This window comes from Balaenoptera physalus (genome assembly GCF_965194825.1).
Source record: "Balaenoptera physalus genome assembly, chromosome: 10".
Classification (NCBI taxonomy): Eukaryota; Metazoa; Chordata; class Mammalia; order Artiodactyla; family Balaenopteridae; genus Balaenoptera; species Balaenoptera physalus.
The window spans coordinates 84,043,833-84,188,011 of record NC_138889.1 but is presented as its reverse complement, the minus strand read 5'-3'; the positions used below and the strand labels follow the sequence as shown (position 1 = coordinate 84,188,011).

Sequence of the window (144,179 nt, the reverse complement as noted above, 5' to 3'; positions counted from 1 at the left end):
GGTTGAATACTACAAAACTCCTAGAGGAAAACATAGAACACTCTTTGATGTAAATCACAGCAATATTTTTTTTGACCCACCTCTTAGAGTAATTGACATAAAAAAAATAAACAAATGGGACCTAATTAAACTTAAAAGCTTTTGCACAGCACAGAAAATCATAAGTAAAATGAAAAGACAACCAATGAACTGGAAGAAAATATTTGCATATGATGTGATCGACAACAGATTAATTTCCAAAATGGGCAGAAGACCTAAGTAGATATTTCTCCAAAGAGGACATACAGAAGGACAACAGGCACATGGAAAGATGCTCGATATCACTAATTATTAGAGAAATGCACAAAATTACAATGAGGTATCACCTCACACCAGTCAGAATGGCCATCATTAAAAAGTCCACAAATAATAAATGCTGGAGAGTGTGGAGAAAAAGGAACCCTACTACACTGTTGATGGGAATGTAAATTAGTGTAGTCACTACAGAAAACAGTATGGAGTTTCCTTAAAAAACTAAAAACAGAGTTACCATATGATCCTGCAATCCTACTCCTGGGCATATATCCAGAGAAAACTCTAATTTGAAAAGATACATGCACCCCAATGTTCATAGCAGCACTATTTACAATAGTCAAGACATGGAAGCAACCTAAATGTCTACCAACAGATGAATGGATAAATATGATGTGGTATTCATGTGTGTGTGAGTGTGTGTGTTGTGTGTGTGTGTAGATATATATATATATATATATATATATATATATATATATACATATATATATATATATATTCCATACAAAATGGAATATCACTCAGCCATAAAAAAAGAATGAAATAATGCTTTTTGCAGCAACATGGATGGATTTAGAGATTATCATACTAAGTGAAGCAAATCTGAGAAAGACAAATATCATATGGTATCACCTATATGTGGAATCTAAAAAAACAATACAAATGAACTTATTTACAAAACAAAAACAGACTCACAGACATAGAAAACAAACTTATGGTTACCAAAGTGGATAGCAAGGGTCAGAAGGAAGGGAGGAGATAAATTAGGAGTTTGGGATTAATATATACACACTACTATATATAAAATAGATAAACAACAAGGACTTACTGTATAGCACAGGGAACTATATTCAATAACCTATAATGGAAAAGAATCTGAAAAAGAATAACCTTGTAATAATCTATAATGGAAAAGAATCTGAAAAACAATATATGTATATATATACATACTTATATGTATATATGTATGTATAACTGAATCCCTTTGTTGTACAACCAAAACTAACACATTATAAAATAACTCTACTTCAATTTAAAAAATGGCTTAAAATGAATTATAACTTCTTAATTGAAGGATTTATATCTTTCATAAAGGAAAATCCACAACCATTCTTTATTCAAATATCTATGCCCCATCCCCCATTCCCTTTTTTATAATCTTTATTATGCATATGTTAAACATCTCATTCTGTTCTCTTTGCCTATATACTATTTTTCTGTTGTTTTTAATTTTTGAATTTCTTTTCTCACTTTCAGGTAATTTGCTTGGTATCATTCTTATTCATTAATTTTCTTTCCAGATATGCCTAATCTACTTAATCTGTTTAGTTTTTAATATCAGTAGCTATTTTTTTCATTTTTCAAAGTTCTATTTGCTACTTTTTCAAGTCCTTTTATGTTCTTTTATGTTTTTAATCATTTAAACATAATTATTTTATATTCTTTTTTAGAGTATTATTCTAATTTTCAGGGAGCTTCAATCTTCTATTTTGTTTTGGCTTCCTCCAAGTCTCACTCATGTTGAACTGCTGATCACACATTTTCAACTTTCCGACTGACAGCTGATCTTCATTAGTGGTTGTTTTAATGTGTGAGATTCCCAATGGTCTACATTGTGAAAGTATCCTTCCAGAATGGTTTTTCATTACCCAGGCCTATTTTTATGGTCACTCCTGAGCACAAAGGATTTCAAAACCTTTTAATAGTACAAATTCAAATTTTTAACTTCTGTGAATACAGACTCAAGTCTTCAATTTTTCAGGTGACTCTTCCCCCACCCCAGTCAGGAGCCCAGGCCTAGATATAGAAGCTTTCTTGCCAGTTCTCTATGCTGTGGCAAATTATGGTCAATTTACCTTTTGATGAGGTTTCAGCCTATTCAGCCATCTTAGTTTTAATTCTTTACCTCATTCAGAACCAAGACCCCATTTCCTATTAAAATATTGGAGTGAGGTGCCCACAGCCTTGATAACCAGATTATTCCTACCTCCTACCCAGAAGAGACATTGTCTCTGAAGGCTGCCAATGCACTTAGTTAAAAGGTAGGGGGAAAAAATCATTTAAACCACTCTCCTCCCACAGAAACTGTTTTCATGACCCAAATAATTGATTTTTCTCATTTCATTGAGCAGATGTTGAGTGCGTTAACAAGAATATGTGGCTATTTGCAAATCTGGTCAAGATGAGCAGAAGGCATCAATCAATACAATCTGAATCACTTTCTCTCCATATTTCAAAGTATGTCAGAGAAATTTCCAGTAGTCTCTCACTCCTCCTTCTGAGAAAATGAACCATACTTTTTAAAGGTAGATATCTAACCACAATATTACAATGATGCTAATCATCTTACTAACACTTGACAATAACTTCCTAATTATTTTCAAAACCAAACAATCAAAATGATACTTCTGCTGAGAAACCAAGTTGTGCTAACCCTGACCATTTCATTGACATGTTTTTTTAACCTGAAATATAAGAAGATAACTTACTTTCTTTGCAGGCCAAAAAAAAAGAAATTACCATTCATGGTTTCACTTTCAACTTTCTATCAGCACAATCTCCTAAATTCCTTTGTGTATAGGACTCAATCCCACATGTGAAATGGCTATTCATGGAAAAGGTAGAGAATAATCGAATGGAGGTGAAGGGACTCAAAGAGAAATCTTGATAAAATTTATAATTTGTGAGGTACTAAGAACAACAACAGCAAAAGTACAGCAACTTTAAGCTGTATTTCTGCAAGTTCTTCTTTCTCTTTTACTTAGCCTTGACTAATATTTTAAAGGAGAAGGGAAAGAGAGGAGAAGGAAGAAGTTGGAGGGGAAGAAGTGGACATTTGTTGGGTGTGTTCATAATAGGTTCTTAGTTATTTCTGTTTTACATGTACTACTGTCTTATATAATAATCACAATTCAATGAGATTAAATTAATTATTATCATCTGCAATTCAGTGACAAAGAACTAGGGATGTTATGATAGAATATGAGGGTAAAAAGCACAGATTGTATTGAGAATGACTGAGTTTGAATTCTGGTTCTACCACTTATTTACTTTGTGATTACTGGCAAATTACTTAACCTCTTTGTGTCTTAATCACCTTTTCTATTAAATAGGAATAATGGTAGTAGTTATTTCAAATGGTCATGATTAAGGATTAAATAATTTATTATACATAAAGAACTTAGAATAGCAAGTGGTTTATAGTTAGTTCTCAATATGAGAACTATGAGGAGCTACCTCAATGTGAGGTAGCTCCAAAAGCATGCAAATATTTAAAAACAAATAATAACAGCTAGTAAGTGGCTAAACTTTACTTGAACACTGGTATACCTACTTCCAAAAGTAGAGCCCTTTAACACTCTTCAATTGAAACACAGGTATCACCAATTCTATAGTTTTAATGGATATTCATTGGTTTTTAATGTCAGAAAGGAACTTTAAAAGATAACTGTTGCCCAAAGTATGTAAGAAGATAGAAGAAACCAAATGAGTTTGAGTGTCCTGTTGTTTGAGTGTCCTGGCCCAAATGAATTATGTTCCATAGCGGTAAATTTGGAAATGAAACATTTCAAAGCCATGATTAGAGATCTATAAGAACAAAAAGATTGGAGTTAGGAAAATCTTTCCCTAGTTTTTAATAATAGTGAATATTAAAAACTACATTATCAGTTAAGTCAACATTGACCCCTGGAAAACCCCTGGATAGCACCATCAAAAAACATGTAGGTTTCAATATGGATTCTATATAAAACACAAACATGAACATGGGCAAGTCCTTTAACAAATCTATGCTTCATTTCTCAGAACTAAAAAAAAAAAAAAAAAAAAAAACACAAATGAAGGAGGTATAGCAGAAGGGTCCAATGAATGCCAGCTCTTAGATTGCAAGATGTAATGCCTCAAGGCTTGTAAAGTTGCTAAGTGCTCTATTTGTCAAGAACAGAAAAAAGAAATACTGGTTCTATCGGTGTCAATAAATGTGTTAAACAACATTTAGTCTGATCCTTTGAATTTTAAAAATAAATACATAGATAAGACTTCCAAATGAAATATAAATAGGCATGGAATTAACCGTAAATGTGATGGTCAAATTTTATCTAACATTTAAATTCAAATGCTGTCCGTTCAAAGGAGTCTAAAAGGGAAGTACCACTTTTAGTCCTTGCAAATGTTATTTGAGCATTCGTGGTTTAATTTGATACACCCTGATTTCACTGCATAGATCATTATAATAAATGCAGCATATCACATGTGCTTATTAACTAGATGTTATCTGTTAGAAGATGACAACCTATACATTTTGGAACTATGAAATTAAGATTCACTGAAGACAAATTAGAGTAATTAATCACATTATCATGTGTCACTCAGATAGGCAAGAATAAGACAGCAATGAAAGGAAAGATGGAATCCAGTTACGAATTTGTAATTTAGGTGAAAATCTGATACCGGCTGAGCAACATTCAGATTTCAAACATGACTCAGCATCACTTTATTCCCTTAATTGAACAGTATTATCATAAAGTTTTAATTAGCAGGCAAAGGTAGTTTTGAGGAAAATACATTGCTGCTAGCAGTTTGGTTGTCTTTACATCTAAAATACGTTAGCTCAGGGAACATAATCATTTCTGCCCTTCATAAACCTAGTAAAAATATCTAGTAAACTGCCAAACCTTACCTCATTTTTTCATCTTTTCTTCAGTGACTTTTCAAGATTATTTTATTTTCACCCACCAAGCATGTGCCTAGGATGCTGCAACCAACTGATCACGCACGGTGCTTTCTCAATAGAATAATCAGTCCATAAATATTTCTGAACCCTTCACCTCCCTCATACATCATTAAGGCCACTGCCAGATTGATACTAGAAGAAGCCATTTATCCCTCCTTTGATTTTATAACATCGTATGGAATGTGTAATTTGTTATCCATAGTGCAGTAATATGAGTCTTCGTGGAGGTATCTACAAAGAATTTTCTTTATTGGAATTAAACTCTCTGAAACTGGGACTTTTTTATCTTAAATATCTTTACAAACTCTACTGCAACGTACTGAGGATATTCAAAGAATACTTAATAAGTAAACATGGCATGATACATCCGCCCTGTTGCCAAAGAATTCCAGTCATGAAATTAAGATTAGACCTATGGAACAATCAGAAGACAAAGATAGTAACTCAGAGCATCAATTTGTGGTATCAAGAATACATTTTGAGAGTTCAATAAAGGAAACCCTCATAATGATATATTATTTGACCCTCGATGGATTAGTAGGATGTGAATGAAAAAAACAGGAAGATATAAGCAACAGAGAAATCAGCACACTGTGTTTCTCCTTATTGGTGCATTAAGTTTTTACTGGGGAACAGTGAAAAGCATCATTTGATAAGGCAAGCGAGTTTACTTTATGGAGGACCTTGATATTCAAAATTATTACATTATGAGAGAGGTATAAAAGTAACTGGTTAGTTCTCCATGACAGAGCCACTCTCAATTTCCCACTAAACTATATCTAAAGACAGTAAAAATAAAAGCAAAATCTCATAGCAAGACTACTGCTTATTCAACTCCTGTCAAAATCTAGGAAAATTTCTATAAATTACAAAAATGAAAAATTTTACTGGAAGGGCAATCAATAGTACACTAAACCTGCAAAAAGTAGGCAAGCATATCTTTTGTCTTTCTCCACCTTCTTCTCCAGTGGCTCAAAAAAACAAAATGTGTATCCAGAAAAGTCACCATATCCCATCTATCACAGTATATTACTTTTTACATTCAGATGGAGATTTCAAATACGAGAAAGGTACTGAAAGGTATTTTTTTGGAACATGACACCCTGGGAGGTGTGAAACCTACAAATAAAGGAGTATATAGGGAAATAAAGAAAGAGAAGCACTAAGAAGTGTTACATACTTAGGATTCTAGTCTCTTTTTCATATGCACCACCTCTTTCAAAGTTCTAGAGAACCAAACTGTGAAGCAAGAAAAAAGCAGAAGTGGGCTAGTACTGCACAAGAAGTTCCCATCCAACTGTATCTGTTGGAAAGAGAGTCACCCATCACCGGAATGGAAAGGTATACCAATAAAAATGTCTATACTTGGATGCCAGCCCAAATTTGATCTAGATAGATCTACCATTGTGAGACAAAAAGCCATGACCTTTTGAAACAACATCAGAAAGTCATGAAAATAGAAGATGTTGAGAACGAAATGCAATGGAATAAGATAAAAAGAGAGCTGGAATTGATAAGGAAAATAATGAGGAAATTAAAAATCAAATAATTGAATTAATATATACAGAATTAGTAAAAGCAGGATATAAAAAATAAAATTGAATAAAATCCAATATCAAAATAATAAACAGAATGCCTAGATAAGAATAAAAGTCAGAATTTTTTTCAGATCCTTTTGAAATATTATATGAAAAAAAATGAAGCTACATAGCTCTATTTCAAAATGGAGTTTTGAAAGATATAAATGTGAAACTCAGTCAATTTGACTTAAATAAATGTAAAGACAAGACTAAGACACTATCAAGGAAACAAGGACTAAGAAGATATACCCATTTACCCTTCCCGAAGAGAGACTTGAGATGGCCCAGAGAGTAATCAAAATTAAGTATTTCAAAATAGAAATTTTTGAATTGAAGAGAATGGAAGTGAGCAGTAAAAATAAATACCTGAGTTGATGCTGTTTTTAATTTAAATGAAATACCAAATTCAAATATGACAAAATTAAGATTGGAAGGGAACGTTTGTAATTTAAAAAATCGATTACAATAATATGAGGATACAAACTAATGTTATATTTTTAAAGATGAGATGTGGACAAAACAAAGTTTTATTAAACCCCTTGCTTTCTGTAGAGAAGAAAGAAAAGAGAACATTACCCTTGTGACTTTAATGATTAGGAAACAATTTGAAAGCTAAGGAAACCACTTATATATTTAAAACCATAAAATATGCTTTACAAAACACTGAAAATATTGAAAAATATTTTAAGATATATAATGTTAAAATATATATAGTTATTATTATTTTAATACAAATGGTTTAAACTCCTCTCTTAAAAGGCCAAGATTTTAATTAGGTCAAAAAATAAATAATCTTATGAGGCACAGCTAAACAATATCGTACAGAAAGGTTAAAATAAAAGAATGAATAAATATGTTTTAGGCAAAAATAAAGCAGCAGTTGAAATATATACATTAAATAAGTAGAATCTAAGGCAAAGTCCTTAGAATCTAAGGCAAAAAGCAAACTGAAAAATTTTTACATGGATCAAATCTATTTTTAAACATAAGTTGATACATTCATGGACTTTCACAAGGTTAAAAAAAAGCCCATAACATTGAAATATGTACATCAAAAATAGCTTGAAATGAAAGGAGATAATAATAACTCAATATCTGAGAGAATTTAACAAAATTCTTTCATACATTACCAAAGAAAATATCTGAAAAGATAAATAAGGGCACAGGTAATTTAAATGATAAAATAACAATGTCAAATTAACGCATATATATTGAATTTTGTACCAAGATGGCAGAATAGGAAGCCTCAGATCCTCCTTTCCCTAAGGAGAAACCTACTCAACAGTAATACATGGACAAATACCTTTGTGAGATATTCATAAACCAGTTCAGCTAAACCAGTGGAATCCAAAAAACCAAAACAAATGAACAAACATAACCAAACAGAAACAGAGTTATAGATACAGAGAACAAACAAGTGTTTGCTAGAGGGGTGGGGGGAGGAAAGCAATAGGTGAGTAAGATTAAGAGGTACAAACTTCCAGCTGCAAAACAAATGAGTCACAGGTATGAAATGTACAGTGTGGGAATACAGTCAACAACTATATAATATCTTTGTATAGTGACATACGGTAACGTAACGAGACATTGTGGTTATCAGTTTGAAATGTATAGAAACACTGACTCACTATGTTGTGTAAAAGGAACTAACATAGCATTGTACATTAATTATACCTCAAAAACAAACAAACTCACAGAAAAAGAGATCAGATTTGGGGTTACCAGGGTCAGGGGGTTGGGGGGAAGGGAAATTGGAAGAAGGCAGTCAAAAGGTACAAACTTCTAATTAATAAGATAAATAAGTATTAGGGATGTAACGTACAACACGATGAATTTATTAACACTGCTCTACGTTATATATGAAAGTTGTTACGACAGTAAATCCTGAGTTCTCATCACAAGAAAAAAGTTTTTTTCTATTTCTTTAATTTTATATATAAATATGAGATGATATTCACTAAATTTATTGCGACAATCACTTCATGATATATGTAAATCAAATCATTATGCTGTATACCTTAAACTTATACAGTGCCGTATGTCAATTATATCTCAAAAACTGAAAGAAAATACAAAATGCACACACACACACACACACACACACACACACACACACACGACAGGACGTCAACAAGATGGCAGAATAGGAAGCCCCAGACCCTCTTTTACCTAAGGAGACATCTATTCAACAGCAATACATGAACAAATTCCCTTTGTGAGATATCCATAAACCAGTGAAGAGGTTCCCACCACCTAGTTGTGTGGAAAGGCAAAACTAGCTGTATCTAAGCTGGTAGGAAAATTCATGGCACTCACTCACCGAGTCCGCCCCTTGGCGCTCTGCGGCATAATCAGGAGAAAACTCCGAGTTCCTGGCTTCTCCCTGGGGAGGAAAAGAAAAGACTGAAATATTCATGCAACATTCAGACTTTTGGCGAAAGTACCCAAGGGGCTGATTTCTGTCTTGCCTGAATCTAAGCACTAACTGGAAAAGGTGTCAAGTTGCGAGCTGCTAAGAACAAAGGCGACAATTTAGCACCTATTCACTCGCCATAGCCCCTCCCCCCCAGCTCAGCACAGAAGGAGCAGGAAGAAATCCCCAACTCCTGGCTTCTCCCTGAGGAGGGAGAGTCGGAACATGCAGCCAATGTTCTAGCTTTTTCCTGAGGGCTGCCCAAGGGACTGGTTTCTGTTTTGCCTATCTCAAGGCCCTAATGGAACCCAGAATATTCTAGGCGCCTGGGTGCCACAGAGAACAAAAAGAGCTGGGAGCCTCCCTGCTGTTCCTGAGGACCAGCGGTATAGCAGGCAGAGAGGACACAACTTGGAGGCCTCTCCCTGGGGGGAAAGTGAAGAGTAGAGCTGGCACCCAATGTTCCTAACTTCAAAACATATTACAAAACTATTGAAAAAAAAAAATAAAATATATATATATATATATATATATATATATATATATATGGCCCCGACATAAAAACAGATCTATAGATCATGGCACAGCATAGAGAGCCCAGAAATGTGAACAAAGGACATGAGCCCGAAGTCACGAAGCACACCCTGCAGACTCTATGCCCTGTGGCTTCCTGGGAAATTCCACACTCCACTAACCTGGACCAGGCCCCCAGCTCCTGCCGCGGGCGTCCTGACGGTGTTCAAAGAAGAAAATAGCTCCTGATGGAGGAGACTGAGTGGAGGAGGCAGCTTCCCCAGGCTGCTGCCAGATGGGCTGGTTCAGAAACAGAGAGTAAGGCCCTGAAGCTTCCCTTAAAGGCAAATGTTTGAGGGACACGCACAGTTGGCCTTCTGGCACGAATTTTAGATACCTGCAAGCTCCCAGCAAAAACTGCTTGACTTGAGGATAGTGGAAAGGCTTGTCGAGTTGCTGTAGCCTTGACCTTGACAGGCTTAGCATGGGAGCCCTAGGTGGCCGGGCCAGAGCGCCCGCGCTACGCCAGGCGCTTTGGTTCCGTTCCTGAGGAGCGAGAGATTTGCTGCCCGCGCATGCGCAGTTCACTCCCTCACTCTGGCGTCTGCGGCCCTGCCCGTTCTGGGTGTTCGAGACGTACATTTTGCACAGCTGGTCCGGCCTCTGGGGCCCGGAGCTACTGCCCTGTGGCTCTGATTGGGAAGGGGGGGAGGGGGTGGGCAGCAGCACTCGGACTGTGTGATAGGTGATGTGAGCTAAACTCCTTATACAGGAGTCTGGGAGGAGGAGGGGCCTTAGCACTCCTGCCCCCAGGTGTTTCTCATCCCAGGACTCCCCTGCCTGCCCACAGATTTTTTTAAAAAGCAGCGAAATTTGGACAAGAGTGCAAACACTTCCCAATGGGGAAAGGATAGTCTCTTTAAAAAATCGTGTTGGGAAAACTAAATATTTGTATGCCAAAAATGGAATTGGACCCTTCTCTTACACCATACACAAAAATACACTCAAGGGCTTCCCTGGTGGCGCAGTGGTTGAGAATCTGCCTGCTAATGCAGGGAACACGGGTTCGAGCCCTGGTCTGGGAGGATCCCACATGCCGCGGAGCGGCTGGGCCCGTGAGCCACAATTACTGAGCCTGCGTGTCTGGAGCCTGTGCTCCGCAACAAGAGAGGCCGCGATAGTGAGAGGCCCGCGCACAGCGATGAAGAGTGACCCCCACTTGCCACAACTAGTGAAAGCCCTCGCACAGAAACGAAGACCCAACATAGCCATAAATTAAAAATAAATAAATAAATAAAAATTAAAAAAAAAAATACACTCAAAATGAATTAAAGACTTAAATGTAAGACCTGAAACCATAAAACTCTTAGAAGAAAACATAAGGAAAAAACTTTATAACATTGGTCTTAGAAATGAATTCTTGAATATGACACAAAAAACATGGGCAAGAAAAGCAAAAATAGACAAGTGGGACCACATCAAACTAAAAGCTTCTACATAGCAAAGGAAATAAGAGTAAAAAGTCAATTCACAGAATGAAAGAAAATAATTGCAAACCATATATTTTATAAGGGGTTAATTTCCAAATATATAAGGAACTCTTACACCTTATTAGCGTAAATAAATAAATAAATAAATGGATTAAAAAATGAGCAAATGACTTGAATTGACATTTCACCAAAGAAGACATAAGAATGTCAAACAAGTATATGAAAAGGTGCTCAACATCACTAATCATCAGGGAAATGTAAATCAAAGCAATGAAATATCACCTCACAGATGTTAGAAGGGCTATTATCAAAAAAAAAGAAGGAAGTAAGTGTTGGTGATGATGTGGTGAAATTGGAACTCCTGTGCACTGTTAGTAGGAATGAAAAATGATGCAGCCACTATGGAAAATAGTGTGGAGTTTCCTCAAATTAAAAATAGGACTACCATATGACCCAGCCATCCCAATTTTGGGTATTTATCCAAACATATTGAAAACAGAATCTTGAAATGATATTTGCACTCCTATGTTCATTGTAGTATTATTCACAATAGTAAAGAGGTAGAAACAACATAAATGTCCATCAATGGGTGGATAGATAAAGAGAATGTAGTTTTCATTTATTCAGCCCTAAAAAAGACGGAACTCCTGACACATGCTACAACATGGATGAACCCTGAAGACATGCTAAGTAAAACAGGCCAGTCACAGAAGGACAAATTCTACATGATTTCACTTGTATGAGATATCTAAAAGTAGTCACACTCATAGAATAAAAAAGTAGAAAGGTAGTCACCAGGGACTTTGAGGAGGGGGGAAATGGGAGTTGCTGGTCAATAGACATAGAGTTTCAGTCATGCAAGAGGAAAAAGTTCTAGAGATCTACTGTAAAACAATTTGCATATAGTTAACAATGCTGTACTGTATACTTACAAATTTGAGTTGATTTCATGTTATGTGTTTTTTACTACAATAAAATATACATATATGAATATATGTATCACATTTATTTTTGGAAAATTTACAGAATAAAATAGGTCTCAAATAAATTTTAACTGATCACCTAAATCACAAATTTTACAGAATAATTTATCTGGCCATGCCATTATAAAACCAAAAATTTTAAATAGAAGTCTAAAAAGGGAAAACTTTAAAGTATGCTATCCTGGATAAATATTGCTGTAAAAGCATAAAGAAAACACAAAAACTAAGGTGTATTTAATAATGTAAAGGAAAATTATATATATATATTTTAAATCTTATATATGGGAAAAACTTCACTATTCAGCAAATTCCTACCCTTCAACTTCTCACATTACAGAAAGTTATGAGGACAATAAAGTCTAGTTAAGAAAATAAGGAGAACAGAAATTTGTTTAAAAAAAAAAGTTGTAAAAACAATAATTTAAAGGTTTTATCTCAAATATTATAAAAATATGTAAATCAAACATATCTAATAACAGTACAAAATAAAAATTTAAATAGCCAAGATATAACAACAGATGTGGGATTTTTCTTAATTTACAAAGAATTACTGTAAACCACTCTTGTTCTCTCATCTTCAGAGCCTGTATAGTATATCATGGAGGAGTTATGAGCAGCCAGGCCCAGAGGCCAGTAGAAGAAACCCAGATGTATGAAGATCCTTTGGGAATTCCCAGAAATATTCAGGAAGGACTTGGAAGGATCACAGTTGTGAATAAATTGCAACATGGAGCCAAGGTGATTTGAGAAATGGTTCTTTGGTGGCTTTGTTCATAAACATTGATTGATTTGGTTGATAACACTGAAATTAATTTGAGCATGGGGGCATATCTCATTCAAGATGAAATTCTGAAAATAAAATGCAATTTTTTCTAATATAAAGGATATTTCAATATAATTCTCTCTATATTTTTCCATCACCATATCTCTAAGCCATCCATTTTTAAATTTATATATAGAAAGTACCTGAAACCAGGTTTGACTTACATTAATATTGGTATTTTCTGGATCATTGAATTCTGTGTGAATTTTGGCATATTTCTATACACTATTTTTTTCATTGTGTAAAATTTTTATAATTACAATGTATCATTTTTATAAAAACCATAGTTTTTATTGTGCAAATGCTGATATTTGGAACACAGGCATTTGTCTTCTCTCCCTCTCAAGACTCCATTGTAATGAGAGTGTACAACTCTGAAAAGTAATACATTCATAACACAGAAGAAATCACGTCAGAGACATCAACAGGTCAAGATCTATAGCATAAGAGAATGCAATAAATTACTGGAAAATGGATTGTAGTTGAAGTAGGTTGACAAAACAGTTGAAGTACTTGCAATCCAGAATAAATACATGGGGGAGGTTCAAAGTTGAGAATGGAACACCATGGAGTCAGTAGATAAGAGGAGATGTGAGAGGGAAATGTTAAACAAGAGAATTTGTTATAGTTCTGAAAACAAAACTGCCATGCTACTCAGCCCTCTGCCCATTCCCCATAACCCACACTTCAAAATGAAGGATTGTCAACCCATTATTTTCCGTCTGAATGAAAATCAAAAGGCTTTACTCAAAAGGAAAGAAAGACGAAGGGAGGGAGGGAGAGAGAGAGAGAGAATGAGAGAGAAGAAGGGAAGGAGAAGGAGGGAAGGAAGGAAGGAAGGAACCACCCTGGGATAGCTAAGACTTGAGGTTGAGACTCTCGTTCCAGCATTGGAAGCCAACTTCCTATCCACACACCCTACCTGAAAGCCTTCCTATCCATAAACCCTGTCCACCAACAACGAACTTTCAGTAAACTTTCCCATTTTGGAGAAAAGCCTATGGTTAAAATTGATCTCCATACCCAGCAATAGAAGAAACTCAGAGTAGCTACTGAGAATATTTAAACAAGTCCTTTATTCTTAAATATGAATATCCATGAGCCGAAAGAAAATATGAGAAAAAGTAGTAGCACAAAGGAATAATATAAAATTAAAAATAAACATAACAATTAATCCCAGAGGAAATATAATGTATATAGTTTAAGGGAACAATTTTTAATGCATCCTAAAAGAGATTTAAAGTTATAGCACCGATAAAATATAAATACAGTGCTAACAAAAATTATCAATCTGAAAAGAAAAAGACCTTTTGGAAGTCAATAGATTAATTGTAAAAAAAAAAAAAAGCCAAAAACCAAAGACCTGGGAGATAATTTTTTTTTTTTAATCTCTGATCTCAGAGCAAAGAAAACAAAACAAAAAATAAACTATGAAAAAACAGGGAAGAGACATAAAGGACCATTCAGGATGTTCAATGTCCTACTGACAGTCATTCCAACAAGAAAAAGTAGATGAAAATGAAGGGGAGGAAAACAACATCAACAACAGTGACAATAGCAAATTCAAAAGTGTTAAAGGAAAGCATTATTATTTAGAATGAATGTGTCCAGGGAGTGAAGTACTAGACACCGCCTCAGATTTTCAAAATTAAACATAAGACAATAAAAGTTTACAGGGAAGAGAGAGAAAAGCAGGTCAACTATAAAGGTCTAAAAATCAGTTACACAAAATGCTAGAAGATAACGGAGCAATGGCTCCAAGGAATGAGGGAAATGCCTTTGAATTCTAGAATTTTATATTCAATTAAATAATCATTCAAGAAGAAGAGCAAATTAAGGTATTTTTGACATGTAAGGTTCATAAATTTGAGCACCCACGATTCTTATTTGTGTGTATTTGAGGATATACTCCAGGAAAATTAAAGATAAAACCAATATATAGGAAGACATCGCTGGGAAACTGTAGGCAGCAAGACTAGAGCTTAAAAAGCCCAAAGAAAGGGGAGGGGATTTCACGTAATGGAAAACATGATTGAATTGGATAAATTTGACTAAATTGCTTAATATTAAGTAATTAATATTATTAATATATGACTGACCTATCTGAATCTAAACTAGATTCAGAATATAGCCGAACCTGTCCAGCCCACAAACTGGTGGCTCCCAGACATCCCTTTGACTTGAAATGCATTGTGATACTTTAGGCTGTAAGCAATGTTGCTGCAGTGTCCCAGAGACAGTGTTCAGAAGAATCCCTATTTCTTCATGAAATTCAATATAAAACTGGTAGTGTAGAAAAGTTTCAAACATTCACAGAGATACTTAGTGTCTTGAGGGCTTTCATCGGTAGGCATCTGTGGTATGAATCCATAATAAACTTTCTCTCTTTCAAGAGTATCATTCCTATAAAAGGAACTGCCAGTAGAAGAGAGAGGGTGACCACACACCTTTCTCAACATCAGCAAGGAGACCAGAGAGGTAAGCCATGAGATTAATTCTTCCTAAACACCCACTAAATACCTTCTGAAAACAAGAAATCACTAAAGTTTGGGGTAGGGTAGTATCAGGTTAGAACTATCAGTGGAGCAGTGTTCCTGATCAATGAGCCATCAACCTTTAGATTATCAATATGAACATATCTTAAATCATACTCACAAGCTCATGAAAATGAGGGACACACATTTTACATTAGGGAATTTATTAAAGATTACATTGCAAGAGTAATTAAAAGGAAAAAACATATTTTTCCTTCTCAGATGATGGCAAAAAAAGTATTTGATAAAAATTAAACAACTGCTCCTGGTTAAAACTCTTAGAAAGCAAAGAAAAGGATACTTACTTAGGAACATAAATCATAAAACCATACCTAATATGATACTTAATGAAACACTGGAGTCATTCCCACTGACATCAAAAGCAAGACAATGATGTGGACTATTTCCATTATTAGTTAGCATTTTCCTGGAAGTTCTATCCAAATTTAATAAAATGTTGAAAAGAAAGGGGTAGAAAAATTATCATTTTTTGAAGAATATAAGATTATAAGCCCAGAAACTCCAAGAAAAATAGACTTAAAATTCCTAGAATCAGTGAGAGTTGAGCATGTAAAAATATTTTAAAATTAACAGATATCTACATTTTATATAAAACAATGATAACCAGTTAGGAAATACAGAAGAAAACGTTTTGAATTACAATCGCGTCAGTACTTTTTACTTTTTCTATGAGTAGGCAAAACTCTTATAATAAAAGAAAAGTGATAACTATACTGAAGGAAAAATAACTCAGTGAGATACAGTTGTGATTCATTGTGTGCTCTGCCCAAAATGAATGATGAACAGAAACTGTGATGTAGGAAGATCATCTAAGGGTGTATGTGTGGTGAACCCGAGGGGGAAGAGACCAGAGTATGAAATGCCACAGCTGTGGCAAGAACTAAGAAAGAAAAGAAGGGGGGAAGTGAAAAGGAGAAACATCTTTGAGAAAGAATTGATAGAATTTTATGAGAATAGAATAGAGACTGAAAGGGAGAAAGGTCTAAGATGACCGCAAGTATTTCTTCTCCCTGATGTACTGGAGTATGGAGTGGGAGAAAACCAGTGTGAGGAACCGGGAAGAAAAGCAGATCATGAGAACCAGTTCGGATATAGTGTGTTTCAGAAGTGGTAGAGTGTTCTTAATAAGTTCAGGGTATTAGATATGCTGTTTATGTAGATGTGTAAGTTAGCTACGATGATAGCCAAACTTAAAACACAAACCTCATACAAGTAAAAGAGCCTTCAAAGAAAGAGGGCAATAGACAAGATGGTGCCTAGATGCTAGTGATAATGAGAAATAGAGGGCTGTATACTCAAATATTATACGTTTCAAAAGGAAGAAGGAATTGTGGTCTGTAAGACAAATATGGGGGCTATTGTTTAATTTAACAAAACAATCGTTATTTCAAAAAATATTGTATTTTAATGCAAAATACATTATGATTCTGGTTTAAAAATGTAGTCTCCATATGACCCAAACAATTGTAAGTCTCAAAGTCAGTCTGTTTTATAATTCTATTAGATTAAACACTCCTAGAGGGATAAGGGTAATTCTATTTGGACTTCATAAATTCTATATTCTATAGCACAGGGCTATGTTTCCCTCTGAATCATAATGAAGAAAATCTGGCAATGCAAAGTCCCAAGTACTTATAATATCTTTGAGTCATCAAAGCAAAAACTCACAAAGTTATTTAGCACAGGTGCTACTGAAGTTGAGACACGTTTGGGGAGTTCAATGTGTCTGTGGTTCTCAGACTCTTACCTCCTCTTGGAGTGATTCTGTTCTAACGTTAGTACACAGAGATATAACATTAATTGTGCCATATTTCTGGTGACCCATTAGCTGCTAGGAATTCGTTGTAGAGAGCCAAAGCTTTCCAAAATGTCTATATTTATTTGGTAGTTTCTATATTTCTTCATTTAAAGAAAATTTAAGAGAATATGGAATCACATGGAAATATGAAAGGATTAAAGTCTTATACACCACATACTATTTTGATATACTCCTAACACTGAGAGTAGAAACTCCCTTGTCTGTGTTCCTAAAACCTAAACCTATCTTTGCACTTAGATGATACTGTATTTATCCACATCTAACTTTTTTACTATACTGAAAGACCCTTGGCATAGAGACAATGTTTCATTCATTTCTATTGTTTACAAAAACACTGTCTTGCTATCGTAAGCATTCATTAAATATTTCTTAACTCAGTGGATGAATTAATCAAGTTGATAATTTTAAAGCTGCATTCTTATGAAGCAATTCAGTAAGAATCCCTAAGATAAACTATATTAATTATTCAATTTACTGAAATGTAGAGTTTGATTAAGGAGTTTTCTGGCTACCTCATCCTTCTAATTTCCAAATATCATTTGGTTTGAATCCCAGTTTAGAAAGTCTTTTTGTATCCTGCTTTCTTGCCTTGAACTCTTCAAGCAAGAGCAATGTATTAAGGTATTTACTTATTTTATAACTACTAATTTTGTAGACTCTCAGAATTCACTATTCTGGCCATAACTTTTAGTTGTAAATGATATGAGATAAAGATACAAATTGTGAAGGAGAAAGAGATTTGAGTGATTCTATGCTATGCGAGTCATGGGAGTCAATGACATCAGATTTTTGTAGAAAAAATATTATATATATATATATATATATATATATATATATATATATATATAGTGAACTTATATAGTACTGAATGAGTTTTCTTGGTATTTGTATCACTCTGAATAAATCTGACTGTCCATATGCACAAAATGGAGGACTTAAGGTTGAAATTCAGTTCAATAATCATTCATTCAGCACCCACATGGGAAGGTCTGTGCTGAGTGTCATGGTGTGCAAAGATGCAAGCCCTGTTAGAGCTTAAAGTTTATTGGGGAAATCAGGCATGTGAATTACAACTAAAACTAATAAGTAATACAAAATGTTCTATCATCTCTGTGACTATGAGTTGTTTAACATCTATGATCCTCAATTTACTCATTTACAAAATAATGAAAGTAGTAGAACCTATTTCAGATTATTTTTATGAGAACAAAGTAAGATAATTTATATAAAGCTCTTAGCATAGTACATGGCACATTAAAATCACTCAACAATGATATCTATTACTAGTAATTATTTTAAATGATGCAGAGAGAGGTATCATAGACAAGAAAGTGATTAGCTCTGTTTTGTAAGATTAGTGTTCGGGGATTGAATCAAACAGGGAATAGTTTATGGAAGAAGGGATATAAATTTTAAAAAGATGAAGAGATCACAGACACCCAGGTACTAACATTGGGTTTCCCACTTACTAGCTATGAGGTTCCATAAACTTTCTGAGACTGTTTCCTCACCTGTAAAATGAAAATTATAATATATTTTATAGGGCTGAATGAGGGTTAAATAAGACAATGTATGTGAAAGTATTGTGTGACTTATAGCAAGCACTGACAAAAAGGAAAGAAAGAAAGGGAAAATAGGGATTTCCCTGGCAGTCAGTGGTTAAGGCTCCACGTTTCCAATGCAGGGGGCATGGGTTTGATCCCTGATAGGGGAACTAAGATCCCACATGCAGCACGGTGCGGCCAAAAAAAAAAAAAAGAAGGAAAATAATAAATAATAAAAGTGCTAGAGTGTTGTATCAGTTATCTATGACTGTGTAATAAATCACTCCAAAACTTAGTGGCTTAAAATATCTATTATATCACAGTTTTGGTGAGGAATCCAGGTACCATGTATCTGGGTCCTTTAGCTCAGGTTCTCCCACAGGAGAGAACAATTGCGAGAGAACAATTATAGTGTTGGCTTAGTCTGCAGTCTTTACAAGGCCCAACTGTGGAAGGATCCACTTCCAAGCTCACTCACATGGTTGTTGGCAAGATTTAGTTCTTCACTAGATATTGGACTGAAAACGTTAGTTTGTCGATGGCTGTTGGCTGTAAGCCATCCTTAGGTCTCTGCCAAATAGGCTACTCCATAGGACTGCTCAAACATGACAACTTGCTTCATCAGAAGGAAGAGCCAGGGAAAGAGCCAGAGAGAGAGAATAAGATGGAAGTCACAGACTCCTGTAATCTGATCTCAGAAGTGATTTATCTCCTCACTTTTACCATATTCTATCTATTTGAAGCAAGTCATTAGGTCCAGTCTTTACACAAAGGGAAGAAATTACAGAAGGGTTGAATGTCAGAAGTCAGGGATCATTGGGGGTGATTTTAGATGTTGCTTACCACAGGTGTTCACACTGATGATGGATGTTTATAAACATAGTGGTTAGGTGCATGGACTCTGGAGCCATACTGCCTGCCTTCAAATCCTGCCTCTATTACATAGTAATTTGTCATTCAGAACAAGTTATTTAACCTCTTTATTCCTCTGTAAGGGTAGAAGAAAATAATTCCTACAACATTAGGAATAAATAAGCTAATACATGTAAAGTTTTTAAACAGCACCCAAGATAAAGTAAACCCTCATTAAATATTAGCTTTTGTTGTTGTTGTTGTGCTCATTATTGTTCTAACTGTAGAAAATAGAGGCAAAATGTACCAAGTCACAGAATGATGGAAAATAAAGGAGAAAAATGACTCAAGTGAGTCTATCTACTCTCGTAACACATCTCCCCAAGTCATCATGGGAAGACTTGTTGTGTGGATCAGGTTGACTGCTTGAAACAAGGCCTGCAAATTGGGAAGTGCATTATGTTTTGTTGTAACAGGAAGTCATATGGGGGCAAGGAGGCAAAACTTCCCCACTACCGGGTAATGGGATGAGCCATATCACCATAGGCAAAGGAGAGCTTTCCTGGTAATACCTCTGAAGCAAGTCCACAATTTTAATTAAATAGATCAAATCAGAATATTGCACACTCCCAACCTCCTCCTTCAGAATAAAAAAATCTAGAAATATGGGAGAAGAAGTTGCAGCTTTTATAAATGGTAAAAGCTGTTAATTCTGCAGTGAATTTTATACATGTTTTATCACAGCAGAGAAATCGTGTTATTTCCAGCTCTTCTTTTTATTGCTAGTAAGCCTCACAGAATTACAACCAGTGAAACATTCCCCATTTCTCTTGGGTGGTAATGAATTTCCCAGTGGAAAAGGAGTAATTTCTTGTTCTCACTACATAATAACTCAAATATTTGGCCATGTTGTAGCATAATAATTTAATTGTCTAGTCAAGATGGTGTCTTATATGCTAAAAAAAATCTAGATATAGTTTTTCTCTATGCTAACAGAGAATTATATAGGTAAAACGGACTCTTCACATGAAATAGCCTAATGCTCGCATTTTAAAAAAATTAATTAATCTTATCTTTAATTTATAATTAAAGATTAATTAATTTATCTTTTTATAAATAATTAATTGATTGATTGATTGATTTATCTTTGGCTGCATTGGGTCTTCATTGCTGCGTGTGGGCTTTTCTCTAATTGTGGCGAGCGGGGGCTTCTCTTTGATGTGGTGCGCGGGCTCCTCACTGCGGTGGCTTCTCTTGTTGCGAAGCATGGGCTCTAGGCACGCAGGCTTCAGCAGTTGTGGCTCGCAGGCACTAGAGCGCAGGCTCAGTACCTGTGGTGTACGGGCTTAGTTGCGCCGTGGCATGTGGGATCTTCCCGGACCAGGGCTTGAACCCATGTCCCCTGCATTGGCAGGCAGATTCTTAATGACTGCGCCACCAGGGAAGCCCATTTCATATACTTTTAATGATAACATCAAGCCTGGGTTGGGCCCTCTGCCAGATCCTTCCCATTTCTATAATATCTCACCTAAATCTCACTCCAAGTGTTATTATTATCACCTTTACAGATGAAGCAAGCGAGGCTGGGAAATGCAACTGTCCAGTGATTTAATTAATATATATATAAGGGGTGGGGTCAAGATGGCAGACTAGGAGGTTGTGGAATTCGGGTTTCCGCAAAACTAGAGCACTTACCAGGCACCGGCGGGGGACCACAGACACCTAAGGGGATGGGAGGAACCCCCAGTGACCGGGTAGGACGTTGGGGGGAGTGAGGGGCAGGAGAAATGGACATGAGGTGGAACAAGTCTGGCGCCCCCGAGGGGCAGCTGGGGGAGGGGAAGGGATCCCATGCCTGGAGGGGAAAAGTGGGGGGACCATTGGGAGGGCAGAGGATCAGAAAGGAGCATCATGGCCAGCTTTTACCCTGCCCACTTGGGCACTGGGTAGCCTGCTGAGATGGTCTCCTGATCCTCTGCCCACTGAGGTCCCCTCCAGCTGCAGGGGTCCTGAGAGAGTGGGAGGGAGGGGAGGGGGAGCAAAACTAAAGGCTGGACCAACAGGACCGGCACCCCTGAGGGGCAGCGGGGGGAGGGGAGGAGTTCCCACACCCGGTGGGACCCACCCACAGTTCAGCGGTGACAGGGGAGACACTCGGGAAAGTGGAGGAACAGAAGGGAGCACAGCCAGCACTTTCCCTGGCCACTTGGGCACTGGAGAGCCTCTTGGGGTTCTGGGCCTAATCCTCTGCCCTCAGAGGCTCCCTCCAAAATTGCAGAGCCTAAGCCCCGCCCCTACACACCCACCCAGTGCCTTATTTCTACAGGCAGCACTCTAAGACCACCTCTGAGACCTCTCCAACAGCGCTGGGCCTAAACCCCACCCACACACCCTCACCCAAGACCTTACCTCCAAACTCAAGAACTCCACAATCCTGAGTCCACCCCCCTCAGAATGTGCTGCCTTTCCCCTGCCATACAAGTCCTAAGCCTAGGCCCTGCCCCGTGCTTAAACGTCACCCCCGCCTAGGCCTCATCCCCACCCTAAATCCCGCCCCTGCCTAAGTTCCATCCCCTGCCTAAGCTCCGCCCCCCACAGCCAATGACTTTTCTGCCCTTGCTTTTTTTTCTTTTTTCTTCTTTTAGGTTGTGGTTCTGTTTTACCTTGTTGTTGTTGAGTCATTTATATTTTTATTTTTTCCAATAAATCTTTTATTTTTCTAATTTTATTTTATTCTTTATACTTTGCTATTGTTCTGCTCTTTTTGGCACGTTCCCTTTTTTTTTCCTTTCTTTTTTCTGTTGTGGTTCTGTTATACCATGTTGTAGTTTCAATTATAATTTTATTCTTCCTAATATATTTTTTATCTTTCAAATATTATTTTATTTTTTATTCTTTGTTATTGTACTGCTCCTTTTTTTTCTTTTCTTTTGTCATGCCATGCGGCTTGCAGGATCCTGGTTCCCAGACCAGGAGTCTGGCTTGAGCTCCTGTGGTGGGAGCACCAAGTCCAAACCACTGGACTAACAGAGAGCCTCAGACCCGGGCACCTCCCGGAGGTCCTCATCTCGGCACCAAGACCTGGCTCTACCCAACTGCCTGCAAACTCCAGTGCTGGACGCCTCAGGTCAAACAACCAGTAAGACAGGAATACAGACCCACCCATCAAAAGAAAAAAAAAAGAAACAACAAAAAAATATGTTACAGATGAAGTAGCAAGGTAAAAATCTACAAGACCAAATAAATGAAGAGGAAATAGGTAAACTACCTGAAAAAGAATTCAGAGTAATGATAGTAAAGATGATCCAAAATCTCGGAAATAGAATGGAGAAAATACACGAAACGTTTAACAAGAACCTAGAAGAACTAAAGAGCAAACAAACAGTGATGAATAACACAATAACTGAAAATAAAAATACTCTAGAAGGGATCAATAGCAGAATAACTGAGGCAGAAGAACAGATAAGTGAGCTGGAAGATAAAATGGTGGAAATAACTACCTCAGAGCAGAATAAAGAAAAATGAATGAAAAGAATTGAGGACAGTCTCAGAGACCTCTGGGACAACATGAAATGCAACAACATTCGAATTATAGGAGTCCCAGAAGAAGAAAAGAAACTGAAAGTGTGTGAGAAAGTATTTGAAGAGATTATAGATGAACACTTCCCTAACATGGAAAAGGAAATAGCCACCCAAGTTCAGGAAGCACAGAGAGTCCCATACAGATAAACCCTAGGAGAAACACACCAAGACACATATTAATCAAGCTGACAAAAATTAAAGACAAAGAAAAATATTAAAAGCAGTAAGAGAAAAGCAGCAAATAGCATACAAGGGATTCCACATAATGTTATCAGCTGATTTCTCAGCAGAAACTCTGCACGCCAGAAAGGAGTGATAGGATATATTTAAAGTGATGAAAAGGAAAAAACTACAACCAAGATTACTCTACCTAGCAAGGATCTCATTCAGATTCAACAGAGAAATTAAAAGATTTACAGACAAGTAAAAGTTACGAGAATTCAGCACCACAAAACCAGCTTTACAACAAATGTTAAAGGAACTTCTCTAAGCAGGAAACACTAGAGAAGAAAAAGACCCACAAAAACAAACTGAAATCAATTAAGAAAATGGTAACAGGAACATACATATTGATAATCACCTTGAATGTAAATGGATTAAATGCTCCATCCAAAAGACACAGACTGGTTGAATGGATACAAAAACAAGGCCCTTATATATGCTGTCTACAAGAAACCCACTTCAGACCTAGGGACACATACAGACTGAAATGGAGAGGATGGAAAAAGATATTCCATGTAAATGGGGATCACAGGAAAGCTGGAGTAGCAATACTCATATCAGATAAAATAGATTTTAAAATAAAAACTGTTACAAGAGATAAGGAAGGACAATACATAATGATCAAAGGATCAATCCAAGAAGAAAACATAACAATTATAAATATTTATGCACTCAACATAGGAGCACCTCAATACATAAAGCAAATGCTAACAGACATAAAAGGGGAAATCGACAGTAACATAATAATAGTGGGGGACTTTAACACCCCACTTACACCAATAGAGAGATCAGCGATACAGAAAATAAATAAGGAAACACAAGCTTTAAATGACACAGTAGACCAGATAGACTTAATTGATATTTATAGGACATTCCAACCAAAGGCAGAAGAATAGAGTTTCTTCTAAAGTGCACACGGAACGTTCTCCAGAATAGATCACATCTTTGGTCACAAATCAAGCCTTGGAAAATTTAAGAAAATTGAAATCAGATCAAGCATCTTTTCTGACCACAAGGCCATGAGGTCAGAAATCAGTTACAGGAAAAAACTGTAAAAAACACAAACACATGGAGGCTAAATAGTGTGCTGCTAAATAACCAAGAGATCACTGAAGAAATCAAAGAAGAAATTTAAAAATACCTAGAAAAAAATGACAATGAAAACATGACAATCCAAAACCTATGGGATGCAGCAAAAGCAGTTCTAAGAGGGAAGTTTATAGCAATTCAAGCCCACCACAAGAAACAAGAAAATTCTCAAATAAGCAATCTAACCTTACACCTAAAGTAACTAGAAAAAGAAGAACGAAGAAAACCCAAAATTAGTAGAAGGAAAGAAATCGTAAAGATCAGAGCAGAAATAAATGAAATAGAAACAAAGAAAAGAATAGCAAAGATCAATAAAACTAAAATTTGGTTCTTTGAGAAGATAAACAAAATTGATAAACCTTTAGCCAGACTCATCAAGAAAAAAAAGGAGAGGACTCAAATCAATATAATTAGAAATGAAAAAGGAGAAATTACAACTGACACCACAGAAATACAAAGATCATAAGAGACTACTACAAGCAACTATATGCCAAAAAAATGGACAACCTGGACGAAATGGACAAATTCTTGGAAAGGTACAACTTTCCAAGACTGAACCAAGAAGAATTAGAAAGTATAAACAAACTAATCACAGGTAATGAAGTTGAAACTATAATTAAAAATCTTTCAACAAACAAAAGCCCAGGGCCAGATGGCTTCAAAGGCAAATTCTATCAATCACTTAGAGAAGAGTTAACTAACTCTTATCCTTCTCAAGCTCTTCCAAAAAATTGTAGAGGGAGGAACACTCCCAAACACGTTTTAAAAGATCACCATCACCCTGATACCAAAACCAGACAAAGATATCACAAAAAAAGAAAATTACAGACTAATATCACTGATGAACATAGACGCAAAAATCCTCAACAAAATACTAGCAAACAGAATCCAACAACAAATTAAAAAAATCATACACTATGATCAAGTGGGATTTATCCCAGGGATGCAAGGATTCTTCAATATAGAGAAAACAATCAATGTGATATACCATATTAACAAAATAAAGAATCAAGACCATATGATCATCTCAATAGATGTAGAAAAAGCTTTCGACAAAATTCAACACCCATTTATGATAAAAACTCTCCAGAAAGTGGGCATAGAGGGAACATACCTCAACACAATAAAGGCAATCTATGACAAACTCACAGCAAACATCATTCTCAATGGTGAAAAACTGAAACCATTTCCTCTAAGATCAGGAACAAGACAAGGATATCTGCTCTTGCCACTATTATTCAACATAGTATTGGAAGTCCTAGCTATGGTAATCAGAGAAGAAAAAGAAATAAAAGGAATACAAACTGGAAAAGAAGTAGTAAAACTGTCACTGTTTGCAGATGACATGATACTATACATAGAAAGTCCTAAAGATGCCACCAGAAAACTACTAGACTAATCAATGAATTTGGTAAGGTTGCAGGATACAAAATTAATGCACAGAAATCTCTTGCATTCCTATACACTAACCACGAAAGATCAGAAAGAGAAATTAAGGGAACAATCCCATTTACTATCGCAACAAAATGAATAAAATACCTAGGAATAAACCTACCTAAGGAGGCAAAAGACCTGTACTAAAAAAACTATAAAACACTGATGAAAGAAATCAAACATGACATAAACAGATAGATACCATGCTCCTGGATTGGAAGAATCAATATTGTGAAAATGACTATACTACCCAAAGCAATCTACAGATTCAGTGCAATCTCTACCAAATTACCAATGGCATTTTTCACAGAATTAGAACAAAAAATTATACAATTTGTATGGAAACATGAAGGACCCTGAATAGCCAAAGCAAACTTCAGAAAGAAAAACGGAGCTGGAGGACTCAGGCTCCCTGACTTCAGACTATACTACAAAGCTACAGTAATCAAGACAGTATGGTACTGGCACAAAAACAGAAATAAGATCAGTGGTACAGGATAGAAAGCACAGAGATAAACCCACTCACCTATAGTCAACTAATCTATGACAAAAGAGGCAAGAATATACAAAGGAGACAAGACAGCCTCTTTAATAAATGGTGCTAGGAAAACTGGACAACTACCTGTCAAAGAATGAAATTAGAACACTCCCTAACACCATACACAAAAATAAACTAAAATGGATTAAAGACCTAAATGTAAGACTGGATACTATAAAACCCTTAGAGGAAAACATAGGAAAAACACTCTTTGATGTAAATCACAGCAAGATCTTTTATGACCCACCTCGTATAGCAATGAAAATAAAAACAAAAATAAACAAATGGGACCTAATTAAACTTAAAACTTTTGCACAGCAAAGAAAACCATAAGCAAGATGAAAAGACAACCCACAGTATGGGAGAAAATATTTGCAAACAAAACAACCAACAAAGGATTAATCTCCAAAATATACAAACAGCTCATGCAGCTCAATATCAAAAAAAAAACAACCCAATCCCAAAATGGGCAGAAGACCTAAATAGACATTTCTCCAAAGAAGATACACAGATAGCCAACAAACACATGAAAGAATGCTCAGCATCATTAATCATTAGAGAAATGCAAATCAAAACTACAATGAGATATCATCTCACAGCGGTCAGAATGGTCATCATCAGAAAATCTACAAACAATAAATGCTGGAGAGGCTGTGGAGAAAACGGAACCCTCTTGCACTGTTGGTGGGAATGTAAGTTGATACTGCCACTATGGAGAACGGTATGGAGGTTCCTTAAAAAACTAAAAATAGAACTACCATATGACCTAGCAATCCCACTACTGGGCATATTCCCTGAGAAAACCATAATTCAAAAAGACACATGTACCCCAATGTTTATTGTAGAACTATTTACAGTAGCCAAGACATGGAAACAACCTAAATGTCCATAGACAGATGAATGGATAAAGAAGATGTGGTCCATATGTATAATGGAATATTACTCAGCCATAAAAAGAAATGAAATTGGGTCATTCGTACCAATGTGGATGGACCTAGAGTCTGTCATACAGAGTGAAGTAAGTCAGAAAGAGAAAAACAAATATCGTATATTAATGCATATATGTGGACTCTAGAAAAATGGTACAGATGAACCTATCTGCAGGGCAGGAATAGAAAGGCAGACATAGAGAACAGACGTGTGGACTTGGGGGGGAAGGGGAAGGTGGGATGAACTGGGAGATTAGGTTTGACATAAATACACTACCATGTGTAAAATAGATAGCTAGTGAGGACCTGATGTATAGCACACGGAGCTCAGCTCAGTGCTGTGTGATCGCCTAGTTGGGTGGGATGGGTGGTGGGAGGGAGGTCAAAGAGGGAGGGGATGTGTGTGGCTGATTCACTTTGCTGTGCAGCAGAAATTAACACAACATTGTAAAGCAATTATACTCCAATAAAAATATATTTATATATATACATATATATATATATATATACATACATATATATATATATATATATTTGGCTGCCCCATGTGGCTTGTGGGATCTTAGTTCTCCAGCCAGGGATTGATTCTGTGCCCTCAGCAGTGAAAGCACAGAGTCCTAACCACTGGACCGCCAGGGAATTCCCTTTAATATTTTTGAGCCCCTTCCGTATGTCACTATGAGAGGCATTGGGTTTAGGGTTGTGAGCTAGACCTAGTTTCTGTCCTCAAGGAGTTTGTCTTAGTGTAGAGTTTGGGAGGGTAAACAAACAAATAAACAAATAAATATGTTCATTCAAATTGTGATAGGTGGAGAAAGCAGCCAGAGAGCAGTAATTAACTGAAGGAGGAAGGGAGGTCAACCCAAAACAGGTCTTTCTGAAAGAGTAATACTTAAGCTGAACCTGGAAAGGTGAGAAATAGTCAGTCAGGAGAAGAGGGGTGGGAGGCGTTACAGAGAAGGAACGGAGCAGACAAAGGACCTAAGACAGGAAAGAATCTGCCTGTTGGAAGAACTGGAAGAAGTCTGCTCTGGGCTGAGTGACTTGCCTGAAGGCGCTAAGATACGTAACATAGTGGGAGACACCCAGGTTGCCGGGCTCTGATAGCCATGCTCTTCCTTCACTGTGTCCCCAAGTGAACTAGATCCCAGGCAAGGCGGGTAGGGAGTAAAAGGACCATAATCCTAAACCTCTGAGCGCTCATAAGTTTACCTCCTAAAAATCTTAAGAGACAACAGTGATCCTAACAAAAATCTTCACTTTTACAACTGACCAAGAGGAACAAACAGCCATTAATGTGGTTTCCTCATGCACACAATTTCCTAACATGACTGTAAAGGAGAAGGGGCTTCCTTTTACACACCTCAGAGTAAGACTATACAAGAGGTGACGACAACAGCAGAATGACCTTCTCCTGTCTCCCTGAGGCACACCAGTTCAAGATAATGCTAGTTCCCCAAAATTCAAGGCTGGGGCGACTGCTATCAAAAAAAGTTTTTGGATGCTCAGTGGCAGTTTTGGCTGCAAGAGTAACAAGTGAGTTTTAACACTGAGGAGAGAAGAGCACGACTATTTCTTGACCACCTATGCTCATGTCATCTCATTTTCTCCTCACAGCAAACTTAAGATATAGGTCTTTTAAAAATGTAGCTCAGAAAAAGTAAGATTTATTTCACTCAAACTGACACAAGTTAAAATTTAAACTCATGCCTAATTTACCCCAGGTTATAGTTTTTACATTTTCTCAATACAACTGCATTTTCTGAGGTACAATATTGGGGTAGCATGGCAGAGTTCACAGCATGGATGGGGGAGGATTACATTGCATATTACAGTAGACAAATAGCCTCCTGTTTAGTAATCCCTTTGTTGGGAACATTAACAAGAGAAGGTTAGTGATGGATTATATTCCACCTAATTGGCTAACAACTGGATACATTTGATATATCATGATTATGGGTGGGTGATTATATCTGGGCAGTCATAGATAAAATGGAGAGAAACCCTGTGCTATAACTTAGCATTGAAATAAAGGCTCCCTAAATTCCAATCTGCAAGCAAAGGCAGATACAACAAATCTCTTAGGACAGCCTATGGTGTAGGCAAACAATCTGGCACTGATGCAAACACCCCCATACATCCCACATTTGTGTGCTGAGTCAAAATGCTATGGGGATATAAATTCCTGCCCAGCAGACTCTGGGGCTCCGTGCTTGCTTTCAGAGATCATTTTATAAGGTGCTGTCCCAATTCTCCTTTCCTACACTAATGGGCAGATTGCCTTACAAGTACAAATCATTATCAAAATAGACCGGGGATTTGACAGTACCTTTCATCAGCAATTTCAAATGCACTAGCTGTATGCTAGTAAAATGAATCAACCTGTTCCTAAAAGCAGGTGAGCTGAGCTACAAGTTAGCTTCTGGAAAAGGCAAGTGTAAATGAGGCCCACCGTCCTCTGAACTGAAGGAAAAAAAAGTATTTTAATGTAGAAAGGTGTTATTTTTCTCCATTCCCCCAAGCAGTTCTTAAAATTTAGATTTACTTTTTTTTTACCCTCTTTTAGCTTTCTTACTCATTTAAAAAATGCCAGAATATGAGTGTTAGATTTAAATAACCCCTTAAAAAGTTATATAAGTAGTTGCATTACAGGAATACCCAATTGAGACTTTGCAAGTAAAAGTAAAAACAAAAAAAAAAACCAATACAATGAACATTTCTGAGTCCCATAATATGCCAGGCACTGTGCTATGAAGTTCACATATGAGTCTGAGTGTAAAATGGAATGTTTACTGTTATCTGAGCATTTTGGCTAAAATCACATACTATTCAGTAACAGACAGTGGGAGACAAGTCCCTCTGCATTCTGAAGGGAGCAATAACGGAGGCATATTAGATAGTGGCCACACCAGCCCTTCAACCTTCAACTTATCACTCCATCCAACTCATGTAAGGTCAGGTGGAGGAGAATTGCCAGGCTAGTTGGGAGTGTGTCCACTGCTTCTCCCTAGTGGGAGAGAGGAGGTAGGTGGTTCTCGAATGCCCACCAGTTAAGAGATGCAGAACAACAAAATGAAAACTCACAGACATCTAGAACACTGGAAAAAAAGAAAAGATGGACGTCTCCCTCCAAGACTGGATGCTTGATGACCTAGATAAACCCTTAGGCCCAGCTCAGTGCTGTCATGAGAGTACAGTGTGGGGATAAATGCCTTAGGATCTTGACATGTATCCTCTAGAGTTTTGTCCTAAATCAAGATTAGTATCTTCTTTCCATCGGAAAATTCTGACCGTGGGAGGATGACTAGAGATGCTTTAGAGTCTAAGACAAGAAGAGAGGGTAGCAGTGATTGTACATGTCCACATTTGTCATGGAAGAAATGAAGGAGTCTCTTTGGGTCAGTTGGATCCCACTGAAGATAGCCAGCTTGAGCTGTGTTACTGAGACTCCCCAAGACAAAGGGGTACTATAAGTATCTTGGGGTGAACTGCTGTACAAGAGGTAGACTGGTTAGTGGATATGACAGGCCAGGTGTCAAATGCATCATCTAAATCAGTGGCTGCCCAGTATGGAAGTCTAGGATGGGCATTTAACCACTCACGGATTTGTGCCTTACAAAAACAGGAGCATTTAAACATTTGCCAAGACAGAGGGAATGACAAGTAATATAAGCCAAGATAGAACTTCAAACAGGACAAGATAAATAAATATAACTTTGACCATTTTCTTCCTCTTCTTCTTAACCCCGGAGGAGTTGGAGGGTGAAAAGTGGAGGAGTTAGGGAATGAAAGAAATATTGAGGAATACTAAAAGGAGAAACCATGCTATCTCCCCAATATAGATGGAATGGAATTGAGACTGAAGTTTAGAATTTAGATTTAAATCTAGATGAAACATTTTAAATGCCTGAAATTTAATCTTTATGATCAAAATGGAATTGATTCCTATTAAAATGAGCTAAAGCTGTAAAGTCTTGCCTAAATATTGTTGGAATAAGGGAAGTACAACAGAGCACGTCTGAAGACTGTAGAAAAGTAAAACATTGATAGTTTCCGGATTGATCCAAACCATATTCGGCCTACTCAATAAATCAGTCATGTGTTACCTTATATTGACTTTACAACATCCCTACTACATAGGGTTGAAAGCAATAAAGAAATTCATTCAAGGTCACATGCTTTGTCAATGATTGCTCTAGGGTTCACACTTAGGTCATTCTTATTCCCAATTCTCTTCTTTTCCCATTACACAGTGGAATCCATAAAAAGAGATATGAAATAAAACCTGGAATATTTAGAATTTAGATCTATGTGGGCAAGTGGTTAAGAGATGTATTTGGAGAAGTAAGCAAGGAAAATCATATGGAGTTTATACATCATGTAAGAAGACTTTATTCTGTCCTCATCTTATTCTTTCAATAAAACAGAAATGGAGATTTGACAGGTGGCCTAGGAATGGGGACAGGAAGAGAGAAGGGTCAGATATGGCAGAAGGTGGGGGGGACACTCCAGGAAGAACAAACAGCAAGAGCCAACGAGACATGGGGGTCTCCCCTTTCTACCTTTTCTTCATTTCTAACTGAAATGCCATCCCCACCCTGCCCTTACCCATCACATCCAAAGTTCATATTTGCAGTGAAGTTTTTCTGACCTTCTCAACCAGAGTTAGGGCTTGTCTCTCTAATTTCATAGTTCATAGTACTTTACTTTAAACCACATTGTTATTCATTTTTTAAATTTATTTATTATTTATTTATTTATTTATTTATTTATTTATTATTTTGGTTGTGCCAGGTCTTACTGGGTCTTTGTTGCGGCATGAGGGACCTTTTTTCTTTTTTCTTTTTAGTTGCAGCATGATGTGGGCTTCTTAGTTACGGCATGCATGTGGGATCTATTTCCCTGACCAGGGATAGAACCTGGGCCTCCTGCATGGGGAGCACAGAGTCTTATCCACTGAACCACCAGGGAAGTCCCCATATTGTTATTCTTTAATTTTATGTCCTCTTCTCTGTCTTCAGATCCTGTTTAAGCAGTAGTGACTATGTGTTCTATCCATCTTTGAATATCCTATACCTAGCAGAGTATCTGACACGTGGTGGACTTGTTGAACATGAGAATGAATGTATAGGGATAGGGTGGGAGGAAGGGTGAAGACATGAATTTAAAATTACTGAGGCAATTGAATCCATTTTTAAGAAGCAAAATCTCCCTTAAGAATTCAAAACTAATGAATTCAGATATTATTCCACGAAAAGCAGGCATATTTTTGAGAAAGAGTTATTAATAGATGAGGTTTAGTTGGTTGATTGGTTGGTAGATTAAAGTTTGAGAATCATAGAGTAATGCAGCATCTGCACATGTTCTAAAGCTTGAATGATGTGGTCTCCTCTGTCAAGACACATTTGAATTAAAAATGCTCTGCATGTAAATAAGTTAATTTAATATTCAGTTAGATGTTGTGCTGGTCAAAATAATTCTCTTGAAAGATGTTCATGTCTTCATCTCTGAGCCCTGTGAATATGTTATGCTACATGACAAGAAAGGATTAAACTGACAGATGAAATTAAGTCTGTTAATCAACTGACCTTAGAATAAGGAGATTATTCTGAATTATTCAATGTTCCCAATATAATCACAAGTGTCCTTTGAAGTGAAAGAAGGTGATAGAAAAGGAAGTCAGAGTCAAAGAGATATTAGAAGATGCTATGCTGCTGGCTTTGAAGGTTGGGGGAGAGTCTGTAAGCCAGAGGATGCAGTTAGGTTCTGGAAGCTGAAAAAGGCAAAGAAACAAATTCTCTCCTAAAGCTTCCAGAAGGAACTTTGGTTTTAGCTCATTGAGTCCCATTCAGACTTCTGACCTCTAGAACTGAAAGATAATAAACGTGTGTTGTTTTAAGCCACTAAATTTGTGGTAATTTGTTACAGCAACAATATGTAACTAATACAGACAGTAAAGTCCACATTAATGTAACTAAATGGTAATGCTTGATGGAAACCTAAAGACAAGAAAATAGTCATTTCCCGTATTACTAATTGATTTACAAAGTTAATCACGTAGAAGAATCTCAAAAAGAATTTGTACCGCAGGTGGCAATTTGTGTGTGTGTGTGTTTCCTTTATCAATTGTTGGCCATTGCCTATCCAGAATCCTCCTCTCTTCCTTATCTGTAACACCGAATCTAAACTTGAGGACCTGGCTATGCTGATTCCAGATAACAGTATCCTTTTCTTTGCTGTATATGCAATCGCTAACTCACTTGCTGTTTTTGGATAATTCTTTCATTATCTCCAAATCAAAATCCATATTTTTAGCTGAACATCAAAGCCATTTTCCAGCTAGCTAGGTCTTTTCTTTGTTTGGCTGTAAAAAACAATTCCTGGAATAATTGGAATCCATTGTGTATATAGAATAATGTGAAGAGATGTCCCCAAATTAGGTCATGCTTTATTACCATGTGCATGAAGCTAAGTTGACTGGCCTACTCCCATTCCATCCTGAGGACAAGTGTCCAGAGAAACTGGAGGGAAAATGGCAAACTAAAGCACATCTTGGTAGAGTGCACAACTAAGCTCAGACTCTCTATCCCATTTCATAAGGGGGCCCTAGGAGAGCTAAAGGGGCTGCGTGCGATACTTTTGCAACATCTAGGTACATAATAACTGTTTCTGTTTGTTCTGATTACCTAAAATCCAACCTATCCCAGCACAAACTGGTTATCCGCACAAAGCGTGCTGACTCATTTCTTTTCCTTCTGTGCAGTATCTCACTGATGTCATTTTAAGTCCTCTATGATCTTTCTTATTGTCATTATAGCCCCCTGAGAACATTTGTTCTTACTCTAGACAGTAACCTGTAACATTTTGTCATGGTTTAGGTTGGTTCGTGGTCCTGTTGGGAAGCCTTATTAATCATTTAGGTTCCACAAAGTACCATCTCTTGAGTTGGGTTGAATAAAAAGGTTGGCAGGAAACGACCTGAGCAGAAACATTCGATCCCGTTCCTGCCCCTCACTTCACACACATGCCCACTCTTTTTTTCCCATAAGCATCTCGAATGTGCAAGTTACAGCTCCCTCTCCATCTCATTCCACCAATGAAAGACGCCATCAAATTTAAAATGTTAGTATCGTCTATAACCAAGTGCCCACATTCATTCTACGTGCAATAAATGGTGAACCCTCAGATAGTACCCATTCTAGAGTTTGTGGGAAGAGAACAGTTTCATGACAGCGAAATATATGAGCATTTTCCCCAACACGCTTCTGACCTTTACACTGAGACAGGCATTTTGGTGGTAATGAAATCCTTAGTCTCTATTGACAGGAAAAGCATCTACAAATGACAGTTTTTATCACATAGTAAATTGTCCCAAATGCAGCTAAGCTAGTAGTACTCTTGTCAAGTAGAAGTCTCAGAATTGAGCTTAACTGCCAATAAAATCTTTAAAAATAAAATAAATAAAGTAAAAACAGCAAAGCCATCCTTGGCACTTATTTAGCTTTATGCCATCTGCTCTGAGGTTCAAATACTGAAAGATGCTTTATGCCTAAAGAAATTGCTCCCTTGCCATGAATGGGATGGCTGAGTGTAACAAATTCCATTTTGTTCGTAAAGGCCTCTATGAGTTTCCACTGAAAACAAGTCAGTATAACATCACTCTATCTGTGTCTCCCATACTGCACTTTATACTTTGGTTATTTATATTATGTCTTATCTCTCCCGTTAAACTTAACCTTCCTTTTTGGCACAGGGACCTAAAGAGTGATAGTTGTGATGGAAAAATAGTTTTGGTTGTATGCTTAAGAGACACTTTCGAGACTAGGCTGAACAATTAACTGAGTATTTAGTCTTCAGAAGATCATTGGGACTTCTGAGGCTCACTTTATCCTGTTTCTGTTATAGGTTATTTTAGTCAGAATTGGGGGAGCTACTCTGGTGTCCCTTACCACTCAGTGGTGATTTGCATTCACTTTTCATTAGAATATCTTGACTTAACCTTTTTTTTTTAAGTTGACCTATATAATCTATACTCTTCTGTTGCTACCGGACATGCTGGAAGACCCAATTATACCTTTTACATGATATAATTAAATATGAATTAAAACCTGGATTCCTTAGTATTTTGTGGTGTATGCTGGTGGTCACAGGATGAATCCCCAAGGAGAGAGTATCAGAGAAGATGTCTGGGGAAGAATGTCTCTGGCAGACATCCTAGTGAAAGACCTTTAGCCCTATTACTTCTGGTTGTAATGCTGATAGGACACAACTAAAACTCAGAGAAGACCAAAGAATGTTACAATGAGAGAAATTGCTGTTCCTATTGTTCTTGCAATTGTTTTAATCACATATGCTTTGTTCATAATTGAGCCTTTGGACTGGGCAAGGTGAATTCTTAACTTAGTTCCTATGGTTCAGTTGACTGTTAATAAAATTGCTTTATCCTGCATAAGCCAGAGAGGTCTCTGCCTTTTTTCTAGTTCCCCCAAAGGCCATGGTTTCCAAAAAGACAGCCCTTATCATCCATGTAAGATATGTTTAAGGATATCTATTTGCAGAGTCTCGTTTTTTGGTGTAGTTGAACTAGTATCTGATTTTTTAAAAATGGCTTATAAACTATTAAGTGAAAAATTAATTTATTGGAGGTATTATATTACTTGTTTCTGTTTCTCTCATAGTGCTTCAAACCTCGAACTTTAGCATGTTGGATAAATAAACAAACAGATATATACAAATGTTGTTTACCTTTTCCTATAAACAGGCATTTTCACACACCACAGAGCACTTATTATCATTTGAGCTACTTACCTTAATTATCACTTCCTTGACCTCCCTGACTAGGTTAAGTTTCCCATTTTAAATGTTGTCATAGCAAACTGCATTTTTCCTTTCTAGCACTTTACACAGATCTAATTAATTACTTTGTTAGATTATCAGTTTAATAAATTATCTTTCCTACTAGATTGTTTGCACCCAAAGTGCAATAATCATATTTAGCTTGTTATGACTAATGAGATTCCAATATACTGTTAAATATTTATTGAATGAATAAATACATGTACAATTTGACTCTGCAAAATAGTGAGAAAAACATATGGTATGTTGCTTCTATTTTTGTTTTGGGATTTTATTAGTCTTTGAAATACAATTAATACCTCTTGTACTTACCAAGATGTTCATCACACCTGCATGAAGTCCTAGTAGGAGAAAAACAACCTCCTAGCATGGCATGTAAATCTTCATGAACACATCCTGAACCAGCCTCTGCAAACTTTGACTTCCCATCCTGCTTCTAATTTTCTAGCCACACTAGGCTATTATTCTCTAAACACTTCACACTTTTTTGTCCTTCTGTGAACTACTTCAAATTCTTTGTGGAATGAGGAATATAAATAAGTAAGTGAAGTTATTTAGATAAACTTGTGCCCTTGTTAAGCCATTTCCTCTGCTTTCCTTCCCTCCTTCTCTCCACTAACCTTGAAGGTCTAGCTCAGATACCCTCTTCTCTGTGAAAGCTTTTCCTGATATTTAGCCCACACTGCCCCTGGAAAACCAGGCAGAATGACTCATTCCCTTTTACTTTTCCATGTTTCCATGGCACTAAGATGCTTCTATGTTTTATCACATCATGTTATAGTCTGTTGTTAATTAATCAATTTCTCTCTCTCTCTCTTTTTCTCTCTTTCGGTTGAGAAAGCCAATGACAAGAAGGTGTTGTATCTACCACCACAGTACCGACCACAGTCATGGGCACATAATGTACGCTCAGTAATTTACTGAAGCACTATCATCCATCCAGGGCTAAAGGCAGAAATGTGTTCCTCCTCTTTAACCCCTCCCTTTTCCTTATCCCAGCTGTTTCAGCACATCCAGTCATTCTTCCTCCACAATAGACCTGTCATCTATCCATCACTCTATGTCCTCTGTCTCCACCCTGGTCCAGGCCATCATTGTCACTCACTCGGCATACTGCAATTCCCTCCTCATTGGTCTCTTCTTATCCACTTCTATCCCTTTCAAACCATTCTCTGCACAGTAGCCAATTCATTTCCCTGTGTAAAACACCTCTGTATTTCACTAAGAATAAAGTAAACCTCTTTGAATGATCTGACCCTCACATCCTGCTCCATTATCACCAGTGCTCACTGAAGTTTGGTGGCACTGGCCTTCTGTTGGCTCCTAGAATATGCCAACTTTTTCTCTATTAATGAATTTTTCCCTTTTGTTCATTCTGCCAGAACTGCACTTCCCCTGGCTATTTGCATCTTTGGGTTCTTCTCATCTATCACATAATAACTAAAGTTAATCTCAGAGAAGAATTCCTGATCACCCCACCCAAAGTAGGTCCCCCTGTTTAAGAACATAAACTCTGGGGCAAGATGGCCAAAGTTTAAGTCTCAGGTCTGCCACTGACTCACTGGGAAATCTTGGACAAGTTGTTTAATCTGTCAGCTCCTTAGTTTCTTCATCTATAAGATGAAAGTGCTGATAGAAATACTGTAAAAAAATAGTATTAATTTACTTAAAATGCTACAAATTAATTTATATTCCTAAAACAGAGTACAGATTAATACATTTTTTGAAAAAAGCACTTGACGTAAGTACTCAATAATTATTAACTATTATTATTGTTATCTACCACCATATCCTATTTATGTGATTTATAATATTTATGGAAGCCTATGGTTATTGGCTTTGATTATTAACATTTATTACAGCCTATAACTATTACTCCCTCTTACTGAATTGTTCAAACTGGACAGCTCACTTCCTTCTTTGTGTTTCTACTGGACACGCCCAAACTCCATTCATAGTACCTATATGACATGATGGTATTTCTCTCATCTTCTAGACCAGGACACCTTGCAGCCTTATGCATCATAAGACCTTTATAAACATTTGTGCAATAAATGACTAAACAAATGAACCCTGATATAAGGAACAAACATTCTAATAGAGGCCACTGTTTTAGTGATCTATTACTAGTAGCAATATTACTACAAACTTGTCTGTTTAAGACAATACATATTTATTTTCTCACAGTTTCTATGGGTCAGGAGTTCAAGCACAGCTTATTTGGGTCTTCTGCTTCAAGGTCTCACAAAGCTGCCATCAAGGTAACAGCTAGGGCCGTGGTCTCATCCGAGACTCAAATGGGGAAAAGATCCACTTCTATGCTCACATGGTTGTTAGCAGAATCCAGTTCCTTGCAGGCTGTTAATGGATGGTCTCAAGATTCTTGCTGGTTGTCAGCTAATGGCGGACCTCAGTCCCTTCTCACAGGACCTTCTCCATTTAGCAGCTTGAAGCATGGCAGCATGCATCTTCAAAGCCAACAAGGAATAAAAAAATGTCTCAGCAAGGTAGGCGTTACAGTCTTATGTAATGTAATTATGTACACCTCATCATATACACCCCTTTGTCTTTGCCATTTAGAAGCAAGTCATGTCCTGCATATACTCTGGAGGAGGGGATTATACAAGGGTGTGACCATCAGGAGATAGGAATCATGGGACCACCCTAGAGACTCTCTGTCACAGCCTCCCTGGGAAAGGAACAGCATGGGCCAGAGGAGATGATTCTGGAGTCTGAATAATTCAACATAATGAACTTAAACCAGGCCAAAACAGAGATATCCCAAACCAAACAAGCTAAAAGTCTTTCAAGTTCATTATCTAGTGCTCATATCTGTGCAGATAATCATGCTTAATTTAGATACAAACAGTACCCAGTTTTCATTCCTTAGTGTGACAGAGAAATCATTATTAACCAGTTTTAATCTATAATAAAATTCTGTATTAATCTATAATTGTTTTATTTTTATATGTATACTTTATATTTATATTTACTATTCATATTTTTTTTAATTTAATGAAAAATAACTTTATAGTTTCCAGTATGGAGCTATACACAGGTAATTTTCTCCCTTAAATTAGTTTTTTTTAAAAAGAGCACAAACTAGGTTCATCTCTGAGAGAAATAATTATTTGGCTGCTCCTTAATGGGTCCACGTAAGTGTAGTCCAGAAGTAGCCTGACATTTCAGGGATGGACCATACAGACACAAGAAGCTCACAGTCTCCCCAGCTTCCCACCCCCGCCTCCCCGTGTCCTCAAGTCCGTTCTTCACGTCTATATCTCCATTCCTGCCCGGCCACTAGGTTCACCAGTACCTTTTTTTTTTTTTTTTTAGATTCCCTATATATACGTTAGCATACGGTATTTGTTTTTCTCTTTCTAACTTACTTCACTCCGTATGACAGACTCTAGGTCCATCCGAGAGGGAGGGGATATGGGGATATAGGTATGCATATGGATGATTCACTTTGCTGTACAGCAGACGCTAACACAGTATTGTGAAGCAATTATACTCCAATAAAGATGCATTTAAAAAAAGGAAAAAAAAGGTCACAGTCTCTTGCAAACATGTAGGCACATATCAGTCTCAATCATACCTTTCAAACATAACTTTTGTGCCTAAATGCCAACTGCTGTGTGACGATCAAGTTGCAACTGCTAGTTCCTATATTAAAGTCCAGAATTTTAAAATAATTCAGGGGAGAATCCAATGACCAAATAAATGAGACCTTTTGTTAAAAAGAGGTATTTTCTTGGGAGAGAGGATTTTAGTTTCAGGACTTCTAAAAAAATATTTGTCCCCAGAAACCTCTTACCAGGGCAAGCGCTAAGTTAAATATCCCTCCAGGTATTACTAAAAATAGAAATAACACCAAATAGTAACCAAATAGCTATTGCAGTTCAGAGGATATGCTGAGGATGAACAATACAGGATAAAGTGTGCATGTATATATTTACGGGTGTATATTTACGGGTGTGTGTTTTAATGGTCATTTAAAAGTCTTAATTCCATCTAGATATACCATGTTAAAATGACTGAATTTTTCATGGTATGTCAAGCCAATTTAAACATCCTAAGATTTCTTCCCTTGGTTCCCTGGATATTGAAATGATGTTTATACTATAAAGAATGGTGGAAACATAAAATGTAGAGTCGAAAATGCCCTGGGCTTAGAATAAGGAGCCCGGGATGTGACTTCTAACGCTTCCACTAACTAGCCTTCTGATTTTACCAAACTCCTCCTCTGAAAAGTAGAGGAAGAATTGAACTTCAAAAATCGCAAAGGGGGGCTTCTGTGGTGGCGCAGTGGTTGAGAATCTGCCTGCCAATGCAGGGGACACGGGTTCGAGCCCTGGTCTGGGAAGATCCCACATGCCGCGGAGCAACTAGGCCCGTGAGCCACAACTACTGAGCCTGCGCGTCTGGAGCCCGTGCTCCGCAACAAGAGAGGCCGCGATAGTGAGAGGCCCGCGCACTGCGATGAAGAGAGGCCCCCGCTTGCCGCAACTAGAGAAAGCCCTCGACAGAAACGAAGACCCAACACAGCCAAAAATAAATGAAAAAATTAATTAATTAATTTAAAAAAAAATCGCAAAGGCCATTTTCTGCTCTAAAAGGTGACTGATAACACTTTATACCAAAAGTTATCTTGGAAATACTCAAACATCATATTTTCAAATATGTCAGTATTTGTGAGACTGCAGAAGTTGTCCCATACATGCACTTTAAAACCTCCTCATCTGATAAACTCCATGACTCACATTTACAGTAACAACACGGTAGTAAGAATTATTTTTACTTATTTATTTATTTATTTTTTTCCCAAGTAAATTTTCTTTCCCTACTGCTGGCTAATCCTTTCAAATAAAGTATCTTAAAAGGGGTTTTCCTTATAACCAGCTCAGAAACACTTTGGCATCAAATTCCTTGGAGCATATCAGATATGGGATTATTATGTTTTATTTTCCTCCCCACAAGGCCATTCCAGTGTAATTTAGTAGAGAATAACCAGCAATGCCCATGTGAGTGGGTGTTTTCTTGGCATCCTCACTGTGGAGTAAAAAATTGTGGAGGCCCATAACAGCCATCTTAGGAATCAAGGTGCACAAAAGGTTTATCATTAATGTATTGAAAAACCATTCTATTTCATCCCCTAAGAAAAGAGTCTTTTTTTGTTGTTGTTGTTATGTACTTGTCATCTGCTTCAGAACCCACAGCCAAATAACAGAACTTGACATAAAGCCAGAGAAAATTAGTCCTACTAATTGAATGGCCTTTGACACACAGAAGTAGAGCAACACTTGATGCTCAATTTATAAACAAGAAAATTATATGTACAACCTGTGAAGAGACACAACCCAATTTTTCTCCTATTCTAAGGTTACTTAGACTGTATATTCCTAAACAAAAGAAACCACTAATTGATACACAGGAAAATTACTCTTGCTTCAAATAAACTATATGACTAGCAAGCGAGACTTAAAAATACTGAAATGCTCATGGTGTACTCTCAAGATAGACACTGAAGATCAAGTAACTTTGAGAAAATGAGTCCCATTTAACTTAGGAACATTAAATTCACAGGGTCTAAATAAAATGTAGATAGGTCAACACTGATGATATGCATTTATAGTTAGAGAGATCAAACATCTCACTTTACACCTCCTGCCGAGAGCACCCCCTTTTCTCCCCAAATGTGCCCATGTTTGATTGCTAAAATACATGGTCAGCCTGTTTACAGATACCAAAGTCTTACATGACAGTAGCTAGCAAAGGTTAGAAAACATTCTTAGGCATTGATTAGAAGTTTTCATGAGCTACTTCTTCATTTTTCCAATTGTTAACCTTTATGTATAGTAGCAGAGAATGTCAAAATTACTCATCCAGGAATCTACGGGGAGAATCTACTCATGAATATGGAAATGGAAGATTACAGTAGTGGGTCCAACCAGCGATCTTCCTGGTCCAGGATTGTTCTCATCATGGATGCTGAAGCAGATGTTGCAAATTGGCAGCCTGTGAGCTGAAAAATATCCATAGACACTTTTCGTGAAGCTTGGAACATTTTAAAATTGGCAGATTTCATATAAAATACATATTGATATCTGGCAACATTGACCCCAATTCCCACAGGGCAATAATAGGCAGGACCTAGATAGCAGCTTCCACTTTTGGACAGGGTGCTCTCTGCCATATGACAGTCCCATCTTTATCTTACACCCAAGCTTCTCTGCTCATTAAATTACATGCCTGGTTCCTATGGGTCATTGAATTTGCTACTTCAGGGTTAGAAAACGAGAGTAGCAGTTGCTGCAATGTTTGCTTCATATCCTAAAGCTATTCCCTTATTTCTTCCTAGTTTACCAGGCTTTAGACCTTTTAGTTGCATGTCTTCCTTTTATCTTTAATTTTTTTTCCTCTAAAGAGTAGTATCCTGTAGACATTCATCCTAAACTATTTTACTCTTCTTACTTCTCTTGGACATATCTAATCATACCTATGGCCTCAATTCTTAGTGAATATCTAATAAATATATATCTCTATGCCAGGCTTCTCTTCTGACCCCCAGGCCAATATATCCAACTATATAGATGACATTTCCATTGCAATACCCTATAGGTACTACCAGCTAAATAGGTCCAAAAACTTATTCATTACCCTTTTTTACAAAAACTGCCTGTTTTCTTATATTCCCCATTTTAGTCACTACATTATCATCTACCTGAAATAAATTCTTGACTCTTCTCTTTTACTTCACTTCTCCTGTTTTGTTGAACCTACGTCCCTATCTTTATTTTGCCACACATACTCATGCCTATTTCTATTATCTTAGTCAGTATCCTTATTACTTAATTGGACTACTGAAATAGTATTTTAGTTAGTTGTTTTCCCTGTATGTGATCTCTCTACCATCTAATCCAGTCTTGATATGCCACCAGATTGATTTTTTTTCAAATCACAGATATTATTTTATTCCTTATACTTGAATTCATTGAATTCAGAATGAAAGTCAAATTCTCTAATACAAAAAGTCATTCACAACTTAGTGCTAGTCTGCCTCACAGCCTATCACTCTATCTTGCCATGTGAAATAGTTCCCTGGAAAAATTATGCCAGTCTATACTTTTGACAGTGATGTGAACTCTTCTTAATAGAGGCAATTGCTACTTTTCCTTGAAGTCTCAGGCCAAGCAGTACACACAGGAAGCCCTACCTTCTTGTCCATTTTGAAGTTAGGTGTTCTCATACTATATATATTCCTCCACCATAGTACATATTATCATTGTATACTCTTTTTATTTTGCTTGTTTATTTATATGATTTTCAACTGGACTCTCAAAAGTCTTAGAAGACAAGAGTGGCATCTTATTTATATTTGCATTTCAAAACATTTACCAGAGTGCTTGACACAGAGTAAGAACTCAATATAAATATTTTCATTTGATTGGTGAATAGGTACTTTAGTATTAAATAGTTCAATGGTCTTTGAAAATTGGAGGAACTTACTTGACGATGCTACTTAAGTCTGCCAACCCATTCTTTGAAAATACTAGCCTACTGAGAGTTCCCTTTTTAAAAAAAAAAAGTCTTAAAATTACTTCTTTAAAATTTTAGGAGTGAGGATGGTGCCTTTACTCATATAATAATATTTGTCAATAATATTTATAGGTCCCCTATACATAACAAAAGTGATTTTATAGAGATAAATCATATATCCATTCTCAGTTCTTATTTTTACTGACTGAATAGCTCTAACTAGTTTTTTGTTTGTTTTTAATTTTTGGCCACGCCCTGCAGCATGTGGGATCTTAGTTCCCAGACCAAGGATGGAACCTGTGCCCCCTGCAGTGGAATCACAGAGTCTTAACCATTGGACCACCAGGGAAATCCCATCCCTAACTAGTTTATGTTCACCCGTGCAAAGTGATCTCTTCACAGTCATGCTTTTTCTCAACTCTGGCTTTAGAGTGGTTATGGCACCTGCAACCTTGGATTATAAACTTAATCTGATGCACTGTCTTTCTTTATCCAAAAGATGTCATTATATAAAACGAATCTAAGCTGAAGCAAAATTGCTTTTTACTCTCATTGTTTTGTAAAATAAAACTTAAAATATGGGGTTGAGGATAAGTGGTCATCTGAGTACATTTTTCAAAACAACACTTTGAAAAATGTAGCTCAAATTTGATTCAGCCAAAAACGTTAAGGAATATTTATTCTTCTCCTTAAAGTTCTTATCATGGTTTTCCTTTAACCCAGTAATACTTACAGTCAAACATTTGTTGTCTTGAATCCCTTGACATATTTAGATGAGTACTGTATCCTAAGTAGGCATCTTTCTGGCAATAAAATTGGTAATTAACAAATATCAGATCTTACAGCAGCCTTGGTAAGCAAGTATGTGGGTAGAGAGGGTGAAAGATGAAAGGGTATCAAGAGTTTTATAGAAATTTTCTCTATGTCCTTTAAATTTTTGCTATTTAGAACGTTTTCAAAATAACATGACTTAGTATCTTTTAATCTAAACCTTGTATTGTAGGCTGACTAATGCCCCCTTGGTGATGTCCATGTTCTAATCCCCAGAAACTGTGAAAATGTTGCCTTACATGGCAAAGGGAACTTTGCAGATGAGATTAACTTCAGGATCTTGCTACAAGAAGTTTATCTTGGATTATCCAGGTAGACCCAGTATAATTACAAGGATCTTTATAAGAAGGAGGTAGGAGGGTCAGAAAGCGTGAAGGCAATGTGATAATGAAAGCAAATATCTGAGTGATATACTTTGAACACAGAGAAAGGAGCCATAAGCCAAGGAATGCAAATGACCTCAAGAAACTGGAAAAGGCAAGAAAACAGAGTCTCCCCTAGAGCTTCCAGTAGGATCCAGCCTGCAGACACCTTGTCTTTATCCCAGTGAAAATGATTCCAGACTTCTGGCCTCCAGAATTGCAAGAGAAATAAATTTCTCTTACAAGCTGCTAAGTTTATGGCAATTTTTATAGCAACAATAAAAAATTAACATATCTTTTTTCTTAAAAAGTGTGTTGAAATAAAACTTGTAACTTAGTATAAAAATTATAAATAAATGACTAATACCATGACCTGATTTTTTAAAATTAAAATTTGAACATTAATTCAAGTGGCGTTGAATGTATAATGACATAGGTGGCACACGCTAACAACGGGAGAAACTTCAAAACAGTATCATGTAGAATACATACTTTGGAGTGAAAGTCATAGTGCTCTATGCCTGGCCGTACTGCTTATTAGTTGAATGACATTGTGCAAGTTATTTGCCTTTTGTAAGTGTCAATTTTCCCATCCGTAAAATTAAAACATTAGTTACCATTAATAATGTTACAGGAATTAAATTATAATAATGACAACTTAAACATAAAGAGTAATTTTTATGTGCCAAGGAGTGTTCTAAGCTCTTTCTATCTATGAACTCACTTAATATTAACAAAAACTTTATCAAGTAGGGACTATTTTTATTCCCATTTTACAGAAAAGGAAACTGAGGTGTTTAGTAACTCTTCCAAGGTCACATAACTAGTAAGTGACAAAGGGAGGATTCTAAACCAAAGTTTGGCAGCATACTCCATGCTATTAACCACTGCATTAAACTTGGGCCAGTACCCATAGAAAGAGTATAACTAGCTGCATTATTAAAGTTCCTTATGTCTGAACTTAAGAGTTCTTTATCTTTTTCACTTAAACCCACTTTAAGGAAAACATTTTCAGAATCACAGAGATCTTTAAATAATCCCTGCTAGGTTGATCTGCAAGGTCCTTACAGGCTCAATGAGCCTATAAAATGGTCACTGTCAGCTTTCAAAGATGTTGGGTGGTCAAAGTTCCCTATCCAAGGAGATAAAACTCTTGTATGTCCAGGTGTTTTAACTGACCACTTCTATCCTTTCCAGGCCACTGAATCTATAATTAATCTACCCAGGAGAAACATTTTTAAAAATCTTCATTTAAGGGCTTCCATGGTGGCGCAGTGGTTGAGAATCTGCCTGCCAATGCAGGGGACATGGGTTCGAGCCCTGGTCTGGGAAGATCCCACATGCCACGGAGCAACTGGGCCCGTGAGCCACAATTACTGAGCCTGCGCGTCTGGAGCCTGTGCTCCGCAGCAAGAGAGGCCGCGATGGTGAGAGGCCCGCGCACTGCGATGAAGAGTGGTCCCCACTTGCCACAACTAGAGAAAGCCCTCGCACAGAAACGAAGACTCAATGCAGTCATAAATAAATAAATAAATAAATAAAAGAACGTGCATTTCTTTAAAAAAAAAAAAATCTTCATTTAAAATATCATTGTTCCAAAGGATAAAAATAATTTGTCATTGGAAAAATACTTGGTCATGAATCAATTCCAGCTTGCCTTTTCTAGAAGTATGTTTATTTTAACATAAGTCAAAAATTCCACTTCAGTACAAGATGTAGAAGGAAAAATACAACCACCCCTAAAAAGGTCTTAATGGGATTTTTAGCAGTTTATTTTTATCTTGAAAGGAACTGAGAGAATATTTCTAAAGAAAAGCATAAAATGTTTCCCATTCTACCCAAAGCATTTGTATTTTCAGAGTGGCACTTTATTTAGCCCACTGTGTTCGTATTAATTTTCAGTGCTGTGAGCAAGAATGGCAGTGTATATTAACACCTGATCTATAAAGGGAATGTTGAGGCCTTTCTCAAGGTATTAGTCACTGCACCTTGGGAACACTGTTGCGCTTCTGCTGTTGGCTTCAATGCGGAAGGATGCGCATGCTTTGATTCTTAATGAAACATGCATATGATCAAATTCGTCACCAAGAGCCCTGAAGCTTCAACAACTTTTCCCAAGCTCAGAAGGATTTTCCAGGCGTCTTCTGTTTTTTAAACACCATTGGTCTGTGCTGTATAAAACATCACTTCCCAAATAGAATGTTGGAAAGAGAATTATAATGTGAAGGAAGGAGGTCTTTCTTAAAGGGTTTTGTATGTTTAGCACCCTTATCAAGATCTTCAAATCTGATATTCCCTAAGGTTTAGGTTTCACAAATCAGAATTTAAAACTTCAGTTCAGCTTATTTGTCTCTCTCACTTTCTATGTTGTAAATTATTAAGGGTAAAGACAATATCATATTCATTTTTGTAACCCAAGCACTAAGAATTAAAGATTCCACCATAAAAGTCATTCAACAACATTAAGTGTAAAGAAGAAAGAAACCAGAATCAAATAAATCTCCCTTCCTTAGGTATTTGCTATCTGTTAGATATTGTTTTATATACTCCCTGCCTAAATAAATATTCAGATCTTTCCAGTCTAAAATATATTCATAAGCTTTCCTTAACACTGACAACATTTTGGTTGACTCAGTTTCATTTCCTTTTCTTTTCACTATCAAATTCCTGAAAAGAGTAGTCCCTATTTGTTTTCTTCAAAATGTGTTCACTTCTCAGCTCTTGCCAACTGTTTCCTTTTCTCAATTTTCTACACAATTATTCTACTCAAGTTTACCAACGACCTCCTGGTTATTATTTTTATTTCTACTCCTTAATCATTATTTCATAACATTTCACACTGTTGCTCACACATTTCTCTTGGAACTATTTCCTCTTGGCTCTTCATCTTTGTTCTCTCAGGCCCCCTCTCCTCAACTTTCATAAAAGAGCAATCTTTCTACTGATATCTTTAAGGCTCTTACTTCAGTCTTTTGTTCTTACTCTGTAATCTCTCCCTTGGCAATCTCATTTATTGTTGTCTATCTCCTGACTTTTTCTACCAAGTTTCAGTGCCATATTGTGAACTGGCTACTTCTCCTTTGCCTCTCCCAATTATAGAAGCTGAAACATTAAAATATTCATCTTGCATAGTCCCAGTGCTGGTTTTATAAGTGACAATCTTTGCTGACACACCTTTTCAGCTTTTTTTTTTCATCCTTCTCCCTTTTTTTGCTCTAAATATGGATGTGATGGCTGAGGACACAGTGGTCATTTTGTGGCCATGGAGACAAAGGCTAGGAATGGTGGAACAGGAAGACATATAGTACTTGTGTCCCAATGTAAAAGGTGAGGATCACTCAGCTTTTAATCCAATTCAGCCTTTCAATCCGTAAGGCTAAAGCAAAGGCTTGAATAACAAAATCAGATTAACACTGAAGCACTTACACCAAGCGCAAAGAATTTTTCACACAAAGAATACAAAACTCAAAGGTCTTTCTGTTTTGGATTGGCTACCCAAGCTGGGGATTGTGTACTGCAAATGAGTCCCATGTCATTAATCCAGTACCCATACAGACCAAGTGAACATTTACATATGAAAAATTGTATGTTGTATCTACAGATTAAAGCCATACCCAAGCTTGTCTCCTTCTTTTTTTTTTTTTTTAATTTCTTCACTGATCAAACTTGTCTTCTTCAAAGGTTGTGCCACTGACTACAATGAATGCTACAGATTATTTGTATGTCTCTGATTTATTAGTTCATAAATTCCTTCAACAAACATTGAACACATGCCATTAGACTATATGCTAGTTAGTGAGGATACAGAAATGAGTAAAGCATGGTCTCCTCAACCATGGTGGGCAACTCACTTTAGCTTATGTAACATATTGATAAAGTGGTGAAGGAGTATTATTGACTGAAAGTTGATGCGCTTGTGTAAATTCTGGGCTTAGTGGATGACCATATATAACTCAGTACTGCTAAGGGAACTTCATATTTCCCCAATGACATTGATTCAGCCCAGAGAAGTTTAAATTTACTATTTCTGTTTAGTTGTTTTATGAGAACATCAAGTTCACAGACCAATAAAAAATAAAGAGGTGGGTTGGGAACAGATTTGGGTCAGAGGAGAAAAAGCAATTGTTATTTATGAAGATTGATCTATCCATTTATCTATCATCTACATATCCTGTAACTTCTTGGGGTCAGCATATTCCTTCACTCAGTTCTGAATATGAAGAATTTCAAAACTTCCCACTACTATTCTTTTCATTTTCTTCATCTCTGTATGAAATAGATTTGCTGTCTCCACTGAGTTATTAGATCTTGCAGACAAGCTCACTAAAAAATGTTGTCAAGAGAGGGGAACTTGACTATACCATGAACTCCCTCTATATATCCTTAGCCTGTTAATATAGTGGCTCATACTCTAGGGGGAAAATGGCCAGATTGATATGCTATCTTCCTTGCATAGTTGGCCATGTTATGAATTTATCTGTCTTCAAGTATTAGATGTTGAATCAGAACAAGAATGAGTATTGCATAGTAATTAACAATTGCAGGTGAAACTTTATTTTTGATGATGGAGATGACAATGATGGTCATCGCTAAAACAAAAGACTTATGATTTGTGATTATATAACCATCTCATTTGTTCACCTCTTCCATAAAGCTTGCCCAATGATGTCAGTTCCAAGTATTATTTCTCTTTTCTGACTTCATGGCACTGATTTCTTATAACTCATCATTGACAACCATAGTTATTAGCACTTCTCTTCAAACCAATGAATATATATTCATTGTCAGTTTTAAACAAGGGAGTTTGCCAGGCATTATGAGGAATGTGGGTTGACCAATTAAGGAGTAAAGTGACATATTCATAAAAATTAACATAAAATGGATTATGAAATATGATATAAAACATACAAAAGGGGCACTTGACTTTATAGAGAAAGACACTGCAGAGTCAAAATATACACTTAAAAAACACATTCATTGTAGATATGATTCCATTTCCTGAGAGCTTTACTCCAAGCATATTTAGTCTTATGTTAAACACAGGCATAAGTAACTGGTTCACTTGAAATTTGGACTGGCGAAAACTCATGGTATCTAATAATACTCAAATGCTGTCCCTTTCTAAGGGTTTCTATTTCAATGAATAGCCCAGTTGACACCAAATATAACTGGCCTTATAAGCAGCCAATTCACAGGCTGGCCAGGGACTTCTAAAATGGTTGGGAAGTAAAGTGCCACTTAAGTCATAGCAACTAAGTGAACTAACTGGAACTTGTATAAGCGGTTGATGGAAATACTAAGACAAATAAAAGGAGGGAGTAAGTGATGGGTCGAATTGGCCAAGTTCTTTGCAGGATTCCTGTAGAAGAGAAGGTGATGAGGTAGCCTAGCTCCCAGAATTGTTTTATATCATAAATGACTTTCTAGTTCCTAAGCCACTTTCTTGTCTTTTATTGCACAATTGTTGGTAGATTCCCTTGGGCATGATCATCTGGGAGACATTTCTGCCTTTGTTATTTTCACATGCACATAATGAAAAATCCTCTAGAATTTTAGGTATAACAAGTGTTTCAGTTCCTTGAACTAAAGGAATCCAACAGACATATACAAATACACACACACACACACACACACACACACACACACACACATTTATATATACACACCCACTCCCACACCATACCTTATTTCCTAGTCCAAAGAAGAACAAGTAGAAAATACTCAAGGAGCACATCAGGAGACAGAAAAAGCGCAACAACAAAAAGAGACACAACCACTAAAATATTGTCATTAGGAATTACTAAAGATAAAGGACATACCAGTCCCTGTTTTATAACATTGACATTTACAACCACAATTTTGAATCACCGAGGAACATGTAATTTATGGTCATTGTTATGGTTACAAAGTAAGGGAGAGGTATGTGTATAACACTTCAGCTAGAATGCCATCAAACTATTATAAAATTAAGAATACTTCACTACTCAAAATAATAAAAATCAGTTATAATATTTAGGAGATTATTTCCCAAATTTTCCACAAAAAGGAGGTTTTAATATACTGCCTTGAGCTTATCTTATCATTTTGAATTTTTACTGCTGTCCTGTGTATTTATAGCTTGGCTCTCTGAATTAGATTTTGAGCTCTCTGGGCAGGAACTAATATATATTTACATCATTTCTCTTTAGGAGAAAGTATAGAAATGTTTATTTTTTAATATTCTCTTACAGAGATATAAAAACATAAAACCCCTATTTTATATTATTTTAAAGGCCACAACTCTGAAATAAACTCCAGTTCAAATATAACAGAGAATACTTTTTAATCATTAGATTAAGCTTGCTCATTCTCAGTGACATGAGGGTGAGATTGGAAATAGAATATCATTAAGTCAATGATTTAGATGAGGGATAATAATTTGCATTTGTAGTGCAGAGCACATTTCATTCACGAAGAGGATGAGTGACTAGATTTGTTTTCCTTCCCCATAAATTACTAGAATTCAAGTGGCATAGTAATTATGAGTGAACTGACTGCTTTTCATGTTTGCCACCTTAGTTTTCAGAGCTACTTGCAGCATTTAATATAGCATTTATGTGAGCTCCCCAATTTGGGTTTCAATGATACTTTCCATGTTTTGAAAAAATCCAACTTTAGGTCAGTTGTACAGTAAAATATTTGGTCCCAAGTATCAACTATGTGCTTTGTTTATATAGTTTAGGCTGGGCTTTTTAAAGGCCTGAGTGTTTAAATAAAGTAATTTATGAGATAAGTTTCTCTCTACCTCCTTAGTACAGTAAGGAATGAGTGAAATTAGAATATTAACAGAGACAAAAATCGGGTCATCAATGCATAGATAACCCCTTTTGTAATCCAAAAACATTTTCCGAAAGCAATCAGAACATCTTAAGTTTTGAACTGAAATCAAATGGCTTGATTTTCCAAGGTGAATTGGATGTTTAAGAGGTATTTGTAAAACTCTGCCATAGTTTTTCCCCTGTATATTTTACCAGAATTTTACTTTGTATCCCCAAATTGCAAAAGCTTTTGGATTTGAGTTCCTGGGGTCAGTGAGGTGGCATTATAAAACATATGTGCAGCAGTGGCATAAACTGAGGTGCACCTGCAAAAGGAGGTAATCATCTCTTGCTGCTCTTAGTTCTCAAATTATTTCTCAGCTTCTCTGAAAAATAAAGAGCAGCTCCATGAAGGTTTGTTTTAATTTCCACTTTAGTTTCCAATGGACATCCTTCATTATTATGTTACTTACACATACGATATACCACATAGCATGATTTAAAAATACATTAATATAGAGGCTATTGTTTTACTAAAGTAGGGCTTTGTGACATGGGCATTTCTCATTATTTACTTCTCCCTGTCTAAATATGTTATACATAATTGACTCCTTTTATAGAAACACTATTTTCCTCTTTGAAGCCTGAGATAGTAATTTTCAAATCGCTCTGAGATTTGCACAGAATGTTAATGGCTGATATCAGTTAAAATCATTATTGGGATAAATCTAAAGATGAAGACCTAAACTTGAATAAAACAAAATCCTTACAAGAGAATCTATTCTCTTAAATTCACTGAAAAAAAATACAAAATTTACATTTTCCTATTTTTTTTAATGTTTCGTGAGAAAAGAGAAATACATGAGTCTGAGAGGAAAATCTTTTGAAAATAAAATTTGTGCCAATAGGACAATAATTTGAATTAAGTAGGATTAACACTATCAAAAGGTGATGTTTAAATGTTAGTTTTTAAAGTGTTATGTAAAAATCATGATGTATCGTCCCTAAGAAACCATCCAAAACAAAAACAATAAGAAAAAATAGAATTGTAATTTCATCTTTAATGAAACTAAAACAAATTCATAACTCTCAGTATATAAAAAAAGGGTTGCAAATGCAGTGAAGATCAAACAGGTAAGAAAACTGTACCTGCAGCTGCAGATTTCAGAAAAACAAAGGCATCAGAATATAATTCTCCAAAGTTGATGGCACATCATGAGGGGATGAAACTAATGACTCCTTGTTTCATACAACAGGAATGAAATTTACCAGTCGGCAGTGGAATCCCCAAAAGCTCAACTTGATACCAACCTAAAGCACAGGGAGATGGGCTGAAAGAGAACTCAAAACTACTCCCACTATTTGCCCAAAACAGTGTCAATAGAGTGAAGGTTAGATACTCTTTAAACCAGTATCTTTGGACTGAGAGGGAATAATGGCTTAAAGAACTCACTAATGGTCAATGCTCTGTCTTGGGGAAGTTAAGTTTAAATACTTCTTAGCATAGAATACAGTCCTGGCTTTGAACTAACACAAAAGCCAGCCCTTTGCTGTCTATAAGAGAGACACCTAAAACAGAGTAACGCAGAATGACTGAAAATAAAAAGCATACCTGGAAAACAAAAACCACTCCTCCCCAAAAAAAAGCATGGGTTACTCTTAATACCAGTTCAAGGTAAACAGTAAAAAAACAAGTCAAAGTTTCTATAAAATGATAAAGAGTACAATCTCCAATAAGTACATTGGAATATTTATTTGCCTAATAACATACGATCCAAATACATAAAATAAAAACTTAAGAAATGTAAGGATAATTGTCAAAAGTACCTTAGAAGTAGGAATATTTAATTTACTTCACTTTGTTTGAGATAAATCAATGAGGTAATATATAAGTTAAAAAGTAGATGATCAAAAGCAAACTTCACATGCAGATGTGAAAAATGTATGTGCTCTTAAAATTAAGACCTCATTTTTAAGTGCTCATGGAATATTCAAACACACACACCTAAATGTTGCCTATATATTAGTAATAAAAAAACCTATAAAGAATTTTTTTAAATAGTACTAAGACAGTTATGCTAAGTAAAGTAAGTCAGACAGAGAAAGACAAATACTGTGTGATTTCACGTACATGTGGAATCTTAAAACAAAATACGTAGAATCTTTAAAAACAAAATAAACAAACAAACAACAAAACAGAAGCAGACTCATAATACAGAGAGCAAATGGGTGTTTGCCAGAGGGGAAGTGGGTGGGGGGATGGGCAAAATAGGTGAAGGGGATTAAGAGGTACAAACTTTCAGTTATAAAATAAATATGGGGGCGTAGTGTACAACATAGTGAATGCAGTCAATAATATTGTAAAAGCTTTGTATGGTGACAGATGGTAACTAGACTTATTGTGGTGATCATTTTGTAATGTACAAAAATACCAAATTAATATGTTGTACACCTGAAACTAATATAATGTAAGTCATTTATACTTCAATAAAAATAAACTTAAGGGGCTTCCCTGGTGGCGCAGCGGTTGAGAATCTGCCTGCCAATGCAGGGGACATGGGTTCGAGCCCTGGTCTGGGAAGATCCCACATGCCGCGGAGCAACTAGGCCCGTGAGCCACAACTACTGAGCCTGCGCGTCTGGAGCCTGTGCTCCGCAACGAGAGAGGCCGCGATAGTGAGAGGCCCGCGCACCGTGATGAAGAGTGGCCCCCGCTTGCCGCAACTAGAGGAAGCCCTCGCACAGAAACGAAGACCCAACACAGCCAAAAATAAATAAAATTAATTAATTAATAAAAAAATAAAAAATAAATTTAAGAAAACCTCATCAACCATGAAATTACAAACCAGATAATAATAATAACAAAATACTATCTTGACATTTTATTACTGTTTCTTAAACAACTCTTCTGTCAAAGAGAAGATAATATTAAAATTGACATATTTCAAAATAATTATAATGATATAATAAATATCAAATGATATGGGTTATAGCTAAAGAAGTGTTAGAAGAAAAATCATAGCCTTAAAACATATTTATAAACAGTATAGGATAAAAATAAATATAATAATCATCCAACTTAGAATGTTTCAAATAAAGAAACATAATACAACTAAGAAAACAAGGTGAAGGCATTAACACCAATAATTAATAAATGAAGAAGAGAAAATATAACATATCTAATAATTTTTCTTAAAAATACTTTGCTTAACCTGATCAAAAAGTGAGCAAACACAAATGCATAAAATCAGTAATGGGGAGAAAACCACAAATGAAGAGGAAATTAATGGAGTCATAAAGGGACTAATTTATAAACTTCATATATATAAGCTTTAAAGTAGATAATTTTCTAGGAAAAAATAATTACCAAAACTGACTTTATACCTTATTCCATGGGAAAATATAGCTGTCAAAGAGCAATATCATCTCCAACACACCCCCTCATGCCAGGACTAAAAGTTGCAAGGAAGATGTCTACCAATTATTTAAAGAACAATTAATGGCAAAGTCATTTCCAGAACACAGAAAAAGAAGCGATACATTTTCAATTTTTTTATAAAACTAACATAACATTAATATCAAGACCACACACACACACACACACACACAAACAGCTACAAGGAAATTTCACCTGTGAATGTCAATGTAAAAGTCTTACATAAAATACTGACAAACAGAATCCAACAGAACATTAAAAAATTAACATAGGGTCCCTTTGACAGCATGTATACTAAAATGGGAAACATACAGAAATTAGCATGGTGACTGCACAAGGATGACATGGAAATTCATGAAGCATTCCATATTTTTCTTTTACAAGAGAACTCCCATAAGTGTATCAGCAAATCCCTCAACAGAAACCTTGCAGGCCAAGGGAAAGTGTGATGATGCCTTCAAAGTGCTGAAAGAAAATGACTGCCAACTAAGAATACTTTACCAGAAAAGCTGTTTTTCAGAAATGAAGGACAGATAAAGACTTTCTCAGACAAACAAAAGATGAGGGAATTCAACACTGGACCCGCCTTACGAGAAATGCTAAAAGGAGTTGTTCAAGCTGAAATGAAAGACACTAATTAGTAACATGAAAACATATGAAAATATAAAACACACTGTTAAAAGTAAGTATATAGACAAATTAAGAATATTCTAATACTCTAATATGGTGGTGTGTTAATCACTTAACTCTAGCCTAAAGGTTAAAGGATAGAGTATTAAAAATAAATATAGCTACAATAATTTGTTAATGGATATGTAATATAAAAAGATGTAAATTGTAACATTAAAAACATAAAAAAGGGAGAGAGAAGAGTAAAAGAGAAGAGTTTTTGTATGCAATCGATGTTAAGCTATTTTCAGCTTAAAATAAACATATCTATAAGATTTTTTATGTAAGGTAAACCATAAAGCAAAAACCTATAGTAGTTACACACAAGATAAAGAGAGGAGAATCAAAGCATACCAGTAAGGAAAATCATCAGTTCACAAAGAAAGACATGAAGGGAGGAAAAATGAGAGAAAGGAATTAGAAAACAGCCAGAGAACAACTACTAAAATGGCATTAGTAAGTCCTTATCTATCAGTAATGACTTTAAATGTAAATGGATTAAACTCTTCAATCAAAAGGCATAGAATGACTGAATGGATATATGACAAGCATCATATCAACAGTGAAAGGTGGAAAGTTTTTTCTCTAAGATCAGGAACAAGAGAAGGGTGCCCACTATCCCTACTCCTATTCAACATAGTACCAGAAGTCCTAGCCAAAACAATTATGTAAGAAAAAGAAATGCAAGACATCCAAATCAGAAAGGAAGAATGAAAGTGTCTGTTTGCAGTTGAAGTGATCTTATACATAGAAAATGCTAAAGATTCCTCAAAAAATGTTTTAGATTCAGTAAAGTTACAGAATACAAAATCAACGTACAAAAATCAGCATCATTTCTACACACCAACAATGAACTATCTGAAAAAGAAATAAAGAAAACCATTCACTTACAATAGAATCAAAAATAAGAAAATACTTAGGAGTAAATTTAACCAAGAAGGTGAAAGATCTACATATCAAAAACTATAAAACACTGATGAAAGAAATTAAAGAAAACACAAATAAATGGAAAGATATTCCATGATCATGGATCAGAAGAGTTAATATTGTTAAAATGTCCGTATTACCTACACCAAAGCCATCTATAGATTCAATAATCCCTATGAAAATTCCAATGGCATTTTTCACAGATATAGAAAAAACAATACTACAATTTACATAAAACCACAACAGACACTGAATAGCCAAAACAATCTTGAGAAAGAACAAAGCTAAAGGCAAAACATTGACAGGGGAATGGATAAAGAAAATATGTATACATTATATATATATGTATACATATAATACATAAATTAATTTAAAATATATAAAATATATTTGTACATGTATATGTGATATAAATATTATATATATAATAAGTTTATATACACACACAATGAAATATTATTCAACCATAAAACAAAAGGAAATCCTGCCCTTTTGACCTGGATAACCTTGAGGGCACTATGTTACATGAAATAAGTCAGACAGAGAAAGACAAATACTGTATAATATCACTTTTATATAGAATCTAAAAAAGCCACACTCATAGGAACAGAAAGTAGATTGGTCAATTCCCAGGGCTAGGGGCAGGGAAAATGAGGAGATGTTGGTCAAAGGGTACAAATTGCCAGTTATAAGAGGAATAAGTTCTGGGGATTTAATGTACAACACTGTGACTGTAGTTAACAATGCCATACTATATACTTGAAAATTGCTGAGACAGTAAATCTTAAATGTTCTTACCATGAAAACAACAAAAACATGGTAATTATGTGAGGTGAAAGTTGTGTTAACTAACCTTATTGTGGTATTCATTTTGCAATATATTTGTGTATCAAATCATCGCATTGTACACCTTAAGCTTAAACAATGTTGTGTGTCAATTATAGCTCAATAAAGCTGGGGGAAAAAGATTAATACACCATAATCCACGACCTGGGATTGATACACTCAAAAGGGATATCACAAAACATCATGACAGATGCGAACAATATATTTGGTAATGTTTAAAATATATTCTTTTTAAAAATTTAATAAAAAAGGAATAGAAGAATACCTTGTTAACATTATAAACATGCATATCTGACAAAATAAAGATCATATTTACTGGTGCAGCTCTACCAGTATTCTCCTTAAGGTTCAGGGAGAAGAAATTTTTGCCCACTGTTATTTAACATTTTTCTAGGTAAAATATGGAAGAATACATAATGGGTTGTTAACATGGGTTATTTAGGGTGGAGAGATGCTGTGGAATAGGGGAGAAAAATGGGGGAAAAAGGCAAACAGAAAAAAAAATTTTTAAATCTACAAGGAGCATGCATATGATTATATTTATGTAAACATGTATCAGCATATCTATGTGTGTGTATATATATATATATATATATATATATATATATATATATATATATATACACACACACACATAATCAAGTTAAACTATCCTCAAAAAATAATAATAATAACCACAGAAACTGCTATCATGTTTTCTAGCAATGCTTCTCAAACTGTCCTGGTGAAAGGTCAATCTTTTATTTTCACTTTATCATGGTTAGATAATTTTAAACAATACAATAAAAATGAATTGCTAAAAGAGTGTCACAACAACAATGGTTGTCACAAACATGTCAAATTGCTCTAAAAGTTTGTAAATGTTTGCTTTTAATTTTTAATCTTATCTTACTAGAGACCAGTATCAGTCTATGGGCTGTTTTACACAAAGGAAGACCCAAAACATCCTCTTCTCTTGGACAGAAAGATTCAATTTCAAAATGAAGCTAATTCTCTTTAAACGAATCTATATATATTATTAAATCACCTTAAAAGTTCCCAAGAGTTTTTGGAGCTATATTGATTCCAAATTCACATGAAAAAATAAACCAACTGATTTTGTCAAAAATAACTCTGGAAATGAAGACCAATGATGAGGGATTAGACCTACCAGCTATGAACATATTTTAGATCTACAATAATTGAAATAGAACAATAATGGTACATGAATAGACACACAGATCAATGGAATTATAATAGAAAGTCCAAATATAGATGCAAACATTTTTAGAAATTTAATTTAGATAAAGTTGGCCCTTCAAATAAGGGGCTATATTAAAGACTGGATTATTAAAAATTAATGTTGGGACAATATGGAAGAAAATAGACTTGGATTTGTATATCAATTATTATAGAAATTATATCTTTATACAAAATATTTTCATTTAAAATATTAATCCATAAATTCTCTAGAATAAAACATAGGGTTTTTAAAAATAATCTCAGTGAGAAAGGCCTTTCTATGTAAAATACATAAACTAAGAGGTGATTTAAGAAAAGGGTGGTAAGTTTACCTACACTTTAAAAAATTTGCATAGTAAAACAAACACCTTAAATAAAATTAGAAAGTAAACTGCAAACTGGGAAAAAATTGTAACTCATATCACAAAAGTTTCAATTATTTATATGTAAATAATATCTACAAATCAATATAAAACATAATAACAATGCAAAAAGTAGTCAAATGCTATTAACAGTTCACAGAAAATGATAAATGAATAAATCTTAAACATATGGAAAAATGCTCATCTTTACCCTTAAAAAGAGAAGTGTAAATTAAAATAATAATGAATTACCATTTTGATCTTTGGCAAAAATCAAAAAGTTCAGTAAGGCATTGTGTTGAAAAGAGCATGGGAAAAACAGTACTCTTCTTAACTGTTAATGGAAATATATAGCATTATATAGATAACTTGTCAATATTTATTAAAAATTTCAAGATTTACATACTCTTTAAATCAGTACTTTGATGCTTAGGAATATCCTGTAGATAGAATCCCACATGGTAAAAATGATATTGTATAAATGATATTTATTGAAATATTTTTATCATGAAAATGTTTGGAAAAAAATAAAATCCCTTAGACAGTGAATTAATTAATTTAATGAGGGCACATCCATGCAATGGAATATTATATGTCTAATAAAAAGAATGAGGCATTTCTCTCTATATATATCCATATGAAATAATCTCAAAAATATATTGTTCAATGTTAAAGCAAGGTGAGGTAAAATATGTAGATAATGCTAACATTTATGTCTCACAATGTGTACACACATAGGTAATATATATTTGCATATATATAAGATGTATCTTGACAGATTACATAAAAATAGCATCAGGGGAGTGAAACAACATGGCCTAGCAAAAGAGGTGGAAGAGAGACTTAACTGTAGACCCTTTTACAACTTTTGGATTTTTGCACCATATTTATGAATTAATAATTTAAAAAAACAATTTATTAAAACACATAAAACATAAAATATATAAAGTACAAGTAATAATACTATAAGTAAGCTTTGTACATAATATAAATTAAGTGATATTCTCTCTGAAGGTGGCAGTTTCCTCATCTGTATAATAATTTTGATCCCTGTGGACCTTTCCAACTATAAAAGTTCATGTCTATGTTATGGAATGTTCTTGAGAATGACACACGTATATTATATTTTTGGATAACAACATGTATTATGCTGAGGGAGTTAGTTATGAAATAATTAACTTCTTATTGTATTTTGTAAATGTCAATCAAAGCAGTCAAATGCAATAAAAGCTCAAGTGAGTTAAAATTAAAATCAAAATTGCAGTCTTGAACTTGGTACTGTTCGCCCAGAATTTTTAGCTGACCTGTAATTATTTGGGTTTTAAGAGAAACAAATCTTATCAGATATCTGAATTAAAAGGATTTATTTGGACATGACCAGAATACAAGTTACCAATATTATATATCTGTTGGAGAATAAATGAATGAATGAATGGGTGAGTCACAAATAAATGTACCTTATTATTAGGAAAGGCAAGGTAATTAGTTGAATCAAAGAACAGAGTTAAGGGGCCGTTCAGGATCAAGATTCTGAATGAACAGAGCTCCATCCGGCCTCCCTACAGGCCCCTGGGGATCAACCTCAAGTCTTTTCCAACCCTTTAAATTCTTTTAATGGTTTCTGTTTGTTGTTAGGATAAAGTCCAAATTTCTTAACATGGCATTCAGTGCTCTTGTGACATTACTAATGCTTACTCTGGAGACTCATCTCACATTACTCTCCTTCCTCCAATCCATACTTTAGCCATTTTAAACTTTCACTTCCTTGAATGTACCACGTTCTCACTTCCTTCTGAATCTTTGAACTTATTTTTTCCTGTGCTGACCCTCAACCCACTTCATTTCTCCTCTGGCTTATATTATATTTTGGTTTCAGTGTTAACGTCAATTCACCCATGAAACCATTCCTGACTGTTCAAAGTCTCCTTTTCCTGTGTCCTCATCCATAGCATTACATATACCTCTTATCCTAACGTCACAATTTAATATAATTACCTGTATAATCATCTTTTGTCTCCACCAGTCTAAGATCTATGAGTATGTGTCTCATTTATTACCCTTTCTCCAAAATCTAACAGAACTGTCTGTCACTATACTATTTCAAACTGCTACCCCTAACACACACACACACACACACACACACACACACACAAAATAACCCACTTTTTTGCCTCATTTTTCTCCATAGGTTTTTTTTTTTTTTTTCATTTAACTTATTGTATTTTAACTTCTTCATTTTATCATCTGTCTTCTCCCACTGTTATGAAAACTCCATAGGGCAGGGATTTTTCTCCATTTTGCTCGTTGTTCTCTCCCCAGAGACTAGTACAATGTCTGGCACATAATAGACACCCAATAAACTTTCTTAAATGAACAAGTAACTGAATGAATGATGATAGATGCTCAAGAAAACAACTGTGTTTTGTATGAATGCATCATGCCAACAGGCAAGATTGAGAAGTGGTCTATACTTAAGATGAGTTAGTTTGGATCCTCAAGGCTAACAAATACCATATTCCCACTTAATCAATAACTAGACCCTCCTGGAGAGCTAAAAGATGGTTCTACTCCATATCTTCACCTGATTCCACTTTAAGGTTAAAGCTTTGGTCTTATTCCTTTTGAACCCCCAGCTGCACCAGCACAGTGCTTTGCATATACTACACAAGGTACTCAGTAAATACATGTGGAAAAAAGTAGATGGAATCACCAATACACTTTTGGTATTGTTATAATTTTAGGAGCTACTGAAATAGAATGATTGCCTATAAGACAGTTGGGTGGGGAGAAGGTAGTTCTAAACTTTGGCCCTTTGCCTATAAGACAGTTGGGTGGGGAGAAGGTAGTTCTAAACTTTGGCCCTGGCTGAAGGGTTCTTTGAGGGCAGCTCATGTCCTCATAATTCCCACACAAACACTGGAGAGGCTTAATGATAACATAAGTCTGATTTTGACTGTATACAGTTAGGGATACCTATAAGCAAACATCTCACTGAAGGTTACAAATCATGTTGAAATCCAAGGCTGTTCCCATTGACTAGTGAAAGAATTAGGGAAGAGGAGAAATTGATTCTGAGCTACCACACCAGGCACAGTCAAGACTCTTGTTTGATGCTTTAACCAGTTTTTACTGGACACTGAAAAGAGAGCATTCATCACTAGAACCCAGGTTTGGAGTGTCTTCTTAGCAGTGGGCAGAAAAGAGTTATTCTTCTCACACATCCTATCACCTCATTATAGTCAGCTGGAATCTATCTCATTCCAAAGTTCCAGATGCCTTCCCTCTGAGAAGCAGAAGGGAAGTTGGAATTTTACAGGAATTTTAACCTGTAAGTTACTAATTACAGGTCAAAATTTGCTTTAACCACAGTTAAAACAGAATATCCTTCTCTTACTCCTTTCCCCTATTGATACAGGCAGTCCCAACTGAGAAAGAGTTAAGACAATATATTTCCTTGAGACATCTCTATTTCCTGCCACCTCTATTTCAGAAGTCAATGGATTTCATAAGACGTTGCCCAGAGTTAGGCAGTAGCACTTTCAATAAATGCTTGATACACTTATTTTGGAAGGAAAAGTTTGGAAAGAATTTGAACTGAATTGCCCAGAATAAAGGGATTCACAGAGTCTACTGACTTCTAACGAAAACACTGCATGTTATGTATCATATCCAAGGGGTGTTGAACTAAAAATGATGAGACATTTGCCTGAGTCTTATTCTTGATAGTTTAAATTTTTCAATCTATGGAGAGTTCTTACCAGTAATTATTCAAAACCAGCTGCCATAGGAGCCACTGTGACCCTATTCCCACCCTTGCAGGGAACACTGTGGTTCTCTGTTGAATCTGGATATTTGCTTCTAAAGAATGCAACACCAGTACTGCTCTATGCCTAGTCATGGAACTAGCACTTTCTGTCAACTTCTCCACAGTTCCTAAGATGTGAAAATTGAAATAATTGACATCACGATACCAGACCAAAGGACTCCAGAACTGAATAAACAGCACATTTGTGTACCCCAAAGTACAATCACATTACTGAAATATGATGATAAAAACAAAAAAGCATTTTTTACAAGTACAGATATGATATATAATTAGGCACGATCTTTCTGACCATAGATTACCATGCTTTGCCATTCTTCCCAAACATGTCTCTGGCCAATTTTCCACCAGAAAACCCTTTCGAAGTCACAAAGGAGAAACAGCAGAGAAATATGACATAAATACATGCATGTGTATGTACATATATATATACTAACTAACTTTGAAAGGGGACCAGGTAACACAGTCAAACAGATGAAAATTCTGGAGAGAACTCTGTATGTGAGGACAATTCCCAGGGAAAACAGATGATGAGTTGTTAGAAATAACCTGAAGGTGGAGGAGAGAAGACATGAATCCATTGGCCCTGGGATGTAGGATAAGATACAGCTGAGAATGGTAGGATTTAGAGCAAAATGTCTCAAACAAAGAACTTTATAAATTCTAAAAGTAAATTGACCTTCAGCTCCCATCAGGAAGATATTGTGTAGCTTAAATGTTATGAGGTTTCTTCCCTCTCTTAGACAATTTTGGTCTCTTTTGCATTTTTCACTCTTCAATGCCATATCAAATCCATGTGGCAGATTAACCCTGAACAGCTGAGAAATTATTTCTTTTGCAAGTTTGAAATTCACTGGTGTTATAAAGTTTTCACTATATATGTTAAGGTGTTTAACACCTGTATCATTGCTAGATCTAAAAAAAGAATGTCAACATCTGATGTTTTCATTTAAAAAAATAATTCCTGAATCTAAAATAATGAAAACCAAAAAGTCCAAAGTCAGTTTTATTTTAACAACCATGGAAAGGGTGTTAGTAGTCTTTCCCAGTGAATCTAAAGGTTCATTCAATTCATTGACAATGAGTGGGTAAATCTGAGGAGTTTCTATAGATTACCCTCTGAGGGTAAGCAAACCAATACCGGGTGAATGATGATGCAACTACTGGGACATATTTTGCCATTTAAAAATCCACCATAAGACTTAATGTCTTAAAACAACAAAGATTTGTTATTTGTCATAATTCTGAGAGTTAACTGGGCAATTCATAGTGGGCCAGTTCAGATGGGGCCGAATGGTGTTGGATGGCCTCACTGACATGACTGATGATTGAATCCATGTTAACTACAGTGATGGAGGTAACTTGGTCATGTATCTTTCATCATCCAAAAGGCTAACACAAGCTAATTCATGTGGTGGTGGGCTCAGTGCTCCCCAAAATAGCAAGAAGATAAACTCCAAAGTGCAAGCACTTTTCAAGACTCTGCTTGCATCGCATTTGCTAAGAACCCTTTGGCCAAAGCAAGACATGTGGCCAACCCAGAAGCAAGGGGTAGAGAAATAGACTCCACCTGTCTTGATAAAAGTTGTATTGTTAAAGGCATGCATACAGGAAGGAGAAAAGTTTCGGGTCCTTTGGCAATCTACCATAGGAACAACAGAGGAAGAATGGCTTGTGAAACTGACCTCGTTCTAGGTACCCTACAGAAAGCCAGTGTCCAAAAATTGTTTTAGAAGACTTTTTGTTGTTTCTTGGTACTGGAAATTACTCTAGAATTAGAAAGATATTTTCCTGCTGTGATTCAAGGACATATTACAAGTCATTATCGTTCCAAAAAGAAACTTTGATGTGTAAATGAGTACAAACATAGCCCAATGGAAGACAATGGAAATCTCCTGGGTAGAGAAGAGATGCTGTTAGCTAGTTGGAGCCTAGCAACTCCTGGACTGTAGTTTTTCCATCTCGTGTCACTTGCCCTACATTGCGAACCCATTTAGTTTAGGCTTGAGATGTTAAAGAAAGATCTAAATACAAAGTCTCACTAATAAAATAGAAAAACAAGACAGTACTAAAGAAATATGTTTATTTGGTCACAACAGCTAAACCTGCTATTAGGTTTAGTAACATACCCTAATGAATTTAGATTTTTGACCCATTTAGCATCCTGTATTCTATAAATTTTAAAAGACTACTTAAACAGTAGTTCCTTTACCGTTAACAATATAATTCATGGTTAATGGTAATTTCTTTACCATTAACAATATAATATTATATTCATTTACCCTCTATAATATAATTCACAGTTTTAAACCTCAGACTGATATCATGTTTTTCTATTGTTCAAAGAATAGTCTTTATGAGCTCAGGACTTTCTTGGATTGATGGCAGAGGGTGATCAGCACATTCTACAATGAAACAAAGAGATCCTTCTATATCTCAACATTCATAATGAAAGCCAGTCAAATTTGAAAATATTTTCTTTCACTTCAATCAGATTTTACTGGATTTGCCGCTTTATGAGTCTAGTCCCATCTGGTCTAGGTTCTTTCTAATTTTCTAAAATAATTCAACTAACAATACTTTTCAGTCCTGGAACTTCAAAGAACATTAACACTTTAAGAAAATGTAATTAACCTCTAGTTCAGAGATATTTGAAAGGTTTATCTCATTTGTTGACTCAATTTAGTGGTTGCTGCCAAAACACTGTATTGAGAAGGATTCTGAGGTCATGTCTGGTCTCGAGAAAAGAATACAGTGATTGATTAATGATGTTTGCTATGGAAACTAGCATAAAGACAATGGAACTTATCTTGCTCTAAATCAAACTTGTCATTTTAAAGACTGAGGAACAGGCAGCAAAAGGGACTTATCCAAGGTCTCACAGTATTCAATGATAAAAAAGTCCAATCTAAGAACCCATCATGACTTCAAAGCCAATATTTCTTTGGACATTTGTCATTCTTCAGCTGACCATAATCCACTTCCCACTATTTTTATCAGTTCCTCACTGTGTGCCAACATAGTTGGAAGACAATTCCCAGTGCTTGCTTCCCATTGCTGTTCCTCTCTCAAACCACAGAAGCTGGGACCTTCCTCTACCACTCCTGGCTGTACCACAGAAGAAGCCAATGAGTTAGGCTTTGTTGATCTGGCCTTTGTTCTGGAACTCTGAATCTTGGATGGATAGTGCAAAAAATGAGGAAATGTAGGGGAAATCAGATGATTCCAACCATCACAAGAGCCCATGAATCATACAGTTGCTGTGGTATGACTTTGACTGTGCTTCCTGCAGCCTGGCCTGCAAAGCTCCACTTTCTAAGCCTAAGGCTACCAGCCAATTGTCAATTATGGGCATCCCTGCTATTTGTCCAATGCATCTCCTTTTGGCTAAGGCCAGAGATGGTTTTTGTTGCTTCAAACCAGGGATTCTGAATGATGTTTTACTCAGCTCCACAGTCATGAGGAAGTATTAGTGATGGAATGCTTTCCTCAGTCAAGTCATACATTTACACATATAACCTCCAAAATTAAAGAAAATGTGTTCCATTGAAAAAAATGGAAAATACGGTCATTTGACAATTAAAAACATCTACAACCATGTCATCTCAGATGGTGGAAACAGCACAATTATTCCATGGTGTTGATCTTCAAGTTTCATCAGCATCATCTTATTCTTTCAAAAATAATCACGAAAAAAAACAAAAATTAAATAACTGAAATGAAACAAAGACTTTCTACACTTAATGAGAACTGCCTGGGAAAAATTCCCTTACTTTTCTCTACCCTATCTATGTTCAGAATATATCACATCTGTTAACTATAGGCTGTAAAGAACATGTATTTCTAAGATTAAAGGCTGGTTTATAGACCTTTGTTCATGTAAGATGTAGCAAACTCATAAAACTCTTGCTACGTACAAAGTCTGCGCTAATGTATTTTTGGCAAATACTATACTCCTAAGCCCTGGTTTACTTATCTGCTGTCAGTAAGAAAAGGTAAGAGGACACGCTGTCCTGGAAACTCATAATGTATTTCCATCACGCTGGTATCACTTTGAGGCCAATTCATAGAGTATATATTACTCTTCTTGGCTATTTACATTAAGACTCCATTTAAAAAAAAATTTTCCTTTAGCCTTTCTGTCTTCATTAATGAAAAATGCTACATTAAGAAATTTCTGCTTGGTTTTCCTTCCTGTTTCATATAGAGATTCATGTGTAATCTGCAAAGCAGTCTGAAAAGAATGGCATAAGCAGTCAAAATATTTACATATTTCCCTGTAAAATATTTCATAGAAAGATTTAACAGGCATAAGTAAGCTATGACAAGCAAGTTCACTTATCTGAATAGAAATACTTTGAGCTGATTTCTTGGCACTGAGAGGAAAGCTGGTTAAGTGACATCTCCTTTTATGGAATGCAATGATTAAACCCATGAGTTGTGCTTACCTTCTCTAAGAGGGTCAGTTTTATATGGAGTTGTTTTCAGTAAAGCTCAGTGTACTATACCTGAAATTATAGAATATGTCACTAACATCAGTAAGTAAAGCAAAGCTAAACATTGAAATTAAAACAAAAGAAGAAATGAAAAAAAAAAGCAAAAGCAATAAACCATCACTACCAAAAACAAACATAAAATTGTATGAGAGTGTAGTAATATATAGATGAATAATTTCACAAAAAACTGAGAAAACCGTGAGTGCTCAAATATTAAGAAATATCTTATATTTGAAGATGAGAAATAGGGTATCTCAAAAGAGGGTTTTAATGAAATGATTTTTCTATAGGCTAAATGTAGGGGTTTTTTATTGTTGTTTTTTGTTTCTTTGTTCTGCATGAATTGCGAGAGAAATATAACTGGAGAATATTGCCATGATCTCTTGCAAGACCTTTTTTCAATAAAGAGAGGAATGAACGGGGACATTTACTGATCCCAAAAGGTAAATGCCCAAGCTCAGAAACCCCTGTCTACTTCCCAGAGGAGCAAGCTGTAATTTCACAAGCTATGTAGAAGGCTCATAGATTCTCCAATGCTGAAGTCATCAGCATTTCACATCAGAGACTATGCTGAAGGGCATAAAATGATAAATACTGGGCATCCAGAAGCCCAGATTCCTAACTCATCATGATGACCTGAACTTCACCTCTATTTCCCACTCTTCTTTACCTGGCAGTTGAAGATAATTCCTTTCTCTCAACATTGATTTCCGAAGTGAAATGAGTAAAAAGTTGATAGCATTTGCAAAGTACCCTACTTTGGTGAGGAGTGGTAACTTGGAATAAAAATGCTGGATCCACTCCTATTATGCCAGAAAGAACTGGCTGCCACAGCCTCCCCACCAAGAGTACCATAATATATTGCTTATTGGTAAGAAGCCTCCTTGTTAGCAGCTCTGATCACAGAGGTTTCATTCTAATCTATCTCAAATTGCTCAGCTTGGAAATACATAGGCAATAATTCCTGTCTAGCAGGATTTCAATAGCCTCATAAATTCTACTTTGGGAAAATATTCAAACTAAGATATCCGTTCACATTGTTCACCACCTTATACTCATTTGCACAGAATAAGATGTCAAATTGAGTATCTTAGAAGATGCAGTTCTGGTTGTTCAGCATTTGGATTGATTCTCTGCCATTAAAAAAAAAGAAGAAAGAAAGAAAAAAAGGGTGGTCAAGTGAGACAGGGCTTCCATCTTAACCCAACTGCTAAGGATTTAGAGGATGACAATCTGCCCATTCCAACATGACTCTCAAAGGAGCTGGTGGCAGTTGTCAATTTGTGTCTTCAATTTAATTTGTTTTTCAAGGCATTTTTAAACCAAATGGAGTTGTCCCAATTTTTAAAAGTTTAAATGTGTTTTTCTCCCTGAGTTTAGAGATATCTGTTAAATTTTTTTAATAAAAGAGGATATTAAAAAGCAATATGCAAATATTAAACTGTGGTCAAGATTTTTTAAAAACTGAGAGAAAAGAGATAATCATATTTCTCTGAACTTTTCCCGCCTAAACTCCTGCATTCTGCCCCAGAAATAATAAGATGGATGGACTATTCTGGGCTATAAAAGAGATTCAACTATTGGGAGACATTTCAACTCTTTGTTTGAGCAAGATAAAATATTTTTATAAAAAAATCTCTGTATCTATCACTTTGAAAGGCAGTATGTATATAGGATCAATTTAGAACATGGAGCATAAAGTTTGAAGTCACAGAGATTGAGGCTCTAATCCTGCTTTAGCAAGTCATAGCTGTGTTACTTAATTCTCTGAGCCTCTTTCTTCATCAATAAAATGGGACTAATAATAGTATATATTGCATGAGCTTGTTGTGAATATTAAATGAGATGTCAAATGTAAAGTGCCTACTAGTTTATTTTGGATAAGGCACTTAAAAAGTTTTAGTTTTATCAGATAGCTAGATGACAGATAGCTGAATAGGCCAATAACTGTTCTCATGAACCTTTGCCATGGCTGCATACCTACTTTCCCTGGGTACCTAGGCTTTATTCACTTTATCTCCCCTGGATTTCTGCCCTCCCAGTGGTAAGCTCATTTATTCTTTTGACATTTGCTGCCAGCCCTCTGTGTACCAAACACTGTGATATGTGCCCAGAAGGCAGAAAGAGCCAGATATAGTTCCTGTCCTCCAAGAACTTTCAGATGCATATATGAGAAGGGGCCAGTGGCGGAGGGATGTTGACAGTATTTATAATGTATACAACGATGAGTCATGATAGGGATGTATAGGAGTGACTAATCTGCCTTCTTTGGGGTGGGGTGGAGGACATAGCTAACTATATGGAGAAGACTTCTACTGAGCTGAATATGATTTAGGAATTAATTCCCAGCATAAGGAGCGGCAACACGCAAAGACAGTGACCTCCTGCAAGAACAAGGGGGTGGATGTGCTTAGAATTCAGGGAAGGTTCAAGAAGGTAGTAGTAAGTGTATGGATGGGACATCATCTAGAATTACTGAATTCAAAGCTAGAATTAACTTCATGGATAATAATAAAAGCAATAATAACAGCAATAATTATATACCATTTGTTATGTGCCTGGACATTTTTACATATCAACTCCTTGAATACTTAGAAGCACTCTGTGATATAAATATTATTATGATCCTCATTTTAGAGAATAGAAAGCCTGAGGTATAGAAAGATTAAGCCATTTCCCAAAGGATAGCCCATCTAGTAAAAGTAGCAGAATTGAGATTCAAACCCAGTCCGTCTAGGTCCTGAGCCAGAGTCTCACACACAATGGTACCCTGTTTCTTTGCTTTTGTGTTTTCAGTTAAAGTAGCTTGTACACAACAAGATAAATGATTGGAGCCCTTGGTGAGTGAGTGACCTCCAGCTAAAGTGGCTTTATCAGCACTACCCTGACAGGCTGTCACTAGAGAAACAAAATTACCTAATTGCCTAGCCGTCTGTAGTTAACAGTAACATTAAACCCTTGTGGCTAAAATTAGACCACAGAGTGTGCTCATGATGGTTAATGAGCAAAGACAGGAAATAAAGCCCAAAACACAAACCAGTGAAGAAACAAGGTATGAAGGCTTTGGCATAACGTCATTCTCAGTGTATCTGTGACCCCTTGGAATCAAACATTCCTTCTATGGGCACCACACAGGTATGCATCTATAAAATGGTGGAAATTCCTACCTCAGAATGCTGTGAGGATCCAATGTCACATGTTAACCCTTAGACTGAGACATAGTAAAGAATGGTTGTTAATATTTTTCCTTCCTTTATTCTTTTTTTTTAACCTCTCCATTTTTTACTTTTTTCGTTCCTCCCTCCCTCCCTCCTTTCCTTCCTTCCTTCCTTCCTTCCTTCCTTCCTTCCTTCCTTCCTTCCTTCCTTCCTTTCTTCATCTTTGTCTTTCTCCCTCCCTCTCTTCCTTCTTACTTTCCTTACTCTTAATTCTTTCTTCTTAATTACCATCTAGTAACTCTTCCACTTCCCTGAATGATCTTTTGTCATTGCATCTAGTAATAAAACTTTAGTGACAAAAATAGGGAGAAATACACTAATTCTGAGAATGGTTGATAATTATTCACCGAACTACTGGATGACTTAGGAAAAATTGTGATGTTCTAATGTCATTTTAAAAGCTCAGAATCATGGTCAGTATTGAGCTACAGACATTCCCACTATGAAATATGTTAGCCTCTCAAGATATCAGTTATTGTAATACCACACCCTTGCCCTACCACTCAAGGACAACTGTTTGTTAACTCATGTAATAAGATTACTCTTTAAAAAATAATTTCAACAGTGTTACATTACAATCATAGATTTCAGGGTTGAAAGGTATCATGATAGGAATGCATCCCAGAACTTAGACAAGCTAAGTAGTAGGTCTGAGCTAGAAAAAAATATACATTCATTCTGAGAGGACCTCTCTTTACCTTAAATTTATATATACAATTTATTCAGGGAAAAATACTTTTTATGCTATGCTTCCTCTTAGTTTCATACATACTTATTTAATGACCCATGAATATATATTGCATCCATATTTTCATTTATGTACACATGATATCAGTGGTAAGAATTTTCACAAAACTAATCTTTCCAGGTTTGAAAGAAACTGTTTTGATACCAAAAGAAGTCATAATTTATCTTTTTTTTTTTTTAACATTCTATCCATTAGCTGTTTGTCTTATGAATGAAAGTATGAAGCAAGTAAGTAATGTATTCATGTGCCATCTCCTTGGGTATATAAAGGTTAAGAAAAATTGATTACAAACAAATGAGATCTATGACAAAGGCAGAGGAGTAAGGTGAGCAGCCCCCCAGATTAATCAGCATATAAATTAATCTTGCTCCCAGACAAAAAGTAGAACAGGAAGCACTGTCATCAATAATCTACTATGGCAAGACAGTCTCCAGGACGAATACTAATGAGTATAAGCAAATAGTAGCTAGATGAGTAATATAAATTCTTAAAAAGTTAAAAGAAAAAGTCTGAACATTTTCTAGTCTGTAAACTATACATATTAAAAATATCTTATTATTATTACCAGCAAAAATGCTATCACAGTAATTGATTACCATTTACAGAGTACCTACAGAGTGCCCCATACTATGCAAAGAACTTTTCATATGTTTTTTTTCTAGTTTCCACATTCCTTTAACAAGGTAAGTATTATTACCTTCGTCTTACAATTCCAGCAACTGAACCTCAAGGAGTTTAAGTGTTGTAACTGCAGATCTGTGACAATGAATCTAGGTCTCTCTGATTTCAAAGGCTATACACTTTCCACAGTGTAGAGAAAGACTGAAAATATTTTTCAAAAGCATATGATTTTAGTGACATAGTCTGTTTTTATAATCCTGGTGCTCACTGACCAATTGTTATCTTCAGTTTATCTCAGAAGTTATACATATTTCTTCCAGAAAGTTCCATACTATCTTTAACTACCTAACTTAAGGTATTCTAGAAATGACCTTCTATAAAAAGATTTGGACAAGTGAAAGGTAGAGATGATAACCTGAGGTACAAACAGTTTCTAAGAGAATGAACTCTCCTAAGGAGGAAAGATTCTTTGATGGTGACCTCACCCCATTTTACTTTACTTTACACAAAGGGTGTTTTCCACAGCCCCCCTTATTCTTCCTCTCTGATTGCCCCTCAATTTTCTTCTGTTAAGAACAAGAATACATGGAAATTCTATCATTGCAAGCTGAACCAACATGTATAATTATAAAATTTTCTGAGGAAAAAAGTAGCCATGCGTGGCTACTAATTCTTAAATGGACTATCATGAATTAGGGATGTGTAGGAAATTTGCAAAGTTTTGAAATATTGACAATAAAATTGCATATGCTATGATTGAGAAAGAAAAGGAAGAAATTAAATATTTATGTGACTGTGAATAATCTTTTCTCTCTAAATCAGTAAAATACTTTGTAAATTTCAGATTGCAAAATTATTCAAAACATCCTTGAATAATGTCTTTAAAAAGTGTTTAATAGTTAGAAACTCACATAACTTAAATTTCCAACATGACACATTATGGTATCTATCCATGTAATACTATACTATGTAGTCACCTGTATGGTAATGTAGGACTGTATTTATAAACAAGAAATATACCTACATTAAACTGTTAAGTGGAAAAGTATTATAGATTATAAAAATATTAAACACAGTATGAGCCCATTTGAAAAAGCATATTAAAAAACACATTTTTTTCATTAAGGTAACATAATTTTATAAATTTTGGATGTATGAATTGCTTTGATAGTTAAGTCAAAATCTCTTGAAGTTACATATTAAAGGAGAAAATTAACATGTGATTATATTAAAATAAATCATAAAATTCAGTAGCCATTCTTTTCTTGTTTGTTTGGTTGTTTATTTGTTTATTTATTTATTTATCTAGGCTGCATTGGGTCTTCGTTGCTGTGCGCAGGCCCCCCTCTAGTTGCAGCGAGTGGGGGCCACTCCTCACCACGGTGTGTGGGCCTCTCATTGCGGTGGCCTCCCCTGTTGCAGACCACGGGCTCCGGGCTCCATGTGCCCAGGCTTCAGTAATTGCAGCATGCGTGCTCAGTAGTTGCAGCACATGGGCTCAGTAGTTGAAGCGTGCAGGCTCTAGGGCACACAGGCTTCAGTAGTTGTGGCACGTGGGCCCAGCAGCTGTGGCTTGTGGGCTCCAGAGCTCAGGCTCAGCAGCTGTGGCGCACAGGCCCAGCTGCTCTGTGGCATGTGGGATCCTCCCAGACCAGGGCTCGAACCCATGTCCCCTGTGCATTGGCAGGCGGACTCTCAACCACTGCGCCACCAGGGCAGTCCCGGGAACAGTCTCTTGTGGGTTCCCCAAGGCCTCTCCAAGCATCTTCTCAATGTTTCTCATTATGGCCACTTTCTGATGGGCTTTGAGAGGATATTCAGTTCTCTTAGGGATGGGGCCCCCCTTATACCAGAAGTACACAGTGATGGTAATGCCCCCATTTAGTAATGACTCTGTGTGATGCCACCAGTACATTGAGATGTAAAGAACATCACCAGGGCCAACCACTGTTCCGTAACTAACCACATTCTGGAAATTGGGGAACCTCTTGTAGTCAGGATTGTCAAAGTCCACCTGGCTCTGTCTGTCACACGGATGATGAACAGGATATGGGTAGAGGCACTCAAACTGATCCGGAGGGAACAAAATGCATCGCTTGTAGTCTTTTATCTGAGCAAAGAGGTTCTGTTGCTCATCATCGTGAGCAGGTGTCACATTTCCTTCCACGCCAATAAGCAGCAGGTTAGAGGTCAGCTGCCCCCAGCCACGCTTTCCCTGTTGCTTATTAATCCAGTTCCAGTGAAAACCCAAGAAGTCCATGACAGTCTTCCTGCTCACAGTGTCGTTGAGTGTTTGCTGCAGATACGACCTCTCTTCACCTCCTCACTGCTGTATATTCTGCAGTTTCTCAACAAACTCATGAAATTTCATTTCTTCCCTATTGGACCTCAGCTTAAAGTTCTGGAAATTAGCCATCTTCTTCTCATCATAGTGCAAGAACTTGTGGGTGCTGGCACTGTACACAGAGAAGTCTCTGTTGTCAATATTTTCTTGCCCCAGTTATTCAAGGCCCCATTTTAGGGCAGGATACACAAGATTTGTGTCTGTCATCACCACAGGCTCCTCATTCTCAATAAGCTCCTCTGCCCCGGGGTTGCTCTGACTGAGATGCAGGATGGGCCAGGTCGGGAAGGTATAACTGAGTAGTTGGGACTCATCCCAGGCGGGGCCGGGGGCCTCAGCCTCTTCCCGGGGTTCTCCAGAGCCCGAGGCCGCAGCCTCCACCGCAGTCGCCGCCCTCAGTAGCCACTCTTAATACATAATGTATATTAACATTAAATTTTGGCTTACAAAACCCAGAAGTTGATATTCAAATCCCCCCTTCCCAACAGCTGACAGACTCTTAAACTACATTTATGTTATGTTATATATTATATTTAGGGTGAGGGTCCAAGTAACCCAAAATAAAACAGCAACTGGTAAGCTTAATTTACTGTGATTGCATGAAGAATTCAAAATTTTAAAAAGAAACTGGAGAGATTATTTTTAAATACATATGGAAAAAATAAATATGTAGTAATTTCTAAGAAACTTTTTGAAAAAGAGATGAGAGTAAATACCTTACCACATATAAAATTTACTATGCTGGTTATTGAAATGAAAACAGCATTTCATTAGCATAAGCAAAGACCAGAAACAAAGTAAAAGAACAGAAGATAATTGAAAAATAGAAGATGGAGTTCAGGGCTGCCCAAAGAGTTAGCATTTGAAGAGGAAAAGCCTGGAGAGTGAGGAAGTTCAAAGAAGAAACCCAAAAATCTACATTCAAATCTCCCTTTCCCAACTGCTGACTGACTCCTAAACTACATAAATATATAAAAATAATATATATTATAAATATATATAAATAATATGTAAATTCTATTATATTATTTATAGAGTGAGAGTCTAAATAACCCAGAATAAAACAGCAAATGGGAGGTTTAAGAATGTATCTCAGCAGCCACACCAAGAAAACAAAAATGAAAGTTTAATCCCTATGGAAGTAAAGAAGCATTTGCAAAAATTTTAGTATTTCTCAGTTTTCACCTCAGAAGGGTGCCATCCTAGGATTAAGTGCCATATTCTAGAAGTGAGGACTATGTACTACACGTAAGGGCAAAATTTAAATAGACCTATCTTGACAAAGCCTAAAACTAAGTCTGACCAGGACTATAGTAATCTGCCAGCCATGTGTGTACCAGATGAAAAACCTTAACATGCTTTAGAGAAATGTCCATCAAAAGAGTCCCTAAAATGTTTCATCCATCAAGCCAAAAGTTATGAGACATGCAAAAACAAAAACAAAAACAAAACCCACAGAATCAAATAATTGAAAGTAAAAAAAAAAAGAGAGAGAAAATAGGCAATAGAAATAGACCTAGAGATGATTCAGATATTAGAGTTATTCAACAAGGACCTTTAAGTAACTATGATCAATATGCTTAAGAAAGTTACAAAAAAATTGGACAAAGTAGAAGAAGAGAGAGAATTTTAAAAGAGAATTATAATTTATAAACACTGGCCAAATGAACATTCTAAAACTGAAAAATAGAAAATAAGAAATTAAAGATCATAAGAAGTAACAAGCTCAGAATTAATGTGTTAAATCTACAAATAACTATTGAGTAACTACTGGCAGACACTCTTCTAAGAGAAAGGGGTAAAATAGTGCACGAAACAAAATCTCCTTCCCTCTTGGATCTTATGATCTAATGAGGGAAACAGAATATGAACAATATAAGTAAATAAATCTTTTTTAGAAGATGACAACTGAAGGTGATATTACAAGGGAAGGAGACACTAAAAAGTTAACACTTGAATGAAGGAGGTAAAAGTAAAACACATATAAAATCTGAAGAAGGGCCTTCCTGGCAGAAGGGATAAAAAATGTAAAGGTCCCAAGAAGGTGGTGATTTGTCTGCTAAAGGAAAAATAAGGAGTTTAATGTGGTTGTAATAGTAGGAGATGAGATTATTAACCACTGCAGGGACTTTGGATTTTACCCTGAGTGAGATGAGAAGGTATTACAGAGCTTTTAGTGTAAGTGTGACATGATTCAACATCTTGCATTAGACTGTAGGAGTTAAGAACAAAAGTAGGTAGAAAACTTTGGAGTCTATTATAATAATTCAAATAAGAGATGATGGTGATTGAACCAAGATGGCAGTGGTGAAGAAAGTGAGAAATATTTATATTATATTTATATTCTGGATATATTTTTTAATCAATGGCCAACAGGGGATATAAAAGATAGAGGGGACTTATATGTGACTCGAATTTTTTGCCTGATCAACTGAAGGAAAGGAGTTGCCGCTAGTAAATGGAAAAAACTGAGCATAGAAGGTTTAGGGATAGAGTTTTGGAAATGTTGAGTCGGAGATAACTGTTAGACATCTAAGTAGAGATGTCAAGAGCCAAGTAAATATTTGGGTACATGAAACAGGAATTTGGGGAAAAGATCCAGACAGGATCCAAATCCAGGAATTTGGGAGTTATTGACATATAAACTGTATTTAAAATAATGAGGCTGGTTGACATTTCCAAGGTGCAATAAGTAGAGACATGTAAAAGATTTAAAATTATTGTTCTCTGAAAAAGAAGAATAAAACAAGGATAGAACATTTGTTTATGGAAAATACAATGGTTTGCTGTTAGGAGTCTCTTTTTAGATACCTTCTCTCATTTCATCTGATAGTACAAGATCATTTAGATAGAATTTTAACACTGAATGATCTTTTAAAAGTGAGAGTCATCTTCAGAGGATGCTAGTGAATCAAATTATTTGACAACTGGTAAGTAAAGAGGGAAGTAAAAATCAGGCATCTATTCTGCTTTTCCTATCAAACTTTACCATGCAGTAACCAAATGATAAGTAAGAGGAAAGTTTTCCTTAATAAAAGTATTCCAACTAATAATACAGAAGAAAAACTGAATTAGAATAGCATCATTTGACATCCCCTAATTATTAATGGATCTAGGCATTGAGAATCAATTACAGCTAAATTATAAAAAGAGAAAGAAAATGACAACATGGGCCTCCTGATCCAAATAGCCCCATGAAAAAATAAAATAAATCTAACCTAAATCTTCTCAATCCACAAGGTCCAACTACCAATTCACAGGAAATTCAAAAGTCTGAGGGATGAGCTAAGTTGATTGTTTAGAGGGGAGGAAGGAAGAATTGGGTTCTTCTGAAATGACATGAGCAATTTTGATAAAGAAGGTAGCATTTGAGTTAGACTCTGAATAGTAATTATAATTTCAAAAAGAGAAGGGATTTAAAGGGGTTTTTCATGTTGCAGGAATGATCTGAGCAAAGACAGGGAAAGTGTGATATATTTGTGACAAGGCCAATTGTCTGGGTGGCTGAGGAAGAATCTTAGCAGAATAGTGAAACCTTGCTTGAAAGTGAAGATGGGAGTGCGTATGTTTATGTGTTTCCCTTAACTGTACTTTCTAAATTTTCTAAAATGAACAAAGGATTGTTATGTAATTATACTTCTATACTTACATAAATTCAAGTTTTAAAAAATGTAATAGAGCTTTCAGTCAACTAATGGAAGACTTCTAATGCCATGATCAAGTTATTTTACTTTTCCCCTCACCAATCCTGGTTGTGCAACTAAAGATATACTTGGCTGTAACTCTGTTCCATTAAATGTTGATGCTAAGGGTGTCACCAGTCATAAATTTTAGAAAAAATCAAGTAGCTTTTTCAGGAATCTAAAAATCATTACCATTACTGAAATGTTCAATTTGAAGCCCAGTTTGAGAAATACAAAATTTCTACTTTATCTTCAGGGAGGTCTTCCAAGCATACTTAATGTGGATGCCAATAAATTTTAAAATACATTGTGAATATAAACAGAGTAAATACAGTTTGTATAGGCTCCAATTAAGACAGATATTAAAGCTATAGCTTGATTTCCAAATTGTTCTTCGTCCTGCAGATTGGGGACAATTTAAAACCTGATGATTGATAGAACATGGCAAGCTAGTCAAATGGAATGAGCAGAGACAGATGTGGGAGCGAGGATGAAAATGGAAGGAGTGATCATCTAAGAAGAGGGATAATTTAAAAGACTTGAGAATTGTAAGCACTTAAGAAAAACCCAGGGCTCTCAGTCTCTGGTTGCTGGCAGAGGCAGCCAAAGCAGGTCTGCTTAGTCTGTTACCCAAATTGGCTAAGAGCAGACACACTTCAAGGGGTATGAACAATTTTTAACTGAAAAATGGAACTAAGATGTGTTCAAAGAAATGGGGTCCGACCCAAGAATAGTGTTTAAAATCAAGAAATCTGGGACTTCCCCAGCAGTCCAGTGGTTAAGACTCCACTCTTCCACTGCAAGGGGTGAGGGTTTGATTCCTGTTCAGGGAACTAAGATCCTGCACGCAGCACAGTGTGGCCAAAAAAAAAACCTCGGTTCAAGGAGATGTCAACTAGATGGAGAAACAGGATAGGGATCTCAAAAGGAGACAAAAGAGATCATCCAACCTTTGAAGCCAGCAAGGATGCCAAGAACTTATTCTTACTGGGTTTTTCTGTAAGGAAAGCAGTTCTGCTGATATAAAGAGGCAATGCCAGAATAAACCCTAACATTTTACCTTAATATGTTCTATCTTGGGAAAATCCACCCCAATTTTGTGCTTTTTCAACCTTTCTTATCGTTATCAATCAACACAAACTTGATGCCAAATAACTAATATGTATCTATATTTCTCCACACATATGTTATTTGTATAATATGAAATTATTCATGGACATTTGCAGTGCATTTCCTGTTGAGGGCACCATACATTCATTCATCCAACAAATATTAATTGGGTACATACTCTTTGTAAGCTCTCGTAACTGCTGGGTGTAGAGAGGTGAGTAAAACTAACTTAACCTCTGCTCATTATGGAACACATTCCAACTGAGAGGTGTGAGCATTAAATAAATAAGATGGTAACAAATTCAAGGTAGAGATTTGGAACAATGGGGTATGACAGTTAGTGACTGAGTGGCTACTTTAGGTTGGGGTGGTCAGGAAGATTTTTGAAGAGGTGGCATTCAAGCTGCATCCTGAATTGTAAGAAACAGCCCTAAATGAGTGGGTTTCAGTGTCTAGATGAAAGACAAGGAATAAAAAAAAAAAAAAAAAATTAGGTTTTGTGATCGGATACCTTGGAAAATGTTTGGGAAAACCACAGGTGTTTGAGTCAAATCTCATATGTACATTGAGCCCCTCTTTTCAGAAGCGTTTCTAAAAGAAAGATGCCCAGAGAGAGATTTTTTTTAAAGTTTGGAATCTTCTCTAAGGGAGAAGTATCAAGAATGACTACTAACTTGAAATGAAAATGTAGATTCTGCAGAGCAAAAGAGATGAAGCCATCATGTTTTTATTGTACAAGCTGAGTTTCACAGGTGAATTTGATACTTGGTAACATGCCCCGCATGCCCGAATGAAATAAATGAGAAATGCAGGAGATGAAGGTACAAATCCAATTTCCCTTTTGCAACAAGACAGAGTCAGTAAGTCTTTGCTGCTTTCTTCATTTGAAAACTCATCCATATTTTATCTTCCTTCATAAACAATGTTTAGATAAGCCCAGTGAATAATGGGGTTGAAAGGAAATTTTAAAGGTCATCTTGTGTATACCCCTGGCTTCAGGCAAGATTGCATTTATGCCCACCCAAGAAGCTGTCGTCTTTTCTGTCAGGTTTTGTTTTGGATAATGTTTATTTTTTCCAGGGGGGAGTTGGGTAGGGAGGACAGTAATGAAGAGCATGTTTGCCTTAAAAGTACAAGCAGAGCTATTTTTAATGTAGGAGCCCTCCTCTCCCTGTTATGCCAGGGGCAGAGTATTCTCCAAATGCCTTATACACTTACTTTCAGCTCTAAATGTATTTGTGCAAATCTCATGAATCATCAAGGCTTTTGAAAATATTTATAGGGAAAGAAACTCTACCCTTTTCATTAGAGTGAGTAAAACTCACATTTGTATCTTGCTATTGTTTAAGGAGAACAATGGATGGGTGGATGAAAGAGAATGTCAGCTGGATCAACAAACAGCTGTTCCAACAGAAGTCCTGCTACCCTATACAGCAGAGCAGTACTAATTGCTGCCTTCCCTGGAGTCTCTAAAGATGCTCGATCGGCATTTAGTACCCTGTTTAACTAAAATCAAAAGTTAGGGCTGAAATGAGACTTTCGTCATTATGACTACTTCACCTCCAGAGAGAAAGCTGTAGGCCTTTAAAACTTTCTTTATCTGACCTCCCAAAAAGACTCCACCACTTTCCAAGGCAATATATTCTAGTGTCCTCTTCAAATGACCTAACTGAAACTTATAACCGGGTGGTCTCATGTCCAGGCTTTGATGGAAGCAGGGACTCTCATATTATGTATAAATATATACTCCTTATAATATTCATAGGCCCTTGCAATATTATTTTCTCTAGGTCACAGAAATCAAATTTCTTCTGAAGGCAGTGTGGTACTGGGTAAAGGTTATAGGAATTGGACTCAGTTCTGGATGAGAGTCTTGGCTCTTCCATTGACTAATTGGATGGCAACTTATTTGAGACCCAGTTTACTCAACTTTCTCACAGGGTTGCTGTGAGGATCAAATGTGACAATGCATAAATCATTTATAACAACATGCCTAATCCATATTAGATGTCAATTTTTATCACTGCCTACCCACCTTTTTCCTTTATCAATGGATGTTTTTCAAGTTTTTATATGTTGTTTAAGTCATAGAGTATAGATAGAGGTTCAGTCATCTAAGAACCATAAATAATCCAGATAACTTTATACTTCATTACCAATTCACATGTGTTTTACTTAATTAACAATAGAGCATGGGGATTTCCCTGGAGATCCAGTGGTTTAGACACCGTGCTTGCATTGCAGGGAGCGCGGGTTCGATCCCTGGTTGGGGAACTAAGATCCCGCATGCGTGGCACAGCCAAAACATAGGAAAAAAAAAATCAGTTAAAAAAAATGAAAAAAAACCCCAATAAAGTATGAATATTATGAATTCATATTTTGCTTTTGATCCAAAACGATCTACAAATTCTTTTCTGGGATCTTCTTAAAGCTTGTCCTGTGTAATATACATTCAGAGATTATTTTTCTTTTCTTTACATAGTAATTATAAACAGTATTGAATCACATCTTCACATTTCTCAAATTCCTAAGACATTTTAAATATAAATCCTTTTCTTTTGGAGTCAGGCAAAATATTATTGGCTATAACAGTATTGCTGGTCACCATTCTGTCATCTAGATTATAAATAAAAATAGTAAATAGGGCCATTGTAAGTACCAATTTGGGTAGAACACAATATATTTTGTGGATGCAATGACTAAAAAGGTGCTTTCAGACCAAGTTTTCTTCTACTTATGAGTCATGCCACAATTTTTTTCTTTGACTTGCCTATAATGTGCCAGGCACTGTGGCAATAAACTTGAATGACATATTCTTGTAGACTTCAACTTAGAGAGGAAGAAAAAATTGCAAGTTTGTAAGTTACAACACCACTTGACAGATCTTAAAGCAGATGTACAAGCAAAGTGTCAAGAAGCAGTTGAGATGGGATACTTGAGGTAGTCTAGGTGCAGCATGGTATAACAGATTTACCAGTCACAAGATTCTAGGCACAACTGTGTGGTTCTCAGTCTCCTCATTTGTAAAGTGGAGATTTTTTTTTATCAGGGGAATTATAACACTGTGTTGTCAGGGTCTGTTATGGAGTCCTTTTCTTTCCAGAGATCCCAGATCCCTGAAAAGAGAAAGAAATTTCAGACAGCTATCACCCCAAGTGTTCTGATTCAAGATCATCTGAGTCTCTAGTTTCTGACCTTAGGGTAAAGTGCAAATTCTCCACCAATATTTAACAGCTCTCCACTACACTCTTCCATGTTTCTCTCCTGCCTCAAGATTCACTACCTTCCCCAGACGAAGAAGGAGGCAAAAGCACTCTAATCAGAGGAAAAACATATGCAAATAAAATCTCAGAGACATGAAAAATTGTGACATATTAAGGAGCATTTGGAACTTTAAGGTAGCTGAAGAAGATGGGAGCCATGTAAAGAGCAGCAAGAGGTGGTACAGACAGGTAGGTTGAGGTGAGATATAATATCAAGATAAAGAAGAAGACAATTTTCTAGGCAACAGAAAACTAAAAGAGAGAATTGGTTCCTCAGTTCTTGTTTTCTTTTGTTTTGGATAGAAGCAAGTTCTCATAAGATTTTTTTTTTTTTTTTGAAGATCATTCTGATAGTGGTGGGGAAGGTGAACTGGAAGGGTTAAGAGGTAGAGGCTGAGAGGTCAGACAGTCAACTAGGGAAGAGCTCCAGATGAGGCATGATAAAGGTCTAATGAAATTCTATGCTAAATTAATCTCCTTATCACAGGGCCAAATAATGAAGTATTTTGGTAAATGTCTGCAACCACCAAATTAACATTATAATCTGTCATAAGAACATGTCTTAGAAACACAGGTCTGGGACGGTCCTTCAACTTGCCATGTCATCTTTCAATCCTGTCTACTTTGGGAAGTCAGTTTTCAGAACCCAATTCTTGGGTTAAATGTGACTGCCTAAATTTACTGTCCAAATTTCCAAAGATGATACATAATCTGATTAAAGTTTTTAATAATCCCTTTAACTATTACATTATCTATAACTATTACATTATCCTGGAGAGCCCTACTCCATCCATCTCTTGACAATGAGACTGAATCCAATGATACTATAGTCTCAGCTCAGTTTTAAGTGCCCTGTGCTTTGCTAGCAAATTGCCTACTCAGAAACCAACACCAGTTTTAACCCTATTACAGTCTATTGTGGAGGCTCTGTTATCTTCACTTGCTTTATAGCAGATGACTATTATACACCACGGGACTCCAGAACCTGGGACTCCTTTCAGATAAAGAAATATAACCTAAGGTGTCTGCCATATTCAAGGCTCTGTCAGTTGCTGATAAAGCTACGAGGATATACAGATCATCACAGCCATTTCATTCCTCCTGAAGTAGTAGTCAAACATTATCTAACAATAGGCTACTGGGATTAGACTGTAGATGGCTTGCTGCGTTGGTCCATCTTCGCCCTGGCCCAGTAAGTACCCCTTTTGGCAGTTTCATACCAGTGGTGTCAAAACATCGCGTGAGTCTATTAAGATTTACCAAGATATTTACTCTTTGCTATCTATTTAAATGAAAGCCTTCTTTTTTAACCTTTCCCTCTATTTATCTGACATTCTCTCCCAATAAAACACCTATGCACTCCTCAGGAACAAATGTCGATTTAACATTTTTCACTACATTTTTCACTACTAACCTTCATGACAGCTATAGATGTCTGACAGCATGTAACTTAAATATTTCAGTGGTGCTTAGCATATTTTCTCAAGGAGCAATTGGTGGAAGTAAAAAGGAAACAATATACTTTTCAGTAAGCAGTCTATACCTAACTGCCTACATCTCTCCCTCTCTTGTCCCCTTCCTCTTCTGGGAGGTTGCCACGGTGCCAGACTACGTGCATTGTGAGTGCTGCTGTTTACAGTTTAAAATGAAGCATATACCTATTACAGAAAATCTGGGAGAGAATACAGAAATGTAGGAAGATTGAGAGAAAAATTGATCTCTAATAAATCAATAATCATTACTTTGGAACCGTTCCATACAGTATTTTCCCTATGAATAAAATTTTGGAATTTTAGTGTATTTTAATTTGTTTTAAGTGTGTTTGTATTGGTAGGATCCATATTAACTTGTTATACTCAGGAATATTTTGGTTGCTAGTGACAAAAATCCAAACTGAATAAGCTTAAGAGAAAAAAAATGTTAGAAGGAAAAGGCTCATTCATGTAACTTAGAAGAACAGGGGTTGATCAGGTATTTTTCTCAATTACTACAAATAGGAAATATTCACATAATGTGGCAAGAAGAGGGAGAGTACTTCGACATCCTCCCACTTAGAATCCCAGAGGAATGAGCTTTCTTGGCTCCCAGGGAAGGACGCTGGTGGACCTGGATCAGTCGCTGTGTTGGGGTAGACCCCTCTCCCCCTTAAAACTATAAGAAGTTGGGGAAGAGCAATTTCCCAAAGAAAGGGAAGCTCCTGTTTCTAAGAGCACAGCCAGGAGGAACAGTGGATAGTCACAATCAAGAGATGAGTGTTTTCTAATGTCAGGAACCATGAATTTTCCACAAAGTAAGAATATTCCTTATCCCAGGAAGAAGGAGAGTAGCAGGACTTTATGAGGTGCATTTCAATGTATACCTTCTGTCCTTCATAAAAGATTTTTAGTTTTATTTCTTTTTTCTTGTTACTTCAGCTGTGAATCTCTGTATTGGTGAGCCAATGCTATAGATAAAGATGTTGCATTCCCTCAAGTGTGTTGGGGTAGAAAAAAGATTAAGGATCAATTGTTCATCCACAAGTAATGAATCAAAATTTAAATATCAATTGATCTATTGCTGGAGATTTAGGTTGTCTCCATTCTTTTACCATTTTAAATAATGCTACTTAGAACATAAAGAGCTTTCTAGATTTAGAATTATATAAGACCAATTTTTAGCAGTAGAATGACCAGTTCAAAGGGTATATATAGTTCACTTTAAGGCCCTCAATCCATTAAGTATTACTGAAACAGTATTTCAGTGATGCAGCCTCCTAATGCTGGCTGGACCAGCTGGTTTATTTTCGTATTAATTGTCCAGTGGTCTGCACGTATCAGCTCATGTATTTACAGGTGTTAGCACTAAGCGCAGTGCCTTGCATATGAAATGCATTCAACAAATGTTTCTCAATGATGAACAAGAAGATGCTGGTGTTGAGAGTCCAGGGATTTTCCTAATTAATCTGTATTTAGGATGAAAGCATGAAAAGGAAGTTCCTTTTATACAAAAGCAGGACACTGAAGACAAATGACTGGCAGAGTAAAGTAACTCACCTCATTCATTAAGTATAAAGGGTAATTCAAGTTTTACCTGCCTGTCTGCTGCTTGCAGGAGCTTAGCCTACTCCATGTGTCCAAAGAAGATTAGACAAACCAGTGTTTATGGAAAGAAGCCATTGGTGCATATAGTAGAAAGAACTCCAGCTCTGGAGTCGTGAGACTTACTCTCCAGTGGAGGCTCTTCACCACCCTGAGTGTTGGTTTCCTTACTTGATCAATAGAGCTAAGAATGTCTGCCACGGCTGCCTCTCAGGGCTGCTATACAGAATGAATAGGTAATGCATGAGGAAGTTCTTTGTAAATTGTAAAATCCTGCACAAGTAAATTATTCTTACCATTATTATTGCAAATTCAGAAGAGTTGCTCTTAAATGATTTGAGGTTGTACATCTCTTTGGAATGTAATTCAAGTTATGAGCTCTCTCTCCCAAAAAAGGGGCACATACTTTTAAAAATTATATACAGTTTCAGGCTGTTTATGAAATACCACAAACTCAGGGGTACATGAAAATAAAACATAATATGTTCTCCCTGCTCAGAAGCTACTTGCACTCTAGTCAGACAGACATACATTAAAAAAAAAAAGAAAGAAAGAAAGAAAAAAAAAAGAGAAGCAAACAGGATGTGGTAACTGTGGATGACTGTAAAGAAGAGCTATCACTGGAAGTCTAAAGCCATGCAGAAAGTCATCATGCAGGGGGCTTCACGTGGGATGGTTCTTGACAAAGGGCAAACTATGTACGGTGAAGAGCTATCTGGTACACAACGGAAGATGAGAAATATACATACTCTATTATGTCCAGGCACTATGCTGGGTCTTGGACAATAATATTAATAAATTAGACATTTATTAATCTTAAGAAGATCCTGATATAGAAAAATATAAATGAAGAACAAATAAAGAGAATGTGATGTGAAAGTGTAGTATTTTTTCTGGGAGGGTGAAAAAAGGTTTTCGAGAAAGTGTCATTTGAGGTCGGTTTAAATTGTGAACAGAATTTAAGTAGAGATAATAGCATTTGGAAAGAAATAGCAAAGAGAAACAGTATGTTACCATTACTGGATCATTATGGTGGTACATGGCAAATGAGGCCATGTACAAGAGAGTGGACCTAGGATGCTTTTCTAAGGAAAAGGCACTTTACCCTGGAGATAAATCCAGACTTGCTTAAGGATAAGAATAACCAAATGTTTTATTAAAAAACAGACTCCCAACACCCACCTCCCAAGATTCTCATTCAGAGGATGAGCAGGAATCTCTGTTGTTTATCAGTGTCCTGGGGGAATTATTATCTTCAGGCAAGTTTAGAAAATAATACTGGAAGTAAAAAATATTCAATGAGGGGTTTTCAGCTCCGAAAAGGTATCTTCAGTCTTGGAATTTGGAATCATTCCTTTGATGGCAATGTGGACAATTATTAGATGAAGTTTGAGGCAGGAAAATATTCTGATGCACCATAGTAACCTATCGCAAGATGTAATAGCTTTTTTATATCTTGCTTAATCCTTACTCTATTTATTCTTACTTTATCCTAGTGGAGATAACCAATAACTGGTCACGATCCTCTTTATCAAAGCCCATCATTTCACATCTAAGTTTCCTTTTGGATTACATTTGGTCTTCATAGACTTAGCCTCTGTTTTCTAAAGTTTGATTTTAAGAACAACTCATTTTAATTCATTCTTTGGTCTCCTCAAGTCTTCTCCACATTTACCAAGCTCTGGAGCTTATTTACAACACTAAGCCAATTCCTTAGGAATTTCTGCACTCTTTTTATGGCTTGACATTCTGTTTACACTCATGTCTCAAACAGCTAAATAAAAATGATGACACACAGTCAACCAATTCTGTCATTTATTCATGCAACAAATATTGCTTGACTATTACGTGGTAGGCACTATACTAGGTTTTTGAAACACAAAGATGAATACAAATAAAAGTTTATGCCTTTCTGGAGTCCACAGTGTAGGAGTGGGAGGGAACAAGAAATAAACAAAGTTGCCCCCCAGAAGTATCTACTTTTATAATAGACGGAAATAAAATATTTTGGAAGCACAGAGGACAGAATTATCTAATGCTAATTTGTGGGGTCAAGGAAAGCTTAACAAAGAAGATGACACTTGAAGGAATAACAGAAAGTTTCAAAGTGTATGGGACTGTAATGGCTGCACCCTCAGTGTTCTATAGCATCCTTGGGTTTACCAGCTTCTTTAGTTTATCCCCGATCCCTGTTAAACATTTCCCTAGACATTCATGATCATGTTTCCTTTTTGCTTCATAGTTTTATGTCATAGCTAGGAAGGACGACAAACATTTCCCTGGGTTTAAACCAGGAGAATTACACAAACTCACCCAGGTTCAGTTGAACATTCTGTAACTATTGCCTGAGTCTTGCTTTGGAAACCAAACCTGAAACCGGATAATTTTCACATGGTTTCAAGTTTCACCATCAACAATTCACATGATACCAGGCTCAATTCATGTATAATATAAACAGGTGTAAAATTTCAGCCACAAGTCACTATAGACATATGTTGGATGGGCCTTGAACTTGGCTTCACAAAAATGATTTGAGCTTCCACAGAGAAAGTATTTTCATTTGTCATCATCGCAGGTATTCTCCCTTCCAACACATATACCAATAACCACTGGTCTAACTGTGGAAGTGACACTTCCTGATTTGCAAAGTTCAGACAACAGATGCACCGTCTCCAAACTGATAGCCTGGTATGTCGAGGCATAACTATGGCCAGCCACAAGTTTGGTGGAAACTAACAAAACATTTTAGAATAATGGGAGATGATGAAATGGATCTGCAATGAGGACTTAATATGTCATTTTTAAAAACCACTAACATATGAGGAAACTTTCCAACTTACAACAGTGTGGAAAGTAATGCAATAATATGTTTGATTAGAAAGTACTTCAGGATGTATTAATGTAAGCACTTAGCAAGTCTCACAAACATATCATTCTGCAGTGAGCATATAGATTTTTTCAAACATCCATTTCCACTTAAGTTGTGCTCTAGCTGATTGCTCTAAATGCAAGGGAAGTTCTACAAGCTCTTTCATGTACACTAAATTCAAACCCTTTGATCCCATTTTGTTTTGATATTTTTAAATGGAAATAAACACAAAACACTTAAATCTCTGTATTTCTTCATAAGCTGTGCACATTAGCCTGGTTCTGAAAGTATCTTTCCCTTTTGAATCCTTGTAAAACAGTCATTTAACACTATATTCTTTCCCTCTGATTCTCTGGGGATTTTTATTTGCTTTAAATTCAAACGGGCAAAAGACTTCATCAGATAATAAATCAAGAGTTAACCTGGAAAGACTTATGTTTAACTAGTCTCCTTGGCAATGTCTGAGTTCAGCCGTTCTGACATGGAGAGCAACATTTGAGAGCAAGGTAGAGTTAAAAAAAAAAAAAAAAAAAAGCAAGACCCAGGGAAGAAAAGGAAAGGAAAGGAAAGGAAAGGAAAGAAAAGAAAAAGGCTTGTTTCCTTAAATAAAAATAATAGGAAAGCGTGGTAAAGCTCAGAAGTTTTATCAGGACTAAGTACCACAGGTGAGTTTGGGAAAACAGAAAGATAGGTAAACAAAAAAATGAGAAAAGTTTGCAATTGTAAAAGTAAACATAGGTTTATCACCCATGGACAGAGCCTCATCAGAAAAGGAACAAGGAGGCCTGGCTCACTCCCACTGCAATCTAACCATTAGCAGAATGCACACTGAGAAGAGAAGGCAGCCTGGAGGGAGCTGGCACCACCCACACCGGGGCTTACCTGCAGCTTTTTATAAAAATACACATGCCTGGTCACTAATCTGAAAATTCAATTCTCAATTGTAAAGTGTAGACTGCCCCCAATATTTCCACCACAAGAATCTGTATCTTTTTTTTTTTAAATAATACCTACAGTTTTTTAAATAATACCTACAGTAATTCTCTCACTAGCCATTGTTGAAAAAAATGCTTGACCTTCTGCCTTCGTGATGTCTATAATCTTCATTAGTGCTACTACAGGCTACCTACAGAGCCATACCAGCCCCTGGATGCAATGAAATATCTAAATCTTTGTCCCTAGATGTATTAGTTTCCTAGGGTTACTGTAACAAAGTACCACACACTGAGTGCCTTGAAACAACAAAAATTCATTGCTTCACAGTTCTGGGAGCCTAGAAGCCTGAGATGAAGTTGTAGGCAAGGAAGGATCCTTCTGAAGGCTATGAAGGTGAATCTGTTCCATGACCCCCTCCTGACTTCTGTTGGTTAGCTGGCAGTTGTTGGCATTCCTTGGCTTCTGGCAGCACAAATCCAATCTTCACATGGCATTCTCCCTATGTCTCTGTCTCTGTGTCCAAAGTTCTACTTTGTATAAGGAAACAGTCATATTGGAATTGGGCCCACCCCAATAACCTCACCTTAATTTGATCATCTGCAAAGACCCTATTTCCAAATAATGTCACATTCACAGGTACTGGAGGATAGGACTTCAACAACTTTTGTGTGAGTGTGTGTGTGTGGGAGTGGGGGACACAATTCAACCCATAACACTAGTTCCTTTATTCATTCAGTCAACAAGTATTTATGGATCAAAGTCTATGAGCTGGGAACTGTCCTAGGCAATAAATGTGCCAAAATTATCAAGACAGCTTCAAGATAACTGAATTTTCTATAAGGTGTTGATATGAGGATATATTATAAGAATAATAAACACACTGCATTCCTGGGAAGAAGTAGCTTATTCATTTAATTAATTCATTGATAATTTCTATCATGTACAATATTGTGTTAGGAGTCATATATGGAGAGATAAAGTACACACACACACACACACACACACACACAGAGGATTGTCTACTACTGTGTGATACATGTTAGAAGACAGGAATATGTATTATGAGAAAACAAAGAAGTTACATGTAACTGAAGCAGGAGGAACCAGGAATTGCTTCCAAGAGGAGAGGATACTTGAAATGTGTCTGGAAAGACATATTGGGTTAAGGGATGAAGAATTAAGGGTGTTCTAGGAATAGAGGCATAGAAAAGAACTTATATTGAATATAAAAGCAAGGAGACAGGAAAAAGCATGAAATATTTGGAGAACTGTGAACGAATCCATTTGTGAATGTGGACACGGGGACTTGACAGGAGAAGAGGCCCTGAACTTGGAGTCTGACCTTCATCCAGGAGGTAGTGGAGTCAGAAGAAGAGAGTGATGGGATTGGATATATGTTTCAAGAAGCTCATTTTGAGAAAAGTGTGAATAATGGGATAAAGGAAGGTAAGGCTGGAGGTATGAAGGCTACTGTGATAATCCATAGAAGAAAAAAGGAGGACCTGAACTAAATCAGTGGCCACGGGCAGAAAAGATAGGGAGGAAGAGCTTCAGGAGATGTTGAGGAGATCAAATTTACAGTGACTAATTAAACATCTGAGGAAACTTTCAGCTGGGGGAGGCATGAGGGAAAAGGATGAACCTATATCACATATGTTATCAGAGAATTTAAATTTTGTTCCCTACTTATGGATGCTTTGTATACTTGTTCTCTGCCTGAAATGTATTTTCTTCCATTAACAAGAAAGAGCTCATCATTAAAATTCAGTCCAACATCATGTCTAGAAAGTTCTCCAGTGCATCTCTCCCTATGCTATTCTCATAGTACCTTTTCTGCCCATATTCTTGTGAATTTTGTGTATATATTTCTTGAAACAGCACACTCTTACCCCCACACAGTGATTCAATCACTTACAGATACTCAAAATATGTTGATGGATGAATTTATATGTTTGATATACTTTCGGCCTGGGCCATATAAGTTTGGCAATTTAGACAGTATCCCATTAAAATGAATAAATTAATAAAATCTAAACCCTGTATTACTGGAAGAGTTAAGCTACAGTTATCTGAAAAGTTGGATAATTCTAGCTAAATGTAGCGTCACTCACTCTTGTATTTGATAGAAATTAATTAGTGTTATTACTTAGTTAGTGTTAATCCTGGAAATAATTATAGCAAGACTTTCACATCCCAGTCCCTTAGTCTTTATACTTCAAGCTGGAACGCAGGAGTAGGAATACTTTAGTACAAATGCAAGTGGATTGGACACACTCTTTCAAAATATAGCAGTAGCAGCCACAGCACCATTCTCCCTTTTAAATATTTCTCCTAGCACACCATCCACAGGACAGTGGCTCCCTGTGTGCCCCTATGTTTCGACTTTAGTTGGACCTTTACTGTGTTAATGAAGTTAGTTGTTGAAGAAACTACAACACTCTCCCAATGGTTAATGTTGGAAGCACAGCCAATCCAGCTTCTTTAAACTTTGGTTCCGAAGGCATTACAGGAATCTATGAATGAAATGAAAATGTTTTGAAATCCTAGTCTCTTTAATAGCCCAAGCAATCATCAGTAAATTGCAGACTTTACAGGTATAATTTTCAGTAAGGGTCAGGGAAATTCATTCATTAGAATTACGGGAGATAAAAATTTAAACGTCTCTGTAATATTTATAGGAAAAGTGTCATCAGTATAAAGTGGCCTTAAATCACATTCATTCATTATTAAGCACTCCTCTACATTTCTGAGTGAAGTTTCTAATGGGATGAAATCTCCTCAGCTGCAATAACATCATGACTGTCTATTTATAGCCAAGTTGTCTTTGGTTATGGAAGTGCATTTTTAGGTTGGGTATTAAAGCAGGTTTTCCCTTTGAAGGGAGATATCTAACTTTCAATGACAGTAACCCATTACTTAGTAAACAGGAGAGTTCACTAAAATTGGAAATACCTACTAATTATAATTATGTAACAACTGGCATGTAAGCACAGTACTAAGATTTGTCTAAAGTCCAGTCTTTGACTGAGTTTTATTATGTTTTGTTTCTAAGGGCTAGGGTTCCACTTTCTATTTTAAAATGGAAAACAAAACAAAACAAACAAACAAACAAAACCCACAGAGACCAAAAAGATTTCTACCTGTATGAGAAAATCAGTTTGAATGTGTTTCCTCTTTACCATTAAGCACTCTGGAGGTCAAGTAGACCATTCTCTCTTTATATCATTAAAGATCAATTATCACTCTATTAATGTTAATTTCCTTCCCACACACACCTGAGGCTTTGACAATAGTAACCTCTCACTAATAAATTGAGTACATGCTGTTTAAATACCCAAACCTGAAGACACATAATATATCTGTTCATTTCCTATTCATGAACGATATCACCTATGTAATTATTTGCTATTCAATTTGCAAATTGTACCTTTTGCTAAGAAAGCCTCAGGGTTCAACCAAATCATTAATTGTGATATGTTAAATATGTAAAGCCAATGACAGCGCTAGTGAAACATAAGAAGAACAACACAGGGGGAGCAGAGCTTAAAAATAGCAATAGGCAGCGTTCTTTGCCTGTAATTCTCTGTCCCAATTACACAGATAATTCAGGCATGAGTAAGGATAATTGAGTCGTTCCTCTACTTTGTTCTAAGTTGTAGATCTGGCCAAATATCAGCATCCATCAGGGCTGATTGGGATCTTCTTTTAAATATGCCCAGAAGCTAACAAATGATAAGTGAAAAGAAAAATGAAATGTACCCTCAACAAATGGTAGGAAACATTCAATTTCATACAATAGGTGTTTATTCAAGATATAACTTTCTTTCTTAGACCAATTTAGCAGGATTCTGCTAAAACTTTTATCTCATGGAAGAATTTAAGAGCCAGCAGCCCAATTAAAGAAATTCCAAAATGTGTAACTATAAAATAAGAGAAAGGTAGATTGACAGGCCAGACTATAATGAAAAAAATGGGAACCAGAGGATCTAAACTATAAACTTTGGAGAAACGAAATCAGTAGAGGTTAGACAAAACCCTCATGAGGCTTTTGGAGCTTGTTGATCAATCTGGATCTCATGATTTTATTCCAAATGTTCTGATGACTCAAAACAGGAACCCTACGGACCCTCTACCAAAGAAGGCATCTGTACAACAGTCTGGTCAAGTTGCCTCAAAATAAGGCCCATGATGGGTGAACTGAGGAGGAAAGACTGTAAGTCAAGGAAGATGCAAATAAAATCCCTTTTTTGCATGTAACCTTTTCTGAAAAACAAAATGCGTGGGTAATAAGACCACTCGCCTGTGGTAACTTTTCACCCTTTACACTCGAATGGTGCCCAAAACTAAGTTAACAGGAGTTCTTATAAAACCAACAAAAATTATGTTAAAGTGAGAATTTTTGAAAGGGGATAAACCTTTAATAGGCATTGAGCCTATACTGGACTTAAGCATCAAAATCTTATACAATCATCACAAAAACCCTGTGAGGTGGGTCTTCTACACGAGGAGCTAGTCAGAGCACTGAGAAGATTTAAATCACAGTTGGATTCCAGAGCCCTCTATGCTTAAAGTAATGGCTTTTATAAAAATTAGTTCTCCTTTTCTATCTAATATCTGACACTAGATTTTTATTGGCAGTTATTCCCCTGGCAAGGGATAACTCAAACATACTATATCAGTAATTAAAACTCAGAACTCAGTGTGTCAATGTTCACTGCATTTAACTTTGGTTTTCTACCCCAGTCTGCCATCTCCCCATGAGTGTAACCAGGCACACAGGCACTCAGGCCTCCACGCCCACCTTGCTCATCCCCTTCTGTGCTTGCAGCTGCCAGCACCCCTCACTCATCTTATCATCCTAGTACATCATCTTAATACTGAGATGTTTTTGTTGGTTTACCTTAATTCAGGTCTATAATGTTGTCAGCCTTTTAAAAAGCTCTTTCTCTAGAATGAATCGTCTTCCCTTTTCTTAAGAGATTCTTTCTACTCATTGTTCAAGGATCAGCTATCAACTTTTCATAGAGGTTAGTCTCTCACACACTCTGAAGCCAGTGGTTTTGCTGGAGGGTTAGTGGATGAAAGGTGGGGTGTGCATGGGATAGGCCCTGAGGTCCCATGTTATATAAGAGAGAACCAAGAATCCATGCAGACTGGGGACTCTGTACCATAACTTTATTCATGCTTTGCCCACAGCAAAGGTTTATAAATTTAAGTAAAATGTAAAGTTCCAGAATTATATCTCTATACCAATGTGAAACTACAGACCATTTAATATGCTATCTTCCTCCCATGTCTTAGTCTCCATTTGGAATTAGTTCTTCACCTGAAAATTTCTCTGTATAAATGTTTCTATGTTAGTGCATTTTGCAGCTTTTTTTGGCATTTGAAAATCAAATCATAGCACACTGTAAGTCTGGGAACCATGTGTTTTAGAGAACAAACACTTCTAACTCAGGGTACATCAAGTCACAGCTACAGCTGACCCACAGTACATAATTGCCAAATGTGTTTGACAAAACCCATTCTTATTCACTATGTAATGTACAAGTAGTAAATCCTAAAAATGTTTTGAGCCACTTGTTTTTTAACTTAATGCTGGGAAAGTTTAGATGGAAATGAACTATTCACTACAGAGATCTTGTGTACTCCAGCCAAGTGTAACTGGGGCCTTTCATTCTTTTCTCATGGTCGTGCTGTTGGTCAAGCTGATTCAGAGTTGGATATCTCTCAGCTCTCCTGGTAGCACTGAAAGAGGTCTTCAGTCTCCAGTTACAGAGCTTGGCTCCACCACTGTCAACAGAGATCATTCTACAGAAGGTGGTACCTCTTCCACCTACCAGCTCTTTTAAGTCCCTAACAGGGCTGGCACATTTCACTCTAGCTCTGAAAGTATGTTTAAAGTCTTCAAGTGAAAATCTTTGCAGGTTTCATAGGATGGATCTTAGCTTCCTTGGTATACAATAGCTTCCTTGGTGAAGATACAGTCAGAGAACACAGGCAGCAGTGCCTCACAAGAGATACAAAAGGGTTTGCTGACAACTGGAGCCAATCACGTGATAGGCAAACCAGAAAGAGAACTGAGCCTGACACTCAGGCTAGAAGCAAAAGCTTCTGAATAGGCCTGGGAAGGGTGGCAGAGGGTTTATGGCGAACTGTACAGTGACTGGAAATGAGTAAGACAGGTGCGTTTGATGGTATGGGCATCAAAAGGCCAATGATCCGGTGTGCCTGAAGAAGTATCAAGAAAGATCATCTATTTGGAAATATTGCTTGGAAACTGTTTTCATCTCCCACGAGTATGAGAAAATGCCTGAAAAGCTGGCACTGATCGAAAACTTTTCAAAGAGTTTTGCCAGTTTGGCCAAAATCAATTAGAATTAACAATTTCTCTCAAGGTAAAGCCAAATTGACAAGGGAAATGTGGGAGAATCTAGGCAGAACAAGAATTAATGTATTGAAAACTTTCTCTGCACATGTACACACACACATGTACACACACATAAATATTTATGAGACTTGAGAACTAAAAACCCAAGTGATATTTTTTAAATATTTTAGGCAAAGAAATAGTCTGTATTCTGATTCAGCTTTTACATCTTTTGAAAACCATCCTATACTTTTCACCACATGATATCAAAATTTCTGCCACTCTTCTAAAAGACACCTGTAGCACTGTCCTGTTGATTATAATATTTTTATTCTCCACTTAGACCATTTGTATTTATCGAAAGAAGTGTTTATGAAGTCTATTATATAAAGATATCCTCCCTAAATACTATATCTATGTTTATTCCTCAAAAATAAAAGATATATTAGAAGAATTTTTTACACTTGCAAATACACATCTCCAAATAAAACTGTAGCATGTTGAGTCTTCCTTATTACTCTCACTTCACGTTTATTAGAAAAGCAAAACTACATCAGGCAAATGTCCACAACTATAACATTTACCATTGTGAAAAGTCGTGTTGACCCTTAATTATTTTCTTCTAGCCTGCTCTTTTCTAGTATGTCCAAAGAAAATCCTCAAAGCCCTCAAGTAAACTCTTGAGATGGACGTCACAAAGAACCAGCATTCCCTTTCACAACCCATTCTTTCACATCCAATGAGACAATTTCAATTTTTTAATATTGTAATTTTATATTATAGACCTCGTGTGATTTCACCAGTGTTCTGGTTTCTACCTAGGCAAAGTACAGAAATATATTGGAATCAGAGAAAAAGTAAATAAATAATAAATGTGAAGATAGCTACCCCAAGAGTCATGAGGATTAAATAGGATTACCTATGAAAACACCTTCCACGATGTTAAGTATATTGAAGGTATTCCGTAATTTCCCTCCCCATTATTTGCTTTTAACAATGCTCTCTATATGTTTATTACCAGAGGCAGCATACTCTAGTGACTAAGAATATTCACTTTGAAATCAGAGAAATCATATCAAACCTTGATTCTGCCAGGTGACATTGGACAAGCACTTAATCTCTTTGAAGCTAACCTTTATTTTTCCTGTCTATGAAAAGGGATAATGCTTACTGCCCAGAGTTTTAGTAATTATTGAATGGAATAACACACAAAGTCCCTAACCCAGGCACTTGCCCATGGTAGATGCTCAATAAATTGTAGTTATTATTTTTATCTTCATTTTTACCCCTAATGCCCCTGAGATGATTATCTGCATTTTGTACCTAAGGAAACTAAGGGCAAAGAAGTTAAGGGACTCCCCAGTTGCTAGAAAGAGGATGAGGAAGACAAGAACAAGCATCTTTTGACCGCTAACTAAGCCACCTCTTTCCCAAAGGAGGGATGCAATCATGGTGGTCAAGACACGTAGACATCATCTGGACCACATTCTCTATTCCTGGCAAAACCAAGGGACTCCAGGACACTAAAAAAAAGAGCCTGAACTGCATTTAACACATTAAGTTCAATAAGTGAAAAGCCCACTACTCATTTAATGAATGGATTTCAGCAAGGTACCTATTGAAGGGGAAAATTCACTATAACTTTTAGTCTACTGTGAACTTAGACTTGAGGAAGAGCCATGTTGACTCCTTTAGACAAACTTTACAGTCAGCTGATGGAATATCCTCCTCAATGTCATTCAGGTTGATTGCTTGACATTATGGTGCTGAATATTTAGATTTTATATAATTTTTCTCTTGGTGTGTTTTTTTCAGTTTCTTATTTAGTTCTCACCCCAACTAATGTGGATATGAGAAGCTGCATCTGAATTATTTCCAGTACAGCCTAAAAATGGACAAGCAAATGCCATTCCTTAGGCTTCTACTATGAGCTGATCCCATGCTTGGCTTAATAATAATCATATCCATTTTAATGAAGTAGCATATGTAAAACACTGATTTTCACATCATTTCAAATTTGGTATTAGCTGTGAGTTCACTGAGTAGGCAGATAGTAAATTTCCCCAATGAAGATGTCAAATAACAAATTATATAATGGCAAGATCCAAGTATCTATTGATTCAACAGAACTACCCAAGCATATCTACACATCATTCTTTAACACAACCTTATCCCTTTTTATCACAAGCTCGTAAATTACCTTAGCATGCACCAGGGTCAAATAAATCACTTTTTTAATGGTTGGTTTCAAAAAACTATCAAGAACACAGACTGAAGTTAAGATATATGTATCCATTCCTACTAAGTTACACCACAAGTATTTAACTCCCAAGAGTAGATCTAATCAAGCATGCTTGGCTATTTTTAATCCCAGCCTGATAATTATTTTAAATTGTGTTCATTTCATGCTACCAATAGATTTTTTTCTTTTTTTCTGTCTTTCCAAAGCAGTGAACACCCTGGACTAGCTCTGCCACAACTTACCTGGATGACATTGGGAAAGTCCTATCATTGCTCAAACCTCAGTTTTGTCATCTCTAAAATGAAGACATTAAACAAGATGACCTTTAAAGACATTTTCCAGCTCGAATGCTCTTGGATTTTCCCTCTATTAAGGAAGCCAAGAATAAACTATGGAGGTTACTAGGAACTCTAAATCTACTTTTGGCTCTCTATATCCCCTTAAGGTCTAAGTACAGTTTCTCCAATGCTTTATAGACATGCTTCATAGGCTCGTTGAATCAAATAATTTCTCTTAGGTGTAATATGATATAGAACACATAAACAAAGCAGTGCTTTGAGTAGCATTGATGAGAAGGATAGGTTTGGGGGTCAGATAATCTGAGATCAGAGTCCAGGATCTATCATTCAGTTGGTCTATAATCTTGGGTGAGTCAATATCTCTAAACATCAATTTCCATATATGGGGCTAATAATATTACTTACTTTATTGTTTAAGTCTTAAATAAGAAATTGGGCATAGAGTTCTTAATATGGTTCCTGGAACAAGAACCTAATTCAGAATTTTCTTCTTTTTTAAAAAAAATTTTAATACCTTTTCTTGTTAAAAAGAGGATTTTTTTCCAAGTCTTTTTCAATCAAACTAGTGAACATATTCCTTTCCAATTGGAAGCCCCCACAATGTATCCCCAAAAGTAAAGTGTTCTGGTTTCTCCCATGTTACGCTTTTACATGGAGGCTTGTAATACAGAAAATGTTGGGGGAGGACTCAGCTTCAGAAATGGTTCTAAACGTGGTAGAGAACCAACCCATAGACTCTTGAATTTAGGGTAGAAAAATAAGTTATTTGAGCTAATTATGGCTTGGAAAACCTTTCCCCATTTTACAAAGACTTAACATACATCCAGCAAATATTTAATGAGCTCTTACTCTGTGACAGCAATCCTGGGTCTTGCCCTCATAAAACATATATTCTAGTAAGTAATTAAGAGAATTCAGAGGAGTACGATGCATGTACCAAGGTGAAGTTCACTGTAATAGGAAAATAGGAAAATGGAAGGGACACCCATTCCCAACTTCATGGATCACGTAAAGGCTCATGGAGACCTAAAGAATACATAGGAGTAGTCAAGGAAGTAGAGAAAGATTGTTCTTGGGAGGAGAATTAATGTATCCCCTATTTTTACTGTCCCATATTCCCCTTTTGAAAGAACTAAACTCAAAAAATTTCATTTGATTATCTAAACAAATGATTGTCCATTCATGTATTTAACATATATTTTATCAAGAATGTCCTACATTCCAGACTCTGTACTCAGTGACCAGAGCAAAACAGTAGTGAACAAAGTAACAAATGTCCTGTTCTCTACAAGCCTAATTTCTAAAGCAGGAGTCAGACAAAGCCTAGGGACTAGACCAGATAGAGTCTAGAAGACAGAGACATATGTTAATTGAATAATAAACAAATAATAATATAAGTTAAAAAAAACTACACGGGAGATAGGCACTTAGGACAATGACTGCAGATGGTAGGGTAGAAATGACAAAGTCAGAAGATTCACAGAAGACATCGTTAAGGACGGTAAAAAGTAACTTTGCCTATTTTGTCAGAATTATGGGATCACAAAGACACAGAATACAGGGACCAAATCTCTGAATCAAATAGCTCTCTCTCTCCCTCCCTCTCTCTCTCTGAAGATATATCTATATATATGTTATAGACTGAAATGTGTCCCCTCGAAATCCATATGTTGAATTGTACTGTGATTGTATTTGGAGATAGAGCTTTTCAGAAGATAGTAAATAAGTTAAATGAGGTTGTAAGGGTGTAATCTTAATTCAGTAGAACTGGTGTCCTTATAAAAAGAGGAAAAGACACCAGAGCTCGTTTTCTCTCTCTCTCTCTCTTTCTCTCTTTCTGTGCACATACAGAGGAAAGGCCCTGTAAGGATGCAGTGAGAAGGTGATTGTCTGCAAGACAGGAAGAGAGGCCTAACCAGAAACCAACCCTGATGGTACCTTGATCTTGGACTCCAGCCTCCAGAACAGTGAGAAGATCAATTTCTGTTATTTTAACCACCCAGTGTGTGTATTTTGTTATGGTAGCCCCAGATGACTAAAACACTGTGTATGTATCTATCTGGATATATAATTTGTCTCCTATTCCCCATGCCTTTGCTTGATTTCTTCTGTTGGCTACTTTAATGGGCTGGTCTGCTTTGGGTCGACTGATGACCTGCTCTTCCATGCATGTGAGTGACAGCCCCTTCCCGGCACAGACTGTGGCCGATGCAGCCACCAGCAGCTGCAGGAGGTTGTCTTCAAATTGAAGTCATCTGAGCCTCTGTTTACTTACTGCCTGAGGGTGCATAAAGGGAAAAGGGGAAAAAAGAAAAATAGACGAGGAAGAACACTATGTCCTGTGTCCAGGTCAAAGTGTGGACACCAAAGGATTGTTAGCAGAATTATTTTCTGAAGTCAGCACGTTCTCTCTACTAAGGCAAGAGAAAGGTAGGAGAAAACCTTCATCTTTAAATACCTCCAGAGGGATGAAGTAAAATAGCTTTCTTCAAACCAAAAATACTCTTGAAAAGTTTAAAAATAAAACCTTCACTTCCTGCCGAAGACAATAATAATAAAATGGTTGCGTTTATTAGATCCTTTCTATGTGCCAGGCACTGTGCTGTGTACATTAACAGAGGTTATCTCATTTAAAGCAAAACAAAAAAAAACCAGCTAACATTTATAACACTTAAAATGTTTCCAGAACTGTTCTAAACACTTCTCATGTATGATCGCATTTCATTACATACCTACAAGGTAGGAGGACAAGTCCCATTTCATAAGGGTACTGAGGTTTATGGAGAGCACAAGTAATTTGTCCAAAGTGCAACAGCTGGCAACCTGCAGAGCCAGCGTCCCGTCCCAGGGAGCCTCTCCAATCCATGGCCTCCATGACTCAGCAGAAAGTGGGAAAGGTAAAGAGAAACTCAGAACATGGTCGCACCACTCCTTGTTAGGAGGCTAGATCCAGAAAGAACTACCAAGAACATCTCATTGAAACCTCTCATTCTACAAGAGAACAAACGAAGGGCCAAAGTTAGGAAAGTGACAAAGCTAGGAATGGCCCCCAGGTTTCCTGATGGGCTAACCCGTCCATGTGAAGCACAGAGCTCCTTGCAAGACAGAACCTGACTGGACTCACAGTACACAGCAGGAAAGGCAGCATTGCTCAGTGACATGCAGAGACCTGAGGAAGTGCCATCAGTTTCTCTTCTCTTTCTATCTCACATAAAATAGCAACCCCAGCCATATTATCTAGGACCTGAATACTGCCACATGATCCAATCAGTGGGGGGCATTGAAAGGGCTTTATTTTTTGAAGGAATCTGTGTTGTCTATTAACATGAAAAGATGGGGGTATTGGACACCACAAAATACTTGTGAGCTTGGAGGGACAGTATATTAAAGACAAGCCTGTTTTTACTATTTGAAAGCAGATGCCCTTGTAACATTCCCTCCTTTTTAGCTCTTTGAGTTTCTTGGGTACAGAGGTGTTAGCAAGTTTTGCTATCTGTTCTGATGTTATGGGGCCCAGAGTTAGTGTAGCTCAAGTGAAATTCTAGGGAGAATAGCCAGGAGAACACTTCACTTTATTTGTTTGGTGTTTTTTTTTTTTTTTTTTTTTTGGTGTTTCTTTACAAGCCCGAGGCCTGGAGATACAAACAAGAGGAACACCCATCCATTGTTGCTCCCAGCCCTGGCTTTCTAACTTGCCAGTGACTCAGCACCACCCCCTTTAATAGACTAAGCCAGGATACACTGGGGCTTACAGATGGTCCTAAGACTCGCCTCCCCGAAGCAGCCCTGGTTCAGGGAGGCTCTGGGTACTGCATAAATGCATCAGTATCACTAGGAATTTACTACTTTAGATCATAAAAGCCATAAAATATTTCTTCTCTGCATTGATTCTGAAGACAGATTCAAAAGTACATTTAGAAATAGACATGTAGCTTTTTTCTGCCTTTAATAGCTCCTACAAACTGGGGGCCAAATATAAGATTTCCTTTCACACTTGGCCAGATATAAAATGACATAAACAGCTGAAAATACTTTGGAGAATTACATGAGTCCCTTGAGGATGGATGTCAGAGTTTGCCACTAATTGTGTCAAATTTTCTATTGCTTTGCAAGAAGAGCATTTTCAAAATAATGAACATTTGTATTGAGGGTTAGCTGGAAGAACGTTTATTGTTGTTGATGATGATTGTTTTTTTTGTACTTTTAATAAGCAGAAGGTTGTGTACATCCAGCCTGTTAAAAAGACCCTTTCTGACCTCAGTATATCTTTCAAAGCAGACACATCAACCCGTTTCAAAAATATCCTTGTTTACTTTTCTCAGTAATCCACTCAACACTAGCCATGTTATGGAAACATGTTTTTGAAAAAATAAACTAACAAGAATGAGTCAAATTGATAAAAGCCTACAAAATATAATTTCAGAAGGCAGAACAGAGGTTTGAAACTATATCCTCAAAGGCTGTAAAACAGTAAAGAGAAACCTTTCTTTGCACAACAAAACAAATTAATTTACATAATTAAAGGATATGTTAGGCTCAGAATATAGATAATCTCTGCTCTCCATTGCCTGAGGACAAAATATATGAAATGTAGAAGCTCTCTGGTGAGTTTAATACTTTTTAACATCTTATTTGCACTAAAGAAGTTTTGAACACTCCCCAAATCCCAAACATTTGGTGGAATTTGGTGTGCTCACAGCTGTGGTTGAGTTCTTGTTTTGCCTAGTAATGCTGCGCAATTCCATATGTTGTATGTGTCAAAACTGAAGATAATTTTTCTTTTGATTGAATAAACAAACAAACCTTTTTCTCAAGGAGAGAGTTTTACAGAATTGGGCAGACTGAAGCTTTGTGTGTGTTGAGAAATATTAATAATCTGATAAAAACACACCTGTGGATTGTGAGCGGCAGCACATGGCAAGCAGATGTATGAAGCACCACCACCCAGGGTATGTTCTATCGGCTTAGAAAGAGCAAAGTAGATGCTGACGAACCCTGTGTATGGAGGCTGAGAATGGATTTCATCTCAAGAAATCAAGATCTCTCAGATCGTGGCAGTAAATGAAATTTCAAATGTGCAGGTAGACATTACAATGAATATCAGACTATCCCATGACCTCTTCGTGTGAGCCCATGGAAAACAGTGTGGAGAAAAAGAAATCTAAGTTTAGTTTTCTAAGGGCTCATCCTAGCTCTGCCCCACCAGCTGTGTCTTTGTGCAAGTTTCTTACCTTCCTCAACTAACTACAGATAATCATAGTATCTATATACTGAGATGAGAGGAAGATTAAAGGATACTTTTATTTAAAAATGTTCATCATGGGGATTGGTTCAAGATGGCAGAATAGAAGGACATGCTCTCACTCCCTCTTACGAGAACACCAGAATCACAACTAACTGCTGAACAATCATTGACAGGAAGACACTGGAACTCACAAAAAAGATACCCTATATGCAAAGACAAAGGAGAAGCCACAATGAGATGGTAGGAGGGGCGCAATCACAATAAAATCAAATCCCATAACTGCTGGGTGGGTGACTCACAAACTGGAGAACACTTACACCACAGAAGTCCACCCACTGGAGTGAAGGTTCTGAGCCCCACGTCAGGCTTCCAAACTTGGGGGTCTGGCAACAGGAGGAGGAATTCCTAGAGAATCAGAAATTGAAGGCTAGTGGGATTTGATTGCAGGACTTTGACAGGACTGGGGAAAACAGAGACTCCACTCTAGCAGGGCACACACAAAGTACTGTGTGCATTGGGACCCAGGGGAAGGAGCAGTGACCCCATAGAGACTGAACCATACCTACCTGCTAGTGTTGGAGGGTCTCCTGCAGAGTTGGGGGGTGGCTCTGTCTCACTGTGAGGACAAGGACACTGGCAGCAGAAGTTCTGGGAAGTACTTCTTGGCATGAGCCCTCCCAGAGTCCATCATTAGCCCCACCAAAGAGCCCGGGTAGGCTCCAGTGGTGGGTCACCTTAGGCCAAACAACTAACAGGGAGGGGACCCAGCCACACCCATCAGCAGACAAGCGGATTAAAGTTTTACTGAGCTCTACCCACCAGAGTAACAGCCAGCTCTACCCACCACCAGTCCCTCCCATCAGGAAACTTCCACAAGCCTCAGATAGACTCATCCACCAGAGGGCAGACAGCAGAAGCAAGAAGAACTACAATCCTGCAGGTTGTGGAACAAAAACCACATTCACAGAAAGATAGACAAGATGAAAAGGCAGAGGGCTATGTACCAGATGAAGGAACAAGATAAAACACCAGAAAAACAAATGAAATGAAGTGGAGATAGGCAACCTTCTAGAAAAAGAATTCAGAATAATGATAGTGAAGATGATCCAGGACCTCGGAAAAAGAATGGAGACAAAGATCGAGAAGATGCAAGAAATGTTTAACAAAGATCTAGAAGAATTAAAGAACAAACAAACAGAGATGAACAATACAATAACTGAAATGAAAACTACACTAGAAGGAATCAATAGCAGAAAAATTGAGGCAGAAGAACGGATAAGTGACCTGGAAGAAAGAATGGTGGAATTCACTGCCACAGAACAGAAAAAAGAAAAAAAGAATGAAAAGAAATGAAGACAGCCTAAGAGACCTCTGGGACAACATTAAACACAACAACATTCACATTATAGGGGTCTCAGAAGGAGAAGAGAGAGAGAAAGGACCCAAGAAAATATTTGAAGAGATTATAGTTAAAAACTTCCCTAACATGGGAAAGGAAATAGCCACCCAAGTCCAGAAAGCCCAGAGAGTCCCATACAGGATAAACCCAAGGAGAAACATGCCGAGATGCATAGTAATCAAATTGGCAAAATTTAAGGACAAAGAAAAATTATTGAAAGCAGCAAAGGAAAAATGACAAATAACATACAAGGGAACTCCCATAAAGTTAACAGCTGATTTCTCATCAGAAACTCTACAAGCCAGAAGGGAGTGGCATGATATACTTAAAGTGATGAAAGCAAAAAACCTACAACCAAGATTACCCAGAAAGGATCTCATTCAGATTCGATGGAGAAATCAAAAGTTTTACAGACAAGCAAAAGCTAAGAGAATTCAGCACCAAGAAACCAGCTCTACAACAAACACTAAAGGAACTTCTCTAAATGGGAAACACAGGAGAAGAAAAGGACCTACAAAAACAATTAAGAAAATGGTAACAGGAACATACATATTGATAATTACCTTAAATGTAAATGGATTAAATGCTCCAACCAAAAGACACAGTTTCACTGAATGGATACAAAAACAAGACCTGAATATATATGCTGTCTACAAGAGACCCACTTCAGAACTAAGGAAACACATACAGACTGAAAGTGAGGGGATGGAAAAAGATATTCCATACAAATGGAAATCAAAAGAAAGCTGGAGTAGCAATACTCATATCAGATAAAATAGACTTTAAAATAAAGAATGTTACAAGAAACAAGGAAGGACACTACATAATGATCAAGGGATCAATCCAAGAAGAAGATATAACAATTATAAATATATATGCACCCAGCATAGGAGCACCTCAATACATAAGGCAACTGCTAACAGCTCTAAAAGAGGAAATCGACAGTAACACAATAATAGTGGGGGACTTTAACACCTCACTTACACCAAAGGACAGATCATCTAAACAGAAAATTAATGAGGAAACACAAGCTTTAAATGACACAGTAGACCAGATAGATTTAATTGATATCTATAGGATATTCCATCCAAAAAGAGCAGATTACCATTTCTTCTCAAGTGCGCACGGAACATTCTCCAGGATAGATCACATCTTGGGTCACAAATCAAGCCTCAGTAAATTTAAGAAAATTGAAATCATATCAAGCATCTTTTCTGACGACAATGCTGTGAGATTAGAGATCAATTACAGGGAAAAAACGTAAAAAACACGAACACATAGAGGCTAAACAATACGTTACTAAATAACCAAGAGATCACTGAAGAAATCAAAGAAGAAATCAAGAAATACCTAGACGCAAATGACAATGAAAACATGATGATCCAAAACCGATGGGATACAGCAAAAGCAGTTCTAAGAGGGAAGCTTATAGCTATACAAGCCTACCTCAAGAAACAAGAAAAATCTCAAGGAAACAATCTAATCTTACACCTAATGGAACTAGAGAAAGAAGAACAAACAAAACTCAAAGTTAGAAGAAGGAAAGAAATCATAAAGATCAGAGCAGAAATAAATTAAATAGAAACAAAGAAAACAATAGCAAGGATAAATAAAACAAAAAGCTGGTTCTTTGAGAAGATAAACAAAATTGATAAACCATTAGCCAGACTCACCAAGAAAGAGGGAGAGGACTCAAATCAATAAAATTAGAAATGAAAAAGGAGAAGTTACAACAGACACCACAGAAATACAAAGCATCCTAAGAGACTACTACAAACAACTCTATACCAGTAAAATGGACAACCTGGAAGAAATGGACAAATTCTTAGAAAGGTATAACCTTCCAAGACTGAACCAGGAAGAAATAGAAAATATGAACAGACCAATCACAAGTAATGAAATTGAAACTGTGATTAAAAATCTTCCAACAAACAAAAGTCCAGGACCAGATGGCTTCACAGGTGAATTCTATCAAACATTTAGAGAAGAGCTAACACCCATCCTCCCCAAACTCTTCCAGAAAACTGCAGAGGAAAGAATACTCCCAAACTCATTCTATGAGGCCACCATCACCCTGATACCAAAACCAGACAAAGATACTACAAAAAAAGAAAATTACACACCAATATCACTGATGAATACAGATGCAAAAATCCTCAACAAAATACTAGCAAACAGAATCCAACAACACATTAAAAGGAACATACACCATGATCAAGTGGGATTTATCCTAGGGATGCAAGGATTCTTCAATATACGCAAATCAATCAGTGTGATATACCATAGTAACAAATTGAAGAATGAAAACCATATAATCATCTCAATAGATGCAGAAAAAGCTTTTGACAAAATTCAACACTGATTTATGATAAAAACTCTCCAGAAAGTGGGCATACAGGGAACCTACCTCAACATAATAAAGGCCATATACGACAAACCCACAGCAAACATCATTCTCAATGGTGAAAAATTGAAAGCATTTCCTCTAAGATCAGGAACAAGACAAGGATGTCCACTCTCACCACTATTGTTCAACATAGTTTTGGAAGTCCTAGCCATGGCAATCAGAGAAGAAAAAGAAATAAAAGGAATACAAATTGGAAAAGAAGAAGTAAAACTGTCACTGTTTGCAGATGACATGATACTATACATAGAGAATCCTAAAGATGCCACCAGAAAACTATTAGAGCTAATCAATGAATTTGGTAAAGTATCAGGATAAAAAAATTAATGCACAGAAATCTTTTGCATTCCTATATACTAATAATGAAAAACCTGAAAGAGAAATTAAGGAAACACTCCCATTTACCATTGCAACAAAAAGAATAAAATACCTAGGAATAAACCTACCGAGGGATACTAAAGACATGTATGCAGCAAACTATAAGACACTGATGAAAGAAGTTAAAGATGATACCAACAGATGGAGGGATATACCATGTTCTTCGATTGGAAGAATCAATATTGTGAAAATGACTATACTACCCAAAGCAATCTAAAGATTCAATGCAATCCCTATGAAATTACCAGTGGCATTTTTTATGGAACTAGAACAAAAAAATCTTAAAATTTGTTTGGAGACACAAAAGACTCTGAATAGCCAAAGCAGTTTTGAGGGAAAAAAACAGAGCTGGAGGAATCGGACTCCCTGAATTCAGACTATACTACAAAGCTGCAGTAATCAAGACAATATGGTACTGGCACAAAAACAGAAATATAGATCAGTGGAACAGGATAGAAAGCCCAGAGCTAAACCCATGCACATATGGTCACCTTCTCTTTGATAAAGGAGACAAGAATATACAGTGGAGAAAAGACAGACTCTTCAATAAGTAGTGCTGGGAAAACTGGACAGCTACATGTAAAACAAGGAAATTAGAACACTCCTTAACACCATACACAAAAATAAACTCAAAATGGATTAAAGACTTAGATGTAAGGTCAGACACTATCAAACTCTTAGAGGAAAACATAGGCAGAACACTCTATGACATAAATCACAGCAAGATCCTTTTTGACCCACCTCCGAGAGAAATGGAAATAAAAACAAAAATAAACAAATGGGACCTAATGAGACTTAAAAGCTTTTGCACAGCAAAGGAAACCATAAACAAGACGAAAAGACAACCCTCAGAATGGGAGAAAATATTTGCAAATGAAGCAACTGACAAAGGATTAATCTCCAAAACATACAAGAAACTCATGCAGCTCAATATCAAAAAAACAAACAACCCAATCCAAAAATGGGCAGAAGACCTAAATAGACATTTCTCCAAAGATATACAGATTGCCAACAAACACATGAAAGTATGCTCAACATCACTAATCATTAGAGAAATGCAAATCAAAACTACAATGAGATATCATCTCACACTGGTCAGAATGGCCATCATCAAAAAATCTACAAACAATAAATGCTGGAGAGGGTGTGGAGAAAAGGGAACCCTCTTGCACTGTTGGTGGGAATGTAAATTGATACAGCCACTATGGAGAACAGTGTGGAGGTTCCTTAAAAAACTAAAAATAGAACTACCATATGACCCAGCAATCCCACTACTGGTCATATACCCTGAGAAAACCATAATTCAAAAAGAGTCATGTACCAAAATGTTCATTGCAGCTCTATTTACAATAGCCAGGACATGGAAGCAACCTCAGTGTCCATCAACAGATGAATGGATAAATAAGATGTGGCACATATATACAATGGAATATTACTCAGCCATCAAAAGAAGCGAAATTGAGTTATTTGTAATGAGGTGGATGGACCTAGAGTCTGTCATACAGAGTGAAGTAAGTCAGAAAGAGAAAAACAAATACTGTATGCTAACACATATATATGGAATCTAAGAAAAAAAATGGTCATGAAGACCCTGGGGGCAAGACGGGAATAAAGACACAGACCTACTAGAGAATGGACTTGAGGATATGGGGAGGGGGAAGGGTAAGCTGGGACAAAGTGAGAGAATGGCATGGACATATATACACTACCAAACGTAAAATAGATAGCTAGTGGGAAGCAGCCACATAGCACAAGGAGATCAGCTTGGTGCTTTGTGACCACCTAGAGGGGTGGGATAGGGAAGGTTGTAGGGAGGGAGATGCAAGAGGGAAGAGATATGGGAACATATGTATATGTATAACTGATTCACTTTGTTGTAAAGCAGAAACTAACACACCGTTGTAAAGCAATTATACTCTAATAAAGATGTTAAAAATAAATAAATAAAAATAAAAAATAAAAACAAACCCAATCCAAAAATGGACAGAAGACCTAAATAGACATTTCTTCAAAGAAGACATACAGATGTCCAAGAGGCACATGAAAAGCTGCTTACCATCACTTATTATTAGAGGAAATCCAAATCAAAACTACAATGAGGTATCACCTCACACCAGTTAGAATGGGCATCATCAGAAAATCTACAAACAACAAATTCTGGACAGATTGTGGAGAAAAGGGAATCCTCTTGCATGGTTGGTGGGAATGTAAAATGATACAGCCACTATGGAGAACAGTATGGAGGTTCCTTATAAAACTAAAAATAGAATTGTCATATGACCCAGCAGTCCCACTACTGGACGTATACCCTGAAAAAACCATAATTCAAAAGACACATGCACCCCAGTGTTCATTGCAGCACTATTTACAACAGCCAGGACCTGGAAGCAACCTAAGTGTCCATCGACAGACGAATGGATAAAGAAGATGTGGTACATATATACAATGGAATATTACTCAGCCATAAAAAGAAACAAAATTGGGTCATTTGTAGAGACATGGATGGATCTAGAGACTGTCATACAGAGTGAAGTAAGTCAGAAAGAGAAAAACAAATATCGTATACTAACGCATATATGTAGAACCTAGAAAATGGTACAGATGAACCGGTTTGCAGGGCAGAAATTGAGACACAGATGTAGAGAACAAATGTATGGACATCAAGGGGGGAAAGTGGCGGGGGGTGGGGTTGGGGGGTGATGAATTGGGCGATTGAGATTGACATGTATACACTGATGTGTATAAAATTGATGACTAATAAGAACCTGTTGTATAAAAAAATAAAATAAAATTCAAAAATTAAAAAACAAAAAAACCTCATGAATAAAAAAACAATATATAAAAATGTTCATCACAATATTTATATTATTAAATATTGAAAACTCTAAGGCCAATGATAGGGGATCTATCTAATACACTATCCATGCAGTATTATATTATAATTCAATCAGTGTTTCCACCTTATAGATCACAGTATAATTTGCGACCATATATTCATAAACTTTTACATTTAATAAAAATTACAAGGAAACACACCAAAATGTTGGGTTTGTGTCTGGGTAATGAAATTTTGAGGGAGTTTGATTTTTCTTTTTATTTATCACATCATCTATAATGATCTTATAATATTTTTTAAAATCAGAAAATATTACCTTATAAAATGAATAAATTAATTTTGTTTGCCAGAGACAAAATGTGAAATTTGTAGAAACAGCCCTTGAGCATTGTAGGGAGTACCATACTATGCAGGTTAAAAGACAGACCTTATATCTGAATCTTTGCTCTACTACTTACTGTGTTACCTTATGCAACTCTGTAAACTCCTGTCCCTGTTTCTTCTTCTATATAAGAGAAAAAATAATAACTACCTCATGAGGTTGTTGTGAAGGTAAAATAAAACTATACATGAAATCTCTTTGCATACTGCTTGTCACAAAGGAAATGTTCAATAAATATTTAAGAAATATTCCACATTCAACTATACTGTAGCATTTTAAGAGCTCGGGAAGATCTTCCCTTAAGTATCCTTCTCCATAGTTTTATTTCCAATTTAAGAAAAATGGTTCAAACTTGAAAATAAGGCAAAAACGTTACTGCACTCCCTTTCAAAGCCACACAGAACTATTGTTGAACAAACCCACATAAGTGTCCATTTTTTGATCTAGGGAAAGACAACTGTGTTTGATTTGTAATTGTCTTTTTCTTTTAAACATCTTTATTGGAGTATAATTGCTTTACAATGGTGTGTTAGTTTCTGCTGTATAACAAAGTGAATCAGCTATACATATACTTATATCCCCATATCTCCTCCCTCTTGCGTCTCCCTCCCACCCTCCCTATCCCACCCCTCTAGGTGGACACAAAGCACCGAGCTGATCTCCTTGTGCTATGCGGCTGCTTCCCACTAGCTGTCTATTTGATTTGTAATTGTCTTGATCAGGGCCTGGACTTGGTAAAGTTAGATCTTAACTTGTGCAAGATAGATAAGCTGCAAATTATTTTCATCCAGTAGAGATGTGAATAATTTCTGTTCAGTAGGAAATATAACTCCAAAGGTTAAGATATTATTATACTGCAGGACATTAATCAGTTTGGAATCCAATTTTGCAGCCTTATTTTAGCATTCTTTTTTCCACTGACTATATATATATATATATATATATATATATATATATATATATATATAATTTTTTCCTCATTTTCTCCTTTGAACTAGGTTTACCATCCTGCTGGTTCCCTTATTAATGAGGTAAATAAATCTTCGATACGTGATTACTGTATATTTGTATGAGGGCCATGTTTTTAACTTATTGAAAATTACACTTTAACACTGATCTTGGACATTTTTTTCATTAGTGATTTAGAATATATAAACAGACATTCAACCTTGTAAGCATAACATATATAGTTTTACTAGTGATAAATATAGCACTGGAAAACGAAGATGCTACATGGGATCTTATATCAGTACACCTGGGTACTTTCTGTGGAATTTTATCCCTCATGATGAGATACACAGGAAACATGTTTTGGAATGGAGAACTGGTGGGAGAGAGCTGATAAATGATGATTTCAAAGATGGAATTCAACCCAGGAAACCCACTTGAGACACGGTGCCTCTTGGCCTGTTAAGAGTGCTGTGGTGCACGGGTGGTCAGGGAGGAGAACGGTGTGGGCAAAGGGTGTCGGGAAAGGAGTGGGTACAGTGAGAGATGGTGTATATCAAAGGCAATCCTTACCTATTTCAAAATTTAGCCTGGATCTTATCATGCCTCAGATATGAACGTTCTGTGGACCCACAGGGGTGTCCAAGAAATTTTTAGGCACAAAGTCAGAAGGGTTTTCATAACAACACTGAGATGATATTTGCTTTTCCACTGACTGTGCAAAAGTAATGGTGAGTAACGCTGCTTGCACCTTGATCTGACACTAAACACTTAACCAGCGATCATTACAGTCTTTACCAAATGAACTCACAAAAAGAAGGCCAGTTTCACTTAATAATGTCCTTGATGAAGCAGTAAAAGTTGCTAATCTTATTAAACCTCAACCCTTGAATATGTGTTTTTTAATATTCTTTGTGACAAGAGGGGAAGTATGAATAAAGCACTTCTGCTAAATACTGAAGATGTCTCAAGAAAAGGTACTGTGTGATTGAGCTGCCAGCTGAATTTGCTGCTTTTTTTTCCATGGAGTGTCATTTTTAACTGAAATAATGACTGGCAAACTATGGTTATTCAGACTTGGGTATCTGGCAGACATTTTCTCAAAAATAAATGAAACAAGCCTGTCACTTCAAGGAAAACAACTGTCAGTGTCTGTTGTCAGCGAGAACAATTCCACTTGCAAACAATTATTAGAATTTTAGAAAAGTTGTATCCACCACTGTGAGCTTGATAGGTTCCTCAAACTTAAAGACTTTTCTAGTGAAATAAGTGGTGCAATGTTTCATGCTGTGCAGTGGAATGAGTCAACATTTAGAAGAGCTACATAATTCAATGAACTGATATTTTCCACAGGACCATTGAATGATGTTACAAAATTATGCCTGGTAAAGAAAAGCATACACTCAAAGATAGACCAATGGATTTTAATATGCAAGATACCACCTGTCAAGTTTTGGTGGAGCATCAAAGAAGAATGTCCTCAATGATAAATGTAAAGTCTTTAAAGTCAGTTATAGCTCTAATGGAAGAGAAGAACAGTATAGCAAGAGCAGAGCTTGTAAATAACATTAGGCATTAGGCAAGAATATCCACAATGATCCGAAAAGGCTATTGAAGTATGCTTCCCTTTTCTAAATACACTATCTGTGTGATGCTGAATCTTCTTCCTATATTGCAATTAAAACCATGTATTGCAGTAGATTGAGTGTAGAAGCAGATACGAGAACCCAGCTTTTTATATTAAGCCAGATACAGAGAGAATTGGAAGAATTTAAAATGATGCTATTCTCACTAAATATTTTTTTGTTTTGGAAAATATACCTATATTTTATTTTAAAATGTTATTTATGTTAACAGGTACTGTGTTTAGTATTGTTTTAAAATTATTTTAAAATAATATGTATATTTTAAATTTCTACTTCAGAAAGTATCAATACATATGACCCACATTTTAAAAAAAGCTCTTAGGGTTCCTCAGTAATTTTTTAGGGTGTAAAGAAGGTCTTGGAAACAAAAAGTTGGAGTAGTTCTCCTCTGATGTACTGAAGCAAGAAAGATCTCTCCATGCTCAATTAGGTTTTTCATCTAAAGAACAAAATAATCTTTTAACTGACAGCATGAAAGAATAAGAAGTTTAGGAACTTGGGGCATTATATAGTTTGGGAATGATTTCAAGTATAAAAGTTCTGTGAAGTTTTCACAACAGGTTGGAAGGCAAATAATAAAACTATGGTTTGATGAATAATTTTTATTTGTTAAATGTCTGCGAACAGCTCATATTAAGGCTTCCATTTAAATAGACACAGTGCTTATTTTAAAAAGTATTTACTTTATGAGTATCTACATAAAAGGCTATCCTTTACAATACTGTTGATATTAACTCTATTTCTGTGTGTTAATCTATGACCAAACACACAAATGTACCCAAAGTTTACACAGATGTCGGAAATAGGAGGCCAAGGGGCTACGTTTGATTTTTGGTTGGTTCCAAAATGGAGGCAACATCTTTATCAACTTGGCAATGGAGATTTTAGAAAATCATTAAAACTCGTTTATTGACTTTATTTATTTTGATGAAATTCTCATCACAGTAAAGAAACAATATTTTGTTTAAGTGCCAGTTAAAGCTCTGGAAAGCTATAGGCAAAGTCTCATCCACAGATTAGCTCTCCTGATATGTTGGCTATCACCTATTAAAACTGATTTTTATGTGTTCTTCAAAAGCCAAGAAATAATCCCTGAGAATCTGAATCCAATATGTTGACCCATGTTGGCTGAAAGAAAAAAAGTGAGGAAAAACCACAAGGGTACCCAACCTCACATCGATTGAAAATGTCTTTTCACATTTTCTGTTGCACAGTTCAGTTTTCAGTCAAGTGAAACTAAAAATGATGATGATGACGATGATGAAAGGAAGAAGACTATGAGATGGTGGAGGAGGAAAATGTAGGATTTCTTATTCCTCATTTTGCATGTAAGGACATTACCGAAAAAACAACTCTTCTGTCTTCTATCTCCACTATTTAGTAAAAGAAAAGGTATTTTAACATCAAGAAAAGTGTGAAGGATACAATTTCAGAATAAAGGGCAGTCTTTCTTAAGATAAGCTAGCTAACAAACTTATACTGATTGGATGGATGGATGGATAGATAGATAAATAGATAGATAAAATGTGTATGTATATTTATGTACTCTATGTATACATACACACATACACACACACACAGCACAGTGCCTGGCACTAGAAAGTGTTTGATAAAATGATTATTATAATTAGGTTTTTCACAGTTAGCTTTTTGTAGAGGAAGGAATAGCAGGTATAATGCTATCAGGAAAAGGTGGTTGTAATTTAAAAATATGTATGAACTTCCTGGATTTTTGCTTTATTTTATATTCTTTCACTTCAGAAAAAGTTTGAAATCATGGAAGAGAAATCTTCACGTTTCCCATAAAATCTTCTAAATGGGCCTCCAAGAGTACAGAGTGAGGAATCTAAAGTAATATTAAATGATATTTCCAGATATACCTGTCACTCTTTGAGACCTTGGACTTATGTCAAAGCAAGAGCTGTTTGTATTTTCTTTAGAAATCCTCTCTTCAAGAGATTACAGTCAAGCAGAAAAACTTGCTCAGCAATGAAATTAGCAACAGGTCCTCAACTGAATCACAGTAGCAACCCTGTGTAAAAATAAGTTGATAGTAGATATTTAATCAGAAAATAAACGTTCCATACAAGTCCTTGAAGTTACATGAATTTAGCACAATATTCTAGCCCAGGGCAGTCAAATAACTTAAAATGAATGCCTTGACTTCCCTCTCCCAAACCCACCTCAGACATCACATTAACTGTGCCTCTCTTTTCCATCCAAGTGCAGATAAAAGGACCTCAGAACACCTTTTTTTATTTGACACTTGAGGCTGATACCAATAACCGACCAGATTAGGCAGAAGGGATGAAACTCATCTGCTATTCCTATTTTAAAATTTCTACTTCAACATCTATAGATAAAGTTAGTGAGGACTTTTACTCGAAAATTTTCATCTACTCATTCATTTTGTACATATTTATTGAGTTCCTTTTATGTGGTGAACACTTGGCTTAGGTGCCTGGAATATGGAGGCATTTAGGATGAATTGACCTCAAAAAGCTTACAGACTGGTGGGAGAGATAGAAAATAAATGACTAATTACAGTACAGGACGCTAAGTGCTGAGGGAAGTATACTAAAGGTGCTGTGACGACACAGAGGAGAGATACCAGGCCCTTTTTGGAGAGAGAGATTTGGAAGACTTTTCAAAAGAGATGGCCCTTGTCTGAGTCTTGAAGGATGAGCAGGACTTCATGAAAGTTAATGGAGGTTGCAGGAAAATGCATTTTAGAGAAAGAGAAGAGCATCTGTAAGTTTATGAAGTTATAAACCAGAACGGAAAATTCTGGGATGCAAAGAATTGGTAAGACTGGAGGAGTGGCATTGAGACAAGTCTATAGGAGTGGTTTAAGTCACAAAAGTTTTAAATGTTGAACCAAGGACAATATTAAGAAACTACAAGTTCCTCCATAATTTAACAAAATTCAGATGTGTCCAGGATTTATACATAAGAAGCAAACTTTTCCAGTAGGTTTAAAACAATAGGTTATATATAAAACATATATATAATTACATAGACTACATATAATATAGATGTAGATATACACATAGACATAGATGTAGATATAGATACAGATATATAGCTACCTTAATACTGATTTACAATATTAAAATGAAACCCCAATCTATTCCACTGATCTGGCTGCATGCCCTGATCACGCATGCAGATATACATTTATCCAGATTTACCTGTAATTTTTTCATTTTGTAGACGATAGTGGTGCTGGTATAATTCTATACTAATAATACAATTGATAGGAGCTTCAAGTCCCTCTTTAGTAGTTTTACACCAACCCCTTTACAAATTCTACATTGGGATTTTTACTCATTCTAAAGTAATTTAGCCTTCATGATGTAAACCAGAACAGAAGAAATATGCCCTGTAATTATCAGTGTTATCATATCTCTCTTGGAGTTGGGAACCAAATGATCTGGAGCTATTTCCCTGGCTAAGCCACTTAACAGTACTGAGCATTTGCTCTGTATTTTTTTCAGTGAGGCTAGGAAAATGTCCTAGTAGAGCTGCTGTAAAGACTAAATAATCATGATACTTAAGACAACACTTTATGAGCTCTCCTCTCAAAGTTGCACCTTTTTGTAAATTATAATTTCATCCTTACAGTTTCTCACATTAAAAACTTTGGATTTGCCCTTAACTTCTTTCCCTCTTTCTCTCACACTCCATGTCTGGTCAGTGAGCAAATCCTCTTGACTCCATTTTCAAAATATATCTATAATCTCACCCTTTCTCACCTTCTCCATTACTATCACTCTGATCCAAGCCAGTACCATCTCTCACCTGGATAATTCAACAGCCTCCTTCCCCACACAGCAGCTAGAGTGGCCCCATTAACGTGTACACTAGATGCATCTCTCTTCTTTTCAAAACGCCCATCCTGCTCTGCACTAAAGCCCAAGTCTTCACCATGACCCACAAGGCTCTACCTGATCTGGCCTCCTGCTCTCGTTGACCTTATCTCCCTAACTCTCTCTCTTGCTCCATCAGTTTCAATCATTTGGACCTTCTTGCTGTTTTGCAAACATGTCAAGGATACTCCTTCTTCAGGGCCTTTACCCTGGCTATCTTCTTGGACTAGAAAACTCTTCCCCCAAACAACTACAAGACCAACCCCCCCTTACTTCATTTCTCCACTTAAATGACACCCAATCAATGAGGCTCTCCCTGGCTGATCTGTATAAAACAGCATTCCCCCCACAAGTGGCCCCTAGTCCCCACTGTCCTGCTTTATTTCTCTCCCAGGCCTCCTCTCACTATATGTGATCAACCTTCAGGGCAGTTCTACACTCCTTCCAAGCACGCGCAAGCATCCTACTCCCTACACCCTTTGACGTTAGGCACAGACATAAGACTCGCCTTTGCCAGTGAGATGTGGCCTATGTCTCTTCTTGGTAGGAGCTTTAAGAGTCATTGCAGAATTCATCGTGATTCTCTTGAAGATCATGGCATACGGGTCAAGGTGGAGCCTCTGTCCTAAATGCCTATGTAACTATGAATTGCAGAGCCCCTCTGCTAACTTGCTTTACATCTGTAGCATAAGTGAAAAATAAACTTTATTGGGTAAACCACAGAGATTTGAGCTTATTTTTTTTTTACTGCAGCACAACCTAGACAATCCTAATATATTACCTGAAACATATTTACTTTCTCATTGTCTGATTCTCTCAGCAAAACATAAGTTTCATGAGGGCAGGACCTTCATATATTTTGTTCCCAAAATTGTGACACATACTGCATACCCAATTGATTGAATAAATGAATTGGTTGAATAAATGAACATATGGATGTATGACGTCTTAATATGAGACAAGCATTGTTCTAAGTGCTTTGAAGCTATTATTTGATTTCCACACTACTACCCTATGAGATCCATTTTGCAGATAAGGGAACTAAGACAGAGAAGGGCATAGTGCCTGGCACAGAGTAGAAAATCAGTAAATATTTCCTAAGAAGAGGGAATAGGAGTGATTAGTATTCAATTCTTTCACCAAATAACTGCTCAACTAACGATGGCTAAAGAATTTGGATAAATGTAATATCAAAGAATCTAGTGACGCAACTTAAAAGATGACTAATTTCTACCCTCATTGTTCTCTAAAAATGTTGTATTATTAAAAAGATCTTTGAATTATTCTAATGGACTATCTATTCACATTCAAATTAATATTCACCCATAATATTCAGAGACTTTCTACATGGGTATGTATTCATTTTTAGGCTAAGCTCATGACAGAGGCAGAATGAACAAGTTAAAAAAAAAAATCAATTGAGGTGTCAGGAGGGGAGATATCCCTGGATTTGAATTCCAGCTTGGAACCTTACTAGACGTGTAACCATAGATAAGTGACCTTAATAGCTCTAAGTGTCCATTTCTTCACTATAAAATAAAGATATTAATATCTATTAATAACATCACTGTGAGAAATAAATGAAATTATGTATATAAAGTGCTTAACAGAAAGTTGATCAATAAAGGGCAGTAAAAAGATAAATAAATAAATGTCAGTTCCTTCTCCCTGCCCTGCGCTGCTCTTTGGCAGTGTTTCCTAAAATGTGTTCTGGGAAACACTAATTCTGTGGAATTTAAATAGCTCTTACAAGAAAAGGTGTTTGCTACAATCATATATTTGGGGGATGTATAGCATTATTCCCACCTGCATGTGTTCTGCAGGTGCACTGCTGGGGGGGGTCCATCCCATTTACTAGTTGTGCACTATGGGCCACTTTCTTAACCTCTTGGTGACTCAATTTTGTCATCTGTAAAATGTAGACAATAATTTTAACTAACATTTAGGATGATTTTAGTTATTAAATGAGATCATCTACATATTGGATAACCATAGAATCTATCACCCAAACCAGGACATTTTTTCCCAACATTTTATTTTGAAAAGTTGAAAGAACTTTTATCCACCATCATTCATATATATATATATATAAAAAATGTTATAATTAATATTTTTCTAGATTTCTTATCATGTATATCCATTTATCTATCCTTCTTTTTTTTTCCTCTGGGACACTTTTGAGAGTGTGCATATACTTATGCAAGGATAGATAGGTAATATTTGGTCTTTCCCAGACACACTTGGATATATGGTCTTTCTATGTATAATTTACCTAGGACAGTAATTGGCCATGGTAAACACACAATAAATGATAGATATTATAGTTTCTAGTTAAGTTCTGAAAATTCTGAATTAAACAGAGACACATAGCATTTTGTCCTGCAGCAACAATCCTGAATAACTTTCTGATTACTCAATTCAGTAATTGTCTGAGATTGCCTCCATATGACTGCAACTTTCATTTTATAGCAACTTAAAGATTCCATGATATTTAGTGGTCACCATGGCATCTTTTCCCCACCCCTGCAACCTTGAGAAAATTAATAAAACCTAAAGGCCATCTTGGCTAAGAGGCATAAAATGATATCTGCACATTTCACCACATTGTAAAATAAACTCCACTTCTGTTTGCAAAGTTTCCTAACTGACCACTCAGTAGTTGGTCTCAGTAGTAGACCACTCAAATTCAGCTTCCAGAATCCAGACACTTGTTTGATTGTTTGCAGCTGAGTGGTTTATCAGGAGGATTAAAGAATGGGTTCACTAGCTGGGTTTGTAGACATCAGCCAACTTGGCCAAGGAGAGATATGCTTACAAATCAGTGTGATGTAGAAAAAACCAACAAAAGTAATAACAGAATGCAACTACCATGTGTTAAGAACTTAATATATGCCAAATAATGTGTTCAGCACCCCACATGGAGGGTCTCTGGACTTGACATCTAAAACTGGGTTTATGTCTCTTCCCTTATAATCTGTGATTACGAGATTTTTACTAGGTCACTTAACCAGCTCATCTATAAAATCTGGACAAGAATACCAGACCACCCTGCTTCTCAGGATTGGTGGAAGGATCAAATATGATACTGCAGATAAATATTCTCTATCAACCACAGATTGCTATACAGAATATATTCTCTCTTGCTTATCAGTTCTCTACGAGTACCCAGCAAAACCATTTATGGAGTCTACTAGCTCAGTAATAGATGCTAATAAAAAATATTAAATTTGTAAGTCCTGGGAAATTTTTACCTAGGAAGGGAAAAAATATGCTTCTTTATCATAATAAAAAATATAATAAATATATAATAATATAATAAAGAAACACACTTTTCCCACCACATGTAGCACTTATGATATACCAGCTTGAGGTTTTAGGACCTTGGGTAAGTCTTATGCTCCCTAAATTCTTCATCTTTAAAGTGGGGATACTGTCACCTACAATACAGGGTTGTTATGAGAATTAAATAAGACAGGATATGTAAATGCAAGTTATGAAACTGAAAGCATTACTCAGATATGGCATAATTATTCTTTGTATGTACCTGAATAGTCATAGTTTCTGTAATATAGATAATTTAGACTCTAGAACTTCTTATAATTAGCACTTATGAAGCTCCCAGAATGGATATATTTTATATTCCATTCAAGAAGGCATTTCACTTAATTTTTAATAATCTGCAGCATTTCTAGACAAATCTAAGCTGGGCTACAAAGAAATGTAGTATATCATAAAATGATCTGCAAATGTACATTAAATATTTCAAAAACCTCCCAAAGTAATGTTTGTAGCCTGATCCCATTTAACATTACTAAGTGACACCAGTTAGAAATAGCCCGCATCCCACACAGGATGTGTAAAATTCTACTGGCTGAGAGATCGTGTTTGCAGGATAAATTAAATATGAGACATAGTGATGTTGTCTTGTGTCCCCACCCAATATGTTGTTTTAAGTTTATGAAATATGCTCTCAGCAGAAATCCATCCTGCAATGCAAAATTAGCTTCTGGCCTGTGACTCTGCAGCCCTTTGCTAATAAATACCTTTACAGTTGTCTTGTACTGATATTATAACTAGTAAAAAAGAAAGAGAGAGGGAAGTTGGGAAAGAGGAGAGAAATAGAACAGATAAAAGCTGTAAGAGTTTTTGGTGTATAAATTTAAAATATCCTCTGAATGTATTTCCTTCTTTAGTCTGTTATTTCTGCTCCAGAAGGGGTCTGACATGGCAGAAAGAATGAAAATTTCGGCACTAGTTTTGAGGGTTTGAATCCCACCTTCATCTCTTAACCTTGAGGCCATCTGTTTAACTCCCCACCCCCAGCCTTATCTATACAATGGGTGTTGTGATTGTTCTTCCTTGTTAAGAAGCTCAAGGTTAAGTCATGAGAGATCCAGGCTACAGTCAGCAGTGAATGAATATTGATGAATGAATATCAGTTACCTTCTACTTCTCTCTTTTTTCATTTAGTCATTAGCTCATTCATTCATTCTTTTTATATCATGTAAACAAAGTACAATACTGGGGGACACAAATACTAATTTTGTTATTTACTACTTGTATGAATTGCCTCTGAACTTCAAGTTCTTCATCTGTAACACTGAGTTCCACGGAAGTGCCATTGAGCTGCCCTAGGGATAAGGGTAGGGTGACTGAAGGAGGATGGACACATGGCAAAGTTCAAGGCTCCTACCCTCTACCCTCAACCACAGATAGCAGCTCTACATTTATCCTCTTATATAGGTTGAGATTTCCTGCAAGATATTCTTTTTAAGAAATAATACCATTGATATGAAATAAAAGAAAGAAAACCTCTGGACCAGCCAAATAGCTAATGATAGCTTTCCATTTCTGTTCTAATTTCCAATGATTCAAAGTAGTCTTTGGAGGCTTAGTAAGTGTGTAATCCTAAAGACTCAGTTTTTCAGTGAGCTACAGAAACGATGGAGCTTAAAACAAGGTTCCTACTCTAAAGGAACTCACAGTCTCATAAAGAAGATGACACATCTGCCCATGGACTGTTGAAAAATCATGAGACAATACAAGTGCCACTGTGGATGGTATAGTGGCAAGGTTTGGGGACTCAGAGGTGGGAATGCACCTCAAGGCCTGGCATAGTAAGGGATTTAGGCTGGATGGGAAAGGGAAAGGACTGGGGTTGGTAGAAAGGAATGGGAAGGCCATATGCAGTGTGAATACAGCATAAGCAAATGTGCAGAGTGAGGAAAGAACATGAGAGGTATAGGAACCTCCAAGAAACAAGCCATTTCCTACTAGACAGAGATGAGCAGAGATGTTTTATAAGGGTTTGAATGACAAGCTGAGGCATTTGGGCTTTAGTTTATAATAATTAAATTCACTGGGAGTTGTTTTGAGTAGGACATGATAAAAACCATGTTTCAGGAAGCTAAATCTAATGGTATTGAGAAATTTGGGATAGAGAAACCAGGATTCCAGTCGAAGGATATTTTGATAATCCTCATCTGACTTTGCAGCATTTGGCATTCGCAGCATTTCATCTTTTCTTTGATACACTTTCTTCACTCGTCTTACTGGAAAAACTACGGTCTCCTGGTTTTCCTTCTCCCTTATAAGCTGGTCTGGTTTGCTGGTTCCTCCCATCTCTCCAGAGTCCTGACTACAGAATGCCTTGGGGCTCAGTCCTTGCACCTCTTCATTTTTCTATCTACATTAACTCCCTTGATCATTTTATCCAGTCTGGTGACTTTTAATACCATCTATACACTGATGACGTCCAAACTTAAACCTCCCACCTGAACCTCATTCTGGAATTCCATATTGTTGTAAGCAACTGCCTACTTAACATTTCTAATAAGCATCTCAAACTTAAGTGCCTCAAACATATTCCTCTTACAAAATGGAAAGTCCATTTTTTTAGCTGCTTAGGCCAAAACCTTGCAGTGATCCTTGAATATACTCCTTTTCTCACAACCCATGGCCAATCCATCAGCAAATTCTCTTGGGCCCTACCTCCAGCAGGACCCTGGACATTTTTCCCAACCTCTACCACTCCTACTCTGGTTTAAGCCACCATCATTTTTCATGTAGATTACTACAATAGTCTCCTAACTGTTTTGTTTTTACTTTTAACCTGCCCTTTTAAAGTCTATCTCAATCCAGCAGCCAGAGTAATTCTCTTCAAACATAAGTTAAATCATGTCTTTTCTCTCCTCAAAATGCTATTGGAGCATTTTGGCATAATGCTTTGGCATAAAAGCCAAAGTTCTTACAAAGGTCTTCAGACCCTTGTTTACTTGATCCCTGTCTCGGCATCTCCTACTTCCTATCTTACTCATTCTCATCTCAGAGCTTTTGCTGTAAACTGCTCACTCTCCCTGGAATGTTCTTCCACCAGATAGCCACGTGATTTGTCCCTGACCCTTTTAAAGTCCTTATGCAAAGATTAGCTTTCCTTATTATCTACTTAAAGTTGTAGCCATCTTTCCCCATATCCCTTATTGACTTCCCCAGCTTTATTTTTCTCCATGGCTCTTACTCTGCCAGTATAGACTTCTTCTTCTTCTTTTTTTAAGTTATTTATTTTATTTATTTTCTGACTTATACTAGAAAGTAGGCTTCACGAAGGCGGGATTGTGGCAGTTTTGTTTGCTCCTGTAATCCTGGTGTCTAGAACAATGACCATAGTAAGAACTCAACAAATACTTGTTTGGTGAATAAATATTTTTAAGCTGATAAAGATTTGACTATGGTGAAAACAGTGATTTGGCAGAAAGAAAAGAAAAAGCCAAAAGGAAAGATAAATGAGGAAAAAGTTAGAAGTTCTAAGTGGCCTGCTGGAAATAAGTGAAAAAAGGGGAAAGACTGAGGTTGTCACCCTAGCAACTCATTGTCACTCATAGTTCTTATTGTAGGTACATAAAACTACCATTCACATTAGGTGTCCCCTTCTGTGAAAGTAAAAATTACTTAAAGGAAGAGAAGAAAGCCTCCCATATTCAAGAAAAGATCACCTTTCATAAGGCATATCCTCTCCATGAATTAAGGAGGATAAAAAGTAACTTGGCACTTCCCAATTTCAAAAAGTTTTGCATATTTTTTCAAGATACAATTATTGTCCCCATTGTTTGGGAAGCAAATAGATCTGAGTGTTAAATGACTTACTTAAAGATAGCATAACCATTCCTTGAGCAAAAGGGAGCCTGAGCATTTTCCTGGTATTTTTGGTACCTAGGATAGTGCCTGGCATTTAGTGAGCACTTATTACTTCCTTGGAGAATTGAGTAGGACTAAAATGCATGGAGAAAGTTAAGAATTCAGTCTAAATAACAACATCGAAATGCTCTGCCCTTCATTACTCTGGTGGTTTAACAGGTAAGAGTCATATTTTTTCAGGTGATGTCATATGCTACTCAATCTGTTGTTAACAAAGGGTTTTGGTAACACCTAAAATTTATGCTAAGTATAGTACAAGAGGGAGAAATAAATTATAATATGTTCCATAAACATAAAAAGAACTTGATGAATTTGTATTTATTTATTTAAAACATGCGGTCTCCTGCCCTCAAGAAACCTCCAATTCAGTTGGGAAGGCAAGAATTGCATACCAAGGAAAAACTATTTCAAAATCTGATACATTACCCAAACAAATTATTTAAAAGATGAGAGAGATGATAAGTTGTACAGACATTCATGTTAGGAGAAAATAATGGAGGCAGAAAGGCTTTAGGTAAAAAAATAAATCAGTCCCCTTTGGGGAAATAAAATGGAGGAAGTTAGGAACTGATAAAGTGGCAGATGGGGATGAGGGGGGTAAAGGAAAAGAACATTCTAGATGGGAGGATCATCAAGAAAGGGTATTCCAGAACACATCACAAACAATATAAGGACAAAATATGACTCTTCCCCAATTCTAGAGGAAGGCACAATCTCCCAGAAGATACAATGACCAGCACTTACTTGAGAAACAGCCTCTGGATCCTCAAGTCTTGCCAGTCCCCTAGGAGAGTAGACGGCAGTCAACTCAGTTTTAACTTCTCCATGTTACAGGGAAGAGCCAGAGCCACAGAGAGGCAGAGAGGAAGCAGCTCTCTGAAAGCCCTCTTGCACACTAAAGGAAAGAAAATCATTGAGGAGGGAGAAAAGGAGAGCTGAATACCTCTAAATCTTGACGTTTCTCAGCAAAGCACGTTGCTTTAATACAAATGAAATCTTCACAAGTTATACATATTTAATTTACTGATTCAAAGATGAGTCAGGAGAGGAAAACAATAGTTGTGAACCTTTCAGTGGTAGAGAGAGATGCTTTCTAAAGTTTCCCAAAGCCTCTCCGAGGTCAGACTCATCCTGAGTTTGCAGGAATGCAAAGGATTTGTATTCAGAGATATGGCTTGATGAGACCACAGTAATCATAATTCTTGTGTAGTAGATGTCATTAATCAATAAGAGGGGATATAAAAAGTCACACTCCTCCCTCCCTGTGCCAGGAAGGAGGATGGCAGTCCATTTCCGGATGTATGCCACAGCCGGCAGAGTGACTCATCCTGGGCCAAAATACCACTGGGACATGAGGGGAAAAGGAAGAAATGAACACTGTGACAGGCCAAGGAAGCAGTGGCCACCACAGTCAATCTGAAACAAGCCTTTTCTAACAGCTACAATGATAAGGGTTTTGCTGAATCAGAGGCCCTTTGAGCTGAAAGGGGCTTCAGTCCAAACCTGTCACTTTACAGACGAGTATACTGGGTCCCAGGAGAGGATATGACTGGTCCCAAGTGAGAAAGCAAGTGAGGGGCAGAGCTCGACTTAGAGCGAAAATCCCCAGAATGGGTCTTCTCTACCACACATTACATACTTCATAACAATTGCGCTAACGATAAAAACATCCTAACCAGCTGTAGTCCAAAAACCACTTGCATGTTGGTTGTTGGAATATAAACTATTGCCTTTATAGAAATCATGGTGTGTGGTGACAGTTTGCGGAGCACTGATGGGGATTTAAAGGGACTGGAGCTGGGGATGAAGGGTTATGATGATAGTTTCCAGGTTAGCCTCAAAGGTTTCCTAATTCATAGTCTATTGGAAGAATAGTTCTACAAATAAAATCTCATTACCATCAACCCCCTTCCATCATATTTCTATGGGATGATGCAGTTGGAATACTGGTGCAGGAGGCAGGCATGTACATCATACCCTGAGAGCAATGTCAACCACTCTTCCCAGAGTATCTTGGGAGACTGAGTCTCTGGATGGAAGAAGGGTAGAGAAGACAGCCATGTGTTCTAGCAGCAATGTTGAACCCCACATCAATAGGAAAAGCAAGTCTGTCAGGCCCTAGCTGTCCTGATAAGAGGGTAAAAGAGAAGCCCACCAAGGGGAAGAGCCTGGCTATAGCAAGTTCCTATCCAGATGTAGGCTTTATTAATAAGTCTGGTTCTCCAAAGCCAAGTGTTTGACAGTGCATGAGCTCTGCACTGAGCTGCATTCTTTCACATAGTCCAACTTAGAAACAAAAGCTAGTTTGTCAAATGGCTGGGAAGGGTTGGGTCTAATGTTACTAACAACAACAATAAAAAATTAAAATAGCTAGATTATTTACCTCTTATATGTTAGGCAGTATACTAACCATTTTATATATGTTATAAATAGTCTTTACAACACATTTTAGGTTGATGATATTATCTCCATTTTATAGAAGAAGAACCTGAGGCTCAAGGTAATGAAACAACTTATTCAACATAGCTATTAAATAAGAGATCTAGGATTCTAACTCAAGACCATCCGACTCCAAAGTCTAGTCATCCAAACATGCCATAAAGTAAAGCCACTCAGGCCATATTGGATTCTACCAGCCAAATGTCATTAGCCTCCATTTATACTTCGGGCGTCACTGAGATGCGATGTGGCAAAGTTAGGATGTGACGTACTTTCATTCGTCAAATATTTATCAAGTGACTGGCTATAAGGACCCACACATTGTGGGAGGTGCTAGAACAATAAGATAGGCAAAGTCCCTGCCCTCATAAAGTTTCAGAACCTTATCTTTGCCAAATGGATTCTCCTAAAGTCATCGCTCTTTGTTATCCTGTATTTACAGATGAAGAATCTGAGGCTTAGAGAGTTTAAGAAAATCGACCAGAGTATCACAACCAAGAAGGGGTGCAGCATGATTCAGAGCCAGGTTCATCTGACTTTGAGTCCATGCTTTTCCTCTCGCATCCCATTCCCATTCTGGAAGCTGAACCTTAGTGGTCATAAAAGCACCAGGTCGTATTTCATGGAGGAGCAGTGTGCATGAGGGAGTCTATTTTTAGCTGCCAGAGGAAATGCCTCTCTAACTTCTAAACAGGCCCACCATTCAGGGAAGGTGAGGCAAGCACCAAACTACAGAATGGAAAGACAGAGCTATCTTGGAGCAAAAGAGAAGAGGCAACAGAACAAGCCTTCTTAGAGAAGAGGGGACACAAGATGGCAGCTAAATCCCACCTCTGAAGAAACAGTGAACACATCTCTGTTAAAAAGACGGTAGAGCTCTGTGTCAGAACCTCCCTACCCAGGAGCCTGCAAAGGAATCTTCTTGATCCATTGTAGCCTCCGAAGTCAAGGCACTAAATCTCTGAACTGTGCGCTTGACTGCTAAGCACTGCTCTGTGGCTTCCAGTTTGTTTGTAACTGCGGTATTACTGTTGGTGTTACATCTTCCTGAGATTGGGGGCTCTGTCTTCCATTCCTCTGGCTCTCCATGATGCGTAGAGTAAAGGGACATTCTCACTAAATATTTGTTCACTGATTTATACACTGGTCTTTTCACAAATCAGTCAATATGTGGAGCCAGATTATGCTCTGAATAGAAATACAGAGGTGGCCTATCAGTGATGATACTATAATGCTCCCCACTTATTTAAAGATTTATGGCCACATCATCTATCTGAAACATAGCCACAATGCAGAACTTGGGAGGGGGAAAGTGTGGAAGAGAAAGAAAAACAACTCTCACCAAGGCCATGTGCTTTCTGCCCCAGAATGAACTGGAGTCAACCTCAGGTCACCACAAAGGGTCAGAGGGCTTCAGGATTTTACATGTTTTTGTTCAGTACTATGGAAAAATTAGCATTGGTGTTGGTTTCCCAGACACAAAGTTTAGTATCAGCAAATAAGAATAAGAAGTGGGAGAGGAGTGATCAATATTGGAATAGAGGGGCTTCCCTGGTGGCGCAGTGGTTGAGAGTCTGCCTGCCAATGCAGGGGACACGGGTTCGAGCCCTGGTCTGGGAAGATCCCACATGCCGCAGAGCAACTGGGCCCGTGAGCCACAACTACTGAGCCTGCGTGTCTGGAGCCTGTGCTCCACAACAAGAGAGGCTGCAATAGTGAGAGGCCCACGCACCGCGATGAAGAGTGGCCCCCGCTTGCCGCAACTGGAGAAAGCCCTCGCACAGAAACGAAGACCCAACGCAGCCAAAAATAAATAAATAAAATAAATAAATATTGGAATAGAGAGAACAGAGAGCTGACAGCCTATCAAGTGGATAGGTGACAGAAATGGTAAAAATTACTTTGATCAAAAAATGCTAAAAATTATCACTTAAAGCCGAAGTCATTTAGTATCGGTACAACTAGCGTTCTGTCCCACTCAGTCATATCTGAGGCTATACCTTTGTACAGTGGATGTTAGAGTGTTGAAGAACCTTAGAGATCTTGTCTAACCAGTTCATTATTTAAGTGATAAAAATGAAGGCCAGAGAAATAAGTATCTTGTCCAACACCATCCTGCTAGTTACTAAACTTCAATAAGCTTTCTGCACAAATACACTGCACTCTGGTATATATTTATATAAAGAGAAAGACACAGAGAATTTAAAAAGTAAAATTCCGTCTTTGCCCTCAGGGGCTCAGATTTGTTCAGCTGAGCACTGATACTGCTGTACAATCCCCTGGCTAACACTTCTCTGTCTCAGTGTGGATCCAGAAGGGATTGACACCGCAGCAAGGACAACATTACAAAGAAATGGAAAGGGGTCACGGAGATATCAACAAGGTCTAAATGCCTTGCAAAACCGATGTGATCAACATCTGCAGCATTTCACTAATCTAGGCTAGTATTTCTAACCTAAAAGAAGATAGGGTTAGTGGGGTTAATATGTTTCATGTATATTTAGTGATCCGTTACTCACTCCACATGACCATGAGTTCTTTTTAAGTGCTCACGAACCACACATTTAATAATCCACGTTGGAATTCTGCTGGCAATTAATGTGACCTTATTTAAATTATACTTTCCAGAATCTATTTTCTCTTGTGTAGAGAGAACTAATACAAAATATGAATATGAGGGATTCACACAGCCATCAAAGGGTTAAGGAGGGTACCCTCCCCCCCAACAGCAAAAGTGAAGGGTACTGCCACCAGGCGCCAGCAGGGGGCAGCAAATAGCAGTTGAGGATGGGAATTCAGGAAGAACCCTTGAATGAAGGATGGGTAGAGATTTGGGGTACCCAGAACACTGTAGTTATCTCAATACAGAGAATGAAAAGGAAAAACTAAGAAAGCAGAAACAGAGTTTATATATGTACCCCAAACTCATAATTTAGGTAGTTGTGGAACTGGAAAAGTTATATTATATTTATTGGACTCTAAGAAGGCAGAAAAATGTACCAGACACTGGAGGAACATTTTCACTAAAAGTAATTAGTCTTTGTATTAAAGTTAATGAGTATGAAGAATTGACTTTCTGTTATCCAGAAAACTCACTTTTCTGGAACACACCAATTGCCATGGTCACCATTTAAGTGAAGTTTCGCTGAACTAAGATTCTACATATGTGTATGCAAGTATGTGTATGCCTGCATGATAGGGGAAGGAGGGGAGAGGAAGGGAAAGAGACACAGAGAGAGAGAGAGATGGTCTGCCCCAAACCTATTTTCCAAGTTTCGCCACAGTCTCCTTAAAAATATATTCTTCTTAACCTAAAGGTGTCCACACTTCATCTGAACTCTGAGATGAATTTCTTTAAAAAGTTTTATGTGATTCCATCCAGCTACTTTTTCAGCTACATCAGGATGAATAAAATAAAATTTTCCATTCTCAAAAAAGCCTGCAATGATTTTTTTTCTCTCCATTCTTCTAACTTAACAAATAGTAGAGGCTAGGAAGTTCAAGGCTGGCAGAATCTTAGTGATCCTGGAAGAAGGAAATCCATGCCAAATATTCAGGAAGACAGTGGTTAAGTATTTTTAAAATTATGAAAGCTTGAAATGATAGGTCTCCACACAGGAAGAACACTTCATTCTCAGGGTTGTGGAGACCTTTTGGAAAGTCAGTTCTGCTGAGATATTCCATGGTTAGGGTGTCAGCTATTCCGGTAAAGCCAAAGTGCTGCTAAGAGAAAAGGACAGAGATATTAAAAACAAATACTTTTAGGGAGGGTTGTCAGCTGTGGATTTACTGTGATAAATTGCCTTCATTTGGTTTCCTGAAATTATGAAAGCAGAAGCATCTTGGTCATTAAAGATTTAGGGAGTTGTGGGAAAGGAGCAGAGGTGAAAGGGAATTTGAAATTGTTCAAAATAAATCCTCAATGTGCCCTTCTGTCTTGTCTCCCACCTCTTGCCAGGTCCTCTACATTCTAACCACACTCCTTTTTCTTCCCAGACTGTCACAGCCTTCTTGTCTTCCTGATTTTGCTCTTGCATCAGTGTATAATGCTCCCGCCCCCAACATACGGCGCTCTTTCTGGCAAACTCCAGAAACTCCTACTCATATTTCAAAGGCTACTCTGAATATCACCTTTTCTGGAAGAATTCCTTGATTTTTCTGGGCTAGAAATAATCACAGAACTCTAAACTCACCTCTGTTATAATACCTAAAATAAGTTATTATAATTACCAGGGTGTGTTATCTCTTCATTTAACTGTAATTTCTTTGATGTCAGGGACTCTGTTTCATGAATCTCTGTATCATCAACATTGTATCATGTGGTGTGGCTCATAGCAGATGCTTAATAACTTGTGAAATTAATGAATAAGTGATGTTCTATTTATTACATCATAAAAGTATACAACAATGCACATTCTAACAACCAATAATTCTAAAATATATTGGTAATATTGTGTATTTTAATATAATGAGAATTAATACTCAAGTATTCTGAGTAGACATCATTGCATCGCGAAGTATTGGATGGCTTTTCAAAGAAGATTCTGTTGTATTCTTGAAAATTTAGTATTCTAGGATTTAGAAGACTGATGTGACCACATCCAGCCAAAATAGAATATTTAGTTATACATAAGGAGCATCACTAGAGAAGTAGGATGGAAACTCATTGGCAGAGATGGTCTCAAATCTATATGCATCTAATAAGATGAAGCTCTTATGTCGCCCAGACTACCGTCTCTCTAGTTGAATTGATCAGTTCCTTCACAAGCCTTACTTACTTCCCTCTACCTTTGCACCTTCAATACTTTACTGCACTTACCAGTTTGCCTCTCTGTCTCCTCTCCTAGACTTAATCTAGCACATATTGGGAGCACAATAAATATTTAATAAAGGAATAAACAAGTGACTGGAGAAGAATCTGGGAAGGCAACAGTGCCTTCTGTATTCTCCCAGTTAGGAATCTAGGCAAAGGTTGTTATCATGATCTTTGACTAAAAGGGCAGTGAGTGAAACTTTGGCAAACTCTTTGAACATTTGTCAGCAAAGCTTTAAGATTCACCAGTAGGACATGATCTACCAATTGGAAAAGCTTGAATGTTCAATAGCTGTATTAATGAAAACAGAGGCTTATCCAAAATAAACTGTGCCAGAACCAAATAGGACAATAGAGTATTTCATAATAAAGGGTGGACTTGGGCAAGTCATTCACATCTCTGAGCCTCAATGTTCTCACATATTAAGAAAGAGCTAATGATAGTAAATTTTCAAAAGGTTTATTGTGAATTAACTGAGATAACCCATGTAAAGTAAACAGCACAGGGTCTGAGCACTCAAGTACTAGGTAGCCTTATTGACAACAACAACGATAATAAACCTCAGCTCTGAGAATGCCTATGATAACTGGCCTGCCTTAACAAAACAATGTGCAGTTATTTTAGTTTGATAACCCTCAGTGATCTAATTCCAGTTGCCTGTATAGTGTTTCCTTGGGATCTGCTGGACTTGAGGTGACTTTTCTATTTGTTTTGATTTTTTCCATTGACATGAACCAGGAGATTGAGACAGATCAAAGAGTTTCATGAGTCCTTTATTTTCTATCAAATGTGATTCCAAGTACCACCTTCTTTAACTCCTCCCACTGATAGAAGGTGGGAATCTTCACTAGCTGGTATTGTTTACTGGGTAGTACTTGGGAAAATAGTAGACAGTACACACAGAGGTTTTGTCTGCAGCTTACAGCTTGAGCCATTCTATAAAGACCTCTCCAGCAAGAGAAAGGGTGCTATCCAACCCTTTTCAAAACTTTCCTTGGGGCAAGGATTACGGACCCATAAACTGGATTTGGTTTTCAGGGACTATCACCTCCTATGGTAAAATTTTATTACAACTTCCCTTTAACTTACTTGCTTCAGATATTTTGAATTCAAAGAAACTAATTTCTCCTTAATCTATTTAAGGAAATATACATACTGAAAAGAGCCTAAACAAAGGCACCTCAAACAGGGAAAACAAGATACGTTCCATGTTCTTTTTCAGTGTAGTTATAAGCATATCATACAGAAAAAGACAGCAACCCCTGTGTAGTTGAATGTATCTGTTAAAATGGTATTCAATTGCATGTAGCAGAGATTGGATTATAGCAGCTTAACCAAATAGGGCTTGGTTTCTCTCCTATAATAAGAAGTATGAGGCAGGCAGCATAGTGCCCATGTGGCTCTTCAAGGACCTCCTCAAATATTCAGGCCCATTCTAGTATCTTGCTCCACCATCCATAGTATATGGTTTTTGTCCTCATCGTGCAAGATTTTTTCTCCTGACATTGTTTCTGTGTTCATGGCAGAAGCAGGGAAAGACAGGAAAGGAGTGAAGGCAAAGTTTCTTGCCAGTTGAAATGGTCCCTTTCGGTCAGGAATAGAATTGCTTGCCCAGAAGCTGCTTGACTCCCACTAGAATTTTGCTTGAATTTCACTGGCTGGAACAAGGTCCTATAGTCTTGCCTAGCTGCAAGGGATCAGGGGAGGTGAACATTTGTAAACGAACACACTGACACTCTTTACCAAAACAGAGTTCCAGTGATAAAATAGGAGGAAGAAGGGGTATAGTGAAATTAGATAGGCAGCTAATAGTACCTCACACACTTCAGAGCAATAATAATCCATTCGTTCCTGAAGAAGGGAAAAATTGTCACAGTATAAGTGCTACTCATCCAGTTTCCCTAGGATCTGCAATATCGCCAACCCTCGCTTCACGAGAGAATGTCTATGTGATGCCTTTCCCTTATCTTGACATTCATAATGCTGCCCCTCTCCTCCTGGGAAGGCTTTCCCACCAAGTTCTCCACTAAAATCTTTCTCACGCTTTATGAGCCAAATCAAAAGCAACTCTGAAGCCTCCTGCAAACACCCAACCCTGCTCCATTCACACGGTGAGTCAGCATAAACGTTTCCATCCTCTCCAGTCGCTGCAGAAGAATATACTAACATGTTAGATGCATCTGGGTTTTATTATAATCACTTGTTCATAATTAATTGTTAATAATAAATATTTATGGAGTGCTATGTTCTAGTATTGTGTGCTTCATATGCATTATTTTATTTTACCTTCACAACAACACTTGGAGTAGTCTATTCTTATTTCCATTTTACTGATGAGTGGGGGACCTCAGTTTTGAACCCAAGTTAAACTGACTCCAGTGTCTGAGCTCTTCATCACTCTACGATTCATAAATGTCTCTCTTAAAATAATTAGCATCCTTTTTGAAGATGAAGACTACTTCTTAAATTTAAATTTCTTCACTATATTCTTCATAGCACTGTGCTTTGTTCTCTACAGAAGCTCAATTACTGTTTCATTTTACAGATAAACAAATTGAGAGTGAAGGAAGTTATTAGTCACAGAGCCTGGGCAAGGACCATGTTTTTTTTTTCCCCCTACTTCCAGTCTACTTGTTTTACACTACACCATAATGAACTATCCAACCTTTCAACAAATATTCATTAAGTACCTATCACCAGCCAGGCAGATGCTACTTTTTGCCTGGGTTGAGGGTCCTAGCCTGAAGGATTACAATCTTATTCACTGGGAGAAAACAAAACAAGATCCTGGAAAGGATGAGATGAAACGTTTTCATCTTTCAGCTTGAGGCTGTGTGAAATTGTTACTAGTTTGATGTCCAAGGGAATGCTGGGATGAAATTCATCAACTTTGAGGTCATTTATCATTTTGTGGGTTTTTCTGCCCCTAGTTTCTCCTCTGCTCCCTATAGACTGTTTCTGATGTCATAACAGCATAGCAGCTCTGCAGAAGACATGTCTGGAAATCCTCCGTTTTTGCTCTTCTGGACACTGAGTCACACCACTTCTCCCCCCAGCCTCTGGATAAGAGGACCTCACAAGACTTTGGGTATGTCAGAATTGTCATTATTTGCTATGCAACTTTATTTCAGGGCTCTGCAGCCTTTGAAACCCTTTGCAGAAAGAACTTCAGACAACTCAAGCTTTTATGCCAATGAAAGTGTAAAGAGAAGCCTTTGCTCCTTGCCTTTGGGTAAGCCAAGCTCTCCATCCCCTCTGACATCCCAGAGTGCCCCACCAGAGGGTAGCTTGCATTGAAATCCATCTGTAAAAACTCTTCACTGCAGGGGATCTTGCTGACATTGAAGTAGGCATTGAGATTATCTATTTCTTCAGATCTGAATTAAACGTCCAGGTATACCGATGCCTCAGTGAGGAGAAGGGAGGAGGAGAAAGTCAGCATGGCCAGTGGTTGCTTGTGGCTCCCATCAAACTCCCTACAGAGAAAAGGACAACCTGGCCAGGTGTGCTAAATCATTATGAACATGGCCTCCAAAGCTCCTGTTGTGGCCATTACATAAGTGATAAAAATACACTTCCTACCTCTATAGCATGGACAAACTCTTTACTTCTTTTTCCTGGTCCTTTTTTAGAGACGCTGAGGTGATAAAAATGCAGACTTATTGAATTACATGTGCTTCTAGAAACACATTTTAACAGAAATTCTCTTTGAATCTTCATGTCCACTTTTGAGAATACAGGGGGATTTATGCAAGGCCAACAAAGATGATTTCTTTCAAAAGATCTGGCTTAATTTTGCACTCACAGTGAGGGGAAGACGATAAATAAGATGTCTAAAGAGGAGAAGTTATGTGTGCCCTTAGAAGATGCCTTTGGTAGCTCTTTTCACATACCTGGCTCCCCCCTGATTTCAGCTGCAGCTGTTGTGGGCAATTTCCAGAGAGCTGAGACTCACGTCCCTCTGCAAGCATCCTTGTTTTCAGCTCTGCCTGACAACCTTCTCTGAGGCCACAGGAGTCCATTCTACTGGAACTGCAGCCTAGAAATACAGGAATTAACCCTCTGGGGGTAACATTTAAGCAAGAGAGGCAGGAGCTGGTAGATAAAAACATGCACCAGCCTCTTTCCTTCAGATGGACAATTCTGAGGGACATTCTCAGACCTCTCAGCTGCCCTGGCATCTTCCTGAATAACTTACCCTGACTTTGGCCTTTTTTCCTTCCCTGTCTCTCTCTTCCAGATTCTTCATTCCTGCTTCCTGCGACTAACTTCTAGGCTCATAACTCCCTGTCTTAAGTTATTTTTTCAAAAGAATCCAAATTTAGATACTACCTATAATCATAACAATTGGTCAGTAGATTTAGATCAGTCATCTGGATAAATTTAGTACAGGAGAAAAGAAAAACAAGTCATACTCATTATTTGACAGTATATAGGTTTAGAAAAAAAAGTTTGATTAACTTTCCAGTCATCATGTTAACAGCACTTGAAAACAAACTATAGGTGTTGTTATACTTTAAACAACTAGTCTAGCATAACAAAGGATTATGTAAAATTTATTAGCATGAAGATTGCATGTACTAAGCCTCCCTGGCTCCTTTCTACTCTTACCCTTTCTAAAATAGACCTTTCTGCCAGGCATAATGTCCTCCAATTTGGTGGCCAGGCAATAACAAAATCATGTATCCTGAAATTTAACTGATTTCCATATGTAGACATGTTCTAGACTATCAGGGTATTTGTAATTCCAACAAGAAAATGCAGTAGGCCTCACTTTGCCATAATCAGGCCTTTGTCACATGCTGGTTCATGCTTTAGGACTCTGATTCAGATGCAGCCTTTCTTACAACATGTAATAACAGACTGGTTAAATGCAGTTCAGCTGCACATCCATGATTATCCTCATCTAATCCTGACACGGTACAGAAATATTGTGATTGTCCTATTTGTCTTATTTGGTTGAGTCAGAATAAATTGAACATGGAATAGATTAAAAATCTGTCACTAAGGTCTTGGTTTTCCCTAGTTCCTCCCTTCTAGGTCCGCCTGTAAATGACATTCCATAACATTTAACACAACTTTTAATAATTTTATTTGCTTTTCCTACATAACTAGATGTGTGTTGACGGACAATATGCTTCATTTGGAGTTGGTGCTCAATCAGTGGATGCTGAATGATAAATTAATCTATTAAATAGTCAATAAGCCAAAATAGAGGGAGAGTCTACTTGAAGACTTGTGAAATCTCAACTAAGTTCTGAACAACAAAAAGAGTCGAAATTGTTGTATTTCTCATCCTCAGAGTAGGAGACAAAGTCCCCAGAACTGGGGAAGTTTCTCAGTTAAAGCCCCATTTCCTCCTGTCCAGAGCTGCAAACATGTGTTCTCATCGAGTCCCAGAGTCAGCTCCCAGGCTGCTGAGTGATCCCACCCCTGGCCCTCGGAGCCTGTCTGTCTGGGACCAAGAGTTAAGTTAAATGAAGCCAACTGGCAATCCAGTCTGCTACCAGCATTAACAGCTTTGTTATGTCAAAATGGTTCCTCTGCTTATTTCTCCTGAAGATTTATTTCCTTAAGATTTTGCCAGTCTGGCCAAATTTGCTGAGCTGGGAAATGCTTGGAAAAGACCGAAGGAGTGTTTTAATTCTGCCGTTGTTGAATTTTGTCTCCACTTAGAGAATCCAGTGGTACACCCCAAAGTGCAATGTGTTCACGAGCTTCTTGTAGCCACAGGGTAAAGTCTGCTCTTGTGATCAAGCTACCAATTCCCAAGGAGGATTGCAAGGGCCAAACAGCTCACAAATCATGATGTTTCATTTTCTCGCTGTAACTTAGTGCTCGCCATAGCTCAGAGCTGAATGAACTTTGCATGGCTTATTTCATACGATCTTCAAAACAATCCTGTAAATTTGCTCTATTCTTATTATCTCCCTTTAGGAAACTCAGCTGACAGAAATTAAGGGATTTGCCTCCAGATAATACAGTTAGAAAGAGGTGACAATAAAGCTGGGATATTTATGAGGTTTGGGTGTCTGGTTGAAGGTGGGTCTTTTGATCAGATTGGGTAAGGATTACGACATAATATTATACTTTAGGATTGGTAGATACAGCAAAGCAAGAATTTCAAGGCAAGGGTTTCAAAGAGTCTTGGAGAGTAAATAATTATTTTATGCTTCCATACTCTTAGAAGAATAAAGTCATGTTAAGGGAGAACAGGGAAGTGTGTGGAATTGGATGGTTTGGGTTCTTATCAATGTCAGACAATTGGTCTTAATTTATTATTTGGAAAATATGGTTACCGGTTTTATCCTCAAAGGATCAAAGAGTATATGGAGGTAGACATTTCCCAGGCTGAAGTCCCACCAAGTGAAAGTTAGCCACTTGTGATTAGAATCTATTTGAGTAATAGCTTCCAAGTTCACACCTACTACTCTGCCTAAACTTACCCATGAACCTCCAGTATGAAGATCCTTCAAAGGAGAAAAATCTCTCCTAGACTTAGAGATTGAGAAGGAGTAGACTCCTGAGGAGAAGGAAGAATCCATTCTATGCATTCAATCCATTCTACTCACTGAAGAGTCCCAGACCCTAGAACTGTGCCTGCCATGTAAGATGTGCTCAAAAAAGATTTGTTGACTTCATGTTGAATGAACAGTAAGATGATGATAATAGTAAAAGTTGATATTAATATTTAATGAATGCTTACTCTGTAGCAGGTATCAAGCTAAACATTGATAGGGATTATTATATTCACTTCACGCAGCCACCCCAAGAGATGGGTACAATTTAGTTCCTATTTTCCAGAGGACACGATAAAGTTAAAGACAAAATTAAAACACCCAAAGCCCACAAACAAAAACTCATAGCCAGGATTGGAACCTAAGTTCTAAATGTAGAGCTGAGAATACTGAGGCCGGCGTCTTACTTGCCACGCTATGAAAAGAAGAAAGCAAAAGCATATTAGATTATGAGCTGGGAAAAAGAAAATTATGGAGTGGAGACCTTGACTCTAGGATTTCTATAAGTGTTTGGAGTGTGTGTATATTCCCAGCTTTGCTGTTTCTATCATAACATTTTTTTTTTTTTTTTTTAGGTTTCCTTCACTTTGTACAAACTTTTATTGTTATGACAAACATAACAGTGCAAGGCAATTCCTGTTTCATGAGGTCCTTCCTATTGGGGCATAAACTCTTTGAGGGAAGAAATCTTATCTCTGTATTCCTAGGACCTGGCACAATACTGGGCACAGACTTAACACTCAACAAACATGTCTGTTGAATAAATATGTCTCTCTCATATTAAATAGCAATAAGCACTTTAAATGCTTCTTGTTGGGGCTTGAAAGAGTCCAATACGTAATACTGTAACTCTTTCCCATCCAAGTTCTGAACATATTGAGAAATAAGACAGAATAATAAAACAGATAGGCACCAACATATCATCCTTATAATTGAGAAAGCTGATTTCGGAGAATGTAGCTTATACCTATTGGTAGGTAGGTTATGAAGCTCCAAAATTATCAGACATCTATACAGTCATAGAGAGTTCTGACAAGTTGTAGGTTTCTGCAGGTAGGAACAGAGTCTTTTTCATTAAACGCATGCCCTCTGCAAGCAAGTGGGTTCCCCAGAAGAAAAAGGAGAGAAAGGGAATGAATTATTCAAAAACACCCATCAGATTAGGTCTCTCCTCAGTCCTGGGAAGGAGTCAGGGAGAGGAAGGAAGACTGTGCTCCAGCCATGTGGACGAAACATGAGGAAAATGATATCTGTGCTTTCTCCTAACTGTGTTCCGAGACAACGAAGATAGAGAGCATCTTGAGAGTGCAACAAACTGTGAAATTACTCTGATACACCATAAGAAAATCAAAGAAAGGGTGACAAGTTTCTGAAGAAAAAAGAAAGAGATATAGCTATCGAAGTCCTAAACGTTTGAGGAGGGAAGCAAATGACAATACAGGGAGCCTGCAGAATTGAGGATGAACTCTTCCACTGAGAGGATATCTACTTATTTTCCTAATGAGGCTGACAATAAAGAATTCCTCTTTCAGGTTTTACACAAAATACATAGAGGATGCCAAATCTGCTCCCTCACCATCATATTCTCCCAAGGTTAGAGAGAGATTTTATTCATCCTATGGTAGGTGCTGGATTGTATTCTTGAAGGACTACAAGAACCAAATAATCCATCAATCAATCCATCATTTACAAGGCCAACCTTGCTTGTGATACAAATGGTTGCAGATTAGCTCAGAGCTGGTATTTTCTCACAGGAGCTGCTATACAAGAATTTTGACCACCATGGAAGATGAGTCCCGCAGGTTTTCACAGCAGTGGCTTCAGTTTGGGAAAAGCACTGGTACCATTTACTGGCATTTCAGCAAATAAATGAGTAAAGGAGGAAAAAGCAATTTTATTTTTAAGTTAGAAAATCCTAAAACCAGCATCACAGGGAGACTTAAAATTCAACTGTTTCCCTTACTGGAAACTGTCTCTTAAATAATGCAAAGAGAAAGCTGCATGTACATCCTCAAACAGTGAACGTTATGAAAAGGCAAAAAGCAGGCCAACCAGATCTAGGAAAAACTCAGTGCGGCTCTGGGACACGCCCAGGCTATGGGGTGGGCTCTGCCTGGGCAGGAGGTTGTGCAAATAAGGGGACCCCAGTGCTCAGGCCAGGAAGCATTCTTATCACTTCAAGGTACAAAAGATGCACGAGAGGACCAGATTCTGAACACATTGGCCTTTGTTCTTAGGGTCTGTTTCTTTGTTCAGAGATTGGAATAACACTTTGAGAAGTGAGACATAAGAAGTCAACCTAAGAGGGGAAAAAGGAATGTGGATTTGGAAAACTCAAGATATAAATTCTAAATCTTCACTGATTGTCTGTTTGAACTTGGACAAACTCCTTAACTTCTTTGGGCCTCAGTTCACAAATTCATAAAATGGGAATACTAGCCCCTGCCATGCAGGACCATTGAGATGAACAAGTGAGGTAATTATGTGGCAGCATTTTGCACAGTGGAAGGTGTATTAAGACTGTCCACGGTCAGTGTTCAGGGAAGCCTAACAAGGCAACTGCCTAGGAAACCACCTGAATATAGATCTGAAGTCACCACCAGGTCTGCCTTTGACAATAGGGGAAGTTGCTGAGCTTTGATTTGGACCTTCCTTTCTTTCCCTTCTTGTGACCTACTCATTTGTCTCAGCATTTCTATACCACCTTTCTTTCAGGATCTACTGCCCCTACAGTTTCCCCTTAGCATTTGCCTTGGGTGATAGCATCTTAACTAATTGAGTGAGTAGCTTTCCCTTCTTCTTTTCCTCCCTTAATCAAACTTAACTGTTTCTTGTCCCATTGCCTCAGGACATTTGTCTTCTGTTAGGGAGGAGGGATGGATGACATACTGAGTAAGCTACTCACTAAACCAGACACTGCATAAACACTATCTAATACGAGTTTTCTCAAAGTGTGATCCCTGGACCAGCAGTGTCAACACCTCCTGGGAACTTGTAAGAAATGCAAATTCTCAGGCCCCATTTCTGACCAGAAGAATCAAAAACTCTGGAATGGGGTCGGCACTCTGTGTTTTAACAAGTCTTCAAGGTGATTCTGTGAATGCTCAAGTTTGAAAACCATCAATCTAAGGCAACTCTCCCAACAAGCCAGCCAGATAAGCATGATTAACATTATACAGGTAAGAAAATTGAGTTTAAGAGGTTAAGCAACTTGCCTGAGGTCACCCTGCTTATAAATAGCAAGGCTAGGATTCAAATTCAAGCCAGTCTGGCCACAGAGCCTGGCTCAAGTCCATGCCACCTCCCACAATACCACAACAATCATGACTGAAAACCGGCTTCCTATGGCTCAGAGATAATAGTTGTATTCCAACAGCCACCTGGTATAAGGGCTAGAACACAGGGTGTGAATCACTAGGACAAACATTCAAACCCTGACCATGTATTTCCGAGCTCTGTGACTGTGGGGAGTTCTTTCAACATCTGAGCCTTATTTTCTTCATCTGTGTAGCTTTAACTTGATCTTATTTTCACACATTTCTCCTGTCATTTATGGGAGAGCGCATGACACTGGGGCACTCCTGCAGATAAACTTTTTGTGCTTTGAAGCTCTTTAGAGGCATTCAAGTTCTATTGTCCAAGAAGAGGAGCATAATCAGCTGTTGCATGTAAGGGAAAAGGGGGAAAATCTATAAAATAGATGTGTTACCCAACCCCCATAGCCAGTTACAAACAAATCCAGCTCCTTAATGATCTAGCTCAACTGGAGACAACAAGATCGCTTATCCAAGATAAGACGAAGCGGAATGAACACTTTTGTGTTTAGAAACTGAAAAGGAAAATAGCCTAACCGTTAGCTGATGTAAAAAAAAATGTGTTCAAGTCTGCAGCGGACAGACACCAGAATGGAGTCTGGCTTGGTGTTTCCCACATGGCTGGAGCTGTGAAGCTCGACCCCTGCCTAGGACGGATGGACTCAAGGACTCAGAGCTGTCATCTTGCGAAAATAAGCAGGGGCACTTTTTTCTTAGCTCAGGTCTAAATGGAAGAAATGTAATCTTTCTCATTCAGTGGATCCCAGTTTCCTCATCTGTAAAATAGGGATGAAATAAAATAATGTTTTGAAGATCACATTGAGAAAAATAACATTTATAAATTCAACAGCATTGCCAATTCCAATTCATTTTTTTTAATAACATCTTTATTGGAGTATAATTGCTTTACAATGGTGTGTTTGTTAGTTTCTGCTTTATAACAAATTGAATCAGTTATACATATACATATGTTCCCATATCTCTTCCCTCTTGCATCTCCCTCCCTCCCACCTTCCCTATCCCACACCTCTAGGTGGTCACAAAGCACAGAGCTGATCTCCCTGTGCTATGCGGTTGCTTCCCACTGGCTATCTATTTTACGTTTGGTAGTATATATACGTCCATGCCACTCTCTCACTTTGTCACATCTTACCCTTCCCCCCTCCCCATATCCTCAAGTCCATTCTCTAGTAGGTCTGTGTCTTTATTCCTGTCTTGCCACTAGGTTCTTCATGACCTTTTTCTTTTTTTTTCCCTTAGATTCCATATATATGTGTTAGCATACTGTATTTATTTTTCTCTTTCTGACTTACTTCACTCTGTATGACAGACTCTAACTCCATCCACCTCACTACAAATAACTCCATTTTGTTTCTTTTTATGGCTGAGTAATATTGCATTGTATATATGTGCCACATCTTCTTTATCCATTCATCCAATGATGGACATTTAGGTTGCTTCCATGTCCTGGCTATTGTAAATAGAGCTGCAATGAACATTTTGGTACATGACTCTTTTTGAATTATGGTTTTCTCAGGGTACATGCCCAGTAGTGGGATTGCTGGGTGGTATGGTAGTTCTATTTTTAGTTTTTTAAGGAACTTCCATACTGTTCTCCATAGTGGCTGTATCAATTTACATTCCCACCAACAGTGCAAGAGTCTTCCCTTTTCTCCAATTCGTTTTTATTGGCTACCTAGAGAGCTGTGTTGAGAAGGCTTCTGAAGTTCATTGTCACAGTTGATTAGTAATAAATACCATGGACATGGTAGAATTGGGTAGGGGGTTGCCTTTAAGATAAAATCCAAACTCCTTAACATGGTTTGAAATAAAGTTCTTTGTGATTTGGCTGCTGTCGACTTCTCCAGGCTCATTTCACCTCTCAGTCGTTCAATTCATCCTCACCCATGCAGTGTATAATGTTCATTGCCTCACAGGTGGTGTTATAATACTGTTTCTTCAGTCTGGCATGTTCTTGCTCTCTCCCTCTTCTTCTCCCAACCTTCACCACATTCTTACTTGCCACGTACATACTGTCATACACACACATGCACATCCCACGTTTTGCATGGCTAGTACCAAGGTTATAACCTCCTGCGATATGCTCCTTAGCACCCCATCATAGCCCTGAGGTGTGATTATCTGCTTGCTTGTCTTTCTCTTTCTCTGAGCTACAATCTCTTGTGGTCACTGATTGTGTGCCTGCTGTCACCAATATGAAGCATTATGCCCCACCTAGAGCAAGCTAGGTAAATACTGCTGAATTAACCAAATTAATGTATCAGTGATATATGCCTAAGAGAGTCAAGTACACAAAGGAAGGAACTGGAATCTGAATTCTTCTCACACATGCCAGAAGCTGTACGCAATTAAGTTATTACGTTTGTGCCTTAGGTTCCTCAACTTTAAAATGGAGAAATAATAGTACCTACCTAGCAGTGTTGTGAGTAAATATACAG

General features: G+C 36.9%; 1 protein-coding gene and 1 pseudogene across 4 annotated transcripts in view; both read right to left on the bottom strand.

Annotated features, from left to right (window-relative positions):
- The window catches only part of LOC309667784 (uncharacterized protein), a 518,308-nt gene extending 508,176 nt beyond the window's left edge, over positions 1–10,132 (bottom strand). For 2 of the 3 annotated variants that reach the window (XM_082476756.1, XM_082476757.1), the window contains exon 1: positions 8,924–10,132. In XM_082476756.1, the coding sequence (XP_082332882.1) occupies positions 8,924–9,019 (96 nt within the window). In that variant the 5' untranslated portion in view covers positions 9,020–10,132. The remainder of the gene's footprint in view (positions 1–8,923) is intronic. The other variant, XM_082476758.1, reaches the window with a different exon arrangement.
- A 51,930-nt stretch (positions 10,133–62,062) lies between these two features.
- Positions 62,063–123,063, bottom strand: LOC309667846 (hypoxia-inducible factor 1-alpha inhibitor pseudogene; annotated as a pseudogene). Its single transcript has 2 exons — positions 122,835–123,063; positions 62,063–74,892 (listed from the first exon to the last, which is right to left on the bottom strand). The product of its transcript is annotated as a hypoxia-inducible factor 1-alpha inhibitor pseudogene (transcript).
- Positions 123,064–144,179: the final 21,116 nt, after the last annotated feature.